Source organism: Acanthochromis polyacanthus, chromosome 15 (genome assembly GCF_021347895.1).
Source record: "Acanthochromis polyacanthus isolate Apoly-LR-REF ecotype Palm Island chromosome 15, KAUST_Apoly_ChrSc, whole genome shotgun sequence".
NCBI classification, from domain to species: Eukaryota; Metazoa; Chordata; class Actinopteri; family Pomacentridae; genus Acanthochromis; species Acanthochromis polyacanthus.
Window position 1 is genome coordinate 1,347,853 of NC_067127.1, and position 144,179 is coordinate 1,492,031.

Below are 144,179 nucleotides of genomic sequence, written 5' to 3' on the forward strand. Positions count from 1 at the left end.
CGCGGACAAAAACACACCCATTCACGTGTTTGTATTTGTTCTGTGATCACAGTAAAAGCAGTAATTCCTGAGTATCCTTCATCTTAACCTCTGAACTTTAAAAGGCCTCTCCTTCAGACGAAAACCAACCAAAATGTTCTCCAAACCTCCATGAAGTGGTCGGAGACACCCGCACAAACACACAGAGTCTTTCTTTGCCGTTGTGTTTGCAGGTGAATCATATTCCACATCCTGTATTTCCACATTCCAGCGCTGTTGCCGTGGCGACTGTTTGCAGCCCCGCGGCGACCGTTGGAAAAACTGGATTATCATCGGAGTAAATGTGGCAGATATCACAGATAAAGATGAGGAAAAACTCTGTGCTACGACACAACACGGATTAGTTTTGTGATTTTAAGAAATATTTATGGCTTTCAGCTAATGATGATGAATGATAAAGAGTGTGCTAAATTTTATTTGTGTTATGGTTTAAAAGGTGAATAAATATAATGTAAGAAAAAGGTTTAAATTCTGATAAATGAAACAACAAATAATGATTCTGCTGCAGCATTACATTTTTACAGTAACTGTTGTTTAAACAACTTTTTTTTGCGTTTAGATAACTAGTAAAATAACAGGAAAAAGTGTCAATTCACTAGCCTAGCCACGCAAGACAACCCACAGCAACGAATTTAATTCTCTGCCAGGGTGGGTCTAGTTACCCTCCATAAGGCTCGAGGCTGGATTCTCCTAAAACTGGCCGGACCAATCACCATGAAGTGTAGAGTCAGAAGGCGGGCGTAACTAAGTGATGACAGAGGCGCGACGATTCTGACAGAAACAACCGGAAACAACTAGCCTAGCCGCGCTAGACAACCCACGGCAACGAATTTAATTCTCTGCCAGGGTCGACAACAAAAACGACAACAGTCTTTGAGCTCCATTAGCACCGACTCTGAATAATCTTTCTGTTAACATGTCTGTAATATACTTGAGCTTCACCCATTGACTGTATAAATAAGGCTTCACCAAACTACCACATCCTCTGATTTCCGGCGCTCTAGGAACTACGTCAGCCTATTCGTTGCGCTGATTGGTTGTATACCTACCCAACTGCTGCAGAGTGATTTGATAGACAACCTTTTAGCCCGCCTCCCTCTCTGTCCAGCGTGCCTAGACTCTTGTGCCTTCAGAACATAGGGCCTCATTCATGAAGCGTTCTTAAGAACAAATCTGTTCTTAGAGCCGCCTTAAGAAGATTTTTGGCATTCAAGAACGTGTTCTTAACTGACCTGTTCTTAAAAGTAAGAACAAATTCTAAGAACACTCAGGAGGACTCTTACGCACAAAAAATCTGTTCTTTTAGAATTTTGTTACAGTCAAAAGTGATCCAAAAATTAGAATTTCTTTCTTAAAATGATTCAAATATTACCACAAATTATTTAATTTAAAACTAGATTTATTCAAGTGAATTTTAGTGATCAGTGGTTTTATAGTTCAGTGCCAAACTCAAAATCAGATTTTCGATCTGAAGCTGCACTTGGTCACATTAATGTGTTTAGAGGTCTGTGGGAGGTACAAGCGCAATGACCACTACGACGTGCACGCGCGATGACTGCGGCCACGTGCACACGCCCTGGTGTGCACGCACGCGCTGACCGGGGAGACAAGGCGGACATGGCCTGGGCAGTTTTACCTGTCACTGCAGCAGAGGCAGAGGGTGTTTTATTACGACACACACCCTTTCTGAGTATAAAAATTTAGCTGTCTCAGGTCAGACTTTATTGGCTGTTTGAAGCTCTGTCATCTGCAGAAATGACCATCACTCTGGTGGGCGGAGTTTCACCTGCACTCCAGTGCTCACGTGTCTCAAACACGCTCTTGCTGCTGCCTTATAAGGAAGTTTAGAGGGTGTACCTTTTACATTTACAAGTCAATACAATGTAAATGTCATATTAATGAGAGGGGAGGGTGTTCGTAGAGACTGTTCTTGAATCCGGCGCATCTCCCTCCTAAGAACAGATTTGGCTTGTCAAGAACGCTTCGTGAATCCAACGTACTTTTCTCTTGGGAGTTCTTAAAGCCGTTCTTAAGAACGCTTTTCTACGAACGCGTTCATGAATGAGGCCCATAGTTCCTAGAGCGCCGGAAATCAGAGGATGCGGGAGTTCGGTGAAGCCTTATTTATACAAATCATTCAAATCTTTAAGGGCTGTGGCCAAAGCCGAGTCGAAAGATAACTGTTTATTGTGAGCAGCCATCTTCTTGTCTATCCTTGTTTCTATGGTTGTTTCCGGTTGTTTCTGTCAGAATCATTGCCCCTTTGTCGTCACTTAGTTACGCCCGCCTTCTGACTCTACACTTCATGGTGATTCGTCGGCCACTTTTAGGAGCATCCAACCTCGAGGCTTACCGAGGAAACTAGACCCACCCTGGCAGAATTAAATTCGTTGCCGTGGGTTGTCTAGCGCGGCTAGGCTAGCATTAATTTATATGTTGACATATTTATGACATTTAAATGTGCTAATTTGTGTCTCGATTTTGCCATTAAGAATCTTGTTTTTGCCATTTTGTGTCTAGTTTTTGTCATTTTGTGTTCAACTTTGTCATTTTTTGTCTAGTTTTTGCCATTAAATGTCTCGTTTTTTGTCATTTTATGTGTTGTTTTTGTCATTAAACATCTAATTTTTGTCATTTTGTGTCTCATTATTGCAACTTTGTGTCTTGTTTTTGTCATTAAGTGTCTCATTTTTTTATAATTTTATGTGTTGTTTTTGTCATTAAACATCTCCTTTTTGTCATTTTGTGTCTCAATTTTGTCATTAAGCTTCTCGTTTTTTTCACTATGAGTCTCATTTTTGTCATTTTATGTCTCAGTCTTGTCATTTTGTGTCCTAATTTTGGCATGTTGTGTCTCATTTTTGCCATTAAGCATCTCGCTTTTGTCATTTTGTGTCTAGTTTTTGCCACTATGAGTCTCATGATTGTCATTTTGTGTCTTTTTTTTTATGTCGACAGCTCAACAGTTTGCCGTTGGAGGCGTGTCTTTATAATTGCAGTTTCGGTCTAAATCATGATTCTGTTGTCTGTGCTGGCTGTGGAACTTCACTCCACATGGATGAGATATCACCGTGACATATGACTGACTTGTTGGTTAGAAAACCATTCATCTGCTGCATTAGGTACAGTGAGGTGTGAAGAGGTATTTGATGCTCCTTTAAGATTTGAAGAGTATGCAGGAAACATGATATTGCAGTCATAAACTGCACCAGTAACAGTCAAAAGTCAGATTTTCAAACAATATTCCTCTGAATATTGACCATTATTGTGCATGGAGGAATTCTCCTTCATCACAGATGGTGAATCTAATAGTAGACGTGACTATTCTCACCAGGAAACTATGAGACGTTCTCACCCAGTTCTCTTTGTGCCCTGGGAGGACTATTGTGTCTGAGGAGGAAGGAGGAGAAGGAGAAGAGGTGGTGAGGCAAGTTGAGCAGGAAAATGGGAGTTTCCAGAGAATGTTACAGACTTGAAAGATGATCCAGGAAACTAAAGGCGTGGTTTCTCCTCGTAAACTTGCAGCTATTTCAAGGTGTGTCGTAGCTGGAAATCAGTGACAGAAGACAGCTGGAGGTGAAAAGAAATGACTAAAGTTTTTAAAAAGGTGCAAATTTTCAACATAAAGCTCACAGAGTCAGAAAAATTATTAGTAAAAAGACAACAAATTAGTGAAGGTTCATTGAGTTTTAGACTAGTCACCACCATGCTTCACATCATGATGCTGCCTCCACCGTGCTTCACACCATGATGCTGCCACCACCGTGCTTCACATTATGACGCTGCCACCACCGTGCTTCACATTATGACGCTGCCACCACCATGCTTCACATCATGATGCTGCCTCCACCGTGCTTCACATCATGATGATGCCTCCACCGTGCTTCACATCATGATGCTGCCTCCACCGTGCTTCACATCATGATGCTGCCTCCACCGTGCTTCACACCATGATGCTGCCACCACCGTGCTTCACATCATGATGCTGCCTCCACCGTGCTTCACACCATGATGCTGCCTCCACCGTGCTTCATATCATGATGCTGCCACCACCGTGCTTCACATCATGACGCTGCCTCCACCGTGCTTCATATCATGATGCTGCCACCACCGTGCTTCACACCATGATGCTGCCTCCACCGTGCTTCACATCATGATGCTGCCTCCACCGTGCTTCACACCATGATGCTGCCTCCACCGTGCTTCATATCATGATGCTGCCACCACCGTGCTTCACACCATGATGCTGCCTCCACCGTGCTTCACATCATGATGCTGCCTCCACCGTGCTTCACACCATGATGCTGCCACCACCGTGCTTCACATTATGACGCTGCCACCACCGTGCTTCACATTATGACGCTGCCACCACCATGCTTCACACCATGATGCTGCCTCCACCGTGCTTCATATCATGATGCTGCCACCACCGTGCTTCACACCATGATGCTGCCTCCACCGTGCTTCACATCATGATGCTGCCTCCACCGTGCTTCACACCATGATGCTGCCTCCACCGTGCTTCACATCATGATGCTGCCTCCACCGTGCTTCACACCATGATGCTGCCTCCACCGTGCTTCACATCATGACGCTGCCACCACCGTGCTTCACATCATGACGCTGCCTCCACCGTGCTTCACATCATGATGCTGCCACGACCACATTCCTTGTTCTTTGGCTCCATAAAACTCCATATGATTGCTGACTGAAAAAAACTTCTAAATTTTTTTACTAAGCTAATGTAAACATTGCAGTATTTTCCCCTTACAGTGGCCTTAGCTGACAATGTATGCACCCTGAGGAGCATCAGCACTCATTTGGAGGTCGTGTTTGTGTCCTCCAGGTGAATATGAGTCTAATATTTACACTCATTTTAATGTTTTTATGACCGTTACACAGCTAAAAGCTCCACTGTGTTCAAAGCTAGTAGTTAACTGTGTCTCAGGAGAGAGTTTGAGAGACTCAAAGAAAAGCTGCAACTATATCAACGAGATGAAAGACACTAAAATGTGCCATATGTGAGTGGTTGGTGATATTCTGGGCTCTTCCTTTATCATTGTCTGTTCTGTATTATACAGTTCTGACAAAATTATGCAGCGTCCATTCATAAAACTTGAGTATCTCCATTAACAGGAGTCAGGATTACATTTTAGACATGCTGGTAAGGCATTAGTGTTTGTGTTCGAGGTCAGAGGTGGAGGTCAGATACAGACCAGATCCCCTGGAGTTTGCAGGAATTCAGCTCAGACACATTAAACAAACAGTTTTCATTTCGATGTCAGAGTGCATTGACATTTTTTTCTCTTTTTATGAATAAAAAATGTTGTGGTTTCGGATGCAAAACAATGCATTCTTTATCATTGTTGGTGTATGTGTGCTACAGTGTGCAGCTGCACCTGACACTGACAGGAATCTATTGTGTTTTGACAGAGCTGCCAGGGGTTCCCATGGAAGTGTTTGTATGTTAGTGTGTGAGTGTGTGTTGCCTGTAACCAGATCCATAACCGAGCAGCTCGTCCAAAGGTGTGTCTCTGTTAACACTGCTGGTTTTGTTGAGTTTGTGTGTTTGTCTGGCAGTTAAGACCTAAAGACCTTAAGCTGATGACAGTTTTCTGTTTCATTATGAGAAAATAAACCATTAAACATTCCTTGGATGAATTTATAAGCTTTAAATAGAGCAGAACTGTTAGCGGACTTTGAACAATACAGACATTAAAATGTGCTTTTAAACTGCTGAAGGTTTACTGTAGTTTACAGAGAGTTAGTGTAGTAGAAGTGGGCCTTTAACCCTCCTGTAGTCTTCATTTACGGGCACAAAAAAAATTTGTTTCCTTGTCTAAAAAAAATCCAAAAAAATCAGCAAAAAATTCCCCAAATTTGTAAAAATTTGCGAAATCTTCAGGAAGAAAATTCCAAAAATTTCTTAAAGGTTTCCCCTTAAAGTTTTATTTTTTAAAAAATCTTCAAATTTGGAAATAAATAAAAATGTAAAAAAAATAAAAATAAAAAGTAAATATTTTTTAAAAAATGGATAAAAATCTTCCAAAAATAATAAAAACAAGCTAAAGCGATTCTGTGTATATCAGTGAAAGTTCAGATATTTTCTTTAAGAACATTCACATGTTGAAGTTTTCATTGTAAAAATACTTTTTTCACATTTTTAAACTTTAAAACAGATCAGGATGGCAGGAGGGTTAAAAACACGAAACTCTCAAGAAGATTTCCTTCTGTATATAAGTACATCTGGAAACATTAGTTCATGTTTTACAAAGCTAGGGTGAAATGTGTGATTATACAGGTTTTATTTTTGTCCCACATTGATGGACTTTTATGCTTTTAGTCGGGAGGTAAACCCCAAAAAATAGGCTTCTGACTTCAAGTCATGATGCAAAGGTCCCCTTTGGTATGGAAGTACCTTAGGGTCATACAAATAAATTTATCCTAAGACACAAGTGAGATCACCTTTTGTATTGGAAATGAACACATTTTTTCCAAAATGGCCGTCAATGCGCCGAAAATCCTCTAGAGCCCATATCTTTGTTTCTGTTATAGATATGACAACCTTGGTGCCAAAGTGTACATTTTTGGGGTCAAGGAATCCAATAAAATGGGGTTCAAGTTTAAAATACACTGGAGAAATCAAAGAACATGATTCTCACAGTACTTGCAGGCTTCTCCAAATGGGACAGAGCTCTGTCCAGGGGGAAGATGACAGTGATTGCAATCATGTTTTTAAAAAAAAAAAAAAAAAAAGGCTGTAGAAAAGATCCAGGTGTCACCGCTGCATCCACCTCAATCACACCATGATGAATAGACGTGTACTGTTTCTTCCTCAGCATCAGGTGATGAGTTAAAATCCTGCCGTGGAGCACAAAAGCTGCAGAAATGCTGTAGCATCACAGAGGCTGCTTCACCCACAAAATCATACATGTTGCCACTGTTCACAGAGTTGCCTACCAGCCCCACTATAGCTTAGCATGCAATGAAAGTCCTCAGACAAACTATCAGCTACAGTAGTCCAGGTCAGACACCCATGCTCCAGAGATTTGTCCCAATGCTCTGTGGTGTATCTGAGGACAACATCACAACTGTGGATGCTGCACAACTCTCCCTCTTCTTTCACAAAGGAAAAGATTTTCACCACATTCCACCAAGTAGTGATGCACTCCATCAGCACCTCCTTCAAGTAGCTTACCAGATAAGAAAAAATTGTGTAGGGACATACTGTAAATATCCATCCATCCATTCTCTCTATAAGCTTCTTTCTCCTCACTAGGGTCATGGGGGGTGCTGGAGTCTATCCCAGCTGACTTGGTGAAGGCAGGGGACACCCTGGACAGGTCACCAGTCTGTCACAGGGCTACATATACAGACACACAATCACACTCACATTCACACCTACGGACAATTTAGAGTAACCAATTAACCTCAGCATGTTTTTGGACTGTGGGAGGAAGCCGGAGTACCCGGAGAAAACCCACGCATGCACAGGGAGAACATGCAAACTCCATGCAGAAAGATCCCAGGCCGGGATTTGAACCGGGGATCTTCTTGCTGCAAGGCAAAAGTGCTAACCACTACGACACTGTGCAGCCCTGATATAAATATGGCTAAGAATAATGGAGTTCCTTGGCATCATGAATCATGTTTCTCTTTAGAGTGGACATGTATGGGGCAAGGCACTTGTGCAACACCATGTGACAATTTTGCGGTCTCTATGGGGATGGCAGCAGGGTTCCCCAGGCTCTCCAGCAACTCCTGTCTACACTACATCTGCCACTATTTCAAAGGATTTGCACAGGACTTAAATTTGCACAGATCTTGTCATGTGCAAATTTAAGACGGGCTGTAAGGCACAATGCAAATGCTGCATGCAGAGGCTGCTTTGCATGTCTTTCTATAGATGTCTTAGGTCATGTTTCCACAGTTGTGCATAAATCTAAATAGACAATCATCTTTGTGATGTATTTACTCCAAGCTATTAGTCTTCATCAGTAAAAAATTGTAGGTATGGCATTGCCTACTTCTAAAATGTGAACATACACTCATAGAAATAAATGTTAGACCGCCCTTGTTTTCCTCAATTTCTTGTTCATTTTGATTCCTGGTACCACTAAAGGTACATTTGTTTGGACAAATGTAATGACAACAACAAAAATAACTCATGAGAGTTTTTAGAACCCCAACTTGTAAGAACTTAATGAAAAGCACAAAATTAGTTAATTTAGAAGCTTTTCCTGAATAAATAAAGTAACACATCATGTTTCATCCACGTGAATCTCCAACAGAAACTCCAAAAATGTGTCTAATGTTTCGAAGTGCTGCCAGGAACCTCCTTCACAAAAACACTTCAGCGTATAGCAACAGAGGGAAGAATTCAACCATGTGTGTGTTCTTATTCATTTACTGACAACAAAACAGGCTGAGAGAACTAAACCTGAAATCCAAAGGTTTCAGGACCTCGTCAAACACAAAAGGTTTTGTTTACTGTGCAGAGTTTTTAATCCGTCAGCCTGGAAACCATCACGCTGTGTTTGGCAGTTTGACAGCAATCAGAATAATTTGTTCTCACACATATTGTGAGTCACAGCTGATTGGCATCTGCCATTTTAGATGAAAAAATGCAGGTCTGGTTTGAGATTTTTAGAATACTGTTTACTTTTGTACTTAGTTTTAGATTGAAAATGGCAATTCTGTGCAAAACTCTCACATTGTGCTTTGGTTTAAACACTAAAACATGAGTTTGTTCTGTGTTTCCAGGTGGAAAACTACAGTGGAACAGGTGATAAATAAAAGCCCAGCCACTCCCAACCTCCTTGTTTTTTTCTTTCTGTTTGCCCTGCGTTTGTTCTTGTTTCATTCCAAACCACCTCATTTCCCTTTGAGGACCAGTTTAACCTTCCCATCCCATCATCCAGCCCTCCTGATGCTCCTCTACTTCCTGTTCAGCCGCGTGTTAACAAACCAAACAAACCGTCTCTCTCTACCTTCCTCACTTTGTGTTTCAGCCTCAAGTTTTCTGCAAAACCCATAAAAACCTCTTAGTTTGACAGGAATGCAGCTCAGTGGGTTCCAATGCAAACACATGAAGACATAAGAGCTAAAAATGAACATAAACTTCCATTTAGCCGTAGAGGGGTTTAAAGGTCGGTCATGAAACTAGGCACCTTTAAAGATTGTGTATTTTCATGGTTTTATTCTTCAGAGTTTTCCACTAAACTTGGCAGGCTGGTTGTTCTGAGCGTCTTGGAGGAGTCGCCACAGTTCTTCTGTGGATTTATTCGTCTCCTCGTGTAATCCCAGTCTGACTCTGTGATGCTGAGTTCAGGGCTCTGTGGGAGTCAGACCATCTGCTGCTGAAGTTAGTTCTTCAAGACTCTGGTCTGCTCTGATCAGATGAGTCTCTGATTGTATTGTGAGAAGATCTAAGCATCTAACGTGTCTTAAACTTTTGTTTTTTGATTTTATGTGTTGGTTTCAAGCCTGAAGAAGCTCTCGAACCATTTTCATACAAGCCATAACAGAAATCCTACTGGGTCAGGCCAGTTTTTCAACTACTGCGGGGTTACAGAGTTTTATATCTTAAAGGAGACCTATTGTGCTTGTTTTCCAGCAGATTAGCTTTGCGTGATTTACAGCTAAAACATATTTGATCTCACACTAATTGTGCAGCACCTCAGCTCATCAGTTCAGCTCCTGTCTCTTTGGTTTGTGCAAATTAACAGATCTTGTTTGCAATCAATGGTCCACATTTGTACAAGTATTTTGTAGTTTAGCAACCCAGAGAAAATGTTGATTCTGAAAGGAAACTAAAGGGCTTCTGACACATCTGATGAATGAAACCAAATGAGAAAGCCACATGAAAATACAGACTAACAGCCCTGATCCCAGATCCTTTAGCCTACTGAACGTTACCGACCTTCAGCTCCTCTTTTACCCCACACAAAACCTCTGCTAAAGATGCCTAACACTCACTTTTTTGTGTGCATGTAAACACACACAAAAAGCCAATAAACACATGAGGGCACACACATAAAACCTGAGAGCAGAGAATCCTCCCGCTGCACAAACAAACCAAAAGCACCCGTCAGACTGGTAGTTTGGGTATGGATGGGGGGGTGGAGTAGGAGGAGAGAGGATCAGAGAGGAAAGATGGCCTTTTAAAAGCAGATTAAAACCAGTTCCTCATCTCACACTGCAGGAAATCACACACACAAGCACACTCTGTGTTTTGGACTATGGCCTCCACCACATCGGGTGACGTTCTGCCTTCGGGCGGCCGGATTTTCACCACCGTTCCAGACGTCTTCTTCATCCCTGAGTTTGTGAGTTGACATTTTTATGGGGATCTTTGGAGTTTCTTCCTCCTCCTTTCTGTTTATGTTGGTTTTTAGTCTCATCATGTTTACTTTGGTGACCTACAAGATCTTATTCCAATCTTCTATCTGCCTCCCAGCGCACTATTCGGTCAGCATCATGTCAGGCTACGCTTCCTTTTCTTCTCTATCTGCCTCCTCATCGTTTGCTCCACTGAGGCGAGACTCTGTTCAGATAAGAATCAGTCTTGCCTGGTTTTGTTGGCCAGCAGGCATCAGTGTTTGATCAGCGGAGCCAAGAGAAGGACCAGCTAACCAGCCGTGAAGATTAGGAGAGTTGATCTGGAGCTGGAGTCACAGCAACTCATATCTGCTCAGCAGTTATTCTCTTATTAATGATTGGTGGCAAAGAAATGCAGGATATGTAACTCAGAAAGCTTGGCAACCTGCTGCCTACGGGACAAACAGTTCCTATGGCAACAGGAAAACAGCAACCACAACCAACTTTAGCAGCAAAACCTGAATATCAATGAAAGATTCATTCTGTTCATCCATAAGACACCTGTGATGCAATAATATATCAGTATATGCACAAAATGGGGACTTTTTTTACGTCAAACTGTGCAACCTCTGCCAGGAAGTCGACTTTCACAAAGCTAAAGTTTATTTTCCCCTAGACAGACTGAAATCTAGGTGGAAATCTAAACCAGCCATCAGCTCGCTGCCTCTCACCTTTTTTTCTACAAAACAGTGAATGGAAATGCACTGACAATGTTTACTGCCGTGGTGCTGCTGGAGGTGGAAATTTAAAGCAGGGAGGGTGGATGGAGCTGGCAGCTGGCTCTGGCAACTTTTCACCATCGATTTCCTGGAATGCAGCTTAATGGTGGAGAGTTCAAAACGACAAATTATCAGAACTCTGAGATAATTAGCAGTTTTAGTTCAGATATTTGATGTTTTTGAAAGTGTTTTGTGGCTTTCGGGCACATAAAAGTCACTGAAACTGCACTTAAAGCTGCTTATGAAGTTTAAAAAGTAGCATTTTAATTTTTTCATTATTGTGTCATTTTACTTATTACTCCAGTAGATTTGCCAGCTTTCCCTTTTTCAGTTCTATTATACTTCAGCTCACTTATTTTACTTCAGTAATGCTCTTACATCTCATTGCTTCTTATGCTATGACATTTATTTTTTATGAGCAATATCTCATAAAAGAATTTCCCTCAGGATTAGTAAAGTTTTATCTTGTATCACTAGGACTGATTTTAATGACCCCACTCACACACAAACATGTTTATTTAAAATAAAATAAAATTAAGCAGCCAGTGTGACTCTAAAACCTCTTGTTAAATGTCAAATATAACGCTGGAGATCAGACAAATGCATCCCTGATGGAACAGAATGTACTTTACTGAAATAATGGGGTGAATTCAACTGATTTGAAGCAACACTCAACTGAAATCTTCCTCCACTTGTTGACATGGAAACAGCATTCAGCAGCAGTGGATTTCAACGGTGACCTCGGGTCAGAGCAAACCATTTATCAGAAGCCTTTTCAACCACTCCAGAAGCACTTCTCAGTCCGAGTTCTGTACATGCTTCAAATCCTGGGCTGGTTTTATACATATAACTCATAACTAAAGTAGATTCTGCTGCACTAAAAAGGTGTTCTGATGCATTCTGACACAGCGTTTTACTGTTGGAGTCCATTCTAGCTGTGATGGGAGTGTTTGATACCACAGAGATCCATTTTCACACTGGAAAAAATGTCCCTCTCAAAACAAGAAAAAAAAACTCATTTCAAAGAACTTTTACCTTGAAATAAGTGAAAAAATCTGCCAATAGAACAAATGAAAAATGGCTTGATAAGATTTCTTGATCTCAATATTTAGAATATTGAGATCTTAAAATTAGCTGGAAAACTTTTTTTAAGCTGTATTTTACCAGGATTGTCAAGCTTAGGTGTCTTAACCCTCCTGTTGTCCTCATTTACTGCACCAAAAAATAACGTTGCCTTTTCTGGAAAAAAATCCAAAAATTCAGCAAAAAATTCCCCAAATTTTTAAAAATTTGAAAATCTTCAGGAAGAAAATTCCTTAAAAGTTTCCCCTAAAACTTTTATTTAAAAAAAAAAAATAATGATTTGGCAAGAAATAAAAATAAATTTAAAAAAAAAAAAAAAAAAATTGTAAAAAAATTTAAAAAATGAGTAAAAAATCTTCCTAAAAATCTTAAAAATATTTAAAGTGATTACATATTTATCAGTAAAACTTCCAATATTTTCCTTAAGAACAAAATCCTGCAAATTTCGCTGGATCTTGGTTAATTTTTTCCCGAATGTTGTTAAAGAAACTTTTTTTAACTTTTTTTTTCCATCAAAAAATGTCCAAAAATTTCTCCAAAAACTTTTGAAAATGTGGAAGTTTCACTGTGAAAATATAATATTTTTCCCACATTTTTAAACTTTAAAACGGGTCAATTTGACCTGCAGGACGACGCGAGGGTTAAAACAGGAACATTTCAAGATTGTTTGATTTAGCAAAAATATTTAAGATGCGTTGTCTTAAAACAAGTCCCTCCATCTGCTGAGATGTCTCGTGTTAAATAAATTAATCTTAAATCAAGTGGGAGGAGACATTTAGACTAAAAATAAGACAAATAGACTTGGTCAGATTTGGAGTTTTTGCAGTGCAGTGGATGTGTAAGAAGCTGCAGGCCCTTTTACCTGGACTGGAACCGATAATGATCATTTATTATCACTCCTACGTGGAGATAGTTGAGATAAGAGTGAAACGGACCCGCAGCGATAAGGCTTGTGTAATGTTTGCTGATATTACTGCATGTGATTAATGCAATGTTTGGACGTAGTAATGACATGTTGTCGCAGAGCGGTGGACCGTTGCTCCGGCTGGTTGCTCACACTTTAAAAACGTTCAAAAACTGAAAAATAAATAATGAAAATAACAGCAAACTGTGTAAATTTATTGTCACAATGTAAAAATAATGTTTTTTGCTTTTGTTTAGCCTCTTTTTTTATAGTAAAAATGTAAATTAATGCTTTTTTTCTGTGATTTTACCGGATCTTATTTTAAACAACCGCAAATAACTGTAAAATAATTTTATTTTTAGGCAATTTAAATACAGCAAAAAATGTTTAATTTCAGGGTAAGCTGCCGAAATGTAAAAAATATAAATTGCCATTCAGAAAAATATAGTTTTAGGCTTTTTTTTTTTTTCATATTTTTTCTGCAATTTCTGTGATCTTGTTTTGAAAAAAAACGCTGCTTAAAAGGAGTCATTTTTTAAAGTTCATAATAGCTCTTTTTTTTCTTGGTGAGGCTGCTTCAGTTGTTTCAGATATTTTACTAATTAATCTGTTTTATCACCTCATGGGAACTTAAACAAATCAACCAGTATTGAGTCAAAAGTGAGTCAAAAGAAGTGGTTTTTGATTTGTTCCTGATAGAAGCACACTTTACTGCATTTATTAGATAAAAATTACTTTCAGTGTTCATTTAATCACAACATTTTGTACTGATCACATAAGAATATAGATTTTATGTGGATAAACTCAGCTGAAGTCCACATAGATTCTAATCGAGATTAAAAAGTTTACAAGCTTTAAAACATCTAGAAACTTTTCCTTTGACAGAATATTTGATGGAAGTTTCAACCTGATGTGTCATAGAGACAGAGAAGGCTTCAAAGATGTTTTTGAGGTGGGAATGAGTGTTTTAGGGGTTAAATGAAAGGATCAAGGCTGAGTAATATTTGCAGGCGTGTTGTTTAATTTAGGGCAGGGCACATTCTTCATGGTCTGAATGAATGCTGGTTCAAACTAAACGCCTCGTGGCTCCATTGTGAATAAAACATCCAGGCTTTCAGCTCATTGGGTGTACACAGCTGATGGAACATAGTTTCACTGCGTTTTGAGGACATTTTGTAGGAAAAATCTCTTTACTTTTCATTTATAATCCAGCTCAGATATCAGCTGGATTAAATTAAATTTAACTTTCAGGCAGCAGAAGTGGTCAGGTTCACTCCAGTAAAGAATATTTCTCTACTGATAATGATTCATCTTGAAATAACTGGTTGGAAATGTTTACTCTGAGTGGAAATGTTTCAGAAAATCTAGAAAATGCAGCATCAGGTTTCACATCTGCAGTAAATTCAGTCAGACAGGTGAAAGTCTGCAGAAATCTGCTCTCAAAGTCACTAAAGGTAAAAATGCTTCTGCAAGAGAAGAAAAGACACTTTAAAGGTCTTTTAGGTGATAAAGGTGCACTTGTTTCGAGCCTAAAACAGTTTTTTTTCTACTTGTAGCTCCGTTATTCTGTCTCTGGGACCCCTCTAAGAGTAAAACTGGGTGTTTGTTTTCCCTTCCAGACTAACTCTCATGTTCTTTACGAGCACTGATCTCTCAGTTGGGAAGCAGAGGAGGTTATTTGTTGGTGCAGTCATGGGATCAGAACACTTTGCTCCAGCTCTCCTCCTGCACACCTGATGTTTAAAGACTTTAAGCTGATTGGCTGATTGAAACACCTGAAACCTTGCATTTAAGTGAACAATCAGGCTTTTCTGCAGCAGACATTTCCACTTGTCCTCATGAGAAAAGCAGCAGCAGCCTCGGCGTGTTCTCTGTGAAAGAATCCACTCCAGTAAATTTTCTAACCGTGAAAATGAAACGACAATAAAGCCAGAGCAATTTCACCAGTGAACTATTTGAGAGCGGCTCTTATCAGGAACAAACGCTGGAGGTTTCAGGGTCCGTCTTAAACGCCAAAAGCTCTTTCAAGCTCAATGTTTGTCAAAGGAGGCGACTCAAAGACCGAAACAATAAAACCAAGACTGAAAACTCTGAGTGTGTCGAAACAAAAAAAAAAGAAGAACTGCAGCAGTTTGAAGCTCTGAGAAGCTTCATGAAGTCAGAAAATCAGCCAAAAGATCAACAGTTATGGCCAGTTTTTATTATTATTATTGAGTTGTTCCTTTATTTTTATGATTAACATGGAAATTAATATAGATTTTTTTTTGTGGTTGTACCAGATATTATCTGCAGTTTAACAGCTAAGGGAACATCTGTAAAAGAATAATTTATAGAGGTATTTTTTTCTTTTTACAAACAGTAAACACCCAGAAAATAATTAGATTTTTATACTATTTAAATACGGTAAAATTTGCAAATCATTTTGTGAAAATTTCAGATTTTTAAAATCAACTTGTAGTGAAAAATTTTCACCATTTTTCAATTTTCAATTTTTTTGTTTTTATGAAAAACATGTAAATGAACCATTTTTTGTTGATTTTACCAGATTTTATCTGCAATTTAACAGAATCTGTGTGGCAATAATTAATATATTATTTACAGTTTTAGCATAAGTTATAATAACAATAATAACAATAATAATAATAATTATAGAAATAATAATAACAATAACAATAATAATAATAATAATAATAATAATAGTCTGCTTAGTCTTATTCTACTACATCAGTTTCAGCCATAGTTTCATTTCTAATTTGTCTTTTGCAGGTTCAGAAATGTCTCAGTGTTCACTGATGTTTTCTAGCTGTTGTTTGTTGGAAACAGTGAAGCAACAACAGATCAGCTTTTATCTCCAGTTTACTGATTAGGAATGTGTTCATCCTCTAAACGTACTTCTACATCCGTCGCTCTCTGCTGCAGGTGTTTGGAGGTTTGGTGTGGATCCTGGTGGCTTCCAGTCGGGTGATTCCTGAAAACCCTCTGGGCTGGGTGATGTTCGTCTCCATCTTCTGCTTCGTGGGGACGACGCTCTGGTTCTTCATCTTCCTCTGCGGAGCCAATCAGAGCAGCATCTGGCCGTCCCTGGTTAGAAACATGGACAGATGTTGGACATATGAGGACGTCCAAACATTAGACTTGTATTAGTGAGCTGCCTCCGCTCTTCTAGGGAGACTTTCAACAAGACTTTAGATGTTCCCGACAACAGAAAACCATAGATAAATCTACATGTTGTCTTCCACTGATTAGTAACGTTTTTCCCATTAATCGTTAGAGGCCGATCATCTCTCTGTTGCTTGATTCTTCTGTATCATAAACTATGGATGTTTAAAATGACATCTGTGAACTTTTAGACTAACATTGTCCAAGATAATCTTTAAAAAAAAGAAAAACAGCTCCCACTGACTCACTTTTAGCACATGAATCTCAGGAAGGGCCTGAAAAACTTTCTGTTGACAAAATGAACTTTTCAGTGTTATTTCTCGTCATGTCATTGATTGAGAATCTTCAGAACTGGACAAAAATAAAGGCAGCCACTACTGCTTTTAAACTGTGATACACATACACCTCCTGTCAAAGGTTTTAGGACACTGTCTCATTCAAATAAAGTAGAACCTGTCCTACAACTTTAGACAGGGGGTGTATCTACCAAATTTGGTACACATATGCAGCACATCAGGCTGAACAAAAAGTCAGTGACAGTCACATTCCAAACCCAACAGGAAGTGAGCTATTTTGCGTTGAATGTCAGATTTTGCCCATTTTTCATTTTTTTTCGAGAGTGAACTCCTCCTAGGGGGAAACTCCAATTCACCTCAAATTGGGCCAGTACATACAGGAGGCCTTAATGATCCAAAGTTATTAAAATCTTTTTCCAAAGTCAAAGGGCGTGTCCGTGGCGGCCTCTGGAATTTTGATCCTTCTCCATGAAATTTCAAATGCTGTGTAAATGCCCTGAACATGCTCCAATCTGCCTGAAACTTTACATGTATGATCAGAGTCCTGCCCTGATCACATCCATATGATGAAATACACCCCCTGTCAGAAGTTGTAGGACAGGTTCTACTTTATTTGAATGAGACAGTGTCCTAAAACCTTTGACAGGGGGTGTACATATGGGCAGGTATGCATGGTATATTTATCTATGTAAATATAGATAGAATCTCTTTGTCCAACACTGTAGATTCTGAATCAGTGAAATACTTGTTTTGTCCTCATTTTCCCTCCGTCTCTCCTCTGCAGGATGTTGGCTTCCATTTCCTGGCGGTGGTTTTCTTCCTCAGTGCATCGGTGGATCTGGCCTACATCACGTATTTAAAGGGTTTATTCTCACCTACTGGTGAATTTCTCAAACTCTACCGACTGGACATCTCTGCAGTGGTACGACAAACACACGCTGACCGAGCCGTCATGTGATGTTCACGTCAGAGTCTGTTTCCAACAAAGACCGAAAACAATCAAAGCTTCTTTAAAAAACGTTTTATGAAGTCTAAGAACCAGCTAAAAGATCAGCTCTGGACATGAAAATGTTACGACAAGAAACTTTACAAACTTTGGGTGTTGAATTGTTTCTGATTATGATGCTGAGGAGGAACTGAATTTGTATCATTATTATTATTTTATTATCTGTAACGTACTAGTAACGCACGTTTTTTTTAATTTGGTGATTTTACCAGATATCATCTGTCATTTAATAGATCAGGAACATCTCTAAAAGAATAGCTATTTTTTTCTTTTAAATAACAGCAAATATCTGTATATTTTTAGGCTATTTAAATACAGTCAAATAGTATAATTAACAAACAAACAAGCAAGCAAACAAACAAACAAACAAAACAAATTTAGTTTAATTTTTGTTATTTCCACTTTAGGATATGTTTTATTATAATAGTTGTTATTTGATTGAATTTAATTAATTTAAAGTAACATGTAAATGAATATATTTGTTGTGACTTTACCAGATATTATCTGTAATTTAACAGGGACAGGGTTACCAGGAAACATCTCTAAACAATAATTCATATTTTATGTCTTTTAAATAACAGCAGTATCTGTGCATGTTTAGACTATTTAAAAATAGAAAAAAAAGCATAATAAACATTAAAACACTAAAAAAAACAACAAAGCTAATCATAATTTGTTTTAAGAAACATGTAAATTTCTATGTATTTCTTCTGATTTTACTAGATATTATCTGAAATTCAACAAATATGGGAACATCTGTAAATAAATAATTCATATTGATATTTTTTTCTTTGAATAACAGAAAAAATCTGTGAAATAGTTCAAGTTTTATACCATTTAAACAGAGTAAAAAATTTTTGTGAATATTTCAGATTTTTAACGACAGTGTCAGTCACACTTTTGGCCAATTCATTATTATTGTTATTATTATTATTATTATTATTATTATCTGTCTGTAGTGTGATTCAAATGAATAATTCGTCCTCTGTTTTAAACGTAGTTCTATATTTTTAAGTGTGTTTTTTATAACAAACATTTATAAAGTCATAGAATTTGGACCATTTTACTATTTATTGACCAAAAGATTTGATGGATTCATTCAAAAAAAAGAGACATAAACGGTAATAAAATCAGCATTAGCTGCAGCTCTGGAGTGGATTTTGAAGTGAAAACGCATCGTTTAGCTCCTCTGTCTTTGTACCTCAGGCTCATTATCATCCATCTGGTTTCTCTCCGTCTGTTTTCAGGTCATGTCCTACGTCGCCACTCTTCTCTACTTCCTTCACACCATTTTCTCTGCCATTCGATGGAAGAACTCCTAAAAACAAGAAGAAGAAGAAGATTGTCAAGAGAAGGAACCACAGAACCAGATAACCTGAAGCTGGGTTAACCACTGAACACCTTTTTATTAGCTTTTCATTCTCATGTCAGCAGCAATAACTTGTTTTCTGAACCAAACATTAAATGAATGAACGACTGATTCTGTTATTGACACAAACCTAAAGGTTGTGAGGAGGCCGATGAGTGTAAATCAGAAATTAAACCATTAATCTAATTAGCCTGGGATAATATTTGAAGATTAAATTAAATTTTGGATTTTGTCACCAACTAAAGAAGATCTTAAAGGGCCAGTTCACCTAAATTTTCTTACTTTACACTTTCTGAAGTTTGTATTTGGATTATTTCTGCGTCTGAATGTAGTTTGCTGCACAAACAATGCTGGTAAGTTTTTCTTCTTTAGATTTCCAGTGATGTAAAAAACACAAAAATATTATTAAAGACTTGAATAGTTTTGCTGAGGAGGCAGAGCGTTAAAATTTGAAGGGGAATAAACCAAAAACTGGACACGTAAAACCAAAATGGTAGGAAACGTTCTGATTAGAAGTTTTATATGAATCACTTTCAAACATTGGCTCAAGCTGAAAAAGAAAAAATGATTTTTTATTGTACAGCTAAAAAGGCGTGGAAATTTAAAGACATCCTGTTTTTTTTTTTTAACGTTTTAACAGAAGACAAATGTTTGAAATCTTTGCCAACTTTTTGACTGAGTTTCCATTTAAATACCTTTCGTGTCTTTTCTTTCCGTTTTTTTGTACCGTACGGATGAATGTCTGGAATCTGAGACTGTAAATATTTTGATGATTTCACTTTACAGCTGTTTTTGGAATCTATGATGTGAAATAAATGAATCGGACGTTCAGACACGTGTTCTGTTTGCTGACGAACATCATACTCCAATAACACGACATTAAATGGAATTATAATGATTATTTCATATTTATATGCAAATATGACAGCATTATTAACTCATAAAAACTCCTGATTGCAGTGATTTTGTGCCTCTAAGAAGTTCAGTCGCACCATTTAAATCACACTCAATGTGTAAAAATGAGCACTGAGTTGAAGTCAGTCATTTATAAACTGATTAATGTTGAACTTTCAGGACTTTTACATCCATTCTTTGCACAGAGATAAGAAAGCTGCAGGCTGCTTTGTTGCTTTCTCTCCCTCTCTGCTGCCACACCTACATCCCTGCAGAACACACTATCACTGTTTCACAGCCGCAGGACGCAAGACTTTCAGGATTCCTGTCGACAACCACAAAGACTGACCACTGGAAAAGTCTGTGCTGTACTTTAACTGCACAGAAACATGAACACACTGCATGCTGGTTTGTGTTCTGCCTCATAAACAGACATAGCTTGTCCTTTAGTTGTGTCTGATGAGTTGTAAATATAGTATAGATATTCTATTTGATCACATTATTAAGTTAACCTGACCATGTCTGCAATGAAGGCCCCGAATAAAGTCAAAACCAAACAAAAACCCTGAGAACATGATGCTGATAAAGCTGATGGAAGCTGCAGAGAAGCTGATTGTGCTCTAACTGTGACGCTGTAAAAGCAAAATTCATAGAAAAACTGAAAATGTTGCAGCGAGGGTGAAAGAAAAAACATGGAAAAAACAATGGAATACTGAAAATTAAAAAAAATAAAAATGGTAAGGATAACGGCAAATATCTGTTTAAAAAAAAGTACTATTTAGTCCTTGAAATATAGTAAAACTGTGCAACTACATGATCACACATTATAAAAGAATTAAATATTATTAACAAAAAATTAAAGCTTTTTGATGTGAACTTAATTTACTGTTTTTTTCCTTTGGGATTTTTTTTTTCAGTCAACATGGAAATTTTTTTCTGTGATTTTACCAAATATTATCTGTATTTGAAACATGGAAAATCTGTAAAATAATAGTTGTAAAATTATTCGCAATTTTAAATAGTATATGTGTTTTACATAACGACAAATATTTGTAAAATAATAACATTTTTGCTGATTTAAATTCAGTAAAATCATGTCATATTCTTCATGAAACAGTAAATTTGTGTAATTTTATGGTCACACAATATAAAAGAATTAAATAGTATTCAGAAAAAATTTAGATTTTTAACGTGGATGGTTTCTGGAAGTTTTTGTCTTTGTTTTTTTAGTCAACATATAAAAACAGTTTTCTGTGGTTTTACCAAATATCATCTGTAATTTAAACAGAGAAAATCTGCAAAATAATAGTTGTAAAATTATTAACATTTTAACAATATTTTTAATACGTACTTTTTAACATAATGACAAATATGTGTAAAATAATGACATTTTTGCTGATTTAAATTCAGTAAAAAAGTGTAATTTTATAGTCAGACATTGTAAAAGAACAAACAGCTGATTTCTTTTTTTACAGTAATATTTTAATTATGTGATTTTACAGGTTATTATCTATAATGTAAGAAAATGGAAAAAAAAACTGTAAAATTACAGTAAATTGTTCAAAAAAGTACATTAAAAAACTCCTTTTTTCCTGTGTAAGCATTTGGTGCTCTGTTCACATAAAGTCCTGATAACTGCAGCTTTAAAATAAACTTTTGTAGAATATCTTCACCCAGAAACTGCATCCTGATCGTCTGTTTGGACCAGAAGCTGCTGTTCTGGCGCCTGTGTTCAGTCCAAACAGAAGCTGCAGGCCGTCAGCTCACATACCGTTAAGAATCATAAAGTTGGTTTAACCTGAAAAGCTTTTTTTGTTTTAACCCAACAGCAGCAGTGAGGCCATTCTGCAACCTGAGGCCACCAGAGTCCTGCTCACATGAAGGGTGTGTCTGGTCAGGATCTCCTCCTCACAGCAGCAGAACGGGTTTGTCTGCTGACCTCACCGGCTATAAGGGCCTGGAGGAGCTGCTGCTGCTCCGTTAGTCGGAGCTGAGGGCAGGTCGTCGACTCGTTCTGGGAGAAGGATCAGGCAGAGATGGCTGCAACCACGGCTCAGCCTATGGGGACGCTGCCCAGCGGACTGGGGATCTGCACCACGGCGCCGGATATATTTTACCTGCCGGAGCTGGTGAGTGGACACAGAACACACAATGACCTTGAAGCCTCTCAGGAGGAGATTCTGGACAACCTGGGATGGATTTCTGCAAATCTAGAGCTAGAATTTCATCTTTAGGAGGGTTTTCGTTACTTTTATGACACAAATATTGAAGCAAACATCAGCTGTATAGCATCATAAGCAAAGCAATCATCCATTTTTACAAAATGATGCATATAATGCATAATATTTAAAGTAATTCTAACTGTTTTTAACTGATAAATGGTAACAACTAGACAACTTATTCACATTTTTACCAACTGCAGGCTCACTTGTGCACTCTAGTAAAAAACAAAAACAAAAATTTAACCTCTACGCACCAGAAAACAATTACAGTTTCTTATTTTTTTCTTGTCCAAATAAATGTAAATTGGTTCTGAATACATGTTTAAATCAAAAAAGCAAAGTAATGAGAGTTACTTAGGCACCACATTGTCACCAAATGGAGCTTCACCTGTGCACTTTGTAGTTCAAAAATGACTTCTTACTTACTTCTGCAGGCCAAAAACGATCACATTTTGTTTTCATTTTGTGCCAGTAAAATGAATCTAAGTTGATTTTGAATTTACGTTTGAATCAAAAGAACAAAGAAATTCTAGTTATTTAGACACCATATTCACACTTTCACCAACCGGAGCTCACCTGTGCACTTTGTAGTTAAAAAAAAAAAGAGCAAAAAAGGAAAGTCTACACACCAGAAAACAATTGAAATTTGCATATGTTGTCCTGCTAAACCTCAGGATGAACATAAATCAATTTGAATACACATTTGAATCAAAAAAGCAAAAGTATTTGTAGTTATTTTCGACAACTGGTAGACACTACATTCACACCTGAATCAGCTGGAGCCTCTCTGGTGCATTTAGTAGTCAAAAAGGAAACAAAACTTCACTGAAAAACAACTAAAATTTGTTCTAATTTTGTTCCGGTAAATCTCCAAATGAATCTAAATGGACTTTGACACACGTTTGAATCAGAAATGTGCATGTTTTGGTGTAAAGATGAGACGATGAGACATTTTCCCGTGTGGGAGGAGCAGCTCTCAGGTCTCACATTTCACTCATATTGTGTCTCTTCTGCTCATCTAAAGAAAGAATGCGGTCAAGTCTCCCTGAACGATGACAAAAGAACTGCTCATAGAGGGAAAATGTGGAAAAATTACACATGATTTAGTCTGTTTAATATGTACAATTAAATGCTATTTTAGGTGTTTTTATTTTGGCTTTTTTGACGCTTTGCAGCGAGAAAAGCTGCATGAAAATCAGTGAAAAATCAGGAAGAAGAACCTGCAAAAAGGTGCAAAACAGCTGCAACAAAAGACAGGTTTTTATGCTTCTTTTAGTTTTTTTATATTTACTTGTGAACAGATTTCTGGTGTTTGGTGGCTCGTTGAGAACATTTTTACAGTTTCAGTTAAATCTGCTTCAGCAGTTCAGTTATTTCAGTTAGAGATGTGAGAAATGTGGTTTTCTTACTTTGTTTGGAAACTAAATGGCAAAAAATCTGCATCAACAAGTCTGTTTGTGATCCTTAAGTTTATTAAAAATAGGATTCTATGCTAAAATAAAAACCTGCATTTAAATTTATGTCATTTTAATGGAGTTTAATACACACGTGGACAAAATTGTTGGTACCCCTCAGTTAAAGAAGGAAAAACCCACAATTCTCACTGAAATCACTTGAAACTCACAAAAGTAACAATAAATAAAAATTTATTGAAAATTAAATAATCAAAAACAGCCATCACTTTTGAATTGTTGATTAACATAATTATTTAAAAAAACAAACTAATGAAACAGGCCTGGACAAAAATGATGGTACCTCTATAAAAGATTGAAAACTATTTGACCAGAGTGACATGATTAACTCAGGTGTGTCATTTAATTGACATCACAGGTGTTTCCAAACTCATAATCAGTCAGTCTGCCTATTTAAAGGGAGACAAGTAGTCACCCTGCTGTTTGGTGAAAAGGTGTGTACCACACTGAACATGGACAACAGAAAGCGAAGGAGAGAATTGTCCCAGGACATCCGAAAAAAAATGATAGACAAACATCTTAAAGGTAAAGGCTATAAGACCATCTCTAAACAGCTTGAAGTTCCTGTGACAACAGTGGCTCATATTATTCAGAAGTTCAAGACCCACGGGACAGTAGCCAACCTCCCTGGACGTGGCCGTAAGAGGAAAATTGATGACAAATTGAAGAGACGGATCGTTGGAATTGTATCCAAAGAGCCCAGAGCAACCTCCAAAGAAATTAAAGGTGAACTCCAAGGCCAAGGTACATCAGTGTCAGATCGCACCATTCGTCGTTGTTTGAGCCAAAGTGGACTTCATGGGAGACGACCAAGGAGGACACCACTGCTGAAAAAAACTCATAAAAAAGCCAGACTGGAATTTGCAAAAATGCATGTTGACAAGCCACAAAGCTTCTGGGAGAATGTCCTTTGGACAGATGAGACCAAACTGGAGCTTTTTGGTAAGGCACATCAACTCTATGTTCATAGACTCAAAAACCAAGCATACGAAGAAAAGAACACTGTCCCTACGGTGAAACATGGAGGAGGCTCAGTAATGTTTTGGGGCTGCTTTGCTGCATCTGGCACAGGGTGTCTTGAAAGTGTGCAAGGTACGATGAAATCTGAAGACTATCAAGGCATTCTGGAGAGAAATGTGCTGCCTAGTGTCAGAAAGCTTGGTCTCAGTCGCAGGTCATGGGTCTTCCAACAGGACAACGATCCAAAACACACAGCCAAAAACACCCAAGAATGGCTGAGAGAAAAGCGTTGGACTATTCTAAAGTGGCCTTCTATGAGCCCAGATCTGAATCCCATTGAACATATGTGGAAGGAGCTGAAACATGCCATTTGGAGAAGACCCCCATCAAACCTGAGACAACTGGAGCTGTTTGCTCATGAGGAGTGGGCCAAAATACCTGTTGACAGCTGCAGAACGCTCATTGACAAATACAGAAATCGTTTAATTGCAGTGATTGCCTCAAAAGGTTGTGCAACAAAATATTAAGTTATGGGTACCATCATTTTTGTCCAGCCCTATTTCATTAGTTTGTTTTTTTTAAATAATTATGTTAACAATTCAAAAGTGATGGCTGATTTTGATTATTTAATTTTCAATAAATTTTTATTTACTGTTACTTTTGTGAGTTTCAAGTGATTTCAGTGAGAATTGTGGGTTTTTCCTTCTTTAACTGAGGGGTACCAACAATTTTGTCCACGTGTGTACGTTTCCTTTAGAGAAAATGCAGTGGGAAAGAGTGAAATTCTCCCACATCAGTGTTTTAAGTAAACCTAAGGAGGCTGAAGGATTTAAAATAACGACTGAGATTTATTTTACAACCTTCAGCTGCACTGACTTTATGTTGGATAATTCAGGTGTAAGTATTTTCCTGCATTTTTAACATGTTTCCAGACTTTTATCACACAGTATTTCACATGTAAACCACATTTTTATGGTGATTAAAAGAGCTCCTGCACTCAAAATAGCATTTGTTGTCTTTCTTTCAGCCAATCAGATGCTTTCTATTTCATTTCACGTTTTTTTTTCTCTGTTTTAATCTCTTATTCCTTAGTTTTCTGTCCATTTGAAGCTCATTCACTGAACTCTTGAACTTGAACATCCACCTGTTGTCACTAAAAGCTTTAAATCATTTGGATAATTTGAGTCTTACAGGAAAAGTAATACAAAAAACCAATTACGTTCCCTAGTAAGAGTAAGAAAGTACTGTTGTCGTAGTGCGTTTTGGTGTTTAAAATTAGTTTGCTTCTTTTGAAAGATGAGGTTCTGAGCTTTATTTTATTCTATGGGCTGATGCCACTGGAAACAAGGCAGCAGAATTCTGGGTATTCAAGGTTTAAACATGATCAAACCTATAATATCACTGATTTAACTCAGGAAGATGAATCCAAAATGTTTAGTAAACGTGTGTAGGTAGCTTTTGTTCTGTGCATTACCATCTAAAAGCTTACTGGGATGTGTGCTGCTTTGTGATACACTAAATTTAATCCCATGCACGTCTTGTGTTTCTATTTAAAATAAATATCCAATTTATCTCAAGGGTTGAGTCACAGAAACCTGCAGACAGAGTTGATGCATCACAGCGGACCAAAAAGTCACGTATGTGAGCAGATCCAGCTTTTCTGGGCCTTAATTCCTTCTAGAATTGTTTCACAGGTGAAGAGAGAAGAGCTTCTGCAGACGCTGTGAGGTGGATTCTGGCTGATTTGTGGTTCTGTAATGAAAGTTTCTGCTGCTTTAAAGTGATTTAAAGAGCTTTTACTGTGTCATTTTGACAACTTTGTCTCCAAATGCACTGAATAGTTTTCTAGGAGGAGGTTGGGGTGGATGGTGGGCGTGTAAAGCACACATTAAAGTCCAGTGTTGGCTTCCAGAGTTTTGTTTACACAAAAATTACCCAGTTGGGTGAACATTCGGACAGAATCAGTCACCACAGACTTTACAGCCATGAGCTCCTTAAAATTCACCATCCTGATTAAACACACAAAGCCAAAACTCTGCAACCATAGTCAAGTTTCAGTCAGATCTGACAAACTATCCAGCATAAAACAGTCACATTTCAAATGGTATAAGGCATTTTAAGACACAAATGGTACTGCACCGATATTTCCTTCCTTTGAAATGAGAGTACACACCCAACATAATACTAGTTTATTATGTTTGTGTCCATTAGAGTGTAAACTAGTTGTCCTGCATGCTGTCACTTTTACTAAGACGGTTTTCTGTATTACATCAGATTACCATCATTTTTCGACCAAAAAACTCCTGAACATTCATCATCTAGTCAGAATTCTTCACAAATTCTGAACACTAAACACAATGCTTCCAAGCTCTGAGTCTTTCTTCAAAAAGGGTGAATATAAAGAGTGCTACCAGTGCCAAAACATGAGAACGGTGCTTTTAAAAAGGATTTAAAACATTAAAATCCATCTAAAAAAGAGCTCAGTAAGTCTATATTTACTGCACTCTGCTGTAGGATCTTGTACTTTCTTGGAAAACAAACATGATGTCACTGATATGTTCAATATCAGCATTTTTGTGACTTTTCTGTGACGTTTCTTCATTGTGTCAGCAGAAAACGAATCATTTTATTGAGCTTAAGGCAGATTTAAGGTATTTCAGGTATTAGACCTGACATGAATATGAATAAATGAGGTTCATTCTGGCTTTAGGGTTAATTCTGGAGGTTTAAATCCAGCGTGACTCATCACTTTTAAATGCCACAGACGCTTTGTCAGGCAGAGCTGTGCTCACGTGTTCGCTATGTTTGCTTCCTGTCAGTCATTCAGGTACACAACGCATCGATAACGTATCGCCGTGGATTCCAGAGAGTTGAGAATATGTGGTTAACACCCGAGAAACCTGACAAATGAAACAGCGCCCACATAGCAGGGAGGAGAGCTGTTTGTTTAGTCAACATGTGGGGAGATACGGCCTCTGAGCTGCTGAGTCCTGCTTTGTCGGCTGGGTTTGACCACTTTTCATGCCACGTTTTTGCTTTTTCTTTTATATTTAACAGTTCTGTTGATGCACCGTTGCCTGTTTTTTGAAGCTTTTATTGCTGATTCAGATTTTAATTGGATTACACAGAGAAATGTCAGAACAGACTGACAGCATTTGATGCATGTGCAGCTGCAGGAATCAGCCTGCATCCTGCTAATGTTTGAGCAATAACAGATTAAATAATGGCACCCAAGCTGCTGACATAAATCTTTTTACCAGGTATTACCACAGAAGAGCAAAGGTGCCATCTGTTCAGTGAAACTGAAAGAAAAACATGTATGCATGTTGTCTATTTTGGGGGAAATAATCCACCTGAAGAGCAGAAAACAAACAGATTTCTGCTTCAGATTCACAGTTTACAAACTAAATATCAACAAAGAAGAGAGAAAATAGAGACTTTGAACAAAAACCATGAAGAAAGGAGTGTTTAATGATTAAAAATGCTTTCTATAATGTCAAACCTTTTGCTTTTTTGTGCCAGAAACTGGAATGATGCTTTGTTCATGCATCTTATGACCTCGTTTCCAAAACTCTTTACTCTTTAAATCACAGTCATTTTCACACATTTCTTTGTGTAAACACCCAAAAAAAGTGTGATTGTGTTGAAGCACTATTCTAACATGTGTAAAGTCAAATGTTTTGGAGCTATAATGATGAGTTTAAGAGCCTTCTGGCACAAACAGACTTAAACCTCAACCTACCATCTGTCCTTCTGCAGGTGTTTGGTGGTTTGGTTTGGATCCTGGTAGCCTCCACTCATGTGGACCCTCCAAACCCTCTGGGGTGGGTGATGTTCGTCTCCGTCTTCTGCTTCATCATGACCTTCCTCTGGACGATCATCTTCGCTGCTGGAGGTCACAGGAGCAGCGCCGGCTGGGCTGTTGCTGTAAGACAGAAATAAAAGTGGGAGCTGAAGTGACGATCTGTGGCCATGCTGTGACGTAATTTAATGTTCGTTTAACGTCTGTTTGCAGGACTTTGTGTACCACGGCCTGGCAGCGTTCTTCTACCTCAGTGCAGGAGTGGATTTGGCTTATATAACCCTCTTGAAGAAAGGAGACGCAGACCTGAAAATCTACCGAACCGACATTGCTGCTGTGGTGAGTTCTGAAAGGTTAAAACGGTACTTTAATTACAGCATGTTTGATTAGTTTCTCTTATTTTCTTGGTTTGTGATGTTGATCATTAAAGGAGCGCAGTGTTACGTACTATTTACAGCAGGAAAAAAACAGTTTGATCTCTGGACCAGAATCAAAAGAGAAAATGAAGCTTCTGTTGATGCTACACTGTAAAAAATTTAAATTACAATAATTTTTAACATGCAATTTTAATTATTTTTTTCTCATTTCACTTCACAGATTAAAGTTTATTTGTGATTTATTTCACTTATTTAATGTATTTGTTTAATATTAATACTAATATCAATTCTTACATTTTTAACTATATTTGCATTTAACATTGCAACAGCATTTCTAAGATTACAAACAATCAGCGGAAGTTACCAGAAAGAGAAGTATTAGTTGTAATTTAACTTAGATGTGTTTGGTGAATGAGAGATCAACTATGCTGTTTATTTACAGACATTTTTCCAACATAAATGCTGAAAGACGGTGTTTTTTTGTATCTTTGTGCAGAAAAATGAAAAAATAAAGATAGTCAACTATTTTTTGTTTTAAGACAAATTTCAGAACTTTAAAAAGTAATTCTTTTAACTTAAAATCTTCAAACATTTTGTTTTTAAAATTTAAGTTGAATGAATGAATAACTGGGGGTTCACTCAACTCAGTAAACTCAGTTTAAAAGATTCAAATCTGCCTGTTAGCGAGTTAAAGCTTCACACAGACTCGTTCTGTTTTTATTTTTTGCAGTTTCAGGAAATGGACACATTGCTGTGTTTAATTAATAAACCAAAAAAATATGCCAAATTAAAAAAAGTAAAAAGAAGCTTTCTTAGCTTAGAAAATGTAAAAGAAAACCCCACCTGTAACTGCTTTCTGTGTGACTAGGGCTGGGCGATAAATCGAATTAATGCGATTAATTCGCCTTTTTAAAACCTGACGATTTGAAAATTTGCCAAATCATAAAATCGAGGTGAGCTTAAATATATAACAATACAGATTCTTCTTCTGCACTGGTGTTTGCTTCCGCCTCTCATCTCCTTCCACCAAAACACTCACACCCCCGTCATGGCGGACAGAACAGCAGACGAAGGGTTGGTGGCGACAAAAGGGCCTCATGTTACATCGATTATATGGAAGTGGTTCGGCTTTGACAAGACTGACACAGAGCAAACTACAGTCATGTGCAAGGTTTGCAAAAGTACTGTGAAAACGTAGCCTAGCTAGACAACCCACGGCAACGAATTTAATTCTCTGCCAGGGTGGGTCTAGTTACCCTCCATAAGGCTGGAGGCTGGATTCTCCTAAAACTGGCCGGACGAATCACCATGAATTGTAGAGTCAGAAGGCGGGCGTAACGAAGTGACGACAGAGGCCTGACGATTCTGACAGAAACAACCGGCGCACAATAAACAGTTATCTTTCGACTCGGTTTTGGCCACAGCCCTTAAAGATTTGAAGCTAAAATTCAACTTGAAAGATAAACAAAGGACGGCACTGAAGTGTTTCATTGAGAAGAAAGACGTATTTGGACTTATGCCGACGGGATATGGCAAATCCTTAATATACCAGTTGGCTCCGCGGCTCCGCTGGTTGGGAAGCTAATAGGACTTAGCCACAATCCGCCGGTGCTCGGAACTCTCGGATCTACGTCAGCCTATTCGTTGCGCTGATTGGTGTATACCTACCCAATTGCTACAGAGGGATTTGATAGACAACCTTTTAGCCCGCCTCCCTCCCTGTCGAGCTTCCCTAGACCCTTGTGCCGTCAGAAACATGGGAATAGCATGGCTAGGCTAGTGAAAACGAAGAGTAGCAGCACAACTAACCTTTTTCAGCACCTCGGACAGAGGCATCCTAAAGAATGGGAAAAGTGCTGCAGCTACGGGAGTGCGGCATGGCTAGCACTAGCCATAGCAAACAGACCGCAAAGAAACTACAAAAATCCATTAAAATCGTCCAAGATGACTAAAAAAAAAAATCGAGATTTTAATTTTTGCCCATATCGCCCAGCCATATGTGTGACTCATTGATTCAATTTAATAAACTAAGCTTTTTTTCTCAGGTTCAGTTCATTTAACTCCGTTAGTTTCACACTTTAACAACACAACTAATGGATCGACTGAAGTTAATGACATTAAATGTGTGTTTGTGTCTCAGGTGTTCTGTTTCGTCGCCACGCTGCTCTACTTCATCCACACCATCCTCTCTGCCATCCGATGGAAAAACTTCTGAGCAATGAACCACAGATCTGCCTGAATGTTGTGCATCTTCTGCGCATTTGTGTGTCCATGTGAATGTGTGTGTGTAAATGAATGTGGTCACGTTAACTGTAAACTCTTTTTTAAACATTTAAATCAAGCAGGAAAAATGCAAATAAATGCAGATTTTTATTCCTGAAATGTCACACTGTACGTAAAACAACAATATGTAATTCACAATTCAAGGAGCAAATGATCAATTAAATCTTTTTCACCTACTGATCATTTCTTTTATGAGAGATTGAATCACTTTATATTAAAAAATCTTTTAGAGTCTATCACAGCAGACTGATATTTAAAACATGCAAAATTAGAAACTAGCATTATTAGCTGTAGAAAATGTTTGAATATTCTCACTGAATTTATACTGTTAACATAAAAAGTTGCTAAAGATGTTTGTTGCAATATATTTTATATGTATTCCAGAAAACAAACCAATAAAGCAACAAAATAAAACCAGATGATGAGAGTTAATGCTCAGTTTGTATAGTTTTGTCTTTTTTTTTATTCTCAAGATTAAAACAAGAAACAGATGCACACTTGTCCGTCTAATTCTTTTATTTCCTCCATTAGAACTTTGATTTAGACTTTTTTTTTTTTTAAAAACCTACAGTGTGAGCAAATATTTACTTCATTCTTTTCTCCAGCTAAAGCTGATAAACGGATTACTGGAGGTATTTCAGTTATCTATGTTCAAAATCAGAGCTAGAATTTGGAAAACAAATTTGCAGAACAGCAGCAGGTTAGAGTTTAACAGATGAAGTTTTTTTATGATAAACTAAACTCACACTCATTTACTCTAAAGTCATTTATACCTGATAACTAGATGCTTCAAACTTCAGCTTTTGTAGTAATTAAACATCACTTTTTACTGTTAAACAGTAAAAAACCATCATTAGTGACCATGTTTAAACTCATTAACTAGTTCTGCCCGTTTTGTTTTTCTCATTAGCGTCGTGTTGATGTTGTGTTGTTGTGTTTGGAGCCCGAGGCCACCGTGGTTCGATCGTTTAAACCCCCTCGGCTTCAGCTTTTCTGCGTTTTAATGGGGTTTTAATGAGCAAATTTAAAGACGCTGGAAGCCTCCACATTTCAGATTGGAATCAGAGAAGCAGTGGAAGGAACATTTTTTAGTTTCTTATTCAGCAACAACATCACAAACACACAGAAAGTGATCACAGGTTCAGTTTGAGGTACTTATGAACCAGAACCCTGAATCATTTCTGCACTATGGACAGAATTATCCTGTAATCTGTCAGCTCAGCTAACCCTATCAGACTTTATACCCACATGTACAACCAGACAACTGTCCACAAGCGTCACAGAAACGGTTTCTTCCATCTGGCAGAGATTTCATTTGCAATCAAAATCTGACCAGTTAGTGGAGACTCGACATGGAGTTATGGCCACCTTCCTGGCTCTTCACAGCTGGCTAACAACACAACCAAGCTATGTGGAAAAACCAGCTGCAACCACACAACTAGAAGGTAATAATCATCTTTATGTAGATAATTATAAGCACGCGCCCATGTCCAGTCAGACAGTCAGGTGGTTGGACTACTTGCATTCAAGTCTCCTTATTACCACATCTTCACCCCCAGAAACTAGTCTGAGGACTTTAGCTGCAGATCAGGATCAGAATCAGGTTATTGGCTCAGTAGATTTTCACATTTGAGGAATCTGATGTCACGTTTTGGTGCACAGTTACTAAACACTGACAAGGAAAACATTTTTAAAGCAGGACAGAAAGATTTAAAGAAAGTTTATAGACAGAAAAAGACAAATTAAAAAAAGAAAATCAAGACAAATGAACAGCAAGTGAGGCAAATAAAAAGGGCTTAGAAGCTATAAAAAATAATAGAAGTGTTTGCAGTGTGCCAGAATTTGCACTTAAAGCATCCAGCAGAAGATGTCAGCGTCCAGTTCTGCAATGCTTTGGCTTCACTTTTACACAGTGGGAGGAAGTGGCGATGCGCTGTTCATCTTTATGTAGTTTATGATCAAACAAGAAAGTCAGCAACATACACAATTCACCACCTGAAGTCCTGAGAAAGGCGACAGCGAAAAACTTAGTTTAAAATAAGGTGTATAATAAAGACATCTTCAGGTATGAACCGTATTTATGTTCAGTTGTTCCATAGATGGTGGCTAACATTTAAGAGTTATCAGTGATATTATTGTGAACAACTTCTTCAAACAGGCTCAAAAAACTGGAAGAATCTACATATTTTGTCAAACTTTTTCACAGCTGAAGAGGGAAAACTTCAGCTGCTGGAAAAGTCTTTTTCTCCTCGACTGTCATTAATTTCTCACGAGGATGAAGAGTCTGGTCCTCCTTCAATGAAATGATCTTTAAATAAAATAAGGTGCAAATCATTAGAAGCCCTAGAAGCTTAAGTTTGTTGTTTGCTGCCAGAGGTCATTACTCCACAGATATAACGAGCACTATTTAAGGAATCAGAAAGTGAACAAAGGGAACGGCTTTAAGGGTTTATACTTTATTTCTTCAGTACATACAGTATTTAGCAACATGGATCAGGACGTTTTGGACACTCGTAGCGCTCTGGGCCTCTACAGGATGAATCTGGAGATGTTCTGTTCTCATCGTATTCAGAAACATTTTCATCTTTAGCCCTCTGTTGACGAAACTGACATTTACAAACTGAATCTACGAGACTGGAGATTCTTAAGAAAACAGAATGTTTTGCTCTAAAGTCAGATCTGCACCGATTCTCCTGGTTTGTGTCGGTCCAATCACCTGCTCTGTTTTCTCATCCAAACACTGACCCACTTCTACCAGACGGTGCGTTTGACGTTGGCCCATATCGAGCGTTTGCTTCCCTGTAGGGCTTTAACGTCGTCCCACTGCAGCTGGGTGTTTGGGATCTCGTCTTTGGTCTCTGGGTCGGGTCGAGCTCCGTCTTTGGGGCTCGCCACCACCATCGGCAGCGGACCTCGCTGAGACTGAAACTCCACGACGTGGAGCTGCTTCCTGTCGGCCAGCGTCTGGTGGGTTTCCTGCAGGAGGAGAAAAGGCAGATGGTAGAGAAGATCCACAACTCAGTAGGACTTTAGTGAGTGAAGACAAAAAGATAAGATGAAAGAGAGAAGAAGGTACGGATTATACTGATTTTTTTTCTTTAACAGAGTTTGAATGTCTTTTTTTTAGTAAATTGCAAAAAAATGAAGATGCTCTGGTTTTGTTTTGGACCTCTCTTTATGTAATGGCAGAGCTCAGGATTTTCACTCAGGCCATTTAAAGGAGAATGCTGCTTTTCCAAAGATCTGAAGACTCCCTCCTTCCACGCCAACAAGCTCTCACCTGATTGGCTAGTCCGGTGAAGAGGGCTCTGGTGACGTTGAGCAGGTTGACGGACCCCTCCACCTTGCAGTACATGTCTTTGATGCCGATCAGTTTGCACAGAGTGATGACGGCTCGGTGGCAGCGCAGACCGTAACCTGCACAGAGAATCCAGCTCCAGTCATACAGGTGTCTGTCTGAAGGACACAGGAGAGCGTACGAAGCATTTCTGCAACCACTACCTTGGTTTTGTTTCTTTATGCACAGCGTCGTCCTCTTGTATTTGGACTGAATGTCGTGATAAACTGTCAGGTGGAGAAAACAGCATCAGCATTAAGACTCAGCAGAAAGAAACAGAACAAACGTTCAAGCACACAAAATGATCCCAGAAATGGTGATCGTTTCCAAGTGGAAGCGCTCGTGTTTTGTTCTGCATCTTCTCCCTCAGGTCTCTGGTTCCTGCCCACCAGATGTCCTCCACATGGCAGCATCTGTGGCTCATTCCTTATTCACACACTCACAGCCTCCACAGCTTCAAATCCTGCTCTTAAGGCAGTAGCTGCTGTCCTCTACACATCCAGCTTTAATTTAACACACTTATTAGCTTTGGTTCACTGCTGAGATGCTGCAGAAAAACAGAGGAAGATGCTTTTGGAGAATCGGAATGAATGAAGGGGAGTGATGAGAAGAGAACATTTGCATATTTGGATCTCAGGGGAAGCTTCCTGCTGGGTGAAGGAATCGAAAATGTAAAACTAAATGTCAAAAACACACACGAGCAGCAGCACAGTCAGAGGCAGCGTTTGCTGTGGCTGCAGGAGGTCCAGCTTCAAGAGATGAAGCCGGTGCAGACAGAAAAGAGGCAGATTTCTCTTTGAAAAACGCTCGTTCACATCTAACCAAAGAGAAGATTCAAATGAAAGTTTGACTTAAACCAGAAGGACATCAGTTTGGAAATCACTTGTGACGAATCTGCAGGTTGAGATGCAGAAAACCCCCAAAAACAAAAACAGCCAAAGACACTGAAATGATTTTAAATTCACTTGAACATTTCTTCCAATCTCCACTGAAGTCACATAAATATTCATAAACACAGTCACACTTTCTTCATGCTAGCTGGCTTGACAAATCCTAAAATCCTGATAAAAGACAATCGATATCACTATGAACTTTATTTCTTTAACATGTTTTCTTCATCGGAATCTGTGGTTCCTCCCAATAAAAGCCCAGTTTGACGCTTTATTTGACTGTTCTTCTACGCAAAATGAACAGACGGTGTGTCGCCTGCTTCAGCCAACAGCAACAGGCTGTTAGAACAGAAAGAAAGAAAGAATATGAAACTGTATTGCAGCGAAAATGACTTTTTCTGCCGATGATGCAGGAAGGGAATGCTGGTAGAAAAATGTTGATTTTAAATACCACTTGGTGCTTTTTTGTGACATGACAGCTGCACATTAGAGCTCATTTAGATATGATGCTCAACAAGTGCATTTAGGCCTGAAACTGTCCCAAAACAAAGAATACCAGATCAGAAGTTACTGACTGAATATTACACACACATATTTATGCATTTTCTGCATCACCAGCTGGATGCATGTAGGTTCCCATGGCAACGTGACGTGTACAGTTTGCACGACTGTAACTACAAGGCTTTTTTTTCACTAAACTGAGAACCTGAGAGAATATTATCAGGAAAGAAGTGGTGAAATGCAGACACTTCCTGCAGCTGATTTAAATCCCAAACTCTGAACGTAACCTCCTCTGGAGCGGGTTAGCTCTGCAGCATCAGTTACCACGGTGATCTACCCAACTGAAAACAAAACTCTGGCATTGTAAGGACAGCCTCAGACCTGTGAGCATCTGCTGGATTCTGCAAACGAGGCCTGATTATTCTCCCTGGTGGACACAAACAGCTGCAGACACACAGGTTTAGTTATTATTCTCCTTTCTGTTACGTTCATGTTCAGCAGATCCATGCATGCACACTAGGGACAGACCATTAATGGCCAATTTTCATGGCCAATATTTGGCATTTTTCAGATTATTGGTATTTTTACTGACCAGTTGTTGATCAATGAAATGCACTCTGCCAGGTCTAAAGCAGCCTCTACTCTCTGAGGTCTCAGAAACGTCTCTGAAGCAACAAAAATTAAACACAAACCAGGAAATTAGCTTCTCTCACAGTGGCTAAAGCTATGCTAACGGCTAGCGGCTAAGTTAGAACACATCCACAGATTAAACTTAAACAGAGTAATTAATAATGATTTAAGATCTGAACATTAGTGGGCAATAAAAGTGATAGAACAGTGAAATATTGAGAAAACAGAGAAGAACAGCAGATGTAACTGCAGGAGACAAACTAATGAAAACTCAGTCCATCCCATAATTTATATTTTACATATTCAGTTATAGTACCCCTTATTAATGAGGAACAAAAGTTATGAATGACAGGTTCTCTGCCGTCGCACGCTGTTAAAACTTTACATGAAATGTATTTTGGCTGCAATTATCAGCGTCTCTTCAATAATCAGCATTGGTATCGGCCCTAAAACAAAACATATCAGTCCATCCCTAATGCGCATTTTTGCAAAACTGTTGTGAACATCCGTCTTCTGGATTTGGGGAGAAGATGGAATCACATAACGTGGATCTTTGCGTACTTTAGCCAGACTTTCAGCCTCTCTGCTGTGTTCAATTTGTTTATGGGGTTTAATTATTGAGCAAAACAGCACGTTAAACAGTGGAGTTCCTCACATGCAGATGAGTGATCTCCTGAACAACACTTTGAGACCAAATATGGAGAAAAATCTCACAACTAGACTGGCACCAAAACCTCCTAACATGCTACTACAGTTAGCTCACGAAGCATCAAACAGGGTCAAACTGTGCAAAAGTTGCAGATAAAAGTAAATAAAGAGTCGACTCAGGGATCAATAAAGGTGGTTTTAAAAATGATGCGGAAGCTTTCAGACTATGACATACAGACAGGGAAGTAAACAAACAACCAATCAAACAGACAGGCTGCAGATGGCGGCGCAGAGAGAGCCGGCATGTGGCGCTTCATTTCTGTGAACCTGCAAAAATTCAATGTAACACAGTTTGGATGTCAAGCTGGGTGGAAATGCAGAACCGCAGAACCACACACACACACACACACACACACACACACACACACACACACACACACACACACACACACACACACACACACACACACACACACACACACACACACACACACACACACACACACACACACACACACACACACACCTCGTCTGGTTTTAGGCCAAAGAATGAAGCTAAGTTTCTCCTCCGGTGGCGCGTTGGAGGCCGATGACTCACTCACATTAATCTTTCTGGCTCTGCCCTCCAGCAGCAGCACAGGAAGCCAAGTGGAGTTTTAGAAAAAAAAAGTACAAGCGGTGCATTTTAACTCTTGTACCTTTTCTTCACAAATCCATTTTTAAGATTATGTCACTTCTGAGAGTACAAGCAGGAAAACGACGGGATGGTGTCGGACCAGAGGAGTGAAAGAGACGGAGAGAGGTTTTCAAACAGGAGTGGAAGTAGAGGAGATGTGAAGAGGACATTTCAGTCCCGTTCATTTTTCCTCATAGAAAATACTGAGTGAGTCGCTTTAGAAGCACTTTTACAGCCAGAAAATGTCCTGCTGAAACTAAAATATGAACCCAAATTTGCATTTGAACATCCGATAACACCTGAAATTGAGCTGCTAACAGCCAGTTAATGCTAAAGATTACAGAAAAATGATGCTGTAGAAGCAGCTTTAATCAATTCCTTTTTGGATTTGGGGTCAATTTTGAGCAGCTTGTATGGATTTCTTGGTTTTCACCCGACTTTAAGCCATTACTTTATCTTCTATGTTCTACAAACTCACTATTATTTCATGTAGTTGCTTATACACCTATAAGGAGATTCACTGATTCTCGTCTACATCGGATTCCTCGACTGGACTTTTCAGATTTTATCTTTGCACATTTCAGAGAAGTACCTTTAAAAGTGTTGTCTGATTTTGTGACTGCACGGACAGGATTGCTGCTTAATTTTGTTGTACACTGTGCAATGACAATAAAGGACTTTGGATGAACTTTGGCATCGTGTTTGGATAAAGAAGAGCTCTGAATCTGCCCCAGACAACAGCAGCTGAGGCTCACGGACGTCGTAGTATTTAGAGACAAAACTGAAAGATAAAACATATTAAATAACAACAAAAACTATGAGGATTTCCTGCAAAGAAAGAGTCACTTAGATTAGGTTGAAAACAAACCAAAAAAACTCTGCCTATGCTCACCTGTGTCAGTTTTACCTCATTCATATGTAAATGTATGCAGCGAGGAAACCACAGTCTGATCAGATGCTCCGCTCTGTATGAGGTGAAGCAGTGCTCTTGAATTCATGTTTAACAGAAAAATCATTTTTTCCTCAATAAATCAACATGCTACTGAACCTAAACAAGTCCTATATCACACATGTGCGGTTGTTAAAACTGATGAGCAGCTTTTAAGCTTCACTTTGTTTTGTAATTAATCAAAGTATCTCCTAAAAACCATTTAATTTAATGAAATGCAGCAAGAAACCCTGAATATGGCAAATAAAATGCTAAATTATTCAAGAAAATGCCCACTAAATGCCTAATACTTTCACTTTAGGATTCTAACTTTCATTGAACATGTTTCTTCTCCAGTTTAACCCTTTAACTGCAGTCCTCTGATTAAAAACTGTTGCTGAATAGGCGTGTAGTTTGTCTGGGACAGATTCAAACGAATCACAGCAGTTTATTCAGATCATCTGCTCTATGAAGCTGGAGTTATTCTGGATTTTATTCATCAGATGTTTCTACAGAGTCACAGACCACATGACGTCCTGCAGGGAAGAATTTAAACGGGAACCGAAAGTGAAATTAAAACAAATGAAATGAGGAGCCCGAGAAAGAAATGATGCTAGTGAACGGAGAAAAGGACTTACTGGTGTGGTTGTTGTATCGTTCTATGTAGTACAGGTAGTGGATGGCTCTGTTCTTGGCCTGCAGAGTAACAACAAACACACAGACTGAATGTGGGCATTCTGCTGTAAGAATTCTAATGAAAAAGACTGGTGACTGCAGTAGCCAGAGAAGATTCACTTTGGCATTAACAGGTGAAAGCATTATTATTACTATATAATTATTAGCTTAAAACTATGTAATACAGTATTTAGAAGAAAAATCTAAGTAAGAATTTGCTTCTTAAATCACTCTCGGTTAAGTTCATTACATCTGTCAAGATGGGTTATGTGATGATCGGTGTCTGTCTGTCTGTCTGTCTGTCTGTCTGTCTGTCTGTCTGTCTGTCTGTCTGCCTGTCTGTCTGTCTGCCTGCCTGTCTGCCTGCCTGCCTGTCTGTCTGTCTGTCTGTCTGTCTGTCTGCCTGTCTGTCTGCCTGTCTGTCTGCCTGTCTGCTTGCCTGTCTGTCTGCCTGTCTGTCTGCCTGTCTGTCTGTCTGCCTCTCTGTCTGCCTGTCTGTCTGTCTGTCTGCCTGTCTGTCTGCCTGTCTGCCTGTCTGTCTGCCTGTCTGCCTGTCTGCTTGCCTGTCTGTCTGCCTGTCTGTCTGCCTGTCTGTCTGCCTGTCTGTCTGTCTGTCTGTCTGCCTGTCTGTCTGTCTGCCTGTCTGTCTGTCTGCCTGTCTGTCTGCCTGTCTGTCTGCCTGTCTGCTTGCCTGTCTGTCTGTCTGTCTGCCTGTCTGTCTGCCTGTCTGTCTGTCTGTCTGTCTGCCTGTCTGTCTGCCTGTCTGTCTGTCTGTCTGCCTGTCTGTCTGCCTGTCTGTCTGTCTGCCTGTCTGTCTGTCTGTCTGTCTGTCTGCCTGTCTGTCTGTCTGTCTGCCTGTCTGTCTGTCTGTCTGCCTGTCTGTCTGCCTGTCTGTCTGTCTGTCTGCCTGTCTGCCTGTCTGTCTGTCTGCCTGTCTGTCTGCCTGCCTGTCTGTCTGTCTGCCTGTCTGTCTGTCTGCCTGTCTGCCTGTCTGCCTGTCTGTCTGCCTGCCTGTCTGCCTGTCTGCTTGCCTGTCTGTCTGCCTGTCTGTCTGTCTGTCTGTCTGTCTGCCTGCCTGTCTGTCTGCCTGTCTGTCTGTCTGTCTGTCTGCCTGTCTGCTTGCCTGTCTGTCTGCCTGTCTGCCTGTCTGCTTGCCTGTCTGTCTGCCTGTCTGCTTGCCTGTCTGTCTGTCTGCCTGTCTGTCTGTCTGTCTGTCTGCCTGTCTGTCTGCCTGTCTGTCTGCCTGTCTGTCTGCCTGTCTGTCTGCCTGTCTGCCTGTCTGTCTGTCTGTCTGCCTGTCTGTCTGCCTGTCTGCCTGCCTGTCTGTCTGCCTGTCTGTCTGCCTGTCTGCTTGCCTGTCTGTCTGCCTGTATGTCTGCCTGTCTGTCTGTCTGTCTGTCTGTCTGTCTGTCTGCCTGTCTGTCTGCCTGTCTGCCTGTCTGTCTGTCTGCCTGTCTGTCTGCCTGCCTGTCTGCCTGTCTGCCTGTCTGTCTGCCTGTCTGCCTGTCTGTCTGCCTGTCTGTCTGTCTGCCTGTCTGTCTGCCTGTCTGCCTGCCTGTCTGCCTGCCTGTCTGCCTGTCTGTCTGCCTGTCTGTCTGCCTGTCTGTCTGTCTGCCTGTCTGTCTGTCTGTCTGCCTGCCTGTCTGTCTGCCTGTCTGTCTGTCTGTCTGTCTGCCTGTCTGTCTGCCTGTCTGCCTGTCTGTCTGCCTGTCTGCTTGCCTGTCTGTCTGCCTGTCTGTCTGCCTGTCTGTCTGCCTGTCTGTCTGTCTGTCTGTCTGTCTGCCTGTCTGCCTGTCTGTCTGCCTGTCTGCTTGCCTGTCTGTCTGCCTGTCTGTCTGCCTGTCTGTCTGCCTGTCTGTCTGCCTGTCTGTCTGCCTGTCTGCTTGCCTGTCTGTCTGCCTGTCTGTCTGTCTGTCTGTCTGTCTGCCTGTCTGTCTGTCTGTCTGTCTGTCTGTCTGTCTGTCTGTCTGTCTGTCTGTCTGCCTGTCTGTCTGTCTGTCTGTCACATCACTCTAAAGCAGACAAACGGATTTGGATGAAATTTTCAGGGAAGCTCAGAAATGACTCAAGGACCAAGTGATCAGATTCTGGCAGTAAAGCAGCTTATAGTCTGGATCCACGAATTAGTTAAAGATTTCTGTATCGTTGTGAGATAGCGGCACGGCGTCACAGTAACCATGACAACCAGTGAACACTACATCAGCTGATTGTGATCCTACTACAAATCCACCTCTGAGGACTTATCAGGACTTATCCGTCAGAAATGATCCAAGGAACAGCTGATTAAACTGTGGGGGTGTTTCTGAGCCGCCCGCTACAAGTTTAGGTCACGTGATCCGGTATCCGTACATAACGCACACATGCAGAACACACGCATTCTATCTGTGGGTACATCTACATCAAAGGCTTTAGCTTCTGACAGGAATTCCTTCAAGATCCCATCTGTCAGAAATGAACGTCTGAGCAGCCTTGGAGGAGGACTGAGCTCCTGAGGATCCAAATCCAAATGTGCCTTTTTAATGACAGAAACATTAGTTAAATAATTTCCAGAAGTACTCAGCTACTACTGCTTTGCTCTTTGGATTTCATATATAAAAAGATAAGCGCGAACAAATTCATTGTAATGCAGTTTAAATCAAGCAAATTACTGGGGGTCAACACAACAAACTATTCACTGATTATTTTACACAAAGCAGAGCTAAACATGAATGATTTCTTTGGAATAAAGCAGAACTTTGTGGTCTCACCTTCCTCATAGCTGTGTATCTATCTGGTGCTTTACCCAACGCAAAGCCTGCAAGGAAAAGATTCAGCTTAAAAACAGTAAGATCAGTGGATCAGAGAAAATGTAAAGTTAACAGTTTTATTTGACGATATTTAAACAACGTTTACTCCCAGACTGTAACAACTGGAGCAGAAACCAAAGTCCTGTAAAGTTTGCAGTGACTGTGAGCCTTTAAGGTAACGAGCAGGGATGAAGTTTTAAATAGAGCGGCTCTGAAACACTCAGGGAAGAGTGAGAAGAGCAGCTTTTCCTGCTCACCTCTGTCAAAACCATCTCCTGCACTTTAGCAAATCTAGAGATACTGAAGTATTTTAGAAAAAAGCAACAAACACACTGACGCTTCAAAGGCTTTTCCACTTTTGTTGCATGTTAACCAAATTCAAATAGTAGGTAAAATGACTTTCCATGTTTATTCTTTGTAATAAAACACCCATGTTTTGACCCCTCAGATGTTTCCTGCTCCAGTCACATGTTATTAGAGTTCAGTTCTCACTGCGATATGGAAACTGTCATGGTGTCAAATCATAAAAACTGGGATTGTTGGGCAGACCTGAATGACCTCACAGTTATAAATTATATTAAAAATTATTTTTGGGGGTGAATATTTAAACTCGACACAGAATAAAGTGATTTTAATGGGATATCACAATTCTAATCTTTGATTTGGTTAAGTTTCCCAATCACACAGCACATTAAAGATGAAAAAACAGATAATTCTGTAGGTTTTTACAGCTTCTCACTCTGATAAATGGTGTAATTTGGTTTTTAGAGGGTTAAAGTTGCTTAGAATTTCTAGAGATTCAAACCTGCGGCTCCGTTTCCGTTTCCCACGGCGACCAAACAGCTGATGGACCTCTTCCTGCCCTCCTTGGCCGTCATGTTGAACACACTCTTAACCTACAAAACAACAATCACAGATAAATAACACCATCTGACACCTGGACGCTCCCGTTCAGCAGCCATATGAACACAGTACTGGAAGTCTGACAGACGACACCGACCACATTCATCTCTGGACGTCCTGAACGTAACCTCTGCTGCGTTCTACTGCAGCTTCTAAAAGATGATGCTGTCGCTGCTCAGCGTGGAGTGAAGCAGTCTGCAGCAGAGTGTGAAGGACTGAGAGGAAGATCAACAGAGCTTCAACGGAAAAGGAAAGATTCTAGTCTGAATATTTCTACGTCCTGTTCACAGAGAGAGAGATGGACAGGAAGGTTCGTCTACAGTGATGCTGTCGAGGTGGAAAGCCCCAAAGCAAGGACCTGAGTTTATCAGCTCATCTACGTCCCAATCCTCACATGTGGCCATGAGCTGTAGGTAGTGACCCAAAGACTGCAGATAAGGAGTTTCCTCTGGTGGGTCTGTGGAGCTCAGGTACTAAGAAGGAGATTAGAGCAGCATCACTGCTGCTGAGGAGGTTTAGGCTTTGAACCAAGACTCTGTTTTATTCTGGGTGCATCCAACCAAAAGGAAGCCAGGAGGTAGAGATGGATTATTACACTGGAAGGACTGTAAATCTGCTCTGATCTGATGAAACTGGCCAGATTTCAGGACACTTTGCACCTCTACTACCCAACTCCACATCAGCTGTGGTGGATAATGCCGTTATTACTGATATGATCCATTATGTGCTCTTTTATTCACAGACAGAGGTCACGTTACCAAGTCAGCATATCAGGAAATTTGTATATTTAAAAACCCCTCTTAATTGATCTAAATATTATGTAACAGCTCCATTTATATTTACAAGATTGTTTATGATTTCAGGTATTTGTGGCAGTTAACTCTCCTGTTGCCTTGATTTATTTACACCAAAAAATATTGTTTCCTTGTCTGAAAAAAAAATCCAGAAATTCAGCAAAAAAATCCCCCAAATTTTTGGAAATTTGTAAAACCTTCAGGAAGAAAATTCCAATAATTCCTGAAAAGTTTTATTTTAAAAAATCCCCCAAATTTGGCAAGAAAATCCTTGATGAGTAAAAATGAGTAAAAATCTTCCAAAAAAATCCTAAAAATATCTAAAGTGATTACCGTACATATATATCAGTAAAACTTCTAATATTTTCTTGAAAAACATTCACAAAAAAAAGAACCAAAATCGAGTGAAATGTTCTTAAACATTTTTTTTAACATTTCTTTTTTTCCACCAAAAACTGTTCAAAAATTTCCCAAAAATGTTGAAAATGTGGACATCAGTGTTTTCTTGCCAAATTTGGGGGATTTCTTTTTTAAATAAAACTTTTAAGGAATTATTGGAGTTTTCTTCCTGAAGGTTTTGCAAATTTTCCGAAATTTGGGGAATTTTTTGCAGAATTTTTGGATTTTTTTCAGACAAGGACACAAAATTTTTCAGCGCCTGTAAATGAAGACAACAGGAGGGTTAAAACGGGTTTGTAGTAGCAGTAATCACTCTGAAGTGAGTGAAAACGTCATAATTAAAGATTTCAATGTGGAATATGGTATTATTCTTTAAAGCACATTTTTTTCCAACTTATCTCTTAAAATGTCAGCTTTCGTTCACTACAACTGACGGTTAAAGCACACCAAACATGCAGCATCTTATCCTCCTCCTTTAATGCAAAAACCCTGTGAACCAGCAGGGGGCAGCATGGACACACCACAGAGAGCAGGGAGGAGCAGAGGAGGACAAAAGCAGGAAAGAGGAGCGATGGAGGATGAAAAACAGATGAGAAGAACTAAGGAAAGAGGTGGAGAGGAAGAGAGACGAGAAAAGCAAAGAAGAAGAAGGGAAAGAAAAGAGGACTGACTGCCTGTAAACATGAAACAATATTAGGAGAAGAGATTAATCTGATTAAGAGGAGGAACAAGGTGTAGCAGGAAATCAGAGGAAAAGCAAAGAGAAGAAAGTGAAAGGAATGTCTGGGAGGCAAGAAAAGTTAGCTTCAAAAGAAAGTGTGTGTGTGTGTGAGAGGATGCAGTGGTTAGTGTGCAGTGTACAGTGTGTGTGTTTGTAGTGTGTGTGTGTGTGTGTGTGTGTGTGTGTGAAATAGAGATATAGGAATAGATGCTGCTGTGTAAACACGATCAGAAAGAGACGGTGTGTCGTAGCGTGAAGTGTCAAAGTGTTTGTGGTGTTCTGATAACAGATGAGCAAACTGCTGACTCCCCCCCCAAAAAAACCTTCATGAACACAAACACAGGTTCCTGTTGCTAAGATCTAAATTCACCACGACAACGAGAGGCAGCGGAGCCGCTAAATGTCACAATGATGTATAAAACACAGCCTGTTGTACCGATGACTTCATTAAGCCCAGTTAATTAAGTTAATTAGAGCGCTGATTAGAAAATACTTTTATGTCCTGGGACCGTTTGCTACATTATTCATAAAAACTCTAATTTTACAGTTTTCAACATTCAGGGTTACTACAAATTCTATCTTTAAAGCTGCATTAATTAGCTTTTACCACGGCCATCCACGACAAGATAAAATACACACTTCTGAATGCATTATGATCAAAAAACTAAATACAGAAAGTCTAAACTACTGTCTGTTTGCAGGTTGAACAAATATGGAGTCAGCTCTCCTGAGACCTGGTCGCTGGAAGCTCAAGATTTATTCCAAACTCACCAGCAGGTTGAAAAGGCATGTTATTTTTTAAAAATGCCAAATTTTGCTCTATTTATTACAGTAAAAAAAATGTATAAACAGGAAGAATTATTGGACTTCCAACTTTCTGATGCTCCTTGAGCTAATCATGTGTCCCTTTTGTCAGTTTCATTGGGAAAAAACCCCAAATCTAAGCTAAAATTCAGAGTTTTTAAATCAAAATCACTTTATTCCACATGTCTCAAATATTCACCAAAAAACAGACCATTTACAGTAACCACATTCTGTAAAAAAAAAAATTAAATTCCGTGTTCCTTGGTGCAACTATGACATGATAACAGACTCATTTGTGACCAATGGTCATGTGACAAAAATTCAGGAATTTTCCAGCTGCACAAACTAAAAATGTATGTAGAAAAATATCCATAGTAGTAAACCGTCTGTCGTGTGTAGAGCCACTATTTACCGGAATTAGTAACACCTGTGGGAACCTAGAAAAACATTGTAGAAATGGATTATAAGTTTATTTCAACTTATTTTCTCCTTTTTTTTATGATTTATGAGACTAGAACTTTATCATATTGCACAAAAGAGATGTTTTACTTCTCTCTGCTTCTAGCCATACTTGTGCTGTTTAACATTAATAACAGTTATTGTATCGCAACGGAATCAAAATAATATGCACAGGACTTGAGTTCAACAGCAAACGACGCTCCTGCCTCATCCAAACAGCTCGTCAATTAAGACAGCATTACCTCAAAACACGCTTCTCTTTGAAGCTGAACATCTACTTAATTTCTTCATTGTTTTCAAAATGACCAGCAGCACATTAATCAGACGGACCACATCTAACCGAGGACATCATGATGACTTGTGGAATAAAATGCACTGTCTTAGTATTTCATGAGAGAAGTTGATGAATTTTAATAGGAGTCTACTGGAGCCAGATGTTTTTGGCGCAAGCACCTAGTGGTTATTAGTGGTACTACAACATAAGGTGCTTAAACTTCAATTTCAAGCTTGTTTTACCCAAGAAACCCCCACTGAAAGGCAAAACGATGAGAAAAAGGCAAATCTAAACCTCCACTGAGTCTGAAAGTAGGCAAAACTCATCCATAATGAGGCACCGTCACAGAAAATATTCTCATTTTTAGAAAGGAAATGTAGTAGAAAATGCAGATTCTTTTTTTCTGAGGCTATAAAGCATAAAACAATCTTCAAACGTGACCCGAAACACCATAGACACAAAGGAATCTGATCCAAGCGTCTGTCTGTGTCTTCCTACGAGCAGCTCATACACTTGCTCACCATCGGCGCCCTTTCTGGGCTAAAATAAAAGAGAAAAGCGCAGTTCACCTCTGCCCCTTCATCCCCAGCAGACAGAGCAAGTGACAGAGCAGTGCTGGATTTGGGCTGACGGAACTTCAAAGTGAAGATGTGCCCCCAGCCTCCCCACTTATGTAACACACACTTCAGTAAAGGGTTTATAACTCCACTGCAGGGCCATGGAGGAAGGATTGAGGTCAGGGTAAACACCAAAACACTGCAAACACAACCCTGCAGGACGCACAACACACACAGACAGCGACGGCTTCCTAACACTGCCACACACCGCCACATGTTTGACTCGTTTTCCGGCCTTTCGCTACATTAAACATGCAAACACACGCTGCTAAAGGGGCAACAACAAACCCTTTGTTCTGCTGAAATGTGTAGGAAACTCTCTGCTTCTGTAAATATTGCAACCAGAGGACATCTCGATTGCTGTTTTTGCAAATCAAAATGCAGATTTCAGGCGTCGTCTCGATGTCGAGCTCTGCACTGCAAAAACTCCAAATCTGCAAGTCTGTTTGTCGTCTTCTTAGTCTAAATGTGTCATCCCACTTGATTTAAGATAAATTCACTGAACAAGAGACATTTCAGCAGATGGAGGGACTTGTTTTAAGACAACGCATCTTAAATATCTCGTTAATCACAAAGTTACAAGGCAGAGGAGCCCCGACATGACCCGATGTGGCTTCTCTTGGCAACGCGAAGGTGCATCCGGCTGAACAATCTTGAAATAATCTTGTTTTGAGTTGAATTTTACAAGAAAACTCAAAATAGGTTTAACCCTCGTGTTTGACCCGTTTTAAAGTGTGAAAATGTGATTAAAATATTTATTTTCACAGTGAAACTTCTGATGTTCACATTTTTACATTTTTGGGAAATCTTTGAACATTTTTTTGGAGGAAAAAAACAAATGTTAAAAATGTTTCTTAAGAACATTCACAAAGAAACAAAAAAAAAATCTACCAAAATCCAGCAACATTCACTGGATTTTGGTAGATTTTTTTTTTGTTTCTTTGTGAATGTTCTTAAAGAAAATATTAGATATTTTTAGGATTTTTTTCATGATTTTTACTCATTTTTTAAAAAAAAATGTTTACAAAAAATTTCTTGCCAAATTTGGGGGATTTTTCTAAAATAAATTTTTTAAGCGAAACTTTTAAGGAATTATTGGAATTTTCTTCATGAAAGTTTTGCAATTTTTCAGAAATCTGGGGAATGTTTATACTGAATTTTTTGATTTTTTTCAGACAAGGAAACAATATTTTTCAGTGCCTGTAAATGAGAACAACAGGTGGGTTAATACATGTCAAATCAGGAGGTTACATGAAAGCGAAAATCAATTTTTGAGTGAAAAACTGCCTTTTTTTTTTTTATAGCATGTCTGGCTTATTTTAAGACACCTAAGGTTGACAATTCTGGTAAAATAGAGCTTAAAATAAGTTTTCCAGCTAATTCTAAGATCTCAATATTCTAAATATATCTTATTTCTAGAAATCTTCCCAAACCATTTTTCACTTGTTCTATTGGCAATTTTTTTCTACTGATTTCAGGGTAAAAGCTCCTTTTAATAAGTCTCTTTTCTTGTATTGAGGGGAGCATTTTGGGCCTTGTTTGTCGTCGCAGGTGAAGAAGCAGCAGTTCGGGTGGAGCAGATGGGTGGGTTTTTCTTTCCGCCGGATGAGCGACAGCACGCCGGTGGGAGGACGCTTCCACCTTCAGCTCTTATTTTCTCAATCTGTTGCTGCATGCCTCGCCCACCTGGATCCGTCTATGTGCTGCAGTGCAGGGGACGACTTTTCACCGCATGGAAGCAGAAGGCAGCATGAGAGCACCGACCTCCACCAACACTACGACGCACAGCTACACAGCAGCTCTTACACTTCACTCTGCAAACACACGGCTCAAAGACTACAGCAGCTTCAGCAGAATTAATACCCGACTACCTGCATTAAAGCTATTCAATCTGCAGCTTTGTGTCAGACTGCTACATCTACTTATTGTGTGTCTGTGTGGAAATAATGTAAACGTGGATCTGATTCCTGTGTTTGTCTAGCTCTTGGTACCAAAAGTTCTCCTCATACATTCCTGCTCTTAATGGTGAGCAATTTGCTAGTCAAACTTTCAAAAACTTTTCCTTTGAGCTTTAAAATACTATAATTTGTCCTAATGGGTTGCATTTGTACTTTTTTCTGGCACCTCTGATGGGTTGATAATGCAGCATTCACTTTGCAAAACTGGTAGAAAAGGTGGTGAGCTCTTATAATTAAGGAAAAATACGAAATGCACATTGTAGAAACAGTCTAAAAGCAATCACAGACTATTGAAAATGATATTTAAGCAAAAGTATGCAGAAAAAAGTCAAGTGAATGTTGAACTACTAGAGATCATCAGACTGCCTACATATATATTTTGTCACTTTGTTGCTCGTTTTTGTCATTTTCCTTCCATTTTGTCTCGCTTGTGTTTTCGTCTTATTTTTGTCGTTTTGTGTTTTGCTTTATTCGTTGTTTTGTGTGTCTTTTATGTTTTGTTTTTGTCTTGCTTGTGTTTGTCGACTTTTTTGGTTCGTTGTTTCTTGCTTTTGTCACTCTTTGTCTCGTTTTTGTTTAAAACTCATCCGTTTGGTTTGAGTCTCTTTTTTTTGTTTTTGTGTGGTTTGTCTCATTTTTTGTTTCAGTTTTGTCATTTTGTGTCTCCTTTTTGTCATTTTGTGTCTCAGTTTTGTCATTTTGTGTCTCGTTTTTGTAACTTTGTGTCTCGTTTTGTCCTTTTGTGTCTCGTTTGTGTCATTTTGTGTCTCCTTTTGGTCATTTTGTGTCTCCTTTTGGTCATTTTGTGTCTCGTTTTGTCATTTTGTGTCTCGTTTGTGTCATTTTGTGTCTCGTTTGTGTCATTTTGTGTCTCGTTTTGGTCTTTTGTGTCTCGTTTGTGTCATTTTGTGTCTCGTTTGTGTCATTTTGTGTCTCGTTTGTGTCGTTTTGTGTCTCGTTTGTGTCGCTTTGTGTCTGGTTTTGGTCATTTTGTGTCTGGTTTTGGTCATTTTGTGTCTCGTTTTGGTCATTTTGTGTCTCGTTTTGGTCATTTGTGTCTCGTTTTTGTCATTCCGTGTCTCGTTTTTGTCATTCCGTGTCTCGTTTTTGTCGTGTCTCGTTTTTGTCATTTTGCGTGTTATTTTTGCAATGTTTTCGTTAGGTTTTTTTGTTTGACTTTTGTCGTATTGATCATAAAGTAAAATCCTCCATGGTTCAGTTCCAGGTGACTAAATGTTGTGTTTCTTTGTAGACACTCTGTGATCTGGAAGTTGTAATGTGGAAATGATAAACTGAGGATGAATGCTGATGGTTCGTTTGTCTCCATGTTGTCTGTGCTAAAACCACTCTGCTATCACATCAACCCGTCTGTTCACTTCAGAAATGAACTCTTATATTAAAAACACATTTTCCTTCACAGCTACAGCATCATTTCAATCACCTTACAGAGATTTCTAACCTGCTGCCATCACATTTGATCAGAAAAAAGAGCAGAACTCAAAAACAGTCTGAGCCAATATGATTCGCTTTAAATGACACGACAAGCTGCCGTCTAAACGAGGTTTATTAGCAGGAAAACAATGGTCATGTCGCCTCCAGGAGTCGTGTATGAGTCACTTAAATGACTCAGAAATGCATGTTTCTGTTATTCTGTGAGTCAACAAGGCAATACACTGCAACAAATTTAAATTTCTCTTTATTTTGAGGGGGGTTTTAATGAGTTTAAGCACCTAAATGAGCACTTCTAGCCATTTCCTTCATTATAAACAGTAAAATATGTACTATTTGCACACAACTTATACATTTACAAATCACCATAATCTCATCTAACGTTGATAAACATCGTATTCCTTCACAGAATCTTCAAACCAAATGGATGAGTTTTAATGAACAGTGTGTTCCAGGGTCAACATTTATGGACACCCTGTTCTCAAATCTATTTTAACAAGCATCCGGCGCCTCTTAATTAACTTTTAAGGTTATTATGTGGCACATGGCTGCAAAATCTTATTCTTTTTTTTAATTTAATAGAAACTGAAGACCGAGAAAAACCTTATTTCTTTCACTTTTCCAGCAGGAGGATTCTATTTATTCAGCTTTCACACGTCGATGACAGAGGATGTGAACCTGTAGCAGCCTGTATAACAAATATGAGGAAGGCCTCTAAGAAATCACAAATAAAACTGCATTATTTCCTTTTATGTAATCCTACTTCAGATATTAAACCGCATCTATTTGCCTCCACTTGGCTGTTTAAACGCATCCAATCCGACTGAAAGTTCCTCCCATCCAGTCTGTTTACTTTCAACAAAACTTTCAAGGTTGTTGACTTCAGAGAGGAGAAAGGAAGAAAAAAAAAAGGCTGAAAACCGTGCTCTGACACTGACAGCGCTCCATCTCTGTTAATGAAATCACTGAGTCCTGTCCAAGCGGCTGCTGTATCTGGAGGGAGGCCATGAACATCACTTCTCTTTGCTGTTACCTCGGCTCTCCGTCATCCTCTCTTCTTCTTTTTATTTTGCCACAGACATGTTATTTAACCTGATGGGAATCTGTGAGGCTGCATCCTGTGATGCTTTTGTGTTTAGTTGTGCTTTTTCATGTGATGATTCTGCAAAAGATGTGAATATTTTCTGTCAGTGTAAACATCATATAGATTTAATGAAGGACCTGTCTGTCAATGAGAAATAAGATCATTTTTAAAGCTACTTAAAGGAAAACTGAACAGAAAAGCTGCATGGTAAGTTCTTCTGTGGTGCTTACAGGAAATGGAAATTATTGTATTTAAGGCAACAAAAACGCTTTTATACCACAAAATAAAGCATCAAAGAAAGTTTAGTTTTACAACCACTTCCAAAATTTAATGATCTTATTGGCAATTGTATCATAAAGTTGCACAGAATATTCTGACTTTTTGAGGAATAAAAGAGTTTAGAAGAGTATTAACCCTCGCCTCGTCCTGCAGGTCAAATTGCCCCTTTTTAAAGTTTGAAAATGTGGGAAAAAATACATATTTTCACAGTGAAAAGTTCCAGATTTAACATTTTTTGGGAAATTTTTGAACCTTTTTTGGTGAAAAAAAAAATGTTAAAAAAAATGTTTCCTTAAGAACATTCAGAAAATAATCATCCAAAATCCAGCAACATTCGCTCATATCCACTGATATACATGGAATCACTTTAGATATTTTTAGGATTTTTTTTGAAAATTTTTACTCATTTTTTAAAAAATATTTACAATTTTATTTAAAACATTTTTATTTCTTGAAAAATTTGGGGACTTTAAAAAAATATATATTTTAAGGGAAACTTCTTAGGATTTTTTTTCCTGAAGATTTTGCAAATTTTTATAAATTTGGAGAATTTTTTTGTTGAATTTTTGGATTTTTTTTCAAACAAGGGAACAATATTTTTTGGTGCCTGTAAATGAGGATAACGGGAGGGTTATTAGCTGCTAATTTCTGCAGATAATTTCCCAGATCAACCCTTATTGCATTAAATATTCTAATAACAGCACTAACTTTCCTGTCAACAGCACACAGGAGGAGGAGTTGCCTTCATGTTTACAGTCTTCTCTCTACTTTCTTCTCACCTTCCGACTTCCTAACTCACTTTCACAACTTTTCCTCCCCCTCACTCCTCTTTCTCTTCCACTCTTCCTCCTCCCCTCCTCTTCCTCCTCCTCCTCCTACTAGATGTGCTCACTAATGGCATGCCAGCATCATCGTCCTTGGGAGACAAGCCTTTTATTCCAGTAAGCCTCTTTCATTTCATTAGGCCTGAATTTATAGTGGTGTACACACACACTCTATTACTCTCTCTCTCTCTCTCTCTCTCTCTCTCACACACACACACACACACACACACACACACACAGAAAGCGATGGCACCATAAAAGCGTCCGTCGGTTTCCAGGGGGAAGTCTAATGTCTGTGACACCACTTTTATTCATGCAGGCAGGAGTGCTGGGGAAGACTACCAATGTGACACACACACCACCTAATTGTGTGTGTGTGTGTGTGTGTGTGTGTGTGTGTGTGTGTGTGTGTGTGTGTGTGTGTGTGTGTGTGTGTGTGTGTGTGTGTGTGTGTGAGAGAGAGAGAGAGAGAGACGTATAAATACACAAACGTTGTACAAGCTGGCAGATTTAGACAATAAAAAAGAAAGAAAAGACGCACATATACGTTCCGTCTCTGGATGAGGCTCAGATGAACTGGACATAAATGAAAACTGGACCTCTACCGTGCAGGAATGATGCATGCACCGATCTCCTTATGAGATAATGTGTGTGTGACCTTGTGGCTCCGGTCCATTAGTGCTAATTGAATGAAGGGAAGATCCAACATGACAGACAGAAAATCTAAATGAACTGTCCATTCAAAGCTTCTCATCTCTCTCTCTTCTATACACACCGCTTCAGGACTCGTGATTTATTTACGTCAAACACCAGCTTGACTTTACACTGTTTGGCCTCGGGGGGTGCTAAAGCAGTGAGGCTGACATTCAGTGCTTCAGGGCAGCTATCCTTACTCATCTAAACTGCATCCATGTGCACACGCCACGCTGGATCTTCAACTATTCTGAGATTCCTGGAAACAGTTTCCTCGCTGCGAGCCGCTCTGCAGCAGTATTCTGTACAGTCAGACTGAGTCAGAGGAGGCACAAAAGACTTTCCTAGACTTCCCCGAACATTTTTTGTACTCTCAGTACAGTAGAGGCTGAATGAGTCGCATGCAGCTGCTTCTCCAGTGAGTTTAAAGTCCCAGGAAAAGACTGCAGTTGGCGATGGTGCAGGAGGAGTTTACAAAGTCGTTTTTCAGCTTGAGTTCTCCACCTGCTGCAACTAGAAGCTCACATCTTACAGAGAGCAGAACAAAGACCGACATCACCAGCAGCAGCCCAAGACGATGGAGTCGACCCATGTGACGAGAGATTCACCAGAAAGGTTTTAAGAACCACAAGCTGACCTGCAGGTTAGGAAACACGGAGCAGGATGGTCTGGAGCTAGCTGGCATCTCTTAGCGTCTACAGAGCCAATTTTCAAGCAAGAAACCATCAGCTGTACATTACTGCAGGGTTCTCGCCAGCGCATTTCAGCATAACGGCCCGTTACGCTGTCATAACGACCCGTTACACTGTCTTAACGGCCCGTTACACTCAGTTTAAAAGATTACGCTGTGATTAGTGCCGCTACGCCAGCGCATTTCAAAGATTACGCTGTTGTTATGAGAGTGTGTGGCTCCGTCATGAGAGTGGGAGAGAGAGCAGCGTGCGTGTGTGGGAGAGAGGGGGAGAGCTAGTGAGAGAGACGGGCAGTCGGTGCAGTCGGAGGAGGAGAGAAGGTGTGTAGTTGCTGGGTTGGTCTTACTGTGCGGTTCAGCCACTGTTTATAGACAATAAAGGCTGCAGTGTTCTTCGATGCGGCTGGGCTCCTGTGTCTTTGCCTCTACGGCTGCTGATGAAGTGAAGGGGGTTTACCCCGGGCTTCCTGACCACGGTCGGGGGCCGAACAGGAAGGGTTAACGCTGTGATTAGGGCCGCTGCGCAGTTATTTTGACGGATAACGCCATGTGCGTTTGTTTTTATCGACTGGGTGCCTATCTAGGTTAATTTATGTCTCCCCACCTCAGCCGTACTTTGCTGTCGATTGACCAGTTCCCGTCTATTGCGCATGCGCACATGCACGTTCCCGTCTATTGCGCGCGCACGTGCAGGAGGACCTGCCGTTACGCTGAAAAAAAAATCCTGGCGAGAACTCTGCACCGTTCAAAAAGCAACACGATGAAGAGCAAAGGTTTGGATGTAGAGAGTTGCAAACTGTTCCACTATGTAGTAATAAAGCAGCAAAACAATTAACTCCATGACGAGGTAAAGAGAAACATCATTATCTAAATTAAAAACAATAAAACTAAACGAATATGACAATTTGATGACACTGTATCATGTTTGTGCAAAGCATGATATTGTTTAGTAAAGATTTAAGGCTTTTTTAAATATCTGAGCTGTTTTTAGTGTCGCTGTTGACGAACATTTATGAATGCGTGTACAACATGACATCAGAACGTTCAGAGAGTGAGCCTGTAAGAATCGAAAACCATAAACCAAACTGGCTCTGTGATTGGAATCACATTGAACAGAGTGGAGGATGAGGTGGAGAGACGGGCACTGAGCAAGATGGAGGCCATTCTGACCAACATGGATCATCCACTTCACATCTGTCTGAATGAACAAGGAAACATCAGTGGACGGCTCCTATCCCTGCGCTGCAAGACCGAAAGATTTAGGAAATCTTTCTTGCCATCAGCAGTCAGGCTATTCAATTCAAAATTAAACAGATAAGAACCCTGACAACTGAATTTCCCTTCAGGGATGAATAAAGTGATTCTATTCCATTCTAGAACAGATTTAAATTTGACCACCATCACTGTTAAAGCAGAGTCTTCATGCAGTCAGAACTCCCAGCCCTTCTGCAGTGTTTGTAACGCCACATGGAAGTCCCGTCATGTAAACACGTCGAGTCCCACCTACTAAATATTCTGATCTGTGACAAAAAAAGCGACCCATCAACCTGAAGGACGACATCACAGGGAGCCATATCAGGGTGGGAGCAGAGATTGTGTTGCTGTCACCATAAAACCTGAGCAGAATCAGCAGGCTGTGACCAGATTCCAGCTCAGTGGAGCAAACACACGAGTCACGGTGCCACGGTTCAGGACGATTCTCTGGAAAATTTCAACAGAACTCTGCCTCGACTTGTCTGAACCTGAATGAACACCTACATGAGTGTTGAATAAAACAGCACGCACGCATCAAGTGACCCGATGGATCACGTCTAGTCATGGAAACTCTTGCGGTGTGAAAATGGCCATTTCTTCACTTTATGGAAGCTGCAGACCCTCTAGTGATGACTCTACATAAAAACTGGCTCATCCTGCCTCACACAGACACCGATGTTGATTTTCTGCTTTACTTTACAGTCCGTGGAGAAACGGGCAGTGGTAAGAAAACCTTCTCTAACACGGGTTCTGTTGTTGTTATTGTGGAGGCACATGGTCTCCTGATTCATGACAGCTACATGTTTCAGTCTGACAACTTTCTGATTGCTAACTGTGCATTTACATTTGATCAGACTCTCTAAATAAGGAGACAAAGGACGCTTACCTCAATGACACGACAGTCAAAGTCCTTATAGGTTTCTGTGGATAAGAGAAGAATAATTCAGATAAAAAGGCTTGAACATATTAATACATGGAGGCACACACACACACACACACTGTAAACAGATTAAACCAGGCTCCTGCTAGCGTAACAAATACCCAGAAGGCCTTGCAGCAGCGTAACGAGCCTGCACTTTGTGTTGTCAGTGACCTCTGAAGGATGCTACCGTCCCAGCAGCAGCCTGTTCACTTCTAACCAATTAACAACAAACAAAGGAGAGCCGGCTCCAAGGAGAAGGCGCAGAAACACACTCATCCACATCTCTCACCCGGGACATTAGCCCGCCATCTGTAAGAAAGCAAACCTGATCAGAGACGAGCGGCCCCAGTTACAGCTCTGTGCACATCACACTCACCGGGCCCCGAGTGGATTCATGTGCGAGCGAACACATGAATCCAGTCGTTGGAGCATGGAGGAGGCAGTGCAGGAGCGCAATTCATGGTGTGAGGGAGCTTGTTAGCGTTGAGGAAAAGAGAGGAAATATCAAGAGGAAATGAAAGAGAAGAAGCACAAGAAGACGGAGCAAGGAGTAACTACAGCGCCTCGTTTGAGGTAAACAAGCTCGACTCAGTCCCAGCAAAGACCGAGGTTTAAACAGGTAATGAGACTGGAGGCCAGCAGCTGCATCGGTGAATCAGCTGGAATTAGCCGGCAGCGGTCCTCTGGGTTTGTAATAAAGAGCTGATTAGGCAGGAGTCGCGCCACCGTGAGCTTCAGAGGCTGTTTACAATAAAATACTAAATCCAACCTTCAGCCCAGAGCCCTCATGTGAGCTCTGCTGTTACAGGAGGCAACGCATGAGAGGAAAAGTTCTTTTAACTTCCACTCAAACGTGACATTTTATATGCCGACACTGAAAGTCTCACAATTACACCGCAGCAGCTCTTTACCGTCCCTGAAGGGCGGCGTGTTGTGAAGGCGTCGGACTTTTAAGAAGCAGAAGAACAGGAAGAAGACGACGCAGATACACTGACATGTGATAACAGGAAGCATGAACACCCCACACTCTGATCAGCAAAAAAAGGGCATGTAATGGATTAATAAAGCGACAGCAAGAAGGCGGGAGATAGAGATAAGCTCCCCGTCATATTAAAGTGACTTCAGACAGAGAGCTGGGGTTAGATGGAGTTCAGATCATGTCACTGAATGATCACGTGATGAACTGTGTCAGAAAAATGGAATCCCATAACGTGCCCTCGTCTGTGTGCGGTATGTTACTGTGTAGGTACATGTCCACTAGATCGCACATCCCGTTCATTGTCTCTGTGAAACGTGCCCTGTTGCATGCTGGTCCGGTTGCGGTGCATTTGGAGCTGCGAGCCGGTGCGTCTCCCTGCAGCTCATTTGCATAAAGTAGACTCGACTTCTACTTTATGCAAATTCGATGCAGTATGCGGAACTCCGACCAAATCTGCAGCAGCTGAATCTGTCCTCGTTTTAGTTCACTGACGGCTAGTTTAGACGTCCGACCAAAGTTTTGCGACGTGTTGGACCTCCACACACCGCGTCAAATTTACATAATTTAGGAGTGTTTTATGCAAATGAGCTACAGGGAGACGCAGCGGACCAGCATCAATGAACGGGATGTGAGACATTTCCAGATCTAGTGGACACGTTCCTTCAGAGCAGAGCTAGTTCTGGGTGCCAGATGCAGGTTTCAGAAGCTTTACTTCAAAACTCCAGCTGCAAGAGTTAAACAAAAAAAAAAACAACACAACAAGAGTGCACGGGGATCTGGATTCTATACAGAATTCATGGTGAAAAATTTAAATAACTTTGTGTTAAAATGCCTACGGCACTGAAATATTCCTTTTTGTTTCAGAACTTGCTGCTCAAACAACCTTCACAGAGGCGAATGTTAGCTTGTTTAGGCTAACCAGACAAAGCACACCATGTCACTGTAAAATAATACATTTCAATAAAAACTGCATGTTATTAAGCTGAAGTAGTTTTCTTTTTTTGTTCAGTCAGAGTGCACATTTTGAATATTATTGTTTACTTTATGTCTGCAGGCATAATAATGTTAATTCCTCTGCAGGAGACACTTCTTGTTCTGTGCAATTAGCTGGGAAGAAAAGTGCATTTGTAATTACAATCATTTTACAGCTATTTGCTGAAAAAAAAGGGAAAATTTACATAATGGAGTTAGGAGAAAAGCCATGAGGCTGAAGTTATTGTTCACGTTCAGCTCTCCATCCAGTCGGTACGAGACATTTTATTCTGCTGAACCTGGAGCCCTGTGTTTCTGTACAGTATGGTGTCCAAATAACACGCTCATTTAAGCTTCTTTGTCTTCGTTTCCAAGAACAGAGATGACGACAGACAGCGAGGCCGAGGACTGAGAAACAGAGGAGGCGAAGTGAAAAGGAATAAAAGAGAGAAAAATGGGTTAAGAGAAGGAAGAAGAGAAAGACTGAGGACAAGAATGGACGAGGAAGTGGAAGATAAAGAGTTGTTAGTAGAAAAGACACAGAAAGGAAGAGAAAGGGAAAAGAATCTGAAGAGAAGGAGGACAAAGTGTGAACAGGGAGGGAGTAGAGAAAGCAAAAAGAGAAGAGAGACAGAGAGATGTCTTTCTAAATTAGGAAAGCGTCCCACTTGAGGCTTCAGTAAATCCTCGTCTTCATCAGTCCTAACGGGCCTCCACCTGTCACTCTCTCACACAGCAGCACGTCCACATCACTCCTCCACTGCCTCATCCAGCTCTACACTCATCATTATGTCTCTCCATGCCACTCAGTGTGGAGGTCTGTGAGTGCACCGTCCCTCTGAGGCCTGCTGTGTCATGATCTACACTCAGCGTTGCTTTTCCGGGCCGCACCGAACACAGACTTACAGCTCTGCATCCGTGAAGGTCGGTCCTGGCTGCTTGTGTTCTGAATTGTTGACCGCAGAAACGAAAAGACGCAGGTAAAGTAAAGCTTATTGAATCTTCTGTTATTAAAACTCTGAACCACCAGACTCACAGGGAGGTTTGAAACACGCAGGAATTACACCATTTATCAAAAACAGAAAGAAGGATTTGATTTTCAACTTTCTGCTGTTCCTTGAACTCATCATCAGCGATCTTATGTCATATTTCATCAAAATCGCTTTATTCCGTACGCCTGCTTAAAAATTTGCCAAAAAAATAAACAGTTTGCAGTGACAAGATTCTGCAAAAAACAAAAAATTCTGCAATCCCCGACACAAACATGAAGCCATTAACGATTCAGCTGCGACCTTTAGTCATTTGACAAAAATTCTGGGCCTTTTTAGGCAAATCAGGCTAAACTGACAGCTGTGTTCACACAAATGCAAAATGGAAATGTGTGCAGTATTAGTGTAATATAGTAGGTAGGTACTGCAAACACCTGTGTAAACTTGAAAAAATGTTATGCGAGCTAATTATGGGTGTTTCTGAACTTTTGTAAAATAAATAACCAAAGAATACTTTCTGTTTTTTCATGATTTATGGCAATAAAACTTCATCATACAGCACTGAAGATGACTGTGAGTTGTTTCTGTATGTACACTGCAAAAGCTCAAAAGCTTACCAAGTCTGTTTGTCCTATTTTTAGTCTAAATGTCTCATCCCACTGGATTTAAGGTAAATTCACCTAGCAACAGACATTTCAGCAAGATGGAGGGACTTTTTATGAGATAACGAATCTTAAATATGTTGTTCAGTCAAATAATCTTTAAATTATCTTGTTTTGAGTTGAATTTTACAAGAAAACTCAAAATAAGTTTAACCCTCGTCTCATCCTGCGGGTCAAATTGACCCGTTTTAAAGTTTGAAAATGTGGACAAAATAGATATTTCCACACTGAAACTTCTGATGTCCACATTTTCAACATTTGTTGGGAAATCTTTGAACATTTCTTAGTGGAAAAAAGAAATGTTAAAAATGATTCTTTAAGAACATTCACAAAAAATCAACCAAAATCCAGCGAATTTCGCTGGATTTTGGTTGATTTTTTGTGAATGTTCTTAAAGAAAATATTAGAAGTTTTACTGATATACATGGAATCACCTTAGATATTTTTAGGATTTTTTAAAAGATTTTTTCCAAATTTTTAAAAACATATTTACAAGAATTTTCTTGCCAAATTTGGGAGATTTTTTTTTTAAATAAAACTTTTAAGGGAAACTTTTACTTGGAATTTTCTTCCTAAAGGTTTTGCAAATTTTCAGACATTTGGGGAATTTTTTTTGCTGAGTTTTTGGATTTTTTTCACACAAGGAAACAATATCTTTTGGTGCCTGTAAATGAAGACAGCAGGAGGTTACATGAAAGCAAACATCTATTTTTGAGTGAAAGACTGCTGCTTTTTTTTAGCATGTCTGGCTCATTTTAAGACACCTAAGTTTGACAATCCTGGTAAAATAGAGCTTAAAATAAGTTTCCCAGCTAATGTTAAGATCTCAATATTCTAAATATCACCTCTTATTTCAAGAAATCTTACCAAGTCATTTTCACTTGTTCTATTGGCAGATTTTTTTCACTTATTTCAAGGTAAAAGTTCCTTGAAATGAGTTTTTTTTTCTTATTTTGAGAGGGGCATTTTTTCCAGTGCAGTCATGGATGTGTTGCTTCCATAGAGGTGCAGGATTTTATATCGCAGTACAAAAAGAGCCCACAGTGAGTAAAAACACAACAGGAACCAAGCAAATGCCCTGAAACTGATTGGAGTTCAGAGGGGGTAAAAACACGGCTGAGGGTCACTGCCTTAGATTGGTGTCATGAATTTTTCAAAGCTCTCGGGTTGTTTTAAAGGTCTTTTCACTTGTTTCAATCTTTGAAAAGACTGGACGCTTCAGTCACCCGTTTCAAAGGTTTTCTGCATCATGTGGGGGGTTTGCTTTACCTCCGTTGGGTCCGGGGTCGGGCGACCCCAGACTGATGCCTCCCCAGGAGTTTCCCGTCCAGCCTCTCTCCCTCTTCACCCTCTTCTTCATCCTCATCTCCCACTCATCCCTCTTACGCACTGCAGAGAGACACAACCGGCAAAACTTTTACAGCCGACGACTGGGAGGAGCGCGACGTGACGAACCTCAAAGGTGCCATTAGTCATCGTCACATTATCTGAGCAGTTACTGCCAACAGAGGGGATCACAGTGGAGACAAATTGGCAGCTTCGGTCTCACACCAGCGGCGGCTCTGTTTCTCAAAATTAAGACCTCATTTCTCCTGCCGCTTTCTTCCTGGTGGCTCATGAAAAGACAGCTTCTTTTGCTGTGTGATAATTCCTCCTCAGCTTACACTGCAAAAACTCAAAATCTGACCAAGTCTGTTTGTCTTAGTCTAAATGTCTCATCCCACTGGATTTAAGATAAATTCACTGAACAAGAGACATTTCGGCAGGAGGAGGGACTTGTTTTAAGACAATGCATCTTAAATATCTTGTTCAGTCAAACAATATTGAAATTATCTTGTTTTGAGTTGAATTTAACAAGAAAACTCAAAATAAGTTTAACCCTCGTGTCGTCCTGCGGGTCAAATTGACCCGTTTTAAGGTTTGGAAATGTGATTAAAATATTTATTTTCACAGTGAAACTTCTGATGTTCACATTTTTAGCATTTTTGGGAAATCTCTGAACATTTTTTTTAGAGGAAAAAAACAAATGTTAAAAATGTTTCTTAAGAACATTCACAAAGAAACGAAAAAAATCAACCAAAATCCAATGAACTTCAAAAAAAAAGAAAGAAACGGCCATCAAAACCTTAATATCTTGTTGAAATTATCTTGTTTTAACCCTCGCCTCGTCCTGCGGGTCAAACTGACCCGTTTTAAAGTTTGAAAATGTAGAAAAAAAAATTCACAGTGAGAAGTTCCACATTTTCAACATGTTTTGGGAATTTTTTTAACATGTTTTGATGGAATAAAAGAAATGTTCAAAAAATGTTTGTTCAGGAACATTCAGAAAAAAATCTACCAAAATTCGCTGGATTTTGATTGATTTTTTTCTGAATGTTCTTAAAGAAAACATTAGAAGTTTTACTGATAAACATGTAATCACTTTACCTATTTTCAGGGTTTTTTTGGAAGGTTTTTATTCATTTTTTGAAAATGTTTCACGTTAAATTTGGTGGGTTTTTTAAAAAATAAAACTTGTACGGGAAACTGGAGAATTTTTTGCTGAAGATTTTGCAAATTTTTATAAATTCGTGGATTTTTTTTGCTGAATTTTTGTATTTTTTTAGACAAGGAAACAATATTTTTTGGTGCTGTAAATGAGGACAACAGGAGGATTAGGACATCTAAGCTTGACAATCCTGGTAAAATAGAGCTTCAAATAAGTTTCCCTGCTAATTTTAAGATCTCAATATTCTAAATATCAGAACTTATTTCAAGAAATCTTACCAAGACATTCTTCACGTGTTCTATTGGCAGATTTTTTCACTTACTTCAAGGTACAAGTTCCTTGAAATAAGCTTTTTTTCCCCAGTGCTGCTGCAGACCGACTGCCAGGTGTGATGTCTGAGCAGTCGTGCATGTTTCTGCCGCTACAGCAGCACTATATCACCACTAGTTGTGTAACTTAAGCTCGTTTTGTTGCGGTGCCGGTCCAGATGAACGTTAAGTGCGCTTGTCGGTGTATACCTTGCTCAGCTTGGATCTCCTGCTGCTCGGCGTCGCCTCTTCGACTCATATTCTGCACAGTGCCGTCCTTCACCACGGGACTGTTCAGACCAGGCCACAGAAAACCACCACGACCTGCCAGACGGAAGAAAAAAGAAGAAGACCTCAGTTATAGGAACAGACAAGAGAAAGGAGAGGAGAAGAAACACACTGAACGGTTTTATTTTTACGTACTGATGCTGAGAGCTGTTTTTTTTTTTTAACAAAAAACGTGCTTCAACTTTAAATGAAACAATGAGAAATGAAGTGAGGCATGCAGACAGTCTATCAGTAATCCATGGGTTTTGCTAACAGCTAAAGTACTCGTCTTAAACACTGTGATTGAAAATGGGCAGAGCTGGAAGTGGTTTGTGCACAAACGGCCTCCTATTAATTACTTGAATTGAGCTGCATGGTTGATTTGCAGCCCTCTAACAAATACATTACAGGCATTTTAAAGCTGTTCTCCAAAGATTAAAGACTTTCCACCAACGCAGACGGATGAGGTGAACGAGTGACATTTATTTAAAGGGAAAAGCAAAGAGGAAGGCCGACGAGACACAAAAGTGATTAAAACAAGCCAAAGACAGGACGGACAGAGTGAATGAAGGGAAATTCCCCTCCTCCTCCCAGCAGAGAGCATGAAAAATTCATCAACACAAAGCAGTGAATATTCCAGCGAGTCCAGTCTTTCCTCGGCTTGTTAGCAGCAAACTGTGAGAGGAGGAGAAATTTTCCCGTTTGGAAGGAACGGAAAAAGGCACACAGAATATTTTAGGAGTTTCCGGATCCCACACACCTTCTCCGATGATCTGTCCTCGGTTCAGGTCTCTTTTGATTTTACGTTTGGTTCGTTTCCCTCGACCTTTTCTGCCTCCGGCACCGGACTCGGCCAGCACACCTTTCCACAGCTCCTCTGCCGTCACTGTGAACATCACACATAAATTTAAAAAAAACATGAACAAACAGCCCTAAAGATGTGTCAAACTAATATTTTTTCATTTTGTTACAGCTCCAAAAACAGAAAACAAACAGGGACCGACTCACTGCTGAACACACAACAGATGGAGTTCAGTTTAGAGACTTAACTTTTATTTTATGCACATTTTTACATTTTGTACCTCTACTTTTCTACCTGTTTATCTTATGTATTAATTTCTTAGACTTGGCATGGGAGCAACTGTAATGTAAGAAGCTTCTCCTCTGGGATCAATAAAGCATCTCTGAAAAGTAAACCTCCTTTATGAAGTCACTCTGTGTCATCGGTCCAGAATAGGCAGAGGTGTTTAACTTTTTCTTGCTTTTAGCTTCCATTTAGGATGAATCCAGTTTATTCTTTGGAACCTGGCACATTCCTGTTATTGTGGCTTGGTGACGTTTTGGTTTGACCAACTTTGCGTTCTTTAATTCTACTGGCGAAAAAGAGAGTCACACAAAACAAAAACCCATGCAGGTTTTCAAAAAAAATTAAAAATTATACTACAGGAACCATTGGAAATATTTCTTTTGGAGTCTAACTGTCAGTAAACAAAGAAACTAGCTTCTTGGGACGGCCATTTAACAAACAGAATTAGTGATCTAGGTTAATACACTGGGGAAAAAAACCTTCTCAAAACAAGAAAAAAAAAAGCTTATTTCAAAGAAATTTTACCTTGAAATAAGTGAAAAAAATTTGCCAATAAGTGAAAAATGGCTCGGTAAGATTTCTTGAAATATGATTTTAGAATAATGAGATCTTAAACTTAGCTGAGGAAACTTATTTTATACTTTATTTTACCAGGATTGTCACATTCAGGTGTCTTAATCTTCCTCTTGTTCTCATTTACGGCACCAAAAAATATTGTTTCCTAGTCTGAAAAAAAAAACCAAAACCTCAGCAAAAAATTCCCCAAATTTATAATAAATTTGCAAAATCTTCAGGAAGAAAATTCCCTCAAAAGTTTTATTAAAAAAAAAATCCTCAAATTTGTCAAGAAATAAAAATTCAAAAAACTAAAAAAAATTTGTAAATATTTTCAAAAAATGAATAAAAATCTTCCAAAAAATCCTAAAAATATCTAAAGTGATTCCATATATATCAGTAAAATTTCTAATATTTTCTTTCAGAACATTCAGAAAAAAATCAACCAAAATCCAGCGAATTTCGCTGGATTTTGGTTGATTTTTTTTTCTGAATGTTCTGAAAGAAACATTTTTAACATTTCTTTTTTTTACATTAAAAAATGTTCAAAAATTTTCCAAAAAATTTTGAAAATGTGGAAGTTTTCAGTGTGAAATATATATTTTCCCCACATTTTAAACTTTAAAACACATCAATTTCACCTGCAGGACGACACGAGGGTTAAAACAAGACAATTTCAAGATAGTTTGACTTAAGATATTTAAGATGCATCGTCTTAAAACAAGTCCCTCCATCTGCTGAAATGTCTCTTGTTTGTTTTATTTAGTGAATTTATCTTAAATCAGGTGGGATGAGGCATTTTGACTAAAAGTAAGACAAACAGACTTGGTGAGATTTTGAGTTTTTGCCGTGTAAATCACAGCTCATTAGTCTGATAACCGCAGAGCTGCAACAAGAAATAGAGTAGATGAACAAAAAAAGGAAAAACAAACATTTAATGGCCCCACATTCTCAAATGTGACAATGTGACACTTTTCATACTTTAAAATAATTGTGCTATTGCAGGATTTTTGATCATTTGTCACACAAAACAAGATGAAGATGCAATAATTAGTAGCTGCAGCTAAGAGTCAACTTGAGCAGCAGCCACTGCAATGGAAATCTGCTTTAAAATGTGGATAAAATTCATCTTGTTTTGCCAACAGAACATGATAAAAAATCCTGTTTCACCTTCAAACCAGTGAGTCCAGTTTTCTCCAAGTCTGCAAACTGTTTACTTGCAAAATTATTTATCACTAATTTCACAATTCAGGGGTCCCACTAATGCAGTGTTACGATGAACGGACACCGAGGCCTGCGAGGGCCGCAAATAAAGACGGCCAACCAGTGATAAATGGAAGCGCCTCGGGAGTGTAATTAAAACACAATAAAGTCATCGTGCTGCACCTGAGGAGGATTTACAATTTAAAAAAAAGTCCAGTTTAACACAGTCCATCCGCAGATTAAGACCGGTCGTAAAACGTGAGAGAAAACTGCACAATAAAAGTAAAATAAGAACCAAATATTTAAGGAGGATTTATGACAAAGAGAGTCGGTGCAGTGTGACAGGTTGCTGGTGTTTGATTGTGTTTCCTGTGATCACGAAGCAAACTGTGAGCGAAACGCGTCGACAGGCAGAAAGCATTTAATTGTGTGAGAAACGCAAAGGCAGCGGCTGTAAATGACTGCGACTGGAATGAGACATAAAAAGAGAGACGTTTTGACAGCCTCGTGTTTACAACGCTGTCATCAGTCTGACACGTCGTCCAAACAGGCTCTGCTGGCGTCCACCTGGAGAAACCCAACGTGGACAGAAGTAAGAGGACACCTGAAGACTGCAGATGTATTCAGCGTTTTATTGTGTTATTTCTAACCAGGAGAAAACCCTACATCAGGGGTCGGCAACCTTTAACACTCAAAGAGCCATTTCCACCCGTTTCCCACAGAAAAGAAAACACCGGGAGCCGCAAAATCCTTTTGGCATTTAACATGAAGACAACACTGCATATATCGCTTTTTTACCTCTATGCCCTTGTTAATCAGTTGTGCTTAATTAATTAATTACAAAGCCTCTAATTAGATAGATTCATTTTTTTAATTGTGTCCTTCCACTAATATTTATCTTACCTGGTTAATGTCATTTTTGCTCCTGGACCTCATATGTTACATAATGTTAGCTGGAAATCAATAATTTGCGAATGTCTATTTAACTTGTAACATCTATTTATCTTAACCCTTTAAGCTGCAGTCAATTCCAGCCATTTTCAGTACAAAAAATCGCTAATATTCTATTTGTAAATAAAAAATATAATGAGAAATACAGGGAATATTGGACGGGCATCGCCAGGTGCATTTCCTTGAAAACGACCGATTCGCGGATTTTATACCGACTTCAGGACATGTTTTGGATAAAATAGTTTACTGGCTTGTGTCATCTGGATGTAAAAGGTTGGATTATGGCCGTTTTTTGTGGAATATTTTTTTCTGTGTGTAATAATGAACCCGGAAATGTGAGTCGCGCTGTGTGCGTTGAAGCCGTGTACAGAGAACGGATGGATGGATATTCGTTTTTGTCGACAAATGTGTTTTTCTCACCCGCTGTGGTAATCACATCTGAAAGTGGTTTATACCGGCGGATTCATGAGACTCTAAGCTTTCCATCGGCGTATAGTGTTTATGTAATCGCATTTGCAGCCTTCGGACATTCTTTAAATTCCTATGCAAATTAGTAGGTGTACCGCCGGCGGGACACTGAAGCTTAACGGTCACTTTTCTCCGGTAAGTCGCTGCCCTATTTTCCAAGACGACACTCCTCTGACTCTCTGACCTGCTGCCTGGATGCTGGACGTCACATCGAGCCGTGCTCTGGCCAGTAACGTCGTATTAACCTGACATATCAAAGAGTAGATACTGAGCAAGACAACTATCTGTAGTTTACCTTAGTACTCATGAGTACCCGACATAGTGCAGGACTCTGCTGTGAAGGTGGAGACGTGCAGCGGTGGTGTATTTGTGACAATAAAAAAAGAAAGAAATTTGAAGGAGCAACGGCTAGGATTTAGGAATGGTGGCCCGCTGCTGCTGAATGAATGCAGAGCAAACACTGGGATCCAAAGATCAACAGGACTCCAGATGAATACACACAGGCCGGCGAGTGTCGGAGAGTGACGGCTGGGACGCATATTTTTGACAGACAGAAAATAAGATGTTTTATTTTGAGATGTTAGGAGATCACCGTAATCTTCAAATTTAGAATTAAATTTTAAAAACTAACAACTTAAAATAAATTAAATTTTAATTAAATAAGTCTGCCTATTATTTATTTTCCAAAGTTACAGGGAGCTAGCCTAGCTGCGCTAGATAACCCACGGCAATGAATTTAATTCTCTGCCAGGGTGGGTCTAGTTACCCTCCATAAGGCTCGAGGCTGGATTCTCCTAAAACTGGCCGGACCAATCACCATGAAGTGTAGAGTCAGAAGGCGGGCGTAACGAAGTGATGACAGAAACAACCTGCGCACAATAAACAGTTATCTTTCAACTCGGCTTTGGCCACAGCCCTTAAAGATTTGAAGCTAAAATTCAACTTGAAAGATAAACAAAGGACGGCACTGAAGTGTTTCATTGAGAAGAAAGACGTATTTGGACTTATGCCGATGGGATATGGCAAATCCTTAATATACCAGTTGGCTGCGCTGGTTGGGAAGCTAATGGGACTTAGCCACAATCTGGCGCTCGAGGAACTACGTCAGCCTATTCCTTGCACTGATTGGTCGTATACCTACCCAGTTGCTGCAGAGTGATTTGATAGACAACCTTTTAGCCCGCCTCCCTCCCTGTCCAGTGTCCCCAGACCCTTGTGCCTTCAGAACATGGGTCTAGCGCGGCTAGGCTAGCAGGGAGCCGCAACAGAGGGACAAAAGAGCCGCGGGCTGCCGACCCCTGGGCTACATGGACAGAAGTAAGAGGACACCTGAAGACTGAACGAGTATTCAGCGTTTTATTGTGTCATTTCCAACCAGGAGGCGTTCATCTGCTGCTGTCACAAAGCTCTCCAGAGTATTTTCAAACTGGGCTGCAGGAATCTGCTCCCATTAGTTTCTACTATTTAAAGCAGCATTTTAATCATAAATCATTTAACCCGAACACGTTGGCGTCTACTGCAACGCTTCACAAAATGCAGTAAAACACAAAACAGGACAGAAACAAGAACATTTCCCCAAACATGACAACATAGAGCAAGACACAACAAAAGTAAAAACACAGCATCAAAAAACACATTTTAAAATATTATGTTTGTCTTTTTAATCTTATGTCTTTTGTTTTGCAGCTTGGTTTCTTGAAATGTGTTTTTTTGTTTGTTATTTAATTGTTTTTCCATTTTATTGTTCCATTTCTGTATTTTTTTTAATGTGAAATGTGTTTTGTTTGTTATTTAATCGTTTTTTCCATTTTGTTGTTCCATTTCTGTATTTTTTTAATGTGAAATGTTTGCATTTTTTTTCCGCTTTTAGGAATATTGAGTTTTATAATTTATTACCATGTTTTAGGTTTTGTTGTTGTAATTGGCACCTCTAGGTCGTTGTTTTTAATGTAATGATTCTGTTGAAATGTAAAGTCGAGGTATTTTTCTCATGTCGACTTTATTAAAACATTAAACACGAAACGTTTTTCTTTTCTTCTCATTCTTTAATCTGTATTCAGGCAGGAAACGTCTTACTGACTGAAGAACTGGTGTTACTAGACTGCCTTTGTAACATTCAAGTCACACAAAAAGCCTTTTTTTAAAACCACACCAACTTGATCAAATAAACAACAAATAATAAAAAAAAAAACAACCATAAGGGCAGCTGCATCATTTTTGTTGTCTGTCCACTTTGTGCTGCAGCGGGGAAAAGGAAAACAGTATTTCCTTAAACTTACACTTGTTGAAGAAGCTGCCGTGTCTGGTTTGCTGCCATGCTGTTGGAGGGAAGAGTGGAGGTGCAGGACGTCTGTGGAGAGAGGCGGCTGAGGCTCTAGTCATGAAGTGAGACACCTGAACGGCTCCCCAGACGGTACGAAGCGGCGCTGCTCCTGAACAGACGTTAAAAATAAAGAAAGACAGATGTATCAGAAGAGCTTTGTGACACCAAGCAGGTCTGACATACAAACACAAAACTGTGAACTTCAACTTCATTATTATTTTTACCCCGTGGGAAATTTGTTTTTCAGCAGCAGGCAGTACAAGATAAACCATAAAACATAAGTCATAATACATACAGACATTTAAAAAAAATGGGGGAAATGGGGAAAATCCCGAGCGCAAGTGAAAAAGGACGACACTTAAGCCACAGAATGCCAAACGCTAATCAGGCAAAAACCCATAAAGTGCATTCAGTCGTCAAAGTACTGTGTAATAGATAAATAAACAGTAATGACGAACATACGGGGTAAAGCAAATAAAAAGAGATGCAATAAATATTCAGTAAATAAAATAAACAACAGCCAACGCCAGGCTCACACCAACAAACTACTATGAACGTTTCAGTAAAAACACAGAAGACACCAACGTTTCTCTGACCACTTCCTACAACTTTCCACTCATTCATGCACAGTAAAGCCTGATAAAAGTTGCTGTTCAACCTTTAAACATTCGGGTTTCAGACCAGAGCAGACATCTGTGGATTTTTCAATTTACAGAAAATAAAACCAACATAAAATGTGAGACGCTGTGCTCCAGGCAAAATAAGACCATCCCATTCACTACACCTCTTCCAGTCCCACATTCTGCTTTAAAAAACACACATTTTTATTAAAATTTAAAAAGAGCTGTTTATAAAACTATTGGGCCACTGTTGTTCTGTAATAAATCATGTGGCTTGATTCATTTTTAACCAAGGCAACCTCAAAATGAAGCAAATCTGAATGGAGTTTGGTAGGGAAGAAAAACCATTATTTAACCCTCAGATATAGATATCTTTTATCGATGTGAAAAGGTTTTTACCATTTCATATTCCAGCTATTCCTCATAAAGCATGTTTTCAATAACACATTTACATTTGTAAGTTACCTCTTATGCTTTTAAAGTAATTGTGATATTTGCATTACTACCCATACCACTGATAAAATCATATAAGAGGTGATGCACAAACATGGAGAAAAAGAGCGGAAAAGTTTCAACAAAACGGATGTTGACATTTTTCTATTGCTGTTCTGTGTAACATTCTTCTTTTTCAAACATCAAAATCTGGTACAAAGTGAAACAAACATATTTCAAACATGAAATCATTCTTATGTGGACAAAAGTACAACACAAACAACAACACAAATCTCTTTTTGAGCCAAAATCCCCACATTGATTCTAACGTGTCATTTTTGACCCACTTATGGAGAAATGTAGGGTCCAATAACTGGAGCATCTGAGGGTTAAGGAGACTGTTTCTATTTCCAGTAAGCAGGATTTCAGTATTAATCATTAACACGAACATTTCTTTAATTCTGTTCATATTTATTCTGCATAAATCACCATCAGACAACAGCCGACACACGTGATGAAGCTTGGACCTCTAAAACACACACAGAGCAGCGACTTTTATTAACATTGTTGTAAAAGTATGACATTTAAGCAGCTAAATGTTATTCTGAGCAGCTCGTTATGCGTTTTTGTGACTGTAATGAAATTAGGGTTATTTTACAGACGTGTCAGATCGAGACACAGAACCGAAGAGAACCGAACATTTATCCACATTTACACAACAGACACGCAACAAACACGCTCCCATCAACACAATAAACCTGTAAAATCAAGCCGTGGGAGATAAAAACAGAGAGATAAGGAATAAATTCACCTCCGATGGTGATGCGGAGGACACCGCACACCCCTACGGACGCCGCCATGTTGGAATAAAGGTCCTTCCGAGGACAACAAGGCGTCCGAACCATGCCTGTTGAAAAATAGAAATAAACCGCGATTTTTTTGTACAGTACATTATTATTATTATTATTAGTAGTAGTAGTAGTAGTAGTAGTGGTAGTAGTAGTGGTAGTAGTAGTCTATTATTTAAAATAGTGGAAGGAAAGGAATTTTCACCAGCTTAGGCTTTAAAATGGCTACATTTAGTATACAGCCATGGCCATAAGTTTGGACACAGCATGACTTATGTCTGTTTTGATGTCTATTACTGAACACAAGTATATTGTAAGTGACAATTTTGTGGTATTTTCTAAGATTCACAAGCGTCATGGTACTTGTGTCCAAACTTATGGCCATGGCTGTAATATAAATATAAGCAGGCTGAATAAAAAACAAAACAAAGCAAAAAAAAAAGTCAAAACTTGTATAGCACATTTAAAACAACAGCCGTTGGGCCAAAATGCTTTCCAGTAGAGAAAACAAGACTGGCATTGTGAATTTACCCAACAAAAGCAAATAAGGTTTAGACTCAACAAGATTATATGCATAAATCTTAGATTTATCAAACTAAAATAACTATTGGTGTTAAAAACATGCTAAATTTTCCACTCTAACACATTACCTGAGGAGTTTAAAAACAACATCAGACACAGAAAACCGACAAATCCAAAGATTCCAAACCAGCAGCCATATAAATGGGAGAGCCAAAGTAAAGCACACTAGAGGTAGAAAAACACAAGCAAAAAAGTAAAAGAGAAAACTGCATAAAATATGGCAAATGTGGATAAAACCTGAGCTTCAGGTAGGACTAAAATGCTGTTGCTGTCAGAATGTGAGGCACACAAACTCACATTTCCACGTCTGAATCTTCCACTTCTGTTTATTCATTTCAGAGACATTCTCTCGGTTAGACTCGATCGTGTTAATTTACCAAAACCTGAGCCATCTTTGCTGTTTTTCAAACCGTTTGTGGGCATGATGAGAGGCATCACCGGATGAAAGACTCTCTGTGAATAGCTCCAACGTGAATGATGTGTTTGTGGCTTTCTGATGAGCTCTCAGTTCTGAAAGGAAAATAACCACAACACACAAACCCAGATGTGTTTTCTTCCAGGAGGCTGTCCTGATTGGCTGCTCATAGAAATCCCCCTATCCCTCTTTTTTCCCCCAGACATTAATTATCCCATTGAGCGGAGAGCAAACAAGGCAATTATAAAGTGGAGAAGATGTAGGAGGAAGGTGGAGCAGACGAGCAAAGATCGACAGGAGGAAGAGATGGGAGGAAAGAGTGAAGAGAAAATAAGAATCTGGCTGCAGAAATGATTTTTATTGAGTGTATTATTTAAAAAATATATCTTTTATTTATGTATTTTTTACTTTTACAGAAAAATCTGTAAATAAAGATTCTGTTAAATTTAAAACATTCAGTAAAATGACTTTTTTTTTTCTTTTTTTGACAGTGCACTGGAAATAATGCCCCTCTCAAAGCAAGAAAAAAAAACTTTCAAGGAACAAGTGAAAAATGGCTTGGTAAGATTTCTTGAAATAAGATATGATATCAAGATCTTAAAATTAGCTGGAAAAACTTATTTTAAGCTTTATTTTACCAGGATTGTAAAGCTTAGGTGTCTTAACCCTCCTGTTGTCATCATTTACGGCACTAAAAAACTATTGTTCCCTTGTCTGAAAAAAACAACAAAAATTCAGTAAAAAAATTCCCCAAATTTATAAAAAATTTGCAAAACCTTCAGGAAGAAAATTCCTTAAAAGTTTCCCTTAAAAGTTTTTTAAATCCCCAAATTTAGCTAAATATAAAAAAACTAAAAAAAATCTAAAAATTACAAATATTTTCAAAAAATAAATAAAAATCTTCCAAAAAAAATCCTAAAAATATCTAAAGTGATTCCAAATTTATCAGTAAAACTTCTAATATTTTCTTTAAGAACATTCAGGAAAAAAATCTACCAAAATCCAGCAAATTTCACTGGATTTTGTTTGATTTTTTTCCTGAATGTTCTTAAAGAAATATTTTTTAACATTTCTTTTTTTCCATCAAAAAATGTTTTAAAAAAATTCTCAAACCATTTTTAAAAATGTGGAAGTTTTCACTGTGAATTTTTATTTTTTTTCCCCACATTTTCAAACTTTCAAACAGGTTAATTTGACCCACAGGACAACACAAAGGTCAAAACAAGATAATTTCAAGATTGTTTGATTTAACAAGATATTTAAGATGCATTGTCTTAAAACAAGTCCCTCCATCTGCTGAAATGTCACTTTTTAAGAGAATTTCCCTGAAATCAAGTGGGATGAGACATTTAGACTAAAAATAAGACAAACAGACTTGGTAAGACTTTTTGTAGTGAGCATGGTCTGGTTTAGATGCTTCCATGCTCTCTGTAGGAGCATGTGGTGGTCTGATGGGTCTGCAGCTCCACACTCTGTGATGTTCAGCATTCAGTTTTTATCAAATGTTTCAGTAGATTCCCCTGGGACTGGATCACACATGGTAGTTTTCACTCCATCACTGTCGGCAGCTACTAACCACTGCTTACCAGGAATACCCACAAACCTCTGCTCCGTTTAAACATGCCATTTGTATGTTCACACATGCGTGTAAACAGACAGAAACAGCTGTGTGAGTGCAGCGTCCCACCAGTCAGGACCTCCAGCCTCTGGACAGGATCAGCTCACAGCAGAGTGACTGCTAATTATCCCAGTGTATGCGTCTCAATTTCACCTTATTCAGGATAATTTCCTCAATCTCAGAGCCCATTTTTCGCGCTGCTGTGGGACTCTGCAATCAAAGGAGTTGTGAGGAAAGGACAGCCGCCCAGCTGTGTGACGGCAGGAGGTGGGAGGTTCTGTAACAGAATCAGAGCCTTTCATGAAGCTGCTTTCCTCCAAAATAATTTCCCCATAATGACAGCTTCATCCAGGGTTTTATGTAAAAGGCTGAGTCACTTTTCTCGGCTTTGTACAGCATGGAGCGGAGGAGTAAAGAGTGGGAAAACATTTTTTAGAGGTAAACAGAGTGCTGCTGGAGTTCACAGTCAAAGTAAGTTTGTCTTAAAATACACAAGTGTTGCTAACGAAGAAAACGGTGGCGGTGCAGTTTGGTTTTCTGTATTGTTTTGCATTGACTTTGTTGTGTAACACCAGAACAGTCAGCTGTCCATCCATCCATCCTCTATACACCGCTTTATCCTCACTCGGGTCATGGGGGGTGCTGGAGTCTATCCCAGCTGACTCGGGTGAAGGCAGGGGACACCCTGGACAGGTCACCAGTCTGTCACAGGGCTACATATACAGACACACAATCACATTCACATTCACACCTACGGACAATTTAGAATAACCAATTAACCTCAGCATGTTTTTGGACTGTGGGAGGAAGCCGGAGTACCCGGAGAAAACCCACGCATGCACAGGGAGAACATGCAGACTCCATGCAGAAAGAACCGGGGATCTTCTTGCTGCAAGGCAAAAGTGCTAACCACTATTCCACTGTGCAGCCCACAGTCAGCTGTGTGTCTGTTAAATGCAGTATTGGATTAGTTTCTATTTTTTTCCATTTTAAATATCTACTATAAGTAAATGTCAAATAAAAAACAAGATTTTATCCTCAGATTTGCTGTTTTTGCCTCTTTTATCGACGACAAAAAGTCATCCAAACTTTACCTGCTGTCTTCTTATTTATTATTACTGAAGTAGTAGTAATATTTGATACAAATTACTCACATCGTCTCTGAATGAGGCCTAATCCAGATAAAACTGCTGAACTGTGGCTGTGTTTGGATCTAAAAGAAAACCCTTCAAGAACAAATAATCCAGAGGCCTTAAATGCTCCCTTATTGTCAGTCTGAATCCCATCAGTCCTGCATATTTACTTCTTGAGTGTTTCTTTTGGGAAAAAATCTGCTAAAAACTTCTAATCCCACTCTGGCAAAAAACAATCCTGGCAGTGAGGAGAGATTGTGAATGACTGACGAGTCCTCGGTGTCCTCAAACTTTAACTCCTCAGCAGACCTGCTCCCACCTCCACCTGCTGCATCCTAATCTGTCTCCTCTCCTCTTATCTGGATCTTTAACATCACCTCCGTCCGTCTGCTGGGCTTTTATTGCTTTTCTCACAGCAGCGTTTTAGCTTCACTGGATCTGATGATGACGTTTAAACTGCAGCTCCGACCGTTGACTCCACGGTTTGAGCTGCTGCTGCTGTCCCTGAAGGTCGTTCACTTATTTCACTCTAAACTACAAACATGAAGCAGTAAAAGTCAGAAGATCAACCAAGTCACAAGGTTTATCCTCTGGAGAGCATCAACTTCTGTCTGAATGGCATCATAAACTAAGTTCCTCCATCCAGTGAGATCATTTAACGTTTAAAATATTTAAAACAGTAGTGAACAGATCAATATCAGCTTTAATCATGTAATTAAGACAAATTCACACACATTTTTCTTATGCTTTAACTGTTTTTCATTGTATTTTTTGTGTTATTGTACAGATATTACTCATTTCGTTAGATTACAGATAAAAATTAGTAAAATCACAACAAATGTCCACATCAAAAATCTGTAAAATCTGTTCCTTGAAAAAATATACTGTAATTTTTTTACTGTATTTAAATCACCTAAAACATGTCTTGTACTGATTGATTTGTTGTTATTTTTGGGGGGGTTTTAAAATTATTTTTATTTATTCATTTATCTTTTGAATCATACCGTATCTTAACATATTATTTGTGGCACATTTGCTGCCAGTTTTTCACAGTTTCTTTGCCGAATGATTTTTTTAAGTGCACACATAAAATCCTTCTCAACTCACTGACACATCCTTCTACAATATAAAATAAAGGAGCACCACAACAGAGACAGACAGACAGACAGAGGAGGACGGAGACACAGAAGAAAATCCTGCCGCCATCCATCTTCTCCAGGTGGCTTTAGATAATCACAGCGGCTGACAAAAACCGCCGTCGCTCTCCAGGCTGGACAGAGACTTTAGCCTGTTAGAGTGAGAGAGGGAAAGAAAGACCAGATAAACTTTATTTATAGTCCACCTTTAAAACCGCTGCAGCTGATCAGAGTGAAATCCTGAAACAAAGCAGAGCCCAGCGGAGGCCAAGCAGCACATTATCTGTGTTTAAATGGTTTTAAAAGCTTCTTAAAGTGAAGCAGTGACTCAGGCGACCTGAGGAGGAGGTAAAACAGTGAAAACCAGCGCTGCTTTAAACCCTGACCGCTGAACATTTAGCAGCTGCTGACCTGCACATCTGAACGCTGCTGGAGTTTAAAGATCACAAACGCATGGAAGGCGGTGGGAGAATATTTAGAATGAAGAGACGACCAGGATCAGTCATCGTTCTGAAGTCGTTCATTTTAATCTTCTATCCATCTTTGTTCTGCTGCACATTCTCAGAGGTGATGTCTGTCAAAGTAGAAGTTCAGCCTTTCTGCTGTCTGTCCATCGTCCCCCTCAGACAGGAAATCTTCAGCAACAAAAAGCTCCAACAAACCCACAGTTTGCCTCCTACCCGGAATCAGGTCCACACAGGAAAACTGAGCAGCTCTGGTTGGTTTGGTGGAGAATTTAGCAGCCAAACGCAACACAATTAGAAAATGAAAAAGAAAGAATATATGCAGAAGTATTGTTCATACTGTAGAGATTCTTCCATATGTGTAAATTCAGATATTACATAAATTCCTCTGGACATGGAAAAATGCACATATAAGAAAACAACTGGTTCTTACCTGGGGAAGCTTTAAAAACAACAACAAAAGGAGTAAAAAGAGGGGAATAAAATCACAGATTTCAGTTTAAAAGTTATATATTTTCAGTGTTTGTCTGCTGGAATATGTGTCTCAGTGTGTGTTTTCACACAGATGTTGTAAAGATTATTCTTCATGTAGAGATTGATTTTACTTTTTGCACATCTAAAAACTACAATTGTAGTAAACTGAGATGGAGAAAAAATCTGCTTAATATACTCCTCAAGTGACCAGAAATGACTGAAAGTAGGATGTAAGTTTACTTTATCTACTATTTACTGTATAAAATGTCTACAACAGACGAGTGAGAGAGTTCTAAAGTTTAGGAGCCAATATTTCACTTCAAATGTAAAACAAACTTGTAGCTACCCTGTTGTTACTTCTGGGTTAAATGCCTGTTTGCTTACCTTTTATCTCTTTCTGTTTGTACATTTACTTTTTGTGTAATGTCTGCTTCCCACTTGTTCACTCACTTCTTGCCTAATTGTAGTTTTTGTACTTTTGCAGGACTCACTGGAGTGGATTCAAACACACCCTAAATATTATATATTATGTGGGAATGTAAAGAAAAATGGGAAAGAGTGTTTCAAACAGCAGCTATCTTGAAAACTAACTGAATAAATGAGTAAACTGACCAGTTTGTAGCTGGAATATGCTTCTGTAAATGTCCTAAAACCAGCAGTGACAGAGCAGCAGACTGAGCAAACCCTCAGGAAACAGACAGAGCTGAAGGTTTCTCCCAGAGGACTCGTCTGCAGGTCGTCTGAACCTGACGTGGATCGATACTCCGACATCTCCTCATCCTTACAGGGAGGAAGGTGAGGGAGGTGACTCCACAGCTCGCTCTAACTGATGCTGACAGCAGATCCATCCAGCTTTGTTCAAACCTCCTTATTAGTGCAGGAAATATTCCAGCAAAGATTGAAAACCAGCCTCAGCTTTTCTCAGCACCTCATAACTTTAACGATACATCTTTTAAAAAGTACTTTTTATCATGCATCTTGTTGTTCTACGCTCTAAAGTGCCTTTTAAAGCTATTATTATTATTACTATGTTATTTTACAGATTTTCCATGTTTTGTTAAATTGGAGATAATAAATAAAATCACAGAAAAAGTATTAATTTACATATTAACCATGAAAAACAGGCCAAAAGTGGGAGTCAAATCTCTGATTCTTTAAAAAAAAAATCAAACATTTCTCTCTTGATGTTTGACCATGAAACATTATTATTTTGTTTTACTGTATTTAAATCTGCAAATAATATTATTTTTCAAATTAAATTAAACTAAATTAAATAAATAAATTGCAGGTAATTTCTGGTAAAATCTGAAAAAAACACGTTAACTGTAAAAATGTTAAACAATTTTTAGTTTTTAAAAAAAGCATTTTTCTCACAATGTTCGACCATAAAACACTATTTTTATGGTATTAAAATCTGTCTAATTGTTAATATGTGAGTTCATTTCACCGCTTTCACCTGAACTCTAATAATGGTAAAACAGACAGACTGCTGGTGTAATATCTGTTCTTGTAAGGAGACCTGGAGACACATGTGGAGGACAAACAGATTTCTAAACAAACAGGCGTCTCCAAAAAAAGAAAAAACTTAAAGGAAACTTTTCAACACTGCATTTTGCTGCTTTCTGAACAGATCATTCCTGTTTCTCTTCCTGTACACTCATACGTATCGAAGCCTGTTTCCGCCACTTGGGGGGGGGGGGGGGGGGGGGGGAATCAAATGCTATCTCATAATTATGACCTTGTATGTCATAATTATGACTTTTTATCTATAATTATGAGATACAAGGTCATAATTGTGAGATAGAAAGTCATAATTATGGGATCGTAAGTCATAATTATGAGATACAAAGTCATAATTATGAGTTAGAAAGTCATAATTATGACATACTATCTCATAATTATGAGATAGCATTTGATTTTTTTTTCAAGGGGCAGAAACGGGCTTCCATACCTATGTAAATTAGAGCAAAGGCCGCTTTTCACTTCAAACTGGCCAATCAGAACACGTCTATTATCCAATTACATCTCAGACATCACCTACTCATGTAACCAATCAAAGAGCTGCTTTTGGGACACACCTCCAGGACAACATCAACTCCACATGGAACAAACCCAACTGTCTTTTTTAAAGCCTTTCTGTTTCACTCAGACAAACAAACTCAACTTTAAGAAGGAAAATTCTGCAAGTAAACAGCATGAAGGTGGTAAAACTTCTCTAGATCAGTTATATAAACTCATCTTGTGAAGTGTTTTCCTCCTCTGTTTGAGCTTATAAAATAATTAGCATTTCATTTGTGACTGAAGTTGATTTTTGCAGAGAAGGCAGGTGGTCCCTTTTGTTCTCCATCCAGTCATTTGGTCTAATTGAGCTCTGAATACAAATTTGGCAGTAATATGGTGGCCTGTCATCAAGGTGATCTCTACAGGAAAGCACAGAAAAAAGCAGTTTTCAGGTTCTGATGGAGTCGTGAGCAGAATTACTGCGGTTTCATTCACTTACAGGCACAGTTTTATCTTCAGTCTCTGAACTCGCTCACCTGTTTAGACTGTTGCTTGAGTTTATTTTCTGTTACTTTTAACATTTTCTAGCCTGGCATTTTGGTTACTCAGAGCACTAACGATAAGTGCAGTAATTATAATTAACCCAGCTCCTCCTCAGAAATGCTGATTTGTTGTCTTTTTCTCCTCTTTATCATAAAAAAACATAGAAAAAGTGCCACAATTTCTCTCATGGATGATGAATTATGCAGCCAGAGGATATTCAGAAAGAACACTGAACAACAAAAAATGGTCAGTCTAAACAGAAAGAGAAAGACCAGGGAGGCAAAAGTGGAAAAATAAAGTTCCACATGATAAAAGAGTTTTAAAATGAATCAATACAACATCAGATCAAATAATAAAAGCACCAAAAAGGCCATGTTTGAGTAAGGAAATGAAGAAAATGGATTGTAAACTATTAACACAAGACTAAAAATAAAAATAATAATAGTAAATAAATAAAATAAATACATAATGGAATATTATATAATGTGATTTGTTGTAGATGTTGCAAATGAAACTAGATTATTTTCAGTGGAAAGACAAAAGATGGCAAAATGAGCACATAGTAAAGGAAGGGAGGAAAAGGAGAAGTTAAATTAGAAATAAAAGTGAGAGGTTTGTGAAAGAGAGAAAAAGAGAAGAAGGTACTCCACCATTTTTAACGTTTTTTTCTGGCACCTTTGCTGCTATACTTTCAGTTCTTAGATGGTAGTTAACATTTTGAAATGTCCTGACATCTTTTCTTGGCTTACCTTGTGTTACCGGTTGTCCTCCACTTCAGATATGCAAAATTCTTTTCTAGCCTAACTCAGAGTCCAGCTTGACTTTGAAATAAATCCAACATTTACCCTCACCTGAACCTCACTCTGCTCACTTCCCTCTGGACAAATGTTCATCATCTGCAGTTTGTCTTCATGCCAGCTTCTCTGAATGTCAGATCCACTGTGTCATCAGAGAAGCAGAGCCAAGCTGCCCAATCTGGAGACAGAATCACAGTTTCACCTGCAGTGACGATGAGCTGGACATGAGCAGGATTATTCATTATTACTCACAGAGTCTGACACCGCCATGACACACTGAGACTCTGTTTGGGCTCGTCTGAAAGGTCTCACTTACTGCAGCTATATCACACTCTGCTGACTTTATTTTCACATGATTCCACATGAAGATGATTCTTTCTCAAGTCCTTTTCACAGACAGAAACATGACTATAGCTGCTGTACATTTTAAGACATTAATTGCATGTTGACACAGTAATACTAATGATAGAGATTCCTTATTGCATTGGTATTATGTAAATGTGAAAGTTAAAGGCTGCTGCAGACACGTTTATGTTGAATCATCAGTGTTTCAGCAACTGAGATGTCCCATTATGGCTTAGAAACAGTTTTTAAATCAAACATTGTGCAGACGTCCAGGAAGGATGTGTAGTCAGTAAAGTGCATCTGTCCAGGAGTGTTTCTGTCATGCCCCTTTGAGTTGTTTCTACTAAAAGCTAGTTGGACAAACCCGTACAAGCTTGGTTTCTTCAACATTCATCATTATTTTTCATCTTCCTTTTGGCCTACTAGTGAGGTGCCCAGGCGTCTGCTCCTGCCTACTGCCCGGTGGACATGGCATTGCTTCCCCAAGCGAAGGAGTTCAAGCATCTCGAGATCTTGTTCAGGAGTGATGGGAAAATGAAGCAAGAGCAGTGTTGTATCAAACCGTCGTGGTGAAAGAGGGCAGTGAAGCTCTCAGTTTTCCATCCATCTACGTTCCAACCCTCACCTATGGTCGTGAGCTCTGGGTAGTGACCCAAAGAATGAGATCGTGGATTCAAGAGTCTGAAATGGGCTTCCTCTGTAGGGTGGAGAAGATCAGACATCTGAAGGGAGCTCAGAGTAGAGCTGCTGATCCTTCACCTCTGAAGGAACCAGTGGAGGTGGTTTGGACATCTGATTAGGATCCTCCAGGGAGACTTCCTTTGGAGGTTTTCTGAACACGTCTGTGTCGGAGGAGAAGGTAGGAGGAGGAGGTAGAATCAGAACCCTCTGGAGGAATTATAGATCTCATCTGGCCTGGGAACGCCTCGGGATCATCCAGGAAGAGCTGGAAAGTGTTGGTGGGAAGAGGAACATTTGGAATGAACTGCTTCATCTGCTGCCTCCACGACCTGACCTTGGATAAGAGGAAGAAGATGGACGGACGGACGGACGGATGGATTTTGCCAACCAAGCATAATTTTTTTGACAATACTGACAAAATACTACACAAAAAAGAAATGAAAATGCAAGCTTCAACTACTAGACATCCAGGAGGACTGTCCTGGACGTTCTAGCAAGAAGAGGCAGAAATTTTGTATTTTATCCTTTTTGTAAATTACAAAAGTATGAAATACATTTTTAAAAATGGCCACAAAAACACGAAACAAAGTTTGAATCCAAAAAGTATCATCGTAGTTTGTGAGCATTGCAGAGCTACAGCATCCACTATCACAGCCTGAAAAGCCTGCAGTCATGCAAAAGTGGATCCCAGTTAGACGCAGTGTGAGTTTTAAATGATTGCCATTCCATTATTCATTGAACCAGAAGTTTGCACTTATTACACTTGTTGAATAATGTAAGACGATAAATAATTTAGTGCGAGATAAAAATGGCTCCTGTTTTAACAGCAGTCTCACAATTAGCCGAGAGTAAGAGAAGAGAGAGCAAAAGGAGAGAGATTAACTGGAAAATGAGCCGGTGAAAGTGGCTTTAACTGCTTTAAATACACATGGACTCGTTGGCTTTTATGCTTTTTTGCTGGATGTTGCAGCGACAGGGTTGTGAGGAAAAAGATCAAAATCATCAGGAGCCTTCTGCTCAACCTCTGATTTGCTTAAATAAACAAACTAATCAAACTGTGGATATTCAAAATGGTGTCTGTGAAATTTTTGGTTGATAAATCCAATTCTTTCTTGGATTACATGCTTTTAAAAACTGCCTCTTAACCCACTTTCCCCACATTTTAGCACTTTGAAATTTGAGGCTGTTTGAATGAGAATTATTTCAGGTTGTATTAAAGATAAAAACCTGAAATTTTCACTGTCGTTTCTCATCATGAAAGTAGATCAAGTAGGCTCTGACTATGGGTGAGTTGAAATATGAAAATACCTGAAGTCGTCATGAGCACATGTAAACAGAAAAACTGGTGATGCAGACGGCGATGAGTGGTATTTTCTGAACCATATGCAGCTGCATGCCACAATAATGCAACACAAAACATACAGAATACCCTTTAATATGAAATATTTGGTTGCAAAAATGAAAATAAATCTCTTTTCACTGGCTTTCATAACTAATTGAGCAGGTATGACAAGTGGCAGCACAAAAACATGAGATGTGAATGTGATTGTTGTTGACTTGCTCTGCTGGCTGTATAGTAATTTGCCCCACGGGGATAATAAAGATTCCTTGAACCTTGAACCTTGAAACATTGCAGGACAGTCTAATCTGTGTCACAGACTGGCTCTCAAAATATAACTAAGAAAATCTATATTTTTTATCAATTATTTAATATTATTTAATATTTTGCAAGAATAAGCCTTGGTTTAGAGGAGACTTGCCATGTAGTTCTGTGTAATTTCTTTGAGAATTATCACTGCATCTTTTATTGTGAAATGCAACTACACATGGTTCAGAAAACATCCCTCTTTAACTTCTACATTATGATTTGTTTTAGTTAATATATGCTTAAGGACATAGGCGTCAGTTTAGGGGGGGACGGTGGGGACGTGTCCCCCCCACTTTTTGTCAGGGGTCATTTTGTCTCCAACACATTCAAATTCTTCACATATAAGCCGTTGTAAACCCAGTTATTTTCAGTAGTATAGAAAATTCCGACGCTCCTGAACGCACCATCCGCACTCGGCCGAGAGTTGCACAGACATGCAGCACACCTTCGTGAGGTTAAAAAACAAAAACAAAAAAAAACGCGCAGATGCTAAATTTGCGCCTGTGCCAAGTGGAAGCTCCGACCAGAGGCGTGCAGGGGCAAAATTTCGGCCCGGGAGAATTAGTACTATAGCGGCCCACAGACCCCTCCAGCCACATGTACGGATAGCTCAACAGCTTGAGCCTCTGCCTTTGGTGCGGTGGTTGTGAGTTCAAGCCCAGCTTGTAGCATTCTGCCGCTGTTCTTCGACATTTTCTCAAAGTGCTGTGGTCTCCATCCCCCCCCCCACACACACACACACACACTTTTAAAAACAAACTGACGCCCTTGCTTAAGGATGGGACTTTTCATTTCAACTCACCCAAATTCTGAGATTATTTGATCTACTTGTCCAATAAGTGATGATTTTTTTTATTTTTTTGGACAGGCAGTGTATTTGTAGAATAATCTCTAGTTTAGCGGTTGGCAAAATGATAACAACATTTAAAAATCCCACAGAAGAACATTAGATTCCTTGCAGTGGACACCACCAAATGCAAACTACACACGCATAAATGCACACTTTAATAAATTATTCTGCAAACGCTCATAGCACACATCAGCCCTGCATCCAGGCAACATTTTAATCTGGTCATGGCCGAAGCAGATCGATACTGAAGTCAGAGAGGACATGTTGCTCTATGAATCCACAATGACTCACGCAGCATCACATTTATAAGCGTCCTGTTTGTGGCTTAAACCCAGCAGTTAATGGCTGGGAATGTTTTACCGCAGTCATAATTTCCCTTTAGCAGAAACACAGTCCAACGGAAGTGCTTTGTCCTCTGAAGATGTACGGTGTCCTTACACCATCTCCTCAGATAAGATATTATCTTTTCCTTGAATCTCAACAGGCCATTTTGAGCTTTCTGAAAGTAGAAACATGGAAGAATAGTCCTCCGAAGGATCATAGTTTGAAAATTTATATTAAAATGCAACAATCTCATCTGTAATTTGAAAGTTTGGCTGCTTGTTTTAATTCATTACAGTCATGGAAAATGGAAAAACACCATAAAGCCTTTGTTTTATAAAAGCCATTTAGGTTGGCATTTCTCACCAACCTTTTCCATTTCAGGATGGATAATGAAATTCTGTGCTCCTGTTACATTAGTATAAAGTGGAGATTGAGTCATTTCTCCTGCCCTGATGTCTTGAAACCGTATTAAAAAACGTCTCTATGGATCCCAGTGCTGCCGTTTATCCTCACAGGAGGAAGATTGAGTCTTTGACAGCTAAGAATGAGGAAAACCGTGCTCTTTGAAGGGATAAATGTGCAGGATTTAGGATGATCTAGTTGCAGAAATGGAATAAAGTGTCCACAATGTTTTCATTCATAGCATCATCACCTGTAATTATGAATGCAAATTTTCCCACTGTGGGATTAATAAAGGCCTATTGTGGTGTTTTCGTTGGCCTAGAATGAGCCCTTTGTGTCTAAAGAGTGAGCAGAACCTCATCCATGGACTTCATTGTGTCTCAACAGGAGTCCAGGAGCTACAACAACGGTTTGTGTTTTTATATCGCGTTGGCAAGAACCATGGCTTGTTTAAGGAGGGAGTAGAAAATGAAATTTAGTTCACTGCACTACCTGACTGCACCGCTAGATACCACTAAAAGCTACATGCTGGTCAAGTCAAAATGAAGTTTTTTTGTTCCTTCTTAACGTGTCCATTTGCTGTTTTTTTTATACACTAGCATGATCAAAATAAGAAAAATATTTCCACCTTAAGACTGCAGAAATTTAGATATTAAACATATATGAGTCAATTAATACAGTTTCACATTTTGCCACTGTAACCTGGGTGGATAACCACAGGTTATTAATTATATGTTTTAGCCAGTATTTGAGTTGTTCCTTAATTTGCCTTTTCCCTGAGGAGAATTAGCACCTGAAATTGGTCACAAGGTGGTAGTAGAAGGCCATTATTGTCCGTAAGATTGAAATTGATAGGTTTGTGTAGTGCGCGAAAAAGTGCTTGGGGTGGCCATCTTACCGAAATACGCCATCTTTTCTTCTCTTGCCGCACCCAGTCCTGTGTGGATGCTACGCTAGAGCTAGAGCTGGATTTGCTTAAGAGCCAAACCATAAATGAGGTATTTTGACGCTGAAGTTACCCACAGAAGTTACAGAAGTAGGCAAGAATCGCTAGACGTCTTTGAACCACACAGAAATCGATATTCCGGTGAGTTATGGGTGTTCTTCAAGGTTCTACCATGGCATGCTAACGCTAGCAAAGTGAAGCTAATAACGGAAACAGTGTAACTTTTAGTAACATGTTTGACAGCTGTGGTCGTTGTTTTGTTCTGTTTCTTTAAGTGTCAGGCTGTCACATGGGAAATTGCTGTTTCTGAACAACTTTAGTTGACGTTTAAGCATGTTACCAAAGCCCACGCATGTTTCCTCGACTAACCACAGGGATATTGTTGTTGTAACCATGGCAACAAAGCCCAGCCGAACTCAAGCATTCTGCATTTTACTTGAATCTTAATCTTCTGGGAAACCAAGTTGTTTTTGTGCCCAAAATTTAACCACATTACAAAATAATACAGTCATAAAATGGACTTGTGCTACTTTTGGATGGCACACACAAATGAAACTGCATTGCATAGTTCAGTTAGTTAATGTAGATATTCAAGCCAGATTTTTAGTAAATGAACTGAATGAATTAACACTAAAATGTAAATTGCAAACTTGTGCATTTTACACATCTAAAAGCACAGGAGTCTGGACTATTTTTTAAACCCTCTCAGTTCTGTTATTTTTTTTTTCTAATGGTAAGATGAGGGTTTTACAGTATTAGAATATAGAAAGAAACCCAATAATTCTTTATGAGCAAACATTTAGCAACAGTGGACCTCTGCAGGAATAAAAGCACAAAAAACCTCAATTGTTAGCAGCAAATTGTTCAGGTAAAATGACAGCAGTGGGAACCGACTGAACACAAATCTGTATCGACTTCACCCAAACTCTCAGCATCTGAATGATAGGATAAGAATGGAGCAACGCTTCGTCTGACAAAATAATCTTCTCTCTCTGCAGCAGAAGGCTGATCCTCAAAAGTGCACACACACACACACACACACACACACACACACACACACACACACACACACACACACACACACACACACCTCTAGCAAAGCCGCCGGGCCGACTTTATGGCCAACGCTCCACTTGTGATGTCACGTTTCATAAACTCTCCCTCCATTCTCTCTCCTCTGCAGCTTGACTGCTTTTAACCCTGAAGCAATCCCACAACACTCAGCTCTGACAGAACATCCCAGCCTGCCGCAAAAAAAAAAGTTCCAAGGGATTCTGAATCTGCAGTCTTAGACGTATAACTCGGTCTTCACTGTATAGATGGAAATATGTACAGGCCAGATGTAATATACTGCTGTTCTCGTTTTTTTCTTTCGTATAAATGCACCTACATGAGAAGCACATGCAGCTACAGAGGAAGCTTTTAAACCTTTTTCTTTGTGGCAGCTACGTCTAGGTGTGTTTGAAGGACTGTAAAAGCCTTGACCTCGCTGCACACCGGTGTGACAGGGTCACCGGTGATTTCTGTGAATTTAATTATCCCGCGTGAAAGCCTTCCAGCAGAATGTAGAGGTCGTGATAATACTCGGAGGACTTTAGGGAGAAGGAAGGAGAAATGGAAAAGCCAGTTTAGATTTAATCTGTTGTTTGTTCGTGCGTTCTTCAATATTGTTACTTGAAGTTCTGTCAGATTTTACATAAACTTGATCACTATTTGAATGACAGAATGCTTTAACAGGTCGATGAAGCTGTATAAAATGTGTGCAAATTGCCTGTCTATGTCAGTAGTTTGAGGCTTGAATGGCAGCTAAAAGTGTGTTTTTCTGAGCTTTTTATGCTGTAAAAATCTGCTTCCAGTGGTAACAACGTTCCCTGAAAATTTCATCCAAATCCATTAGTCCGTTTTTGAGTAATGTTGCTGACAGACAGATTAACAGACTAACGTACGCCGATTGTCACATAACTCCGTCGCTTTAACCGCAGTGTTCCAAATAGAGCTATAGATTGTTTGGTTCTGTGCTGTCTTTTATGGAATAAAAGACAGCACGCTATTATTATACAATATAGCCGTTTTAATGAGAAGCTCGGACGCTGTTGTATGTATTGAATATTTTATTCCAACAGTGGTCAAAAAAATAAAAGAAATCACATTTATTACAGCCCCGGAGATAGGGAGTGGATAAAACCTGTTGAAAGAGTGCCCGCCGTATACGACGCTCCTCGGAAAAACAGCGAACGCACCCGTATACAAACAGGGATAATCTGATTGGTCAAAGCTCGCCGGCCTGCTATTGGTTGACAGCGTTGATACACAAAAAATCTGAGAGCAGAGCAGGGATCCGTGAGCAGAAGTTCTGTGAGAGCAAGAGTTTGAGTTTGAGTTTGAGCGCAGGAAATCTGCGTGAGCAGCATCGTAACCGAGTGCGAGGACAGAGTTTGAGCACGCAGAGCAAATTTGAGCACGAGAGCAGAGTTCTGAGAGACAATATCACGAAATCTGAGGATGAAATCGATAAATGCTGCCCTCAAATCAATTTAAAATGCTTTTGAATTATGATAGGAAATTTATTCCATATATTTTAGGGTATCTATGAGCATCGTACTGCTGCTGTGTTGTGTTTTTTATTGCTATATTTCTAATTAATCCGGTATTATACTCATACATTCATTTGTTTCAATATTATTTTCACTTCTCTTGAGGTCTGTTTACATATTTGTGTTCAATAAAACTGCAGGTCTTCCGTGTTCCTGTTGCATATTAATATTTATGTGTTTATTCCTCTGCTGAGCTTCTCCAATAAAACAGGTGGGAGGTCAGTGCTTTGCTTAGAGGCACCTGCGAATAAGGAAACATTCTCTAAATGTGTTTGGCCCGCTCACAGTAAACAGCATAATGAGTAATGTGTGGCCTGCAGAGGAGAGTCAGCAGGCCGATAAAAGTGGGACCACGCGGAGCTGAAGGCATCGCAGCCCGACATTAAAGTTACTTTGAACTCCTGTAACTTTAATTCTCATTGACATGGAGAGATGTAGCTGTGAGCCACACCATGTACAACACAATTAAGATCAGTGAACCGCCGTAAAATAATCCTGTTCCGCTGCCTCTCTGTCCGTCTGTCTGTCTGTTAGCCTGGCTGGGAGCAGCGGATTCCCCCCGCTGAGGGTCAGGGACAGCGAAGGGTCACCGACCAGCAACGCTTTCAGACTACAGACTCCACTGATGTGCTCTAACCGAGACCAAGGGCTGCACGAATGGAGTGTGAATTTGTTTTTGAGGTACAAAAGCTGAATGATGAAAAGCTGCGTGTCTTTGCCAGAATTACCTCCAGAATTGTTGCCAAATTTTAAAAGAACACTGAGCTTATATCACTTTTTCTTCTAAGTTTGAACCTGATTTGTGCTTTATGTGGGAAAGCCTCTGGAAACGCTGAGTGGGCATCTGTTTCTGCAGCAACCTGTGTCATATTCACTGATTACCTCAGCTTTTCATCCACTTAGCACCACTCATTGTAGGTTTTTATCACTTATGAATGGAAACAACACATTAGAAACACAACTCATGCACAGACTGTTACAGCAGAACATCTGTACTGGAAAGAAAAAAGGCAAACTCAGAAGTGTACAACCGCTCCAGCATCTATATGTTGGTGTACAGAAAAAAGTGTTTCTGGTGATCTGTGTCAGAGTGTTTTATCATGTTGTGAAAAGGATGTCTCTGAAAGTGTTACACAGACATATCTGTGACTTTATACTGACATGTTTAACTGGATGAGTGAAAACTTTGACTCTAGGGCGTCACTACATGTAAAACAATGATCTCACTAAAGGGTTTCTGCATCTATGGATAACACACGAGTCTGCTATCGGGTACAACTGACGCAAGTTTTTGTGAGTGCACAGACAGTCTATGTGGCTAAAATGCTACAAGAGAACCAAGTCTGCCTAAAAAACACTGAAACTGGAACTGAACATGTAGACGCTGGGGTTCTTTTCATGTAAGCAATAAAACAACAACTACACATCCGTGATGTCCGTTTTTGTGTCCACTGCAACTAATGATTATTTCCGTTGTCGATTAATCACTCTGTTATTTTCTCGATTAACTGATTATTTGGTCTTTAAAATGTTGAAAAATTGGAAAAGCCCAAGATGACGAGCTCAAATGTCTTGTTTCAGTTTACTGTCATAAAAGAGTGAAGAAACCGGACATTTTTCAAATGAAGTCTATTTTTTCTTTAACCCTTTACGCTTCAGTGCGTCGTAGGTTACCGCCGGCGGTACACCTACTAATTTGCATAGGAATTTCAGGAATGTCCGACGGCTGCAAACACAATTATACAAACACTATACACCGATGGAAAGCTTAGATTCTCAGGAATCCGCCGGTATAAACCACTTTCAGATGTGATTACCACAGTGGGTGAGAAAAACACATTTGTCCGACAAAAACGAATATCCATCCATCCGTTCTCTATACACGGCTTCAACGCACACAGCGCGACTCACATTTCCGGGTTCATTATTACACACAGAAGAAAATATTCCACAAAAAACGGCCACAATCCAACCTTTTACATCAGATGACACAAGCCAGTAAACTATTTTGTCCAAAACATGTCCTGAAGTCGGTATAAAATCCCCGAATCGGTCGTTTTCAAGGAAATGCACCTCGCGATGTGCGTCCAATATTGCCTGTATTTCTCGTCATTTTTTAAATTTAAAAATAGAATATTAGCGATTTTTTTGTACTGAAAACGGCTGGAATTGACTGAAGCTTAAAGGGTTAAAACATTACTCAGATTGCCTAATAGACTACCAAAACGGTGGGCGATTAGTTGACAACAAATTGATTAGCATCCAAAAGGAGTATAGCCACGTTTTAAGACTTCAGTCTCTGAGAAACTCCAAAATTTCACCGATTTCAAACTTCAGTCTGGACAAAAAGCTGTCGATCGACCAATCAGTGAATCAGCATTGACTTCTGGTGTGTGCAAAGATACACAGAAATGGTCAGAAAATGCCAAATTCTGTGAAGTCCACAATCTAAGAGCCAGGTGTAAACTAACCGTGACGTCACCCGTTGGTTTCAACGACATGAAAATGAAGCCCGGATTTTGCTACTTCCTGGTCGCCGTTTTGGATTTTTTGGAGCCAGTGACGTAAAAAGCGTCATCAAACAGACTGGACCGGAGAGCAACTAGGGGCAGGATTGGCTGAGGACTCTCTTATCCCGCCCACATTTTACCGCAGAGGCTTCTGTTGCTGTCTATCAAGTATAGCCACGCCCCCTGGCTCCGCCAAATTTAACGATTTATTTAAAATTCAGTATTGATTTATTTTAAGATCGGCCACCTGATCTCTCATTTTGACCATGAAAACTAACGGGAAAAAAATCCTGAGCTGTAGAACATCAGTCTATCAAATTTAATTTTTTTCCAAAAATGAATTGGGGTCTATGGAGCAAAAGCTTTTTGGAGCCAACCCTAGTGGACGGCGGGATATTGCAAGTTTTTGACATTCCGGGTGGGGTTCAATTCTGGAGCCAGATGCTACGTCCATCTTTATGTACAGTCTATGCTAAGAGCAGCTAAATTCAGCTGCTAGCAGGAGCAGCAGGTTGTTGCAGAAACCTAAGATCTACATCTTTATGTAACGTATAATTATTGTAGTTTCTGCTGTCAATCCCATTTGTTGTGATATTTTCTCAATGTAAAGTCACTGCTAACACTCCAATACTGTATTCACTCTAAAAATGTAAAATGTTTAGGCTCTACAAAAAATAACAGTTTGCATCAGTATTTTGGAGTTGTGACAATTTAAAATGAAATTCTGTTTAACCAACCAACTATGCTGCTTTAGGAGAATCAGTCAGTCCAATCTAAAGTACCAGATATTTATGGTCCAGTAGACACAAACTCCTAACGAGTCGAAATCTAGAATTCAACTCAAAGATCAGTTATCAAGTCAATTTTATTAATTTACTTTAACTTCAATTTGGTCTGAAATCATTAAGTTTAGAAAACACATAAGTTGGTGTAATCGCAGCGTTATTTCAACACAACTCATCAACCAAAGACAATGTTTGCAACTTAAATGCATGAATGCAAGATAAAAACTGAAATGTGCTGGTTTAGATAAACCTTTAATTAAGCGGTGGTTTGAGGAGCACTTTTTAAGAGTAGAATATAGCAGAATTATTATTAGTACGTCCCAAACCTTAGTATGTTGAATGTAGTATGCCAGAATATATACTGTACAGCATAGGTATTTTAAATAAATTCAGTGTTCTAAATTGAATATTATTGAATGTACCTGACTGTATTTTTATGTTCTTGCATTGTGCAGGTTTAGAACAGAGGTTAGCTGCTGTATCTGGTCCAGATCTGAAATGAAGACGGGGCTGTAAACGCTCACAGTGTCTAAGGATCAGACTAATTCCTGGGTGGGTTTTCTGTGAGCCAGACGAGGAAGGATCTGGAGATAAGCTCCTTAAACAGTGTTTGTTTTGACAGTTTGGTCGATATTTGTGCAAAACTTCTGCCACTGAAACAGGAAAGGCTCTTTTAAAATGAATTTTACATTGAACAGTTTGCACAGAGGTACTTTTTTAAATGTTGAGTACGATCTTTTTAATTTTTCTTCTCATGCTTATTGTCTATTGATGTTCTACTCGGTCCCATTGGGTTTTGCAGGATATAAATCATAATGCTTTTTTGGCCAATCTGACAGTCCTTTTGCACAGCTACATCCTGAGTACAAACAGGTTGCTAAGAGTGCACAGACACACTGCAAGTCACGGATTAAGATGCCTAATGTGGGGTGTCCCAGTTGTATGCAGACTGCATGAAACAGCATGTGCTTACTGAGGGCAACTGCAGAAACACAACCATCTGAATATGCAGTTCAGAACGTAACCAGCAGCAGAAAGACAGAAGCTGCAGGTGAGGAGGGATTGAAGCGTGACGAGGAGAATGGTGGTAATCAGCCCTGCAGTTTATATCCAGATTACATGAGCCGCTTCATGAGGAGGTAAAACTGGAAGTAATCATACAAAATAATGACCTCTCATTGAAGACAACTGTGGCACATTCTACATGGAAACAACTCACTGAACGCCTGAATGCATGTCGACAATAAGCCCCTACAGGCCATTCCCTTCTCTTTGTCTATCTCCGTCTCTCGTCCTGGTTTTTCCTAAATAAGTCCTGGAATTAGTCATGTTCCGTCTCCATGCATCGCTCTGACACTCCCTCAGCGCTAAAGCTTCACAGCCTATCATTAAAACAGACTCCAGGGAGGCACCGAGCAGCCGGCAGCACGTGTCGCGTAACTCCTCACATTGTGATTCTGAATTTGCCTCGTAGTGGTGCTTCGACTGCAAAACTATATTTGTGCATGGGAGAGTCAGCAGAACAGTTTCTACAGTGACGTGTGCCTGCAGCACGGCGGCTGTTAGAGGATTCAGAATGAAGGATTTCTATCATTTATCAGCCGTCTCAACCTGCTACATGAACCCTTCACACCATCAGCAAGCTAAATAAATTGTTGCCATCAGAAAGTGTTGATACTGACGAAGGACTTGGAGAAATGAAAAGCAAGCATCCTTTAATTGTAAAAACTCAACTCCAACCTCCAACTCATCACTACAACAAAACAAAATGCTTCCTTTCCCTTCTCACAATCACAATCTGAATGAAATAATATGAATTTAGACAGCAATTCAGTCTTATTAAAGAAATGAATTCATCTCATTAGGATTATGTGACAGAATAATTATCAAACCTCAGGAGTAATCACAACTTTATTAGCTAAATGAAATATTTATCTCCTTCAACCTGAAGTCAGACTGAGGCTGAATCATTCCTCATTATTCACAGGTCCTAATTAATTTCTATGGTTACAGATGTTCAGTGTTGAATCAAGCTGTGGCTCTCAGGGGGCCAAAAAACAAATGAAATACAGCATTTCATTTGCATCAGTCACTTCTAGAGTTTATCCAGCTGTCACACTTTATAAAACTAAATAAAACAAATCCAAATAAAGAGATTACTGGAGTGAATTTCTGGTAGCCAAGTTGTTTCGTAGCTAATTTTGTAGGGGGTGAGAAAATCAAAAAGAGAGGTTGTTTTCAACGTTCACTGTATTCAGAAATGTTGTTTTAGCTGCTGCTTTGTGAAGGAGGGTGATCAGGAGCGATAAATTCTCCAAAGTGAGGAAATTCCAATCCAACTTTATTTCTAAAGCGCTTTAAAAACAACATTCAGCAACAAAATTCAGCTTTATGAGGAACAGAAACGCTGAGACAGAAGCTGCTGAAGAGAATTTGCTGTCAGGAAGTGCAAGAATTAGACACAAAAAGCATAAAACACACAGAAAAGGCTCATTAAATATGAACCCTGTACCGACCAGCTGTTGATCCAACGCCGAATTTACAGAATAATTTCAAAGAAGTGAAGAAACGACGCATGAAAGCAGCACGAGGTGTTCAGCTCAGCCATTATACATAACCTATGTGAGCTAGTTATAGTTTTATTATTTGTACAATGTTTATCATGTATTTTTATGCCTTTAAGAAAAGTTTATTTATGTAATGATTGATTTTATTCTCTTTTGCCCTTTATTAGTTTATTTACATAATTATTTAGTTTATTTCCTATTATTGAGGTTGTTTTTAGTGTTCTGTTAAAAGTTTTGCTTTCTGTTTTCTTCTATGTCACTTTGTCTTCGCCTTAATTAATTTTGGCATTTTATGACTTTTATCTGGTGTTCTGATTTATTTTGAAAATCTTTTACTGTGTTTAACTCCACTGACAATAACCTGGTTTGATTTACAACATCTACAACAAGTGACATTATATAATATTACATTATACATTTATTTTATTTATTTACTATTAATGTTTTTTATTTTTAAGCCTGTGTTTATAGATTTACAATCCATTTTCGTTTATTCTGTCTGTTTTTCTTATTCAGACGTGGCATTTTTGGTTATTTTCTGGTGTTCATCTGGTGTTGTATTGATTTATTTTGAAAATATTTTACCATGTTTAGCTGTATTGTTCCACTTTTGCCCTCCTTCTGTTTGGACTGGCTGCCTTTTTGCAGTTCAATGGTCTCCCTGAGTATTCTCTCTCTATTTTTTTCCCCTGCTTCCAGAGCACTTTGTAAATTCTGCTTTAAAAGGTGCCACATGAATAAAGTTATTATGATTAGAATATAAAGTCAGCTGTTATTAGGTTTTCCATTATTGATGGTCGCCATCATTCAGTGCAACGAGACCCCATTGAACCCAAAATATTCTGTTTTTGGGGAAGCTCAGGTCTCTTTTTGAGGGAAATAAGCTCATAATTTCTTCTTCATCCGTCCCAAACCGAAGCGTGACGTCTCCTCCCTGCTGAATTCACTGTCTTCCTGCATTTGCGTCTGAATTAAACCTGCCAGCTTTGCATAACCCCGTCCAAACTGTGCTCCCACAGGTTCTGAACTGTGGTCTTTGTTGTCAAGGAAACATTCTGTGTCGAATTTACTGAACGTTTCCTGCAAAGCTTTTTGTCCATCTGAGCCAAGGAGACGGTGAAAAGCAGCTTTAATGACGGTTTCGGCTCCGGCACAAAGCCTGAAAAACATCTTTTATTCTGAGGAGCGTTCGGCCTCAGCAGCAACAGTTTATACTTCACTCTCTAATAAACACACACATTGAAATAAATGCTGCATCAGTCGGAGTAGTTCTGTTTAAGGCTCACAAATCTGGACTCGGCAGATTTGGATCTTCTCTGCAATCTCAGGGCGAATGATGTCATGATGCTGAAACTCTGCCCAGCAGCTCATTCACTTAGCTAAACAAATATATCCACATACACACACACAGATATGCAGCCGTCACCATTAGTCATTTATGATCTGAGTCATTCTAACCGACAGGACAGCAAACAGCACGCTGCAGGGAGGCGGCCATCGGGCCATCTGCCGAGGCTCTGCGGACCAAATCAAACATCTTGAACCAACATGAAGGTGATAAACCCACTCGGTAGCCTTTCAGACACACACACACACACACACACGGACAGCCTTTTCCATTTCTTATTATTTTCAAATGGAACTAATTTGACCTTTGAGCCATTTTGAGCTCTGCCACAGTTCAGTGCAGCATGATAATGGCAAGATGTCCTTTGCTTAACACACACACACACACACACACACACACACAATGACAGGACCTACAAATTCATCACGCCATAATAATGGAAGATTTAGTGGGCCGTAACACATTCGCTGGATGTGCGAACATGAAGAAAGATCCACATATGTGAAGGTAACGTACCAAACCGTAACCACTACAGATTCTGGATAATACAGGGATGACGCTGAAACATTCTCCTCCTTTATTCACCCAAATGTTCGGTAAAATCTAGAAAACGCAGTCATACACACACAGTTCATTTCAGATTGTAAAACCTTGTCCGTTGCGTGGCGTATACGGTGTCATTCGCTGGTTTTGTGGCCTCTGGGGCTCTCAGCAGCTCCCCTGAGCAATCAGACACATCCAGATGATCAACTGGGGCAGTGATTTTCCGGGTCCATCGCTGGGCGGGATGCACAAATAAAGACACACGAACGAAGGCGCACAGTCGCCGTGTCTTCAGGGACAAACCTGAGCAGGTGAAGGGAGAGTAATGACACATGAAAAATAAGATGGAAACAGACGCATCAGCTGAGTGGAGAAGGTCTGCAGGAAAAACAGAGACGTGATGCTGTAAGATCGAGAAAAAAAACAAAACCCTCCAATATGTATCACTTATTGGATCTAATAATCACCCCAGTTGTTCTGTTAATTCTATCATTAAGTGACTGATCCATCCATCTATTCATCATCAACTCTTCTCCTGTTCTGTGTTGTTTTCAGTTAAAGTTTCTCTTAATTCAAAGTAAAAATGTTCCTACATACCAACTTATTTATGATGTTTTAATCAAGGATACGTGCTACCTGCTCACTGGATAACTGTGATGTTTGCTATATTGAGACCCTTGATCTTAATCAGCACCAAATATTTTTACTAAAGAACAGTGAGATTGCACAACCTTCTACCCCACCTGTTGAAAGAGGCCTTGAAGTTGAGCTGAAAGTTGATTTTTTTCAAGACAAACAATAATGATACTGCAGCCACTGCAGGCAAAGTTTGAGCTTAATATAACCAGATTTGGACATATTTGTAATCATCTCAGCATAAACCTCTGAGCTCAGAGACAAATGAGCAGAAAGCTGAGCAGACACATTTGTGTTTGACTGTGAATCCTACAAATGGTAATATGACGAATCTCACATGCTTAGCTAGGGGCTTAGCTCACATTTTGGGACATGACTGTGTACTATAAAGTCTTATGTCACTGGCAAAAAAAGCAACTCAAATATTTGTCTTTATTAACTTTGAATGTTGACACCTGATCAACTGAAATTTCGAGGTCAGTATAGTGGCTAAATGTCTACCAACAACAATAAAATCAAAAAGCCACTGAAGGCACCGGATAGCGAATCTTACTTGGAGAGTTAAAGTGCGTGCAGGTACTGAGTCCATTGTCCAGCCAGAAAAAGTGCATTTTAAGGCAGGTTTTATTTTCAGTTCTAAAACGATGGTACAAACGATGTTCAAACTTGGCCTGCTGCTGCCTAACTCCCAGGTAAAAAACCGTGTGTCCTCCCGGTGCGTTCTGTCACTGAGTGAGTGCCCATTGATTAAATAGCTACACCTGTGTGCCCAAATCACCCATGACCTTCAAAATAAGAGTATATAACTATAACCCAATATAACAAATATAACTCATACTAAATAAAGTATTCTAAACAAAATAACATAACAAATAAACATTATACAAAATAAACTACTGAATAGCTTCCACATTCCGGCCCCTAATTGTGGACCTCACAATTACTAATAAATTCATGTAAGGAAGCTATTCTCCATCCATGCAATGTCTTCTCTGTAGTCACTGAAAAACAAACAGAGAGTAGGAAGACAGGATAGAAAGAGAAATAAATAGAAATTGTCCATGGGCTTATTCTGTGGCCTCCACCAGCAGGCAGATCTTCGTCACAGGTCTCTCCAAAACGCTGGTTTTGGTTTGGATACACACACAGCGGACCAATCCATGGGCAGATGATCTGTGTCCAAATCCAACTCTTTCATAGCTGTTGCTCTGATTTCACCTGGGATTGACGTCAGGACAGCACGACTGGTTGTCACCCATTTCTGGAGGTTGAATCCCCCCTTACTACAGAGCAGAGTCAAATCCTTTACAAGTTTAATTGCATCTCCTTCTGACGCTGTAGACTTCAGGCAGTCGTCTACATAAAAGTTGCATTTGACTGTTTCAATCACCTCAGGAGGAAAGTGGGCTGCAAAGTCCTCCGCAGTTCGCCTCAAGGCATAATTGGCGCAGCTGGGGGATGAAACAGCTCCAAACAAGTGTACCCTCATTCGATATTCAGCTGGTTCTTGGTCAGTGTTGCCCTGCAGCCACCACAGGAAGCGCAGAAAGTTCACGTTTATCAGGAACCCGTACTTGATGAAACATGGCCTGGATGTCAGCCATGACTGCGACAGGCTCTTTTCTGAAGCGGATAAGGACCCCCATAAGAGTGTTGGTGAGATTGGGGCCCTGCAAGCGCTGGCAGTTCAGAGATGTTCCTTTGTATGAGGCTCCACAGTCATATACAACCCTCAGCTTTCCTTTTGTGGGGTGATGTGCTCCATGGTGGGGAATGTACCACACTTTTCCCTCCTCTTGTTCCAGCTGTTCAGTGGGTACAACCTCCGCATAACCTTGAACCAGCATATTGTTGATGAATGAGGTGTACTCCTCCTTAAACTTTGCATCCTTTTCAAATTTCCTTTTCAGGCCTTTAAGTCGCTGCTCTGCAACACAGCGATTATTTGGCAAAACCGGATCCTCCTCTCTGAAAGGTAAGTCAAGATAATAATGTCTGTTTTTCAATTCTGTTGAGCTTCTCATTATTTTCATGAACTTAATGTCCTCTCTTGACATTTCCAATTGCCTCTCTGGTGTTTTTTCATTAAAGTCATGATTATATTGCTTAATGAGCATCTCTTCCAGATGTTCAACAGATATGCGATTACTGATGACAACAGAGCAGCCAGTCTTAACTCTGCTGTCATTTCCACTCCTTAGTGGTCCATTGATGACCCAGCCGACTCTGGTTCTGACGGCATACGGTCCATCATCTTGGCTGTTGATCAGCTCCCAGGGCTCCATCACTTTTGCTGCATCTGTGCCGATGAGCAAGTCCACGTCAGCATCCAAGTTGTGCAGCTTTATGTTCCTCAAATAGGCCCATTTTTCCACATCCTCCTGTCGGGGAATGTTCACCCGTGACACAGGCATAGCTTTTTGAGTCAAGACATTTGGCAGTTCAATAAACTCATCAGTTTCCATGCCAGACACTTCCAGGTGAGATAACACATTGGTACTGACAACTTTCTTTTGCCCCATTGTTCGTAGTAGAATACTGGTTGGCTTGCCACTTAACCCCAGTTTCTTAGCCAAGCTTTGAGTGCAAAAGGTACCAGAGCTCCCCGGATCTAAAAAAGCATATGTCTGCACAATTCTGTCACTCAATTGACTTTTCACTTGTACTGCAACAATAGAAAACACAGCATTGTCTTCATCCCCGGCCCCTATATGGCCACATGTTTGAGACTGAGTGGATGTTACACTTGGAGGGCTCACAGATTGTGCTGCTTTGAAAGGTATGCCTATACCCTTCTCAATGTGAAGAACTGAAGGATGCCTCTGCTGACACACACTGCAATCAAGTCGACTCCTGCAGTCTTTGCTGGTGTGTCCCACCTTTAAGCATCCAAAGCATATTCCATTTTCCTTTATGAAACATATCTTGTCCTTTTGAGTCTTGAGCTTGAACTGTGAGCATTTATCAAGTGCATGGTTAGTTTGCTGGCAAAACAAACAACTCTTGCTGTAGCTTTGGGACTTTGGGTTGACATTCTTGTTTCCATCTTTAACTTCAGTGACATTGGTGGCAAAACTACCCTGTTTTCTGTGCCTTGGTTGGCTGACAGTAGGGGATTTGTTATTGGAGCTGGTGAGTTTTGAATCTTGAATATTGCCGAACAGAGGATCTGAGGCAATTTGGACTTCTTTTTCGACAAAGTTCACAAGGTCAATGAAACGTACTCTGCAGCCATGTTGCTCCTGTAGGTCACATGCTTTAGTCCTCCATTTTTCTCTCAGCTTATAAGGAAGCTTCATGATGACGTTTCTGAGGTTGGATGGCATGTCAAGTTCATTCATGTGTGTGATTTGTTGTGTTAAATTGGAGCATTCTTTTAGGAACAGAGAAAACGACTGTAGTGCTTTCACATCTTCTGCTTTAATCGGAAGCCAGCTGTCAATTTTGGTCATGTAGGCAGAAGCAATTTTGAATTCATCTCCAAAATGTTCAGCAAGTAAGGATTTTGCTCTTTGATAACCTTGCACAGGAGGAAGGTACTGGCAGCTCTTCACGAGGTCTCTTGGCTGCCCACTGGTGAACTGCTCCAAAAAAATGCAAACAGTCACTTACATTGTCAGTTTTCATCTCAACACAGCTTTCAAATGATCTAATAAAGGAATGATACATTAGAGGGTCACCATCAAAAATGGGTATCTTTCTGACAGGTAGAGCAGATGCCAGATTTTGCTGTACCAACAGGGCTGTAATGTCAGTTTGTCTTTGCATTATATTCAAAATGTCATTTTGGTTGTTATTGTACACCATATTCACAGAGGAGGCCTTGGTTGTCTGTTGAGCACCCTGTGTTGGTGGGTGAGTATATAGTGGTTTGAGGTCCTTTCGCAATACTGCTGTTTGTTTAGGCCTGACAGTCTGTGACATCTCATTTACTCTGGTGGTCTGTGAAGTGGTTTTTGGCCTGACAACTTGGGCCACATGGCATTCATTTTGCATGTTATCTTTGACATTTCCCTGTGGAACAAAGAGGTTAGCACGAGGATTAAGCTGGCTCCTCCCCTGAGCCTTGCTCCTTTCCAGGTAAGAGTTCATGCCATTCGATCTTTTGGAGCCACATTTTGAATTGACTTCAAATGCATTAATTCTTGCATTGGCTGCATTCAGTTCAGTTTCCAGTGCAAACTGTTCCTTTTCCTTCCTCAGTTTCTCTTCCTGTGCCTCCAATTCATGTTTTCTTTTTAAGGCATTTAGTCGCTCCATCAATGCAGCCTTATCCGCCTCTGCCTTTATCCTGGCAGATGCTGTGGATGATGTTTTTGACATATTAGAAGGTGCTTTGCTTGGCTTTCCATTAGTACACAATATGTTAGAAGCACTGTCCTCTGGATTTATATCATCAATGACAGAACTGTGTCTGGTTTGAGTCTCACCATCATCATTTTCATCAACATCAACATTTTCATTGTCAACCTCATTGTTATTCATTTCATCATCATCATCATGAACCACATCTTCAACCTTATTTTCCACATAAGGGTAACCAGCCTCAGATAACCAGACCTTGACGTCCTCAGTGAAATGCAGGAATTTTGTCATTACTGCATTGACATAGGTATTTTGCCTTAATACCTCTTCCTCTGGCAAATCCACATCTAGGAGGGTATGGTGAATTTCCATTGCCTCTCCATAGCAATTAATGAATTGACACAATTGAGTTTTCACAGATTTCACGTTGTCATTTGATTTCATCAAGCCACGCAGTGATTCCAGACATTTTTTGGCCTGTTTAATTTTTGCAGATCTCTTTTCCTGGCATGTTTGTATAAAGAAGGACAATCCCTTTGATGTCAACTTTATGCGCCGTTTTGCAGGGGGCTTGAGCAGAGCATCATCCTCCACACTTCTATCATTTGGAATTGAGTGACCCACTGACAGCGTTTTGGCTGTCTCCAATTCGTCCTCCATATTTTCTGAATTCACACAGTGTATAATGTCTCTGCGTTGCGCAATAGCAAACGCGAACGTCAAATTCAACAACTCCCAATACTCATCAGCATGTATTTAGCGATTCAGTCACTCCAAATAAGTTTGCTTTTTTCCTATAAAGCTGACAGATTATTCTTCACATACCAATGCTGTTGTGGAGCTTTGTGTGGCGTCCTTCGAGCCGACAGTCATCCGTTCTCCGATCGTGTCCAAGGCGGAACAAACAATTCAGGGCTTTACAAGTTCGTGGTCGCTGATCTCCAGATCAAACACGGAAGCACTCGGCGATGCCGTCTTTTCCTTTGTTCTTCATGAACATCTTTTTGGCGTGGAGACTTGTGCAAACGTGCGACAGTGCAAAAACTCCCAAAAAAATCCATAAAAAAGTCCGCTTCAATAAGGACGGTTTTTTACTTAATATAGTGGCTAAATGTCTACCAACAACAATAAAATCAAAAAGCCACTGAAGGCACCGGATAGCGAATCTTACTCGGAGAGTTAAAGTGCGTGCAGGTACTGAGTCCATTGTCCAGCCAGAAAAAGTGCATTTTAAGGCAGGTTTTATTTTCAGTTCTAAAACGATGGTACAAACGATGTTCAAACTTGGCCTGCTGCTGCCTAACTCCCAGGTAAAAAACCGTGTGTCCTCCCGGTGCGTTCTGTCACTGAGTGAGTGCCCATTGATTAAATAGCTACACCTGTGTGCCCAAATCACCCACGACCTTCAAAATAAGAGTATATAACTATAACCCAATATAACAAATATAACTCATACTAAATAAAGTATTCTAAACAAAATAACATAACAAATAAACATTATACAAAATAAACTACTGAATAGCTTCCACAGTCAGTTTGGGTCATTTTCAGGATCCATCCATCCATTCTCTTTGTACCGCTTTACCCTCACTAGGGTCATGGGGGGTGCTGGAGTCTATCCCAGCTGACTTGGTGAAGGCAGGGGACACCCTGGACAGGTCACCAGTCTGTCACAGGGCTACATATACAGACACACAATCACACTCACATTCACACCTACGGACAATTTAGAGTAACCAATTAACCTCAGCATGTTTTTGGACTGTGGGAGGAAGCCGGAGTACCCGGAGAAAACCCACACATGCACAGGGAGAACATGCAAACTCCATGCAGAAAGATCCCAGGCTGGGATTTGAACCGTGGATCTTCTTACTGAGAGGCGAACGTGCTAACCACTATGCCGCTGTGCAGCCCCATTTTCAGGATGATCCAGCCAATTTCTCAGCAGATTAGTGGCCCAGGATGAGACCTGGTTTCACAGAATCAAAGCAAACAATGGAAACATGATTCTCTGCCTTCCAAAAAGTTCAAGGAAGTGGGATCTTTTGGCAAGGTGATGGCTTCTGAAGTCATCTATGGTGTTGAGGAGAATCTGGAGGCTCCAGATGTGACCTCCTTCCATGAACAAATAGCGAAGCTTGAACATCTGTGGGCTGAGTGAATTGAAGTTTAAGGAAACGAAGATGAACAATCTTTGTCCTGTGATGTTTTCTGGTGAGGCTGAGAACTTTTTTGAGTATCTTCATATGAGACATTTACTTTTAAACTGCACAACATTATGCAATGTGTCAGTAGCTTCCTGTACAGAAACTGTTCTTCTTCTCTGCCTGACTTTTAACACCACTTCCTGCTGCTGCTGCTACTTTCTGCTCTCGGCCCTTTTTTGATTTAGGTGCCGTTTATCTCGAACCAGACTATTGATTGGTCTGTCATTGCAGGAACTGTGCTGTTAGCTCACCTGACGTGTCTCCAATCTCTGAAAATGTCTCAGCATATTTCAAAGCAGGAATTCTTATGATAAACTGACCAAAAACTGCAAGTCCAAATATCTCACCTGGATAGAAAAACAAAAATTCAAATGTCTGACTCTAACTTAATGCCATTTTTGTGTTACACAGAAACTATTTCCCCTCTTTGAGTTGAGACCAGCGGCCTTCTTCCACCTCCAGCTCCTGAAGTGTGCTCTGGTCAGGAAAGTGTCTCCACTGAAAGCTCAGAGAAAGAAGCTGATGTCAATTCTTCAAACTGCGGGAAAGTTAACAACAACCTGACCCTTCAAATCCCTGTTTTTCTTTTGACATCATGCATTACCTTTTGAGGAGAACCACAGGTGATAACAGTAACATTTAACTTTGTACAGCAAATACTGAGCAAAGTAATGGATTGCATTGTTCATCTGCAAGTTTTTAGCATGTTCGTTTTCCAATATTTACTGGAGACAGAGGTATAGTTTTTGCTAGTTTATGAGCAAGACGCATGGTGTGTATAATACTTTAGTTTGTAGACCTTGTCCATTGTTTTTCCCATTTCAAAAGATATTCCTGCGGTCTTAAACTCCAGAGAGCTGTACTGTGAGGCAAGTTTGACAAATCTGGATATCTTAAATCACAAACTGCAGTCACACAAAGCTGAAGCGTATCAACTCAGTAGGTCAGTGCAGGGTTTCTGACTTTAGCTATGAGTGCATTCACATAAAATGGACAGTGTTGGCAGCACATGACCACTTACAAACACAGATTTAAAGTTGTGTTCTTCTCTCAAGAGGAAACTATAATCCTGAGCCAGTATGAGGGATTTAAAGTAAAATACAGACTTAAAAAAAGCAACACAGCTGCTGCAGTCAAAGCAGGAAAGAGTGAATGTGTAACTTCATATGTTCAGTATCGTCATTAAGGCACAAGCACAGCTGATTGTGATTTGTGGACCTTATTAAATGTGCAGCTTATGTAGCGGATTCATACGGATAGTTTCAGCCTTATTCTTTCAGCTGCAGTGATAAACAGTTTGGGAGCGAGTAAAGACCAAATCTAAAAACATAATTTAAAGTGGTAAGTAGGCTAGCAGCAAACTTCAGGAGTTCAACAAGTTTAAGGCTCTGGTGCTTTATTAGTCTGTGTTTCAGGATTAAACTGCAACACAAACGGTGTAATTACTTTGAGATTTCTTAAAATAAAGCGAAGAGGACACTGGGAAGCTGGACCTCTCATCTCTCTCAGGAAACAAAACAGCTGGATGCTTTTTAGAAGCTGCAAACTTCTGCCCTCCAGAGACCCTCTCATTATCTTTGCACCACAGGATTCAGGGAAAAACAACTTTTATAACGCTGAAACTAGGGTTAAAACTGAACTTACCTTCCTACATATCCTGCTTTGCAATACAGGACTCTATTTTTTATGTTGGGAATGAGGAAATAGTAGTTATTTTTAATTCAGTCTTGCTTTTAAAGCCTTCAAAGAAACCATGAAAATACCAGGATCAGCCTGCTAATTGGACACTTTCTGTATATCACTGTTTACGCCTGTGTGTTTCTCCTGTAGAACATGACAAAATGGTGAAAGTGGAACTACAAACTGTCATATAAACAACAAAATGCCTTCGTTGCTGTGCAGTGAAATTGGATGCAGAGCAAAGAACGTATTCACAATAAAGAAATAATGTATTTATAGAGAACAAAACCATGTAAAATGTATATCGGCATGAATAAAATAGCATGATAGAAACTCTTATCAAAAGGAAAAGTATTCAGGTTCTGCACCCAATAATAAAATACTGCACAAATGCCATATAGATTACTGTACATGATTGTGTTAATATTTCAGTTTGTCCATCGAACTATTGCAGAGTTCAGTGTCATGGCAGCTTTGGGATTAAAGCTAAAATAAGTTTGGACTCCCAGCAGCAGCAGCAGAGGGAGGTTTGTGCAGGAAATGTCAATTAAAATCCAGACTGTGTTCGTAATCTGTCAGCTTCAGAGCCACCTATGATTCTGTCTCTGCACGGCAAAAACTCAAAATCTCACCAAGTCTGTTTGTCTTATTTTTAGTCAAAATGCCTCATCCCACTTGATTTAAGATAAATTCACGAATGAAAACAAACAAGTGACATTTCAGCAGATGGAGGGACTTGCTTTAAGACGATGCATCTGACATATTTTGTTAAGTCAAACAATCTTGAAATTGTCTTGTTTTAACCCTCGTGTCGTCCTGCAGGTGAAATTGATGTGTTTTAAAGTTTAAAAATGTGGGGAAAAATATATATTTCACACTGAAAACTTCCACATTTTCAAAATTTTTTGGAAATTTTTTTGAACATTTTTAATGGAAAAAAAGAAATGTTAAAAAAATGTTTCTTTCAGAACATTCAGAAAAAAAATCAACCAAAATCCAGCAAATTTCGCTGGATTTTGGTTGATTTTTTTTCTGAATGTTCTGAAAGAAAATATTAGAGGTTTTACTGATATATATGGAATAACTTTAGATTTTTTTTAGGATTTTTTGGAAGATTTTTTATTCATTTTTCGAAAATATTTACAATTTTTTTGTTTTTTTGAATTTTTATTTCTTGCTAAATTTGAGATTGTTTTAAAAAAATCTAACTTTTGAGGGAAACTTCTAAGGAATTTTCTTCCTGAAGATTTTGCAATTTTTTTAAAATAAACTTGGTGAATTTTTTGCTGAGTTTTTGGATTTTTTTCAGACAAGGAAACAATATTTTTTGGTGCCGTAAATGAGAAAAAGAGGAGGATTAAGACACCTGAACGTGACAATCCTGGTAAAATAAAGTATAAAGCAAGTTTCCTCAGCTAATTTTAAGATCTCATTATTCTAAATATCGTCTCTTATTTCAAGAAATCTCACCGAGCCATTTTTCACTTGTTCTATTGGCAGATTTTTTTTCACTTATTTCAAAGTAGAAGTTCTTTGAAATATATATATATATTTTGTTTTGAGAAGGGCGTTTTTTCTAGTGTGCTGTCTGATAACTGAGCTGCTTTCTGGCTCGTAAAATGGTGCTGGCGTGAAGCTGCAGTGTGGAGAACGATGTGGCCGTTCAGACTAATCAGAGGCTGATTCTCCGTCTGGGACAACAGGTGATCGCAATTTACTACCTGGCAAAGGCAGAGAATCAGAGGAACAACAGACGACTGGGGTGAGTTTCCAGAATGAACAGAAACCACACCGACTACATGCACCGCAAAATATCTTTTTTATTCATTCGTTAGAGCTGGGAATGCACTTACCTTTTCACAACTTTTAAATGCTGCACACTGAAATGTTGTCTCCCGTTTTGCCTACAATGTACGAGCAGACAGTTTGGGTGGAGTGCTTCATTCAATCGCATACTTATGTCTTTATTCTAAGGTCAGAGTTTCCTCAGATCCTTCACAGCTCTGGTTCAGTCAGCCGGCTCACGTGCAGTAGATTATGACAATAATGTAGAGCATTAATGTTTGCAGTTTGGGTTCTGACCTCATTGATCATCAAAGAACCGCCAGAGACGATTCCAACTTCCCACAGAAGTGAGTTCAGGTCGGAGCTGTGCAGCAGAGGAACAAGCAGAGAGCTGACAGCTTAAGTGCACCTCCGTGATTAAAAGGGTGAGCTGGTCGTGCTGCAGTGGGAGGATGGTGCCATGTGAGAGGAGCTGTGCTGCAGGCTTCCCTCCATCCATACGTCCTCTCATTGTGCTGCAGCAGATCGTTGGTGTAGTTGTGAGACGTTTCTTTCTTGGCTACTCTCCATTTGTGCTTGAATGTATCGGTGCAATAAACACAGTCGTCTTCTGTTCTGTAGCAGCAAATTTCCACCGTTGTAGAACTGAACGACTAGAGGTTTATTCACTCGAAAGGAAAGTGAGTTTCAAATTGAAATGCTGCACCATTTCCTCCAAACAGAGCAGCTGTAAGCTAACAGGCCTGGAAGTGTTTGTGCTCACCTCAGCCTCTGACAGAAACTCCATTTCGTTCTGTAATTTCCCTCCAGTTTGTCTTTTCTTTTTCCTCCTTCTGTCACAGTTAAACTGTGAAGCTTAAATTTCTGGCATAGCACAAATTTTTTTGGCAAAAACTTTCCGATTACTTTATGCGGCGCCTTTTGAAGTCGGTTTCAGTCTCTCTCTCTTTTTCTGTCCTAGCAAAATATTGCAAAGGTTACAACACTGTTTACATTTCAGTTTTATGAAAAAATATGTAGGCTTTTTGCAGAATTTCTGGTATTCTGGAACATAAATGTGAGGATTTTAAAGGCGTTATTCTAGGTTGTCATCGGTATAGAAGCTAGTCAGGAGTATTTAGTGGATAAAGGCAATGTTTTCTACTTTAACTTATCATTGTGAGGTAAATGTTGGTTGCACAATACAAGTAGTATGAAATATAGACCATCAGTATAGACATCATTTGGTCAAAAGCCTCTCTCACTGTGAAAAAGCTGAAAACCTGTCTGTTACTTTAAGGAAAAGTTCATTGGTTGTTGTAGGGTGATGTGCTGCAATGGATGCATTTTATTTCATCCATCTGGATATATACCTGATTTCTGTCCTAGTAAGATGGTGAAACCTAGGGGGAATTTGGAATATCTACCTCTGTATCTTTGGAATACTTTACATGCTTAAGAAATGCTGAAAATCTAGTTACATTTCTCCAGACTAAAGCAAAGAAGCGGTAATCTTGATCATTCATTACCACTCACTCCTGAGATGGCAAATCACATAAATCTGCCACATGGCCTTGGTTCTGTCTAAATAGTGAACTGTGTTGAGCATCAGCTGGTCTCCAAATGCATGGAGTAAGAACAAGCAGGAGTTTTACATTCTGATGATCACAAGGTCACGTAAGTTTCATGATTATTCAGAAAAACACATCAGTGAACTCCATCTAACTCATCACCAACCGATTCATGTGCACATGCATGGAAATATAACTTAAAAAAGCCTCACGAGGAAGATCTGCCTGTGAAATAGGTTTCAACCCAACCATCAGACGATCTGGATTCAAATTACAGATGTTAATAGATGAGATTAAAGACGACGACTGTGCAGATGAAGCAACGCTTAAAAGCAAACAGGAGAATCAAAGTCATTTTATCCGGAGCCTAAGAACAAGTCCATCCACACTGATGCGTGTCATTAGCCCTGAATCATTGCCTTTGTTGGATGTATTATCCCATCAAGTTTGAGAAGGAGGAGGGCAGGAGTTCTACAGTCGCAGTGAAATGCATTTTAAGCCCTGAGTGTGTGGGAGCCATTAGCCATAGAGCCATGTTATTATGTGCCTGTCACCTCCATGATAAGTGGAGCTACTGTGGGTAGTACTGCACACTATATGTGGCTTTTATACAGAACTATTTGAGCAGATGCAGAACATCACATTTTTTGAGCACTGCGTGTTAAATTCTGATCTTTTTATTGTCGGACTGAATATTGTATTCATTGCATCAGTCACTGATTTTCTATAGGATAAGAAGTTAATCTGTGATTTGCCGATCCGTCTCTCTGCTTTTCAAATGAAATGAGTTCCTGAATAGTCATCAGCCTTTTTCTTTTTGTACTCTGTGCAGTTTCTGGGTGGACGTTTGTCTTATTTATTCAGTAATCTTGTTTATCCTCTCAACTTCCTGCTTTAGGATAACTTGAAAACTGAAATGTCCTGAAATTCAATTCTACTTTCAGTGATCTCAATTTGCATAAAAATACGCTTTCTGCCGGCCGAGTGACAAATAATGTGTCATCTTCTGAGCATTTATGGAGCTTTGTGATTTGATATTCTGCCTCTGAATGGTGGCAAAACAGAAAAATCTGTCAATCTGTTGTCAGTCGGACTAATTTATAATATGAACGGGCTTTTCACCATTTCAGTGTCGCCGTCTCATTTGGTGAGACCAGGACAGCTGGAGTGGTTATTATTGAAACACTCTTATTCTGATAGATGAAGTCTTTTGCTTATATGAACCTGTGTGCATGTGTGAGCTTAAATGGTGATATGTAAAAAACTTGCTGTTGCTAAGGAGCATATTGTGGTCAGAAAAGATGTTCGTTATAATCATACATGAATCCTGACGCTTCTCTGATGGGTGGTGAGGATGACAACACATGATAATCAAATGAGCAGTGCAGGAAGAAGAAGAGTTCTCCACTGGAATATCTCAAACCTGCAATGTGCAGAACTTCTGCGTGCTTCTGGTAGTACGAGTAATTAGACAAATGCATGTTTATGAGGTGTGCCTGCTTTATCTGACATTTCTGCAGTACTTGTAGTTGCTTTAGTTACTTTTCCATCTCTGTCACTACACTTGCTGATCTCTTCAGCTCTGGCAGTCATTGCTGTTTGACATGAAATGCCACTTTGAGAATGTTGGCATGCAAACGGGGTTTTAATCTTTGGTATACTCTGAAATCCAGATGTTACTTGGTGCAGCTTTGTGTAGAAGTACCACACTCTGACTTTAACTCTTTATTGAAGAACTATAAGATGGATTTTCCTGAAGCTTTGTGCTGACATTCACGGTCTCCTGTGTTGACATTTTAACTTTTTGTGAAATGTATAAACAGCTGGTGGATTGAGATGAAATTTGTCACCATGTTTGCATAAATCTACATTCCTATGCAGCTGAACTGCCGTCTCATTTATGTTTTAAAAAGTAATTTCATGGAAAAGCAAACGTTTTCTCACTATGATGTTGAAGGAAAGGCCCTCAGTTTGAAACAGCCTCAAAGTCAGTGTAAAGAAGTAAGCAGGGAGGATGGAGGCATAACTTCATACAGGACTTCATTTGAGGGGAGACTGGTCCGATTTCACTTGTTTACTTTTAGTTTTCACTCCCCGTTTGGTTGGATTTAGGCATCAATCCTACATGTTGAGGTTTAGGAAAATGTCCCAGTTTGGTCGATACGTTCATAACAGTAACTACTTGTTAGAAGCTTGGTTCAGACTTTGTTAGGTTGAGGAAAATATCATGGTTGGGGGAATAATACAACTGTCTCATAACATTTTTGAAGCTTCTCCACCACTTTCTAGTTTACCAGGGTGCAATTTAATTCAATAGAAAAACATCTTTGAGAAGACTGAGGTGGAAATTGGGTGCAGATATCCATGATGTTAGAGGATGACTTGTTTTGACTTTTGGTGATTCCATTCGATCCACATCTGACACACTGATCAGCCACAACATTAAAACCAGCTACCTAGTGTTGTGTACATGTCACCACAACAGCTCTGATTCATTTATCACCTCTGGGGGATCGTGTGGTGTCTGGAGTTTGAGGACCAGGTCATCGTGTTGGGCTCTTGGTCATGTTCCTCGAGACATTCTTGAGCAGTTTTTGCTCCATCGTTGGGTCCGTTGTCCTTTTGGTGGAGTCTACTGCCATGTTAGAGTGCTGTTGGTGCAACTATTTTTACCGCCGGACCGATGTCTTGCTTGCTTGCTTGTCTGTAACACTTTGGTTTCCGCACAATAACTCGATAAAATATTGATGTAGCCTCACCATATTTGGTACACAGGTGTACCATAATAACACACAGGTCAAGTTCGCATTTGGTGACCGTGACCTCATTTTCAAGGTCACAGGGGTCATCTTTGTCGCCGGGCGGTCCAAGTTTGGTAAAACTTCTTGTTAATAATAGCTTTATTTATAAAGCACTTTCCGTCAAAGTGCTGTACACAGAAATAAAAACGGATAAATAAAAATAAAAACAGAAAAATAAAAAAGACATTAAACAAGAAGTTTTACCAAACTTGGACCGCCCGGCAACAAAGATGACCCCTGTGACCTTGAAAATGAGGTCACGGTCACCAAATTCGAACTTGACCTGTGTGTTATTATGGTACACCTGTGTACCAAATATGGTGAGGCTACATCAATATTTTATGGAGTTATCGCATGGAAACCAAATTGTTACAGACAAACAAGCAAGCAAGACCATGCAGCTGAAAACAATACCTTCCGGAAAACGCAGTTTTGCCGGGCGGTAACAAACAATTTAAGATTCATATATATAAAAGAAAAGAGGTTGGTCTTCAGCTTAGTTTTAAATACATTAATGGACGATGCCTGCCTGATTTCAGCAGGCAGACTGTTCCACAATGTAGGTGCCCGGAAAGAAAAAGCTCGTTCCCCCACATCTTTTTACAGACCTTCGAGATATTCAAAAGTCCAGTCCCCTGGGAACGGAGAGCCCGAGCGGGGACATACAGATTCAGCAGGCTGGATAAATAAGACAGGGCAATTTAGATGGATGGTGCGCCACAGTATCACCCTCATGAATGCTAGGATCCAAGGTTTCCCAGCAGAACATTGCATTGTAACAAGAAAATCAATGTTTTTCACTTCACCTGTGGCTGGATGGATTTCCATGAAATCTGTTTTGACATCCACATCCCCCTTTAGGCTGTAACAGCTCTGATTTCTCCACTTCTCACTGAGCAGCATCATCACAATTTCAGTTTGTGAACAACTTTGGTTTATCACCAACTACCTGCAAAACTAATTACATTCCTGCCAGGATCAGCTGTACTCAAATTTGTGAATTAGTTGCACGTCTATCGGGATAATGAATCAACCACATAGAAAAAGCAGACATTTTTAGGTGGTATTGTTGCAAATTCAGACACTCCTACTGGGTCTCTGTCCTCGGATAATTCTCCACATTGCAACTGTTTGAACAAATTAGTCCTCACGGTGTGATTCATAGAAGCTCACTCAGGTATGTCCAGCACAATAGAACTTATCACTTTTACTGCCTCGGTTTTCTATAGAAATGTATTTTCTTTTCCTGTTTTCTTATTGCTGTTGTGTCGCTGCTGTTCCACGTCCAACAGTTATGCCTGTAGGGGTGCAGGAAGCAAAATTTAATCTTGATATATTGTAGACAGACAAGCTGTGAAATATTCATCTTCTGCTTCCACATTATTGCTTCACAGATTTGATGCAGAGGGAGACATGGAGGCAGGACTGAGCTCTGAAAGTCAGCCTCTCCAGGGCTTTATAGCGTTTTCTCTTCAGAATAATACGCTGCATGTTCCAGGTGAAGCCGTCTTTTTCCTCTTTTACAAGGTTTGCGGTTTACAGCTCGTTAAAGCTATAAATTCAATGGACACCATGCTGCAGTTTATGATGGCCGCAGCTTTAATTAATGAAAAACAACCATAAATATAAACCATAAGGAGGATGACTGAATCAGCACGTGAAAGATGCTGCAGGCCACAGCAGCTAATGTGTGAATGGAGGGAGTTTACTGCAGGAAGTTAATGCAGTTTATCAGGGAACTGCATGTAATTCTTCTCATGACCTACTGAAGCATAACACAGAATTCCTTCATCAGGTGGTTAAAAAGAACTGTTTAGGTGTATTTGGTGTGAAAAATGTCTGGAGTCACATTAGTTTGGTAGAAATTACAGTGGAATGCATTTATTTGCTGGAGACTTTTTTTTTTTTTACCCTGACTTTACCTCCACTTTAACCGCAAGTTTCCAGAGTTTAATGTGATAATTTGTTATGTGGCTTACGTATTATCCCAAAAATGAAACCGGGTCCTCACAATATGACCATATAAACAGATTTATGTCCCCACAAAATGAGCAATAAACCCTCACTATGTCCCGCTCAGTGAAACCGGCATAAAACTCAGACCTGAGGATTAGGATTAGGTCCGATGTTGGCTCCGTGAATGGACTCCGGATTAACCGGGGACACACAGGTTTCATGCAGAGTGAGCAGAATCCAGATCAGTGCTTGCAGAACCACAATAACGTACTTAGACACAGTCACAGAGCTGAGAAAGCAGGCTGTCGAACACACACACACACACACACACACACACACACACACACACACACACACACACACACACACACACACACACACACACACACACATCCAGAGGCACACCTGGAAACGAACATCTGCAGCTGATCTGGGGTGGAGGTTAAGCCGCTGTGCTTTCAGGGGATTAGCATAAAGTTAATTAGCATAAGGGCAATTAGCATAATGTGATTTTTTTCATTGACATTCTTTTGACCCATCCATTACATAACCTGCTGTTTCCTTTGTGCTCAGCCAGAAGTTCACTGGCAGGAGAAATCTGAAACGCTGCCAGGACAAGATTTGCCTGAAACGATGCTGCAAAGTGTTGACAGGGATATGACAATGGCATTCATTATTTATATATATTAGAAAATATGTTTGCAGGATGCACTAAATGGGCATTTTGCATTTTTTTTTCCTCAGTAGATGGAGAGGAAAGTTGGACTTTTGGTTAGCTAAAGAGCTAGAGAGGTGAAGTACGGAACAAGTTTGACAAAGTCAGGCTTTCTTAGTTTAAGCCGGCTTAACAAAACCTAAAACACCAACCATAAACAAACACATTTTCTTTATATATATAAAAAAGTGAGGAATTTGATTCTTAATGTGACTCTTCTGTAGCCTAGCCGCGCTAGACCCATGTTCCGAAGACGCAAGGGTCTAGGCACGCTCAACAGGGAGGGAGGCGGGCTAAAAGGTTGTCTATCAAATCACTCTGCAGCAACTGGGTAGGTATACAACCAATCAGCGCAACGAATAGGCTGACGTAGTTCCTAGAGCGCCGGATTGTGGCTAAGTCCCATTAGCTAACCAGCGGAGCCAACTGGTGTATTAAGGATTTGCCATATCCCGTCGGCATAAGTCCAAATACTTCTTTCTTCTCAATGAAACACTTCAGTGTCGTCCTTTGTTTATCTTTCAAGTTGAATTTTAGCTTCAAATCTTTAAGGGCTGTGGCCAAAGCCGAGTCGAAAGATAACTGTTTTTTGTGTGCCGGTTGTTTCTGTCAGAATCGTCACGCCTCTGTCCTCACTTCGTTACGCCCGCCTTCTGACTCTACACTTAGGAGAATCCAGCCTCGAGCCTGATGGAGGGTAACTAGACCCACCCTGGCAGAGAATTAAATTCGTTGCCGTGGGTTGTCTAGCGCGACTAGGCTAACTCTTCTGCCCAAAATGAGGCGATGGCTTCAGTCATGAAAAACAGGTTATCATAATAGAGATTGTAAATTTGTTTTATCATAATAAATCGCTGCTACTGCAAATGATGATGCAGAAATGCAGGTAGAAAATAGTTAATCTTGTTGTTTAATGTCTGTGTAGGTTCTCATATATCCAGGTCATGGTTGTCCAAAGTAGTTTAAATCAATCCACTGGACTTTAAGAAAGTTCCTTGAAGACGTTTCACCTCTCATCCAAGAGGCTTCTTCAGTTCTGGTGGTGGTTGGTGTTGCCTCAGCTTTTAAACATCTGTGAGGTGTGTCCAGGGCTGTTATTCCAACGACCGATACCAAAACTCATCTGACTACTCAACAATGGTCGTTGTGAGTATCGGTGGGGGTCGTTGAAATGCACAGATGTCACTGAGCCCTCGTGTGCTAATGGTGGTCATTAGCATGAGTCTGCTGAGTCGTTCTTTTGGGGAGTTTTGAATATATTGATTGATTTGACCATTAAGTGTGCTCTCAGTGCATGTTTCTAACATGACAGCTGTACATTAGAGCTCTGAAAGTTCATACATTTAAACATGATGCTCAAGAAGTGCATTTAGGTCTGACTGTCCCATAAGGAAGATACATGGAAATCACTTTAGATGAATAAATCAAAGGTAAAGTAGTAAAGTCTAATCTGTGTTCTATTGGCTGCAGTGCCATCAGTGTAAGATGGACTGAGCAACCAATCAGGACTAAACAGAAAAACAAGTTTAAGAATTTTCTACACAATCAACTGAATGCACTCCTGTTGCAAGACACTTACAGTTTGTGCTACTGTAACTGCTCAGCTTAATCTGGTGGGATTACCAGCGTACGATTCAACAGGCATACAGAGAGAACATATTTCCTGAGCTGAGAATCTTTTCTGCCAAGAGAGAATAGTATCTGGGAAAAATTGGGTGAATTTGTGGTGCATTTTAGTCATCTTGAAACCCCAAACTTTGGACAGAAAGTCCTCCAGAGCATCACCTTCTATTTAGTTTCAAGTTACCATCGATTTGCTGATGACACAACTTTGTACGTCTCAGGTTTTCTCACAGAGGTAACCAGATGTTCTTTATTTCTGTACTTCTTAATACTGCTTTAATCTTCCATCCAGTTGGGCTGCTTTCATGTAATACCTTATGAAAACACATTTCACATCATTGTTTTTATGGACACAGAAAAAACATTTCCTTCCATTTCAAGCGAAAATTTCCACATAATTTTCTGTTAAATGTTAATAAGATTCATGACATCCATAGCTGCTGTTGATGTTTCTGGCAGCGCACCATAAAATTAGAGGCCTCTGAGTCTAACTTTCCGAAACATAACCTCGTTTAACTTCTATTTCAGTGTAGTTCAGCGTTGACATCCACTGAAATTTGACATCTTGCCCTGATCATAATGTGCACTCGTGTGCTTCTATTTATATCTGTGAGCGTTGTAAGTTTACAGTACGGGACATCTTGTCATTATCATGCTGTAATGAACAAGGTGACAGAGCAGCAAAATCGCTCCGAGCTTTCATCAGTTCCATCTGCCAACGAGCAACCAGGTCAATGAGAAAGACGAATTCAAGAAAAGACAATATGAGAAGGAAAAAAACAATACTTCATCTCGTAGAACATTGGTGTCTTGTAAATCATGGGGCGGCATGGCTCTGTGGGTAGAGTGGCCGTCTTGTAACTAGAAGGTTGCCGGTTCGATCCTCGGCCCGTTGTGCTCATGTCAAGGTGTCCCTGAGCAAGACACCTAATCCCTAATTGCTCCTGATGGGTCGTGGTTAGCGCCATGCATGGCAGCTCCCGCCATCAGTGTGTGAATGGGTGAATGTGACATATCATGTAAAGCGCTTTGGATAAAAGCGCTATATAAATACAACCATTTACCATGTAATTGTCATTTGTGGCTCAATAGCACAACCCCATATTCTTTCTCTTCTGTTTAATTCTCATATAGCCAACATTTTATTGGTATTATGTAACATTACAGTTCAGTCTTGATTGGTTTAAGACACATTTGGCTCCTGTAATCACCTGTAGAGTACAGCAAACAGGTTAGCACTGTTTAAAACTTTACTATCACTTCTGCTTAGAAATAGCCTAGCCCTGCTAGACCCATGTTCTGAAGACACAAGGGTCTAGGAACTCTCGACAGGGAGGGAGGCGGGCTAAAAGGTTGTCTTTCAAATCACTCTGCAGCAATTGAGTAGGTATACAACTAATCAGCGCAAGGAATAGGCTCCTAGAGCGCCGGAAATCAGAGGATGCGGTAGTTCGGTGAAGCCTTATTTATACAGTCAATGGGTGAAGCTCAAGTATATTACAGACATGTTAACAGAAAGATTATTCAGAGTCGCTGCTAATGGAGCTCAACGACTGTTGTCGTTTTTGTTGTCGACCCTGGCAGAGAATTAAATTCGTTGCCGTGGGTTGTCTAGCGCGGCTAGGCTAGTTGTTTCCGGTTGTTTCTGTCAGAATCGTCGCGCCTCTGTCGTCACTTAGTTACGCCCGCCTTCTGACTCTACACTTCATGGTGATTCGTCCGGCCAGTTTTAGGAGAATCCAACCTCAAGCCTTATGGAGGGTAACTAGACCCACCCTGGCAGAGAATTAAATTCGTTGCCGTGGGTTGTCTAGCGCGGCTAGGCTAGCTTAGAAAGTCAGTGGTACAAATATCCTCATTTCCATGTCTGTTACTGTCAGAAAAATAAGCAGACAGAAGCCTGAAGACAGAAATGACTTGAACATCATCAGTCCTCGGTTACAGAACTATCTCAATGCTACATGCTTTCATTGAAAAGAGGTTTAGTTTTCCTTAAGTTCACTGACTGTGCCGTGAGGTTTCCTGCCTTTAATTTTCTGCAGACTGTTGATTCTATTTGGTGTCAGTTCTCAGTGGATTGGATAGTAATAACAAGCCTTTGAGATTTCAGTTAGTTCATTAGAAATGTTCCTCAGCTGACATTTGAATAAGGTTGAAGGAATTCATGTTCTGTCTGGGTCAATAGACGGGGGCATTTCTGAACTATGAGACCAATAAAAGTTGTGTTCTGGGTAGAATATAATAGTTAAAGCTGAAAAATGTCTAGTGTGCCTCAAGAGACCTGCATGGAAGTTACAGGGAAAGCAATGGAGGGTGAAGGGGCTCAATTATCAGGGGATATGATGCGTTGTTCTGAACCACAGAGGGAGCACTCGTGGGATTTGTTCATGCAATCATATTTTTTTATTTTTTATGTGCCATCATGGCCGTTTGCACCTGATGCATTTCAGTAAAACCACTCATGACGTGTCTGTTGTCTGTACAGATCGTTTTATTACACTGGCCGAACTTTCAGGTCTTTTTGAGAGAATTTCTAAACTTTGTGTTCTCAAAGACAAGCAGGACATGTTTAATTTTCCCCACATTAACCAAAATGACCACTCCTGTAAATCCACATGTGGAGCCACATGCTGCTGACCGCTGGAGCCCCATATGGGAGATTAATTGCAAAAAGGGCACCTCACCGATAGTTGTTGGCGATCCACAGTTTCCAAGATCTCCCGAGGGTTTAACACGGTCACCTCCAAAAGACACTCCTGTCAAACTTTAGACCACTGGCGACACATTTGATCTGGAAGTTTTCACTTCTGATACTCTGCATTCAACACAGGAATGATAAGTTAGCCTCAAGTGCTAAAATACAGCATTAGAGAATACATACATTTATACTAATTGAAACTGAAAGTTCCTGGTTGTTTACTGAATATCAGCAGGCACGTTCATCCCCACATTGCTCCAGTATCTTTGTTTGAGATGATTTTACTTAGTTATTGCTATCTGTCGCTATCTGTGTTGTTTTCTTTCGGTTACATGTCACATATCTGCATTGCTAATATTTTTAACGATTAACAGCCGATCCCTAATTCAAACATTAATCCGCACTTTAACAGAAAACTGAGGAGTTTATCTTTAGAGACACACAATCACTCAACACAAAGTCGTATTTCATTATGTTTAATAAAGCTACAGCCAGTAATAAGTACAGCAGGACCGTCAGCAATGAGCAGTGACACAGTTTTTCATGGTTCTTGGCAAATAAACTGTTTGGAACATCTTGGAGAAAATGCTCCTGTTCTTCTGTGGATTCAGTTTGTCTCAGTGCTTCTGTGTCTCCATCTAATCCCAGATTGACTCCATGATGTTGAGTTCAGGCCTCTGTGGAGGAAACTCCATCTGTTGCAGGGTTCCTTGTTTTTCTTGGTGCTGGTGATGGTTTTTAAAATCTCTGGCTGTATATAGATGAATTGGGGATTGACATGATGGATAAAGATCTAAACATTTAAGTGCTTTAGGCTGCTGTACAGGAGTATAAAGTAAAGGGACAGAAAACAAGGTTGGAGCTACTGTTTTACCAGCCAGGCAGTCAGCTCAGCTCCAGAAATCATCGGCCGGTTTTGAATCCATCCTTGGCAACCGTTAAACTCTTTTCAGAAAGCAGAAGAATATTTGCGGTGCCAGATCTCATGGTGTGCTCATCTCACACCTACTGAAACTGTGAAGCCTCATAATTTCCTCTGTGATTTAAAGCTAATGACTTTGACTTGTCCAAAAAAAAAAACTAACTGAAAGCTTTGTTTTTGATAAACCATCACAGAACAAATTATTCAGCTTTCTATCCTCCAGTTTCTCTTGGGTAATTTGACAACTTTAGCTGAAAGGAAACATGCCAAACCAAGGTCCAAGCCAAGATAAATGGACATGGTTCATGTTGAATGTGTATCGTTAGCATTTAACTAAAGGCTGAAGACTTAAAGGACTAAATACAACCATTTTATAGTCTATAATCACCATATTAGTCATTTGATTTCTCTCAACTCTTTGTACATGGCTGCTTAGTCAGGATCCCTTGGTGTCACACTGGAAACCCTTTACCGTTATTTTTAGTTTTAATACAACTGTAAGAATCTGACCTTCAGAAACAAACACCAGGAGTTAATAATCAAGTACTATCTGGTGGTTTCATCACTTTGGCTTCTTTTCAAGACGTTTACCTTCCAACATGTGGATTTTACAAGGACGTCCTTCAACCTAAGCTATGGTCTTTTCCTAAACTTCATGAAGTTGTGCCATAACTCAACCAAACTAAACTGTGAGTGAAAACGGGACTCAGTTGTTAAAATATAATGAAACTTATGGTAAAAGATAATGGTCTGCCATTGAACATGAATCTTAGTCGCTTGGACTGCTTCTAACCCTCCAGCAAACTTGTGAGACTCTCTTTAACTGAGAAAACCCCTACACGTCTATAAGCACTGATTATTGGGCTGAACAGTTAGTCCGGCTGCAGTTTAGGATATATGAGGATGTAAATTCATGCTGTCTTCCTTGTTTGTCAGTCAAGCTTTTGACAAAATCTTCTGTGGTAATGGACCATTCCTACAGTTCTACGGTTTCATTCAGCACAAGCTTTTATCCAAAGCCACGTACATCTAAGAGTAGGTCCAACACAAGCAAGGATCTACACTGGAAAAAATGCCCCTCTCTAAACAAGGGAAAATAACTTATTTCAAGGAACTTTTCCCTTGAAATAAGTGAAAAAATCTGCCAGTAGAACAAGCGAAAAATGTCTTGGTAAGATTTCTTGAAATAAGATATGATATTTAGAATACTGCGATCTTAAAATTAGCTGGAAAACTTATTTTAAGCTCTATTTTACCAGGATTGTCAAGCTTAAGTGTCTTAACCCTCCTGTTGTCCTCATTTACGGCACCAAAAAATATTGTTTCCTTCTCTGAAAAAAATCCAAAAATTCAGCAAAAAACTCCCCAAATTTAAAAAAAAAAAAAATTGCAAAATTTTCAGGAAGAAAATTCCTTAAAAATTTCCCTTAAAAGTTTTATTTTCTTAAAAAAATCCCCAAATTTGACAAATACAAATTTAAAAAATATCAAAATTGTAAATTTTTTCCAAAAAAATGAATAAAAATCTTCCAAAAGTTGTGAGCTGTTGTGAGGAAGACGTAGCCAAGAAGCAGCTTAGGAGTAGCGTTGTACTCTTTAGTGACACATTTTTATCAATCAGAGAACGTTGTAATTAGATAGTTTTACTCCAGTCATTCTGCACATACACAAAAGGACAGATTGTGAGTATCTCTAGATACCAGCAGCCTTTACAAAAGTATGTGACACACTGAATGACAACAGGTTTTATTTCCCGGCCTTAAACTAATGATCCATACTGTCTATTTTCATTCTCGACCCTCTGAGTACTTTGGGAACATCCAGTTTCCGATGTGACAGGTGATTTTGTTGTCGTCCTTGCAGCGATTTTTTTTTTTTTTTTGTGTGTGATTCACAAAGCAGAATAATTGCAGCTGTCTATGATGAGACCACCATTCTTCACGGCCACAGGGCTTAATACCCCAGCACAGGGAGATTTATTGAACTGGATATTCACTGACTTCACTGTTCTCTTCTTCTATTCCTTTCATAAAATCTTCAAGAGAAACAATTACTATTTACTAAAAACAGTTTTGATCACCTTTACTTTAGTGCTGCAGTGAAATTAGGATGTGCATTTATTGGCTCAAAAACAGAAGCTGAATGCAGACTTTGGGCGGTTTGTGGAGCCTCAGCAGAGCCTTCAAACATCACTTTTAACACATCTATAAAAGAGAACTGAACCACGGAGACCCTGAACTTGATTTAGTGTTTTAAAGCTTGTGGGAGTTGAGCCTCCAGCAGAAAGGCATTTCACACCTTAAAACTTTATGTTTAAGCTGACTGATGACTCAGAATGCACTTTTTTTTTTTTTGATCCTGTGGAAATAAAATGGAAGAATCTGTCACCAAACCTGAGCTTATCCCTTCTTCTCTCTTTCTCTTTTCCCATTTTGTCCCTTTTTTTTCTGTCATGTCGCCTCAGGCCAGCTTTAGACCACTTTTATCTCAATCTCTGTGGCTTCCTGCCTCCCTCTTTAGTCATTTTTGCTAATTTCCTACACCCCATCACCTCTTCGCTCACCTTACTCTCTTATTGACTTGCTTTCCTTTTGCTTCATCTCATGTCAACATCCTCCTCCATCCAGTTTCTCTACCTTCTCTTCCTCTCCTTGCTTCCTTCTGTCTCATTATCTCTCCGTCTGGTTTCTTCTCTTTTGCTTTTTCCTCTAATCATCCACAGCTCTCTCCACAACGAGTAAACAGACCCATCTATCACCTACCTGGGTGCATATGGACGCGGGGATCTGGAGCTCAACATTTTTTATGCATTTTATTTCCCCTCTCAGTATTTTTGCCGTCATTTGTCTGCACCGTTGACAGCTCAGCCACAAAGCTTCGACAGACAGCTGGAAAACAGACCTGCTGTTTGCCTAATGACATCGAGCCTAATATGTCTAATCTGCATGTCAGGAGACGATGGTTTCAAGTACCTGCTTGTTCGGTTTGGGCAGCTCTGACACCAAAGCTAAAGCAACAAAAAAACAGCAGAATAATTCATGAAGCATAGATGAGATATGCATGAGGAGAAGAGCACAAACAAATACTGGCAGTTTGAATTTGAGTAAACATGATTGTGTTTTAATCTTCAGGTACTTTTTTAACTAATGGCTGCCAATATTCCAGCACCATTGTACTATGTGGAGCCGTAGTCAATAAAGTGATTAAAACACCTACAAAAGTTTCAATGCAAGTTTCTTGGTAAATTTCTTCCCAAACCTCTTGATCTTATTCCATCACAGCTGCTACGGGCAGTCTGTCAGCTGAGACATAGTGGTTAATGTGCATACTATACAAGCACAAGCTGCTGTTAGGATTGATGAAAGATGGTGTCTCGGTTTGTGGGGGGCAGCAGAGAGGAGGCCCTAATCCACAGCAGAGCACAGATGAGCGACTTTGTGAAGAAATGGTGAAGCTTTAAGGGCAGACAGGTTGGTAAAAGTTACAGGTATTGGAGGAAAACAGATTACAAGATGAATTTAAATGATGCAGTGATCTGTCAACAGATTGGGGTGAATAAAGAGTTTATGAAGTCAGGGGCAGAATGGCAGAAACGGGGCTTAGACAGGGATTGTGACAGATGGCTTGTAAACTACAGTTCACGGTTCTGATCCAGCCCATTATCCTTTACAGAATTACTTATTGGACAATTATGTTCTCCACAATTTATGTCGAATGCCAGCTTTTAGTGAAGCTGGAAAAAGTGTCTTTTGTGACTTTAAAGCAGGAAAACTGAGTTTGTGTCTGAACACAGAACTATAATTTACATTAAAGTTTTGACTTAACCCAAACACAACCCTTTCAAACCCGGCTCAGGTGTATTAGTTGGATAACAGCAGGAATAAGACATTCTCTGCCTAAAACCAAAAAACGTCACAGCAGAAAGGTTGCATTATCTTTCAGCAGAACGCGATCCTCGCCCTAACCGGTCGAGGCAGACGCCCACCCTCCCTGAGCCTGGTTCTGTTGGAGGGTTTTGACTCCTTCCCACTGTTGTCAAGTGCTTGCTGAAATAGAATCCAAATTAAACATTGGGTTTGTTGGGTCCTCTATTTAAAGTGCTGTGAGATGACATGTCTTCATAACTGACACGATAGAAATAAAATGTATTGAAGTGAACTTCAGTGCACTTTGCAACTCCAAGCTTTCCTCTTCCTTTTTCTTCGATTGCTTTATTCAGTTGTCAGAATTGTGATGCCTACTTGTCCCCACTATGGTAATAGTTTGACCTTTTTGCAGGAGGTTAACCATGAGCAATCCCTCACTGTTCCAAAAACACAGAAGCCATCGCCATGCCGACCTTTGGCACTTGCTTCAGCTTTAATGGAGATGGAGAGCTGGTGTGTTTCCATCATTTGTTTTTTGTCATATAGTGATAGACGGTGACCTAACGCTTTATATTAAACAGCTGTGACCTAAAATGGGAGTTACTGTACATCCCTTGTTTCTGGGTGAGTCTGAGACCTTCCTAGTTAAATTGTAGTTTGTTTAAGGCAATCAATACTTAACTGAAACCATTTTTCTTGATGTGGTATTGTAAGAAAGTTACTTCAAAAAGTTGCACTGGGTGTGAAGAAAACTAGTTTTCCATAAGTGTCCACTGTTAACCTTTTTGTTTGGTGCTTAGATTGTCAGAAGCTGTTTGTGCCCGCTGCTCTGCTGTCAGATTAGCTCCTGAAGGTTCAGCATGACTTTAAATCTCATCTAGAACAGCACCATGCGGTCTCTTAAACCACTTTGCTATGTTTCCAGAAGCTGCACTTTAAAGTGTACCTGTGTTATTTTTTAAATCAAGTTGCCACTAGAGTTTCCAGCGTCTGAGGTTTAACTTAAACCTCCTCCACAAATCATCCGAGTAGCTGAGATTTATGCTTCAGCGGGTGAGCTTTTCCCAAATCAAATGTGAATTGGCAGAGACGTCTACTTGATGCGTGGAGGTTTTATCGTCACAGCTGTGGCTATGGGAGGACCTGTCAGCATCCTTAAATTAACCTGTCTGCCCTTTCTGCAACAATATGATGCACAGAGTGAATAAAAACACTGTTTTGTCGTTCCCGAGGCTGTGGAATTGAGTTACTTTAATGTGGAGCATAGGCAGCCTCATTGCTCAGGTGTGTTTTTCTGTATAAAAAACTAAACGAGGAGTCCAAGAGCGTAGTTCTCCATCAAGGCCAATGCCCTATCTGGCAATTTTACACATTCAGACTAAAATTTAATGGGTTCACCTCTTGGCCAACCTGCATCCCCTAACAAAGTTTCATTAAAATCTGCACTGCGTTATAAGCTGCAAAATTCAGTCCTGACTCAAATGCAGCACTCAGAACACAACAGGCAGGGATTTAATGGGATGGCTTTCTGTAACGAAGGGAGGCTTGGAGGGAAATCCTACCAAGCAGGCGGCATCTGCATGTGTCAGATGAAGACTTGACAAGGGAAAACAGTCTCAGGGAGGAAGGCTGCTGAGTCGAGCAGCTGGTTGGCGAAGTCGCAGCGTGTGTCGTGATCCAGATTGTGGCTTGATTGGCCATGCTGAGGCGAGAGGAGCCGGGCCTGGAGGTCTGCAGCAGTAGGTGGCAACCCAGCTGACTGGGGAAGGCAGAGGTCTGGTGAAACTGACAGTCTGAAGACTTAAAACCTTGTAGCAGGGTTAGACTTGAAGCACAAAACACAGCAGGAAACATCAACTCGAAGAAGAGGTGGCTGAGGTGATTCTATCTCATGAACTTACAAATCGATCTGACCACCTGGGGGTTGTTGTACTGCAGGAGGCTGATTGAAGAATGGAGCTTGGGTGTGTCCAATGATGGCTAGCAGTAGGAGAGTAGTTGTCATGAACAAGCATGCATAGAGAGATGTGAAAAAGAGAACAGACGAGAAACAAACAGAAAGGTAAAAGCACAAGGAAAAGAGTGAGATACTGTCAAGATTGTAACAGCAGGTACTTTTTGTACGTTGAGACAAACTGACGTACCGCATGTCTCCACAGAGCAAAGTTTATTATTATTCTTTAGTTAAAGTTGATGAATTTGTTCCATCATTTCTGCTTGTCAGGGACTCATCTGGTTCTGGAATACAGCTTGACTTTGACTCACTTTGTGTGTTAATGCTAGAGTACACTGTAAACCATATCTGTTGTCTTTTTCTGCATCTAATTAAAAGTCTATGCTATGCCAACATCTAAACTCGTGGGAGAAGTAAGAGCAAGGTGTGATTTTTATGCTGCCATTTAGTGTTTTCTTTAACTTTAAGTTCTTTGTGCAGCACATCACTTATTTTATAGTATATGGAGGAAATTTGATTTCAAGCCAAGATTTTGTACCTTCTTAAAGTATCCTCAAGATGAGATTGGAAGCACTCTGTGCCAAGTGAATTACAGAGGAGGACTAAGCAAAAAAACTCTACATTGAGACAGCAGTTGCAATTAATACAAACCTGCAATATGGGGAGAAAAGCAAATAGATGAGTTTAAGCTAAAGGAATTGGATGCAACCTAAACTAACCATGAACCTCAAAAAGTGGGCATGCATTTAGCTAAAAAAACAAAGCACATATGTAGTTCCTGTAGTATATGAACTTGTTGTTTCTCTGTTGCATCTACTTGTGCTGCTTCTGTGCAGCCCAGACTCTGTTTTCTGTCTTCTCTTTGGACTGGAGATGTGTGTAGCAATCAGCAGAGGGCAGAAGACAGCTGTGGAATAAACACACAAACACGCACACCAGGACGTACACAATCCAACCCTCCAGTCCGACCTCCACACACACACACACACACACACACACACACACACACACACACACACACACACACACACACACACACACACACACACACACACACACACACACACACACACACACACACACAGAGCTGCAGGTAGCTTGTGTGACTTGTAAGAGAGGAAATGAAACAGGGATGCTCTCTGCTGCTTGCTTCAGTCACACTAGGATCAGCTCATTTCACAGCTAAGTGCTCTGATTGACTGAGTGTGTGTTCGACTGCAGCATCGCCGCCTCTCCGCAAACATATCATCTTCATGATACGATTCGAAACCTCCAATAATTCAGTGACATTTTGGAAAGCTCGCTGCCAGCGCTTTTCCAGATAATTATGTTATTATTTGAGACTGAAAGCTGATTCAGTTAAACAGGTTTGTCTTTGTTTAAACAACTGGCTTTACCAAAGCTGTAGTAGGATACTGTGATGGGTATGAATATAGTGCTATGGCCCAGAGCCACTCAGTCATGTTAGCAGAGCTTCCCTACTCCAGAAAAACAACTAGAAACACATTCAGCTTTGAAGTACAGGAGTCTGTGTTTTCTTTTTACTTTTGAAATGATGCAAAAACATAGTTGTGTGCGCAACCTGGACTATATCCAAGTAAACGGCAAAAAAATGGGTGCACTGAAGGATAATTGAGAGACTATAGAAGATGGAAAAAAGGGCAACATTTATGCCCAAAGATGCTTTATCAGCTAAATGCACAAATATATACTGGGATGCAATGTTGAGATAAGATGTGAAAATGTGATTTTTCAGGCAGTGACTCTGCTCTGCTGACTTCAGTTGGCAGATTTTTTTCTGCGCTGTGGAACAGAACAGAGGCCAGTTTTGACCAAACGGTGACTGGAAAAACGATCATCCAGATCCAGAGGAGCCCAGCAGTTGGATCATGGCTGAGAAATGGCTGTCCAAAGCTGTCTTCTAGGCTAGGACTACAGTCTGGAATGAGACACAAGTTGCCACAAATTGTCAGTCTTAAATGGAAAAGCAAGCGTAGTGTGGACAAATTTGGGCATGTTCATCACTGCAGGAATTCTTGCTGGAGGCGTGAAACACCAGTTAAATGCCTCTTTAAAGGGATAAATCCACCTGAGATTGGATGGGTACCGCTCAGATTTGTTGCTGCTTGATTCTGGCATCACCACAGTCAGTGGACATCAATTCCTCTGAAGGGAAATAATCTAATATTTAGCTTTTCTTTTAATTGATATTTCCCCATTTCTACTGCAAGACCCTTTAAAATCATATGCTCCAGTAATTTAGCTTTGTGTCTGTCTATCCAGTCAGTTTTCTGTTTTTCTGTACCACCTCTTGCTAAGCTAGCAGCCAACTTATAGGTCTAACAATTTAGGTGTTTTTTTTTTTTCTTTTTAGAAAAAAATGAGTTGGAAACATCTGGAGTGCATTTGACAGAAATAACCATCGCTTCCCCCTTAATGTAGTTAATGCAGACTTTGGGTTTCACCAAAATGAATCTGGAGTAGGGAGGAGGCAGGCACTGACTAGGCAGATGTAGATGGAGGTATAAAACTGCAATCGGCCGCACATTTCGTCTGACTTTCTCCTCAGCTTACGGTCCGACAACCTCCTGGCTAGCAACCTGCGACACTAAAAATGTATGTGGCGTTTTGCGATGAGGCAGCTTTGCAAGTATGGCACCGCTCATCTCCTTCCAGTAAAATATTCCACCAGTCAAATTCCCCATCACTACTTTACAGGGAAACTATTGCTTAGCATCAGTCAAGACAGCTGAGATTGGTTTAAACAAAAATACAAAGGAACAGAATGACAATGAGGTGCAGCCAGACCATTCTACACAGTGCTGTGGTAGCACCAGGGAATGGCCTGGCTATGTAAGACTATTTACTGCCACACTGAGCTTCTACACAACTGTTAAGAAAAGCTATGGGGAAATTTGGGGGGGACTTCTCAATCTTTCTGAACAGTCTAGACATCTCTACATCTCTACATAGGGGAAACCAAACAGACACTTAACAAGCGCATGGCTCAACACAGGAGAGCCAGTTCCTCAGGACAGGATTCAGCAGTCTTCCTTCACCTTAAGGAAGAAGGACACTCGTTTCAGGACACCAATGTTCAGATTTTGGACAGGGAGGACAGATGGGTTGAGAGAGGAGTGAAAGAAGCCATCCATGTCAAAGTAGAGAGGCCATCTCTGAACAGGGGGGGTGGTCTGCGACATCATCTTTCACCAATTTACAATCGGGTCCTTTCAAAACTCCCCAAAAGAACTACTCAGCAGACTCATGCTAATGACCACCATTAGCACACGAGGGCTCAGTGACATCTGTGCATTTCAACGACCCCCACCGATACTCACAATAACCATCGTTGAGTAGTCAGATGAGTTTTGGTATCGGTTGTTGGAATAACAGCCCTGGACACACCTCACAGAGGTTTAAAAGCTGAGGCAACACCAACCACCACCAGAACTGAAGAAGCCTCTTGGATGAGAGGTGAAACGTCTTCAAGGAACTTTCTTAAAGTCCAGTGGATTGATTTAAACTACTTTGGATAACCATGACCTTGATGAATGAGAACCTACACGGACAATCTAGACATCTCTTCTGACACCTCACCTGGTCTATTCCTTCAATGCCGTAAGTTTTCTAAAGCATTTCAAGGTTCTCCGTAGTCAGTTGTCCAGCTCTGACACAGAATTTGATGTTTGCTTTGCTAAACTTCCAGGTGAATGCTGAAATAGCAAATGCCCACCTGCAACTATTCACAAAGACGGCAGCAGAAATGACGATTAATGTCACCCTGTAGATTCTTAAACACATCATTTATCTCTTTTTATTTGCTATCTGTTCTTCATTCTTTTTGTTCATTATCACAGTTTTACCCTATTTTACTGTGTATTGATCTGTCAAAGGCTGGTTGGTATGTAAAAATATAAATGTACCATGGTAAGAGCATGAAATCAACATATTCCAGCTGTTTCTGTCTTTTTCTCTGGATTTAGACCAGTGTAGTGCTGCCAAAAGAAAAAGAAGAATAACATTAGTCATATTCATGTGATTGAACATGTTTTTAATTTCCACTGTCTGTATGACTTATTTATTATCTGGCCATTAATTCTGTAAATGATTCCTTAATTTAATTTCCCCAAAGTGTTGCGTTTTAAGATAAAAATTGATATTGTGATGTATTATGACATTTTCCATGATCAGACACTTAATACTCCTCACCAATTCCCACTCTTATCTTCATATTCATTCACTCATCCAGTAAAACCACATTTATCACTCCTTAATCTCTTCCTTCATAAAACCAGACATAATAATGCATGCTGTCAGTGGATACAGACAGGTAATGGAACATTGATTGGTTTCATTATTCCTGTCGGCTGATTTTGTTTTTGTTTGATTGCCACTCATCACCAACAGATTTTAATCAACTAACAGCGACGTCCGAAGCTCAGAGAGGCGTCTAGGTATGTAAAAATTAATCCATCATGCAGTCCTCATCTCTGGGAAGATTAGAAAAGTGCAGGGCAAAGTAATCACGCTTTCCCTCGAATGCGGAATGAAGCGACGAAACGAATCGCCTCTCGAGGTTCGGCGCTGTTTGTGAGGATGTTTGCCTGCAAAATTAGATATTGATTTTCTTTGTTGCTCTTGATCTTTGGCATCGGCTCTCTGTCATTCACCGGTTTTCCTTCGCCGGCTTCTCATTCCCTCTCTCTTCACCTACTTTCACCTCTTCCTCATGAACTCTTTCATATTTCTAATGTAGTTTACTGAGTCTTTTTCTGTAAATAATCAACATCCTCCTCTGAACATCATTTGCTTGCTTGCCACGGCAGCAAGGTTCGATTTTAGCCACATTCAGGTACACTTACCACTCTGAAAAATCTGCTGTAAACAGAAGCAAACTCAGACAGTCCTCCCTATTATCCTTATTATCCCAGGACGATGAGAATCTGCTGATTTTCCTAAAAACACACGAGGAGTAGGAATGTTTTTGTGCAAATCATATGTGAGGAGGCAAGTGCTTTCACCCCATTGAGACTCTTTGCAATGAATAAATTGTGCAATTTAAGCACATGTTTGGTATTTTAAATCAACCGTAAATGAAAATGTTCTCAGTTAAATCATGTTTCCGGTAACAAGAATAAACTGCATGCTCTCAGTCCCCCGTGGAGTTCAAGACCACTAATTTATTCTCTCAGCTTTGTGCTTGAAGGTGCAGGTGACGCCTTCGCAATCTTCCACCGTCTATTTTCGTTCCGTCTTTCTTTTACTTCCTCTGTTTCCTCGCTCACTGCTGAATGACTCGATCTCCATATTTGTGCGGTCTTTTTGCACCTTCTGCACTCACTCCGCCGGTGGTTCATCTTTACGTTCAGTCCTCAGGCCAGCCAGTTCCCCCAAAACCTCCCTTTTCGTGTGTGTGTGTGTGTGTGTGTGTGTGTGTGTGTGTGTGTGTGTGTGTGTGTGTGTGTGTGTGTGTGTGTGTGTGTGTGTGTGTGTGTGTGTGCAGTAAATCAAAATGCTGTGTGTTAAGCTCCTGCATGTCAAGCGTGCTTCCTCACAAACACACACACATCTACATTAACAGCTGCAGAGTACACGCACACACACACACAGAGCAGTAGCCTTGCTGTCTGTCAGCTATCAAATGCAGGCAAGTGTATCTCAGTAAATACATACATGTATATAGAGACGACTTTAATCTATCAGGCCAGTGTGACAGGCCTATTTCCACCGAGTCGGAGATGCTGATGCTTTGGTGGAATTTAAAAGCAGCCTCAATTTGTCATTTCCAGCCTGCATTACTAACCATCTCACTGTAGCTAAAGCCATGCGGGGGCTTCACATCGCACCACATCCTCATTTTCTTCAACTTCAGTCATCACTCTCCTCTGACTGCTATCTGTGTACATTTAGAAATGAGAGTCATCAAAGTGTGACGGCTGCTTTGATTAAGGGCAGCAGAAGAAACTCTGACCGTGGGAGCAGTCGTGTGCAGCTTCATGGCCCCCAGACTGGAAGTGCGTTGGTCGGATGTCCTCGCCCCCCCGCTGCTTGGTCACGGACCAACACTTGTCAGTCTTGAGGAGCCGTCACCAAGTCTGAGGTCCAGAAAGCCTCCACGAACAAATCAGTAGAGCATGACATCCAGGAACCAGAAAACATGCTTGATCATAGTGATAAAAAAATAAAAATAAAAAAAATGCAGATTTATCTGGCTGTGGAGCAAAAAAAGTGCTGCTACAGTCTGCCAAAACAAACCTTAACTTGATTTGTTGTCCATTAAGCAGCTCAAAGGCAATTTTGGTTGTGTTATGCTAACAGTTGTAGCCCCTTTGTTAATTTAAATGGGGATGTCAATGCCAACAATAAAAAAATACAGTGTTATTTAGCAAACAAGTTAAACCAGGGTCATGTTTTTGCCAAGAATAATGATTGGCCAGTCAAACAGGTCAAGAACTCTCTAATACAAATGCAGTATGTCTACAATTTACCTCATAATTACTGTAATTAAAGATAGAATGAAGGAGCTTTAGACGATGCCACATTTCCACCCAAACACCTTCAACCCCGCCGAGCTTCATAGAGCTAAATTTAAATAACATTGCCACTAAAGAATAAAAAAAAAAACAAGTTTGGAATTCATCATTTAGTCATTCTACATGTCATTGATCTTGTACACACTTGAATTATTTTTATAACATGCTAAAAACTTGCTGGTGAATTTTCTGAGGTTCGGATTCTTGGCAGTTTCCCGTAACTTAAAAAGTGCTGGATTCATTTCCAAAGTGTGCACGTGCTTGTTTCCATTTATGAGGCTATGCATAGCTTCCTGTTCAGTATGCAGGTGCTGCAGAGGTCACAGAAATATTTGATATCCATCCCCCAAAATAACTTTTACCCATGCTGTGACACTTTTTATGGAGGACAAAGCGAGTGTCCGGCTACTCCAATCATCTAAATCTGTAGCCATCATGTCTCAAACATATTTTGTTAGCTGTGGTTTGGTGTGTTTTCAGTGGCACAAAATCAACAATCATTCAAATAGCCTGTTGAAGGAGTATATTATCGGAATACTACAGCCAGCAATGTGTTTCTATGATCCTCTCCCTGGGTGTGTGTTGCTACACGGCAAAACTCAAAGACTTACTAAGTCTGCTTGTCTTATTTTTAGTCTAAATGTCTCATCCCACTTCATTTAAGATAAATTCACTTAACAATTGACATTTCAGCAGCTGGAGGGATTTGTTTTAAGTCAATGCATCTTAAATATCTTGTTAAGTCAAAAATCTTGAAATTATCTTGTTTTATCCCTCGTTTTGTCCTGCAGGTCAAATTGACCTTTTTTTCTGTTTTTTTCATTTTCAAAATTTTGGGGAAATTTTTGAACATTTTTTGACAGAAAAAAAAAGAAATATTCAAAAAAAGTGTTTCCTAAAGAACACTCAGAAAAAAATCAACCAAAATCCAGCAAAATTCACTGGATTTTGGTTGATTTTTTTCTGAACGTTCTTAAAGAAAATATTTGAAGTTTTCCTGATAAATATGGAATCACTTTAGATATTTTTAGGAGATTTTTGGAGATTTTTATTCATTTTTTGAAAATATTTACAATTTATATATATTTCTTGCCAATTTATTTTTAAACTTGTAATGGAAACTTTTAAGGAATTTTCTTCCTGAAGATTTTGCAAATTTTTATAAATTTGGGAAATTTTTTGGCAGAATTTTTGGATTTTTTTTAGGCAATGAAACAATATTTTTTGGTGCCGTAAATGAAGACAACAGGAGGGTTAAGACGCCTAAGCTTGACAATCCTGGTAAAATAGAGCTTAGAATAATTTTTCCCAGCTAATTTTAAGATCTCAATATTCTAAATATCACATCTTATTTCAAGAAATATTACCAAGCCATTTTTCACTTGTTCTATTGGCAGATTTTTCACTTATTTCAAAGTAAAAGTTCCTTGAAACAAGTTTTTTTTTCTTGTTTTGAGAGGGGCATTTTTTCCAGTTGTCACGTCTACATTATAGTCTTGATGCAGAGAGATGTGTGATAGATGAAGGTTCGTTTGAAGTTCAGTAATGCAGATTACTGACAGTCAGAGGATATGAAGACCTGCAGAGGACAGGTGAAGGCTTGTGTGCATTTAGGTGAGAGAAAAACGGTGACAGAATGGCTAAAATAAAGCAGAAGGTGGACACAGCCGACCTCATTGCATGCAGTGTTTCTGTTACTTTTTCCATAACGGGGAAGGGATAGCTGCTTTGCCATTTTTTGACCCAACCTGAACCTAGCATACTTTCTATTTCACTAATCTGAACCCACATCCCTCTGAGGTTGGAGGGATCCACGCATCACCAGCCACCAGTTTTCCAGAGCACAGCATCTTTTCGGATGCCGTTTTGTCTATCTCCCTGCTTCCTCCAAATCGTGTTTTCTGTTGCTTCCAGTATTTCCAGTTGATCGAACACAGATGCTATCATTCCTGTAATGGTTCAACGGGGCGATCTGCCATTGCCTTTGGTCGTTTGGTTTTAACTCGTAGATGAACCTGACCAACATTTACACGTTAACAAATCTGCTCCTTAAAGATGACGTAGTGATTCTTTTTCAGGTTGGTGAAGTTACAGGCTGATTCTAAATGTGGCACCCTGGATTCCAGATTAGAATCTCTTCAAAAGCCCAAACTTTTCTGCTGTAAAAGTTGGTGTTTGTTAGCCTGTGGATAATGCTGCAGGTATCTCATACAGACTTCAGAAAGACTCACTGCTGCAGTTTGTTTAAATTACACCACATTCAGCATCAGTATATTCCAGCTGTTTCTGTCTGTATCTCTGGATTTAGACCAATGTAGTCCTGCCAAAACATGATGAAGAATAATGTTGGTCATATTCACGTGATTGAACGTGTTTTTAATTCCAATTGTCTGTGTGACTTATTTATTATCTGGCCATTAATTCTGTAAATGATTCCTGAATTTAATCTTGCATGCATATCTTAACAATCTAACGTTTTAACACTACATGAGCTCGTGATGCTCCCCTAAAGCAAACCAACGCTTAATGATCGCTAGCGGCTTTTTATTAAAACAGATCATTTATTTTGCAGCCTTGCTTGTTAAAGTTACATTCAAAAACAGTTCCTGCCTTGCTCCCTAAATGTAACCTCAAATCAAATAAATCAATCAAAACGTAGCTTCTAGATATGAGGAGAGGCAGACGGATAGATGAGCCTCACTCTCTGCTTTCCAACTCCTCCACAAACAGTCCTAACCTCCTGTCACATGTCGATGCACGGCGTCTCTTTGTCTTTTTACTCCCTTTTATTTAGTAGAAATAAAAGCTCCACCGGCGCCGCCTCTGAGGACCTACATTCTCATTGCTGCGGTCTCCGAGGCCAAACGTATAAAACACTGACAGATGGTGACAGGCAATGTCCCGTGTCCTCAGAAATTGGATTTCCCTCCAACCTCCCCTCAGTTCTGTGTCTCTCTTTGGTTTATCCATCAATGGTGTCAAAGGCAATTGAGCGCCCTAAAACACACAACATCAGCGAGAACAACTCTGCCAGTGTGTGCTGGAATGAAGAAGCAGTACAATGAATGTGTAGGACTGAGACTTGGGGGCTCGTAGAGACAACGGGGTCTCCAACGAAGGGCAACCAGCAATTGATTTCTGAAACTGCAGTCAGTCTGGTGAGACGTGTCACCTTAGGAGACGTCATTTTCAATATTGTAAAGTTTTGGTGGGAAAAGAGGATGAATCAAGTCTTCATCTCTGCCTCCAACAACTGAAATGTGAAGGTATTGGATCTACAGAATCTGTGACATCTAACTGTGGGAACACGCAGAAGAAGTACGGGCTGAAGTACTGCTGCTGTTATTCTTATAAATTAGCTTTTCTTAGATATTGATTTGGAGCACAGGTTAATTATTGTAAAATAATTATGGAATAATGTTCTGAGAGTAAACATCCTAAGAAATTAGATTGTATTCTGACCAAAATGTGAGATAAATACAAGGGAAATGGGTAAAAACCAGTGGTGGGACGTGATTAATGAAATTAATGTAATTAATTTGAAGTTTTGTAATGAATCCCATTTTTGTCAAATAGCAATATTGACAGAATAAGCAAAGTTTTTCATTCAGATGAATTTTAGTTGATGACTGAACAGATGAATAGACTTATACATGAACTTAAACAACAAAAATGTTTGTTTTATTTCTATTCATCTGTCTGCTACATTCACAGATTAATGCACAGTGCAAATATAGTGATTATATTCAACATTTTGAGACTTTTTGTAAACTAAAGCACTTTCAATGTTTTGAAAAGTGGTCTATTATAGGATGGCCAGACCGTTAGCTGGTAGCAGGACTGTTGTAGCTAACGCTAGCTCTGATGCTAACAGCAATGTGTTTTATCCAAGCTGTCATCTGGAAGATGTTAAAAGAAAACTTTCCACCCAACAAGCTCACTGCGTCTCGTCTTCCTTCACTTTTCATCAAACTTTCTTGTGCAGACTTTAGGTGCCTTAGCGCCACCTACTGGACCGGAGTGTGCATCAGTGTTACAGGTGTGCCACAAATTAGGGAAATGAGAAAGTTGAGTTTACGTTATTTTTTCTGTAATTCATTAATGGAAATTAACATGACAGTTCCAGCCCTAGTAAAACCTAACTGCTGCATGTGTTCAAGTGCACCTGTTGACTTTCAAGAGATCTGCTGCGTCATATATTCCATCATGCATGCATTTAATATGACCCTGTAGAGTATCTGTTTGTGTAAAGAGAGAAATATAAAGGTTGCTGCTGACGGACATTTTTCCAAGCATCTAATTATATGAACCAATATCACGCGTTTGCAGAGTGTGTGCATGTCTCTGTTGCTGATATCTTTGTCCCTCCTGTCGACATCTTTTCCATGAAACTCTGACAGAGACATGATTCATATTTCATGTCCTTTTTTTCCTGTCTGAGTTCGCGTCTGTCCCGTCAGCTCTTTCCATCCCCTATCCTACATGCGTCACCCTCCATAATCTGCCTGCAGAGACACTTTACAGTAATGCTAATGTGCGCAAATGGCAGTGAAAGGTCATCACATTGTTACAGAGTCTGATGCACGAAGGGAGAAAAACTCTTCATCTGAGGCTGAGTGATCCTGATTTCACACTCACGCTGCCAGACCTAATCCGATTTATCATTTGGGCTTTGTCTTGCAAATCAGAAGTGTCAGCAGATGAGATAAAAGGGTGCTGAGACGTTTTTGATTTTGTGTAGAGCCAAATGTTCTACACACTTTTCACAGAAGGCGAACACAAATATGTATTTTATTTGGAATTAATCAGAAACTCTGAATGTACGAACACAGAAATGTGGATTCGGATCTTGTTTTCTCTGATTCTTAAAAACCTTTCCCACGCGGTGATCTAAATATAAAATGTAATCAGTTAAACTCCTTCTGTTTCACCCTCGAAACATCATCCACCACAGGAGCAATGTGTTCACCTGGTCTGAAGCATGTGACTTTTAAAAGCAAAGTTATTGTTTAAAGACACATACATCTCAGTGTTTGAACATGAGAAAAATGAAAAAATGATCTATGCACTCAGTTTCTGTGTGTTTGCTCATCAATAAAGCACTGAAGGAGAGCAGTCTAGTCCTAAATAGTCCAACAGTGTGAGACACAGCGACGGAACAATTGGACTTTTAATAATATTATAGCGTATAGTCTGATGAATGAAGGCATGTGTTGCGTCTCACTCAGACACACACTGCTGGCTTTGATGGATGCACTAAATTACTGAATGGATAATTAGGCTGTCCCTGAACTGGAAGGTCACATAATCAATCCTCAGGTTGGCTGCTTGAACCGAGAACATCCCTGACCTCTGACCTCCGTGATCAAATAAGGACGTCCGATAGAGAGGTGGAATTTAGAAAAAAAAACCTCCCAAACACTTTTAGGGATGTTAATGATTAAGGAAAAAATACAATTGATTATGAAAATTTTAACCAATAAGGCAGAATACAAGACTCATGCACATCAGACTGTAGTGTAGCTTTGTTGTAGTACCTAGGTGCGCCACCAGGTGGAGCCTTTGACTGTTGTAGCAGATGGAGTTACAGGTGTGTTTGCTGACCACCTGTAAGCGTTAGTAAAACACACTTCCCTGCTGTTTAACAGTGGCAGTCTGGTTGATAAATTCTGCAGTATAAAGTTGTCTGGTTCAGTTAGCACCCGAGGCTAATGCTAAGCTAGGATTTTTAAATGCTAACACAGGAGGGTCGGCAGAGAACAGCCGTAGCTTCCAGGAACAAAAAAAAACCCCTAAAATGATTGGGTGGATCGGCACCGCTCTGCTCTGAGGTTACATCTATTTTGAAAGTGGCAGTAAACACTGACAGATTTCCTGGACTGCTGAAGTTGCTCCGACAGCATTTCTAAACGTTGTTCTATCTGAGCAGCTGTTTCCAGTAGCTGGATTAACTACAGGGAACAAGTCACTCCATCATGTAGATCAATATTCTGATATCAAACAAGGACTGCACTTTGTTTGCTGTGTTTAATACTCTGGATTTTGTCAGAGGAATTGGAAATGAAGTTAGTGTTTCTTTGCCATTTAAGTGGAATTCATATTAGTTGGTGTTTACTTTATAAATTCTTCAAATTCCAAAATTAATGAAGCTGACTTTGTGTTGAATACCAAGAATCACTGATTTAAAAGAGGTTTAATCAGGATATGGAAGAAATTATATTAATTGGGCTCTTTTGGTAGCTTCTGGTTGTATGTTTGACATCTCTTGACAGAACTGTGCAGTTGAACTTAATTTATTGGCTTTCTGACACAGAGTCAGGACTTTGAGGAGACCCGTCTTAAACCTTAATTCTAGCCTGATTTAACCATTACTTCACCACTTTTGATGTGCATTTGGGTCAACCTTCTGGCTGATGATTTTAGTTTTTCCTAAAGAATATAGACATAATCTTTGTTCCTCTCTATCCTATTTACTGTGTGCAAAGCATCACTTCCACTGGCACTAAAACAGAGCATAATACTGCCACCGCATTTCATTTATTTTACCGCTAATTGATTATTGATCGTTAACGTAGCTGACTGTCAGGTGAGGAAATTGTTTGAAATTTGCATCTTTCCTCCTGCTGAGGGCTCATGTGGGTAAAACCTCCCATCTCACTCACACACACACACACACACACACACACACACACACACATGTTTGTACTTCTATCTTAGTGAGGACATCCATAGGCGTAATGCATTTTCTAGAGCCTTACCCTAACCTTAACCATCACAACTGATTGCCTAACCCTAATCCTTACCCTAACCCTAACCAAACCTCAATTCATACCTGTTCTCTAAAAACAAGTCTTCACCCTCAAACATGGCTGTTTCAAAGTGAGGACCGGCCAAAATGTCCTCACTTTGTAAAAATGTCCTCACTTTGATAGTTAAATGCAGAAAATGGTTCTCACAATGTAGCAAGTACAAGTACACACACACACACACACACACACACACACACACACACACACACACACACACACACACACACACACACACACACACACACACACACACACACACTCTCTCTCTCTCTTTCTCGGATTGTGTGGCCAAAGACCAATCATGCAAATGAGGTTTGCAAATATTCCAAATTAGAGACAGACCAGAGGGGCAGTGTGGGCGTCGGAGTGTTTGTGTCCAGCTGAAACCTGGCAGCAGGTAGGAGGAAGGAGGCCAGTCGGATGTAATGACCGTAGAATATGAAAAGTGGAGGCTTGCTGGGAGTTTACTTTTCTTTTTAGTTTTAGTCTTTGTTGAAATCTTTCAGTTTAAAGAGACAAAGGAAAGCTTTCATGTCACAAAAACCGGCACTTCCACCATACCAGACTGCATAGAGGGAGATGAAGTTTCATCAGTTTGCATTGCTCAAGAAATATGTTTTAACATCGCTGTCCATAAGGACCTGGAGCTCTGAAAAACGGTGATGCTGTAATGATGGAAATGTCCTCCATTTATGATTGAGTCCTATTTGAAACTGCTTCAGGGCATTTAGGAGTTGGGAGATACAAGCTGCTTCTGAGCACACCTTAGTATAACCTTGAAAGTTTTCAGTAATGAATCAAACAGAAACAACTCAAAGTCTGAAGTTTGGGCACACTTATTCAAGGGTTTACTTTATGAGACATTTTAGAAAAGTATTGCAAATGTCAAAACTGTGAAATAACATAACTGGATTTATGTAGCAAACATGTCAAAATACGTCCATCCATCTGTTCCTCGATAGGCTGGAGTCTATCCCAGCTGACTGAGGGTGAAGGTTCACCTGGACAGGTAACAGTCTACCACAAGTTCACCTGGACAGGTAACAGTCTACCACAAGTTCACCTGGACAGGTAACAGTCTACCACAGGTTCACCTGGACAGGTAACAGTCTACCACAGGTTCACCTGGACAGGTAACAGTCTACCACAGGTTCACCTGGACAGGTAACAGTCTACCACAAGTTCACCTGGACAGGTAACAGTCTACCACAGGTTCCCCTGGACAGGTAACAGTCTACCACAGGTTCACCTGGACAGGTAACAGTCTACCACAGGTTCACCTGGACAGGTAACAGTCTACCACAAGTTCACCTGGACAGGTAACAGTCTACCACAGGTTCACCTGGACAGGTAACAGTCTACCACAAGTTCACCTGGACAGGTAACAGTCTACCACAAGTTCACCTGGACAGGTAACAGTCTACCACAGGTTCCCCTGGACAGGTAACAGTCTACCACAGGTTCACCTGGACAGGTAACAGTCTACCACAGGTTCACCTGGACAGGTAACAGTCTACCACAGGTTCACCTGGACAGGTAACAGTCTACCACAGGTTCACCTGGACAGGTAACAGTCTACCACAGGTTCACCTGGACAGGTAACAGTCTATCACGGGGCTACACATAGAAACAAACAATCACATTCACACCTACAGACAATTTAGAATCACCATTTAACCTTCTTGTCTCCTTCAGTAGTCATTTCTACTGCAACAATTCAACCATAAACGAATGATTTTTGTGAGCAGCTGATGTGGAGACGCTCTGATTTCACTTCTAATCTGAGGTGCTGTTCATGAATTGATTTTATGATTTTAATGATCACTTTTAAAGCCCGGATGGGACTTCACCCCCGAGTATTTCATTAAATCCCATGAGATCCTGCAGTGGGTTCCCTTTTAGTGATTCCAAGGTCGAGACTGAAAACCCTCAGTGACTGCAGATTTGCTGTGAGAGTCCTGCTCCTGTGGAGTGTTTAGCCGCAGGAAATTAGGCTCTTTTTAAAATAGATTATTACTTTTTTAACTTCTGCTGTTGCTTGTGTAATAATCAGTGCTGCTGTTCTTATGCTTTTTTTCCTTTTCACATCTTTTTATTATATTGTAATTTCATTGGATTCTTGTTTTTTTGTAGCTGTGGTTTTAAAATGTTTTAAAATAATTAACTGGCATTTTCAAAGCATGCAAACACAAATGAACATATCTTTAATAACAGAGGAAACTCTTTGTCTTCCTTTCCTCTGGTGGGCTTTTGAGAAGTTTACAACTCCATTTGAAGATTTTTTTTTACTGTGGGTGTCTTCAGTATTAGCCTACAATGTAGATAATAGTGGTGCTGCATGAATTAGACCGAATAATTTCACTTTTGTATTGTATTGTGTCAGTTTAGGCAGGAAATAAGGGGTTTAAAATAAACTTCAACGTGTGTGATGCCCTTTGCTTTACATTATCTAATCATAAGTTTTTCCAATGAGGGTCACTTTGTATTTTGGACAGTAACATTGGTGAGAAAATGTAAGAAAAACCGTCCTAATTGAGTAGCTGTGTGAAGTATATGACATACGGAGAAGCAGCCAGTGGTTCAGAAACTGGCTGGAACGGGTCTGGTGTTTTTCTTTTCTCATCTCTGTTTCCATCAGGGAACCAGCAGAGTTACACTGTCAGCACTGTGGCTTCAACCAAGGTCAAACAGTGGCTCATCAGTGTGTGTTTGTGTGATCTCAGCCTCCCGTGGGTGGTGGGCACTTTACTGTTGGTGCCTCTCTATGATTGTGTGTTTTCTACGCATGAGGCCTCCAGGTCATTACAAGTGTCCTATTATCACACTGAAATTTCACTTCCCCTTCAGATAAATGATTCCTAGATTTATGGATGCACCACTGGATCAGCTGTCTGCATTCCAGAAGGCTATAGATGTAAAATTCATAGAATATACGTACGTCTCATCAGGAATTCATACTTTCATTCCAGCCTTCATTTATTAATCATTTCATTTGGGCTTTTAAGACAGTTCAAGGTTATTGTCATTTTCTGTTGTTGTTGTTGGTGGAGTCCTCTACAATGTTTGTGTGTTTAATACCTTACCTCTCCATGCATTAGAACAATATAAAGTGTGTGCACCATAGAACATGAATCCCATTTAATTCTATAATCTTCTTGCCTTTTGACTTTCATTTGTCAGACATTGAGTTGTCATTACTTATTTAACTCACTATTATTATATGTTGTACCATGTTTTTAAAAACATTTTTATTATTTATATTTACAATTTGCACTGCTGTTAACCTTTTTAAAGTGGTATATTTTGATTCATCAGCGATTTTGTGTCTTTTAGAAAGTTTTTAGTTGTACACAGAATATTATTTTTTGTTGTACACTGAAGACTCTTTTAGTTACTCATCCTGCAAACCTGAATATAGAAATCTGTAATTCTTTTCTAACTAGAAAAGCACTCAGTGAGTGCAGGTACTCTGCCAAGGATTCTCACAGTTTGTATTCTTTCTAACAGATGAAATCTTTAACAAATCCGTGGATCCAGACTTTAAGCCACATCACTGCCAAAATCTAATCATTTGGTCCTTGTGTCATTTCTGATCTTCCCTGGAAATTTCATCAAAAACTGTTCATCTGTTTTTGAGTAACGTAATGTATTAGTTATATTAGTGTAATATTATTATTGCAACAAAACATATAGGTGATTAGTGTATACTACATGCAGAAACACTGGTATCATCCTGTAAATTCATATTAATCTGTCTCCTGTTAATTACATTTAATGTGTTTTTCTAATTACATTCTGAGACTGAATGTTTGTGTAAAAATCATAACCTTCATGCACCACAAGCAAACTTTGCAGAGGTGGTGAGGGTGGATGGTGGGCATATATAGCATGGCACAGATGTTCCACATGTGCTTGCTTTAGACAGTAAGTTTACTTCTGACTAGGGAAAACACCTTGCTCTATCCATGCTAAGCTAACACTGATGCTGATTATGCATGCACATGTAGTAAACCTCAGCTTCTGGACTCGGTGGCTCCTTGTACATCACTGCTACATGCTTGTTCTGTACGTGTGTCCATGAAACACCACAGCAAGAAGATCACCTTGTTGCGCCATATTTAAACTACGTAGAGGAGGTTGGGGTGGATGATGGGCATACGGAGCACAACACTGATTTTTACATCTTCAGTTTAGCTACAGTCAATAATGAAGTTACCACTCCACCCATTTTCAACAGTGATTGATTTTTCTCTGGTTCAGTGAAACTGTTTAATACACATAATATAAACCTCAGCTTCTGGACTCTGTGACTTCTTGTTCATCACTGTCAGTCGTTTGGTGTGTGTGTGTGTGTGTGTGTGTGTGTGTGTGTGTGTGTGTGTGTGTGTGTGTGTGTGTGTGTGTGTGTGTGTGTGTGTGTGTGTGTGTGTGTGTGTGTGTGTGTGTGTGTGTGTGTGTGTGTGTGTGTGTGTGTGTGTGTGTGTGTGTGTGTGTGTGAGTGAGCATGAGACAGCACAGCACGGATCTGCTCTCCAATCATCTCTTTTTAATTTAGTTTCCCGACAACCAGCCGGATTCAGCCGGTTCTAACACCAAAATGACATTTGGATCCGCCTTTGAAAGCCTGCATGCACATTTTGCGGGTGTCATTCACGCCCGGTCGGATGTTTTTCTGGAGTTGGTGTCCAGTTAAGCCTGCAGTGAAGATGACAGACAGCTGCATTGCTATATTTGCCTCAGGATGTCTCTTCATACCACTGATGGAGCCACATTTTTGACACAAAATTGTCCGACTGTAATGCTTCGTGATAGCAGACATAAAATATGGAATAGCTGCTTCTTCAGTGATCTGTTAAGATTAATTTTTCCTTCTGCACATGGCTGTGCAGGAAACCTTTTGCACATTTCTGTTTTGTGTGAAAGCTCTAACACCTATAGGACTGTGTGATTATGGGTAATTTCGTGGTGCTGCTTCTACAAGGAACAACCAGTGCTTCTTTTTTATCTGTAATTACAGTTAGATTGTCAAAGTGCTGTTTGCAGCTTACATTACCGTGATGAAAGGCATCAAATGAGAAAAGCTGGTTGAGCTGCCATTAAACCCACTCAGCTCCTTCTCTGCTTCTACCGGCAGCTCCCTGCTGTGATTGATGACATCAACAGGCGGTTTCCCATGATGGCTTTAAACCGATTGGCAGAGATCTCGAGGCAAACAGCATCCGGAGCTCGTCTGATCCATATTGGGTTTGTACCTGGATTCTGATTGTGCTCACGTTTTTGGAAATCATGTCTCAAACATAAAAGGTTACTGGCACCGTCACATCTAGTGAAGTTTGAGTAATGTGTCACTCAACAAAATGACAGGTTTTTTTTTTAGTGAAATCACCATTCAAAGAAATTTGAATTTGAAGAACGTTTTTTTTTTTTTTTTTCTGAGATGGATGAAAAGTTCAGTATCATTCATAACAAGAAGTTTTACCAAACTTGGACCGCCCGGCGGGGTCATCTGTATGTCATGGACATTAGCCAGTGACATCATTGACAAAGATGACCCCTGTGACCTTGAAAATTAGGTCAAGGTCACCAAATGCGAACTTGACCTGTGTCTTATTATGGTCCAGCTGTGTGCGAAATATGGTGAGGCTACATCAATATTTTATCGAGTTATTGCACGGAAACCACATTTACAAAGATGACCCCTGTGACCTTGAAAATGAGGTCACGGTCACCAAATGCGAACTTGACCTGTGTGTTATTATGGTACACCTGTGTACCAAATATGGTGAGGCTACATCAATATTTTATCGAGTTATTGTGCGGAAACCAAATTGTTACAGACAAACACGTAAGCAAGCAAGACCATGCAGCTGAAAACAATACCTTCCGGAAAACTGAGTTTTTCCGGGCGGTAATAAATGTACATATTGTCAAACAACAGTTGGTTTGTTTTATATTTAAGGTATTTAATGCACCCCAGCATTCAAATAATTAACGGTGCAGAGAGAGTTGGTATTTGACAGCAGGACATATTCCACTTTAGTTCTTTCCTACAGCTATACCTATGAACAGGAGCATACATGTATAGAACATTTCCATATGAGGCTTGTAATAAAAGAC

General features: G+C 39.7%; 3 protein-coding genes and 1 long non-coding RNA gene across 4 annotated transcripts; 2 read left to right on the forward strand and 2 right to left on the reverse strand.

Moving 5' to 3' along the window:
• Positions 1-10,102: 10,102 nt before the first annotated feature.
• On the forward strand, positions 10,103-19,217 carry LOC110948210 (myelin and lymphocyte protein-like). The gene is made up of 4 exons (XM_022189640.2): positions 10,103-10,367; positions 16,045-16,209; positions 17,365-17,502; positions 18,834-19,217. Exons 1-4 carry the CDS (start codon positions 10,281-10,283, stop codon positions 18,906-18,908), a joined length of 465 nt encoding a protein of 154 aa, XP_022045332.2. The 5' UTR covers positions 10,103-10,280; the 3' UTR covers positions 18,909-19,217.
• LOC110948213 (uncharacterized) lies at positions 15,306-28,422 on the reverse strand. Its single transcript, XR_002595519.2, has 3 exons — positions 28,246-28,422; positions 18,788-18,904; positions 15,306-16,206 (listed from the first exon to the last, which is right to left on the reverse strand). It is a non-coding gene; the product is annotated as an uncharacterized LOC110948213 (long non-coding RNA).
• On the forward strand, positions 21,795-31,456 carry LOC110948212 (myelin and lymphocyte protein-like). Its single transcript, XM_022189641.2, has 4 exons — positions 21,795-21,978; positions 28,263-28,430; positions 28,519-28,644; positions 30,823-31,456. Exons 1-4 carry the CDS (start codon positions 21,886-21,888, stop codon positions 30,895-30,897), a joined length of 462 nt encoding a protein of 153 aa, XP_022045333.1. The 5' UTR covers positions 21,795-21,885; the 3' UTR covers positions 30,898-31,456.
• A 1,944-nt stretch (positions 31,457-33,400) lies between these two features.
• Positions 33,401-71,389, reverse strand: mrps5 (mitochondrial ribosomal protein S5). The gene is made up of 12 exons (XM_022189639.2): positions 71,277-71,389; positions 69,370-69,522; positions 63,587-63,712; positions 62,770-62,883; positions 61,033-61,152; positions 56,126-56,160; positions 42,842-42,932; positions 41,998-42,044; positions 39,214-39,271; positions 34,467-34,529; positions 34,246-34,382; positions 33,401-33,941 (listed from the first exon to the last, which is right to left on the reverse strand). The coding sequence occupies exons 1-12, from the start codon at positions 71,368-71,370 to the stop codon at positions 33,717-33,719; spliced, it is 1,263 nt and encodes a 420-aa protein (XP_022045331.2). The 5' UTR covers positions 71,371-71,389; the 3' UTR covers positions 33,401-33,716.
• Positions 71,390-144,179: the final 72,790 nt, after the last annotated feature.

What these genes read in the sequence shown, in the direction of transcription:
- LOC110948210 (XM_022189640.2), top strand. Translation starts at nt 10,281, where the DNA reads ATGGCCTCCACCACATCGGGTGACGTTCTGCCTTCGGGCGGCCGGATT. An exon ending in TCTTCTTCATCCCTGAGTTT is followed by an intron (nt 10,368 to 16,044) that starts GTGAGTTGACAT and finishes TCTCTGCTGCAG; the next exon opens with GTGTTTGGAGGTTTGGTGTG. An exon ending in GCAGCATCTGGCCGTCCCTG is followed by an intron (nt 16,210 to 17,364) that starts GTTAGAAACATG and finishes TCTCCTCTGCAG; the next exon opens with GATGTTGGCTTCCATTTCCT.
- LOC110948212 (XM_022189641.2), top strand. Translation starts at nt 21,886, where the DNA reads ATGGCTGCAACCACGGCTCAGCCTATGGGGACGCTGCCCAGCGGACTG. An exon ending in GCGCCGGCTGGGCTGTTGCT is followed by an intron (nt 28,431 to 28,518) that starts GTAAGACAGAAA and finishes GTCTGTTTGCAG; the next exon opens with GACTTTGTGTACCACGGCCT. An exon ending in GAACCGACATTGCTGCTGTG is followed by an intron (nt 28,645 to 30,822) that starts GTGAGTTCTGAA and finishes TTTGTGTCTCAG; the next exon opens with GTGTTCTGTTTCGTCGCCAC.
- mrps5 (XM_022189639.2), bottom strand. Translation starts at nt 71,370, where the DNA reads ATGGTTCGGACGCCTTGTTGTCCTCGGAAGGACCTTTATTCCAACATG. An exon ending in GGAGATCCAAGCTGAGCAAG is followed by an intron (nt 61,153 to 62,769) that starts GTATACACCGAC and finishes GTCTCTCTGCAG; the next exon opens with TGCGTAAGAGGGATGAGTGG. An exon ending in CGACCCCGGACCCAACGGAG is followed by an intron (nt 56,161 to 61,032) that starts GTAAAGCAAACC and finishes TCTTATCCACAG; the next exon opens with AAACCTATAAGGACTTTGAC.